At 57.4% G+C, this 139,787-nt stretch overlaps 1 protein-coding gene across 5 annotated transcripts; it reads left to right on the top strand.

The window, feature by feature from the left end:
* Window positions 1–27,684: 27,684 nt before the first annotated feature.
* Window positions 27,685–99,966, top strand: ZNF516 (zinc finger protein 516). 5 transcript variants are annotated; one of them, XM_037145842.2, is made up of 6 exons: window positions 27,685–27,805; window positions 65,611–67,506; window positions 86,414–87,835; window positions 92,227–92,331; window positions 93,029–93,096; window positions 96,120–99,966. In XM_037145842.2, exons 2-6 carry the CDS (start codon window positions 65,784–65,786, stop codon window positions 96,177–96,179), a joined length of 3,378 nt encoding a protein of 1,125 aa, XP_037001737.2. In that variant the 5' UTR covers window positions 27,685–27,805; window positions 65,611–65,783; the 3' UTR covers window positions 96,180–99,966. The 5 variants fall into 5 exon arrangements, with proteins under 5 accessions (XP_037001737.2, XP_037001747.2, XP_037001718.2 ...); XM_037145852.2 differs by lacking the exon at window positions 27,685–27,805 and adding an exon at window positions 28,140–28,217; XM_037145823.2 differs by lacking the exon at window positions 27,685–27,805 and adding an exon at window positions 31,384–31,481.
* Window positions 99,967–139,787: the final 39,821 nt, after the last annotated feature.

Here is a 139,787-nt window from a genome sequence, read left to right as displayed (position 1 = left end):
TCATTTATACAAATGCCAACATGCCGTGTAGAAAGTCTCCACCTCACTGTCATTTCCAGCTGGGCTCGCTGTGAGCTCTGCGGGTTCAAGCCCAGGAACACTGTGCACAGCCCTGCTGTGTGCCACACCAGCCCCTGGCTGGGCGGGCGTTTATCAGGGGTTTGCAGTGAATCCTACTATGGGCTCCATTTTAAATCATCAGCCTGCCTGCACCGAGCCAGCCAACATCTGGAACAGCGGAAGATGATCCGATCGCATTACGAAACACGGAACATGAGGCTCGTTAACTTTTTCCTGTGTTAAAAATATTTTTACACCATGGAACCAATCTGATAGCACATTGAGAAAAACTAAATACCCAGAAAAGCTGCAAAGAAGCTTTGCCATTGTCGGGTTTCTTTCTACTCGCCTGAGTTGCACTCTTTCTAATTTTACAGCATCATTACCTTTGCAAAAATGGATTTTGCTTGAGAAGCACTCTCCTACACGTCTGCCTTTCTGTGGGTACTAAGGTCACGCTGAGCCAAAGAAAAACAAGCAGCCATAAATCAGCGTATTAATGAGCAAAATAATCCCACTGTCCCGGACTCGTTGTCATTGCTCCTCTTGCTCAGGCACGATCCTGCGATCAGGAAGATATTTCCGTGTCCTGGAAGCTCTGCGTGACCCAGCGCCACACACGTGAAGCAGCTACAGCCACGTACCCTAGAGCAGCTCCGGAGTAAAGCCCATAGGCCACAGCAGAGAGAGCCCCAGGCCGCCAGCACCATCCAAGGCCCCAGGCGAGTGGGCGGGGAGATGCAAATGACTCGGCAGGCCCGCCTCCCGATTGGCCGGCCCTCCTCTCCTCCCAGTAGCTGAAACCTGAGTCCAGGCCATAAACATCCTCAAGTCAAACTCCAAGTGAAAAACATCTCAGAAATGTGGCCGGCACACAGCAGCCCCCATCCCCCACCCACCCGGCCCCAAATAAGGAACCATAGAGAAGGTACAGGAAGGCAGAGGGACAGACCCACAGGACTATGGACACTTTCTTTTTTTAACAGAAGTCCTCCAACACAAAAATGAGATGTCTGTGTTCTGCAAACACGATGAGTCAGCAAATTGCTTCTTCAAGCCTTCAAGGTCAGGGAAATGAACCTACCATTCTAGCTAAAACATATCCTGGGTTTCCTAACCCTGCCAACACTTGAGTTTTCAAAAACAACTTTGCAAGCTAGAAGGGATTGGCAAGAAATATTCAAAGTCATGAAAAGCAGGGACCTACAGCCAAGACTGCTCTATCCAGCACAGCTATCATTTAGAATCAAAGGGCAGATAAAGAGCTTCCCAGACAGGAAAAAAATTAAAGGAGTTCATCATCACCAAGCCATTATTATATGAAATGTCAAAGGGACTTATTTAAGAAAAAGATCAAAACTATGAACGATAAAATGGCAGTAAATACATATCTATCAACAATTGAATATAAAACTCAGCAAACAAGGACAGACAGAATCATGGAGAGTGTTTCGATGGTCACAGAGAGATGGAGGGGCGCGGGAGGGGATGGGTGAAGAGGTGAGGGGTTAAGAAGTACCAGTACTTCTTACAGGTAGTTACAGAATAGCCCTGGGGTTGTAAAGCACAGAATAGAAAGTGGAGCGCCCAAAGGACTTAAACGCAGGACCCAGGGACCTGAACGGTGGTGTGGGGACTGCCTGAGGGCGTCGGGTTGCTGGGTAGAGGGGGGCAAAAGGCGAAGAAATCAGGATAACTGTAACAGCAAAACCAATTATTCAAAACAAAAATACCTAAAGAAAAACTTAGAAGGCCGGATTCCAGCTGGGAAAGGCCGACGCCTCCCTGACATGTAAGTGTAGGGAGGCGCAGTGAGGGGCCCAGGTGAGCAAGGCGCTGGGAGAGGCGGAAGGGGCCAGGCGAGGGCCCGCATCCCCAGCCCCTCCCCCCCAGAACTTGCCAGATAGGTCCAGCAGTAAGTGGGGCCCAGAGAGGCTGTGTGCTCTGCCCAAGGTGACAGTTGGGAAGCAGGGCACAGCTGAATTCTCCCCCATATCTCCACATGGCTCAGGTCAACAACCAGAAGGACAGCCTCCTTCCAAACGTCACTACTTATGAAATAAACTGCCATCGTGATGTTCACTTTGGGGAAAGAACGAAGGACAGTGGACACAGACCCAGGCCCGCCTTACCGCTCCCCGCAGAGCGGAGGGCCAGCCCAGCAGGTGCGCCCGTCTCTCACCAGGGCTGACCCTCGCCGGCCTGTCCTCTCGACTGTGCGTCCAGGCGGGGGCTACATGCTCAGGCTGCACCAGAGGACGCGTGGGTTTACACAAGTCAAAGACCCGCCTCACTGGAGGCGGGAGGAATGGAACCTGGAGCCCACGGACATCGACCAGCTGACACAGGCAACGCGTCCCCATGGAGCACTCCCCGCACGCCAGGCGCTGCTCTGGGAGAGGTGAACCAAAGGGAGAAAACTGTGTATCGGGACAGACGAGGCGTCTGCCGTGGGACGCGAGTGTCTCCTGAGGCCCCCACCCCCGCCTGCTGTGCCCGCTGCCCCGAGAGTCGTCTGGGGAACGTGGCACCTCGCTGCCCGAATTCAGAGACAAGAGCATTGTCTCTTGTGTGGGTGGGAGGGGCCCCGACTTCCTCACTGCGCTGAAAAAATGCCCCCCATTCCCACAGGGGCGCCCCCACAGGAATGCTCATTGTGCAGGAGGACACCTACCTGGGTGCCGTGTCAGTAGCAGGAGGTGGCGTGCAATCCGGGCGACTGCCGGGAGCAGGGGCAGGCAGCTCTGGAAGGACCTGGTGCCGGGACCCTGGCAGCGAGCCGCTCCGGGCACTTGTGTCCTCAGTGTGGGGACAGTGAAGGCCCAGCCCCGAGTGAGCCAAAGTGGAACCAAGTGGGTGCCACTGACCTTTCTGAAAAACAACACAAAGTGACCCAGTCTTCAAGAAAACAGGAGAAGTCGCATTAAATGCATTCACGTGGTTGGCAATTGGGAGGGGCGGTCAGGGGTGGGACAAGAATAAGTGGGAATAATGACACGGGGTCGTCTGCTAACGACGTGCAGGTGGCGGCTGGTCTGGCCCAGCCCGGCGGTGGCCCTGTGCCACTAGCAGAGAAAGAAAGTACGAGCTCTGCCTCCGTGTCTGAAGTCAAACACTCCATCCCCCACCTCAGTGTCCCTTGTAAGCAAACGTGAGGGTACTTTTCCCTTACGTTTCGCTGCGAAACACACCGAGGACCAAACTAGGCACGTGCCCCTGGGGCAGGCCCGGGAGGGTCTGGGTGCTAAACAAGGGACAAGTTTATGGCTTTAGACCGTTCCTGGCTCCAAGGGGCTTTAGCACCTTGTGAACGGGACCAGTTTGCCCTCAGACATTGTCCGCGCAGCTGTCAGGACTAATTGCCCATTAGAGGGGAGCAGCTGAAGAAAAGGTGCTATTTGTTGTCCACGAAGCTCCTCCCCCCACCCTGTGGTTGTGACACCACTTGACAAAACCTGGGAGGGGGGGGCCTCGTGCTCACCATGTCCCCCACCACAGCCCCTGAGTGTCTGGGTGGCCCTGCTGAGCTCCAAGACTGCCACTAAGACACAGACTGACATTCGTGCCCTCTGTGCACACACGCTAGGCCACCTCTTCCCTGCAGGTAGCGCTCCACAAACTCGCAACGGGTCCGCCCTGTCTCCCTCCATCTGGTCACTGCGCATTAGTGATGCTCTGGCTCCCCAGCTACCAAAATCTCAGGTGCACAGGAGCAGTGAAGGGTTAAGGCCATTTCCGTCAGCACCTAGTAGAAGAGGAGGTGCTTGAGTCAATGCGGGGAGGGCTTCCCCGGCAAACGAGGGGGCCTCGCTCTTGGAGAAATGTCATTCCAAAGAGGTCAGAACAGAAGACTAAATAGCTTAAGAGATTTCTAGGAAGCTGCGAGGAGGCATTTCCTAGCACAGAGGCAGCAAGGCCTCGGAGTGGATTCCTGGAGGAGAGACTGTGGGAACCATTCTTGGAAGGGCCCGATGGACAGGATGGTGGAGGAAAACATGGAACCAACCCTGAGCAGACTCTGTTTTCTAGACTCTTCTCTCTCCAGGGCCAAGAGGGAAGTAGCCTCAGTACACACGTATGCACAAAAGCAGTAGAGACACACCGCAGCGTTTCTCAGTGACCTAACTTCCCGTCCGCTTTTTATGATAAGGTCCTGCAGGGCTCTCAGCTGCATCTTCCCAAGGTCAAGAATTCCAGCCCATCTTTACGTGTGGCAAGATTAACTGCAGTTATACAGGGCGTACTCGAGACTTGAGTGCGGAGACACAGAATGCAATAGACTCTGTAACGACTCGCTCTCCTGATTTCTGCAGCAGCCCCGGAAGTATTTCCAGCAAACCTCCTCCTTCCTGGCCTTCCTCCCGGGTCCCTTGTCCCAAGAGTGGGATGCGCTAACCATGACCGAGCAGAAGCCCTGGCAAAACCTCACTCACCAAAAAACCGGGGGACAGTCAGACTTACAGCTGAAGCCTTAAGGAAACAAGACCAGCCCTACACCGTTCCCACCTTCCCTGAACAAGGCTCACCTTTGAACCTTCCTGTTTCTGCCTGGTCACCCTCCGAAGAAAAGGGGACAAACTCGGAGGGACGCGCCTGGTTACCCGGCTTGTTCCCACGAGGAGGAGCCCGGGCAGCAGCAGGGACCACTGTGAGGACAGTTTCCGCCTGAGGCTGGGATAAGGAAGCAGAGGATATCCCTCGAGAAACGTATTCTCCTTGCCCGGTTCTTTGGGGGGGACCCCGCCCTCACCTCCCGTCCCTTTTGGGGTTTTTGACTAGGGAGACGGGACTACGGCGCCGGTCCCTTCTGCCTCGGAGTGGCAACTTGTTGTGCTCTGGGACAGCAGGATGGTCACCCATCAGGGCAGCCAGGTCAGACGCCAGGGCCCGGCCCCAAGCTGTCACCCGCCCTGTGGTAACTCGGACACCTGCTCACGTGCCCGGGGCAGTGCGGTGTCCACACTGAGTTACACCTGTCAACACTCACACACGTACCTCGAAGTAACGGGATCGTGCCAAACAAAGAAAAGAAGATGTCACTCTGTCTCCAAGGACCTGGAGGAGGCGGCGGACCGGAAGAGCCTTTCCCTCCCCGGGTGCCCCTGAGGTTGTCCCACCAGACGAGGCCCTGTCCTGCTGACAACGGAGACCCAGTCTCCTCCCACCAGAGGGGCGGGCCCACTGTCTCCAAGGCCTTCCCTGGTCACCCTCCAGCGGGACCCAGAGCCAGAGGAGGTGGGTCCTCGCCGTGACCAGTGCTTCTCTCCAGTCTGTCTGCGCAAAGACGGACGTACCTTTCAACTCTGACACACTGGGGAAAGCAATGAAACAGTGAAAAAGCAAAACGTACCCAAAATGCACACTTCCTGTGGCATTAGGTCACCCGTCGGCCGCTCTGGCCTGTGTCGGATGCGACCTTGTCGCCCTGAGCACCCACACACTGATGTGCAATCTTTGTAAGCGTTGAGGGCTCCTGTATGTCAGTCCATCTTCGGCACCTGTTCTGAATTTCTTGGTGAAAGGACATCACCACCGGAAATCTTTGGGGAGGTGAAATTCGATTTAGTTCATTTTCTCCCTGTTTGTTAGCGCCCCCAGTCATGGGTTTGATGGGGAAGAAGCTTGAAGATATTGGCTGAATAGAGGTTTTCGGATTACCTCTGTTAGTGATCCACGCTTCGCCTGGCCCCAATTAGCAGTAATGACTGGGTTCCCTGGATGGAAGTCACCTCCCACCATGTCACTCCCTACAGGATGTTTATGGTGTCTCCCACGGGGCCCCCAGACACAGAGCCCCTTTCTCAATTGGCGCTCTTGTCCCCACCCCACGATTCATCAAATTAATGCTGCTTACCAGGCACAGTGTTAACTGCAGGGTTAGCCCAGGAAACCCACGCTCTTCCAAACCGGCCAACGCCAGCAAGGAAGGCAGCCAGGGGTCCCCACACGCACAAGACCACCAGCGTGGGGCCAGGAGGCGCCCTGAAGCCCTTCCGAACCACAGTTAGAAATCGGGATCCATGTTTCTTCTCACTGATTTCCCCCCAGTTTCGATGGAAATTCGTTTACCCCTGTTGAGGTCAACAGGGCTTTTGCACGTGCCAGGCGGTCTTAGCCATCTGCCCCTTCCTCGGATGTGGTCGTACTCAACTAACCGAAACCTGTTTGCTTTTCAGGTTTTGGTTTCTCTTCTCAGGCGCGTTTGTGTCCGTGTGAAGCACAATAAATAGCTCCCATTCCGGCAGCCCCTGTGACCTCCGGTGGTCTCCGAGTTCCGACACCCCTTCCCCGGCACCAACATCGGCGCTATGGGCCTGCGCCCGGCCCTCTCCAGCGGCACGTTTTCCCATTGCCATGGAGACGCAGCCTGCCACGGAGCACAGTGACCCGGCCAGGATCGGGAGAAAGTCCCTCCCTGCCAGGTAGAATTACTAACTGAACAAACGAGCCCGGCCTCGGGGTGCCAGGGGGGAGTCCCGAAGTTGTCCTCTGCTGACGGTCAGGTCACAGGTGCAGGGCGAAGACCGCAAGGGCGCAGGCACCGTGGCTCTTTTAAAGGCCCAGCCCACGCGGGACTCCTCAGCGACCCAGCCTGCGGGTAGAACAGATTCAACAGTGGGTGCTGGACGTGGGCCCCTGCAAGGGCTGCTGCACCATCAGGAGGCCCGTCCATCCGGCCCCGCCCTCTGGGTCTCAGTGGAGAAAGAACAGCTGACCCACGGGCAGAGCCCCTGCCAGGTGAGGACTGGGTGGAGGGCCCCTGGCTTATCTGGGGAGCTATCCCCACTGTTCTGCAGGGGACACACAGTGACCAGATTTTGGGACACATGCTAAGACAGCCACTCACAGGCCAATCTCTCTTATTAATTAATGCAAGTTTGTTTATGGTTTCTAAAATCCCAGAACTGCCCATGCAGCCTCTGAGAAGCAGCTGAACAGGCTTCTCAATATTATTGTCTTTTATTTGTATTTCCTTAGTGTGGTGTATTTGATTTTGGCTAAAGGAAGCCAGGTCAGTCTCTGAGGGACATTAAAAATGGACACATGGACATTTGGTGAGGAAATAAACGGACCTTTTGATTTAAAGGTGTTAGTGATTTTTTTAGATGCAATCTTTCACAAAGATTTTCTAAATGCAAAACTTATATGGTAACACCGATGTTTTAATCATTTTTTTACTTCAGCAAATACAAGCTGACCGTCATCTGACATGAAGGACTCACATCAGTTGACTCACATCTATTCATCCTTGTCCAGTTTTCGTGACAGGTCCCGGTCGCTTCTCTTGCAGAAAGGAACTGGTTCCTGTATGAATTGTCACTTTCGCGTCACGGGTGTGCGTGCTGCTGTGTCCTCACCCACTTTCAACCCTGCTCGGTTAGAGGTTGGAAACCCGCCCCCCCCCCGGCATCTCAGATCAGCACGGCCCTGGCAGAGGGGGTTCGGGTGACTTTCAGTGACATTTTAAAATAATGTTAACTGGCCACTTAACCTTGACCACCAGAGAGTACTTTGTGGAATGTAGTCAACAGCATTCTAGGTATTGGAGGGTGTTTTTGACAGCAGTTCGCCTCGTGCCTGAAAACTGGTTTTGGCCCCATTTTCCACGGATGTTTAAAGAGCTAAAGTGACTTTAGCTGCCCTCAGAAGTTGTTTCCGGGAAACAGAACTGCCGGTCAACACAACCGACCGAAGGAGAAACCCTGCTGGCGTCGACCTCATTTTCCTTTTCTGAATCCAGCACGGTCAGCTCACCCTTCCCGGCGAGTCGGTCCCTCTCCGCACGGAAGCTGCGGGTACGTCCTCACCAAGGTGCTGAGCCCAGACGTCCAGCCTGGCGACTCTCTGGGGAATGGCCTTTTAAAATACTGACTCCCTCCAAACCACATCAGGGCGTTTGGTGGTGCAAAGCAGACACACCTGGGGACGTGTTTGTAGAAGAATGAAACCCTGAGCAGAAATGTCCCTGTGTGGTCTACGTGGCCTGTCCCACCTGTGCCGGGAGAGACACAGGAAGGGTCACTGAAATTGCTGATATCGGACAAATACTCATCACACCCGTTTCCCAGCAACCAGGAAAGCCCCGCCTCCCCGCTGCCTCCCTGTCTCAGGCAGGTAGACAGAAGAACAGAAGACAGAGTTAGGAGACAGGTGGGCAGGAAGCATCGCCTGTGCTCAGGGTCCTGAGAAGGGACTGCGGGCCTTACTGTCGCTGAGATCACGTTCAAGTGTTCTCGAGGACAGGGCGAGGGCCTCTGGGACGTGTCTCAGCAGGGCTGTGGCCTCCGTGACGTGGCCTCTCTGGTCCGTGTCCACAGACAGCAGGTCCTAGGAGTGGTGTGTTCTGCTACTTTCTGACAAGTGGCAGGTGGCACACGCGGACCTCCTCCGACAGGAGCCCCGGCTGTGCTGCGCCTGGGTGCGGGGCCCACCTGGGCAGGGAAACTGCCCCATTCCTCAGGGAAGGCCCGGGCGCCGAACACCGAGATGAAAGGGGCCTCCGTGGGCCACGGGGCTCACGCACCCCCATCCCCATCCACACACACCCCCCACTCCTAAGTCCACGCGCAGACAACACCTGCTGGACAGCCACGGACAGCCACGGAAGAGTGTCACAGGTGTGTCTCAGTGAAGGTCATCGCGTGTCACTCTTAGGGAATGCCGTGTTAATTTGGGAACGTGATCCCACAAAACCTCTGCCTCCCATGGCCTTGTGTCTAAACGCCGCGCAAAGAGGATCCCTGAGGTTAATTCATCTGCCACCTGGGTCTCTCAAGGCTACTAACAGCAGGGCTCAGGGTTCTTCGAAGTCAGTGGTGTCCGTTTGAATGGGGGTTGTCACTGGAATGACGAGAGCCCTGTAGCAGCGGTTCCTGAGCTCCGACGTGCCCAGCCGCGTCCCTGTACTCGCCCTGTCTGCCTGCTGACCGGGCTGGAAGCGTGGCCTGGCTTTGCTGGCTGCAGGTGGACCTTCCTGGGAGGCTGCCCCCGTGCAGCTATGACAGCGGGGTGCCTTTCACAGAGTGTCGGGGCCACTCCCCTTTCCGCGATGGTGGCGGCAACTGGGAAATGCGGGTACAAAGATGGGGGAAATCACTTTGACTACTACAGCAATCAAAAGCAAGCCTCGAGAAGCAGCTGTGTGGGTGGCAGTGGGTGAGCGGGCCAGAGGGGCCTGAACCCTGCCCACCTGGCGGGGAGGAGGCTGTTCAAAAACGGCCAAGAGTCTTGTTGCGAGAGAAAGAGGGACGTTCTCCCGCGGGAAAACGTTGGCCGTGAAATGTGCTGTTACAGCGCAGACACCGCTCTCAAAATAAATGTCCCCACGTGGGGCGGAGCCAGCACACAGCTCCTTCCAGCACTAGAGTTTAGACCCCTTTTTCCACTGCACACGCTAGTGCCCTGTGCCATCTGGCGGACCTCAGGAGCCCCTTGGCGGGTTGCCTTGCGTGGAACTATGACACAGTTGTCCTGCTCTGTGAAGAGCGTTATCTGGCGTCCAGAGCGTGGGCAGCGAGGCCGAGGTCTCTGGGGAAGGCGTCTCTCCCGGTTTTACTTGGACGAGGTGTGGCTGGCCTCCCCTTTTCCAGGACACAGAGGCCCTGGGCTTCCCTGAGCTCGAGTTTTGGTGGCAGGGCCCTGCTGGGCTGGGCATCCGCTTCCACACTTTTCAGGCTGAGGCTCAGGCCTGGCAGCTGTTGAGTCGACCACTTACTGCTCTGAGCCCTGAGCCCTGCAGTGGGACGGTGAACGTGCCACCTCTCCAAGGCGTCCCTCCGCGTCACTTCCCGTTTGCCCTCAAATCTAGAGAGAAGCGTCATTCTAATGGGACCAGAGTCCCAACCTGCACCTCTTACTTGGGTTAAATAAGGGAGAATTTGGGTTGAATAAGATGGGTCAAGGGGAGGTGAATACTTCTTTGCACACTAACGCTGACCGTTAGCCCTGCATTGCACCCCTACACACGTCAGGAGCTGCCCTGTCCCGGGTCTGAGAGAATGGACGTGCAGATAATTTCTGTATCCGAGGAGGGAGTATTACATCACCTGACGCCCCAAGAACCAATTTGTTCTCAGATTGAAACTAAGAGTGCAGACCCTAGAACGAACTGTAACCAGAGTGGACTCCTGGCCGAGAGATGTTGTGAAAACCCAGCTAGAGTGATAACGTCTGTCCATGTACACGCAGACACATGTGTGGTAAGCTTGCCATGTGTGTCCATAGCTTTGCGTCACTGAAGTGAAATCAACAGAAGTCTTCCAGTGGCCAAGGGGCCATCTTTTTTTTCCCATCTGTTTTGTGTTTGTTTGTTTTTCAGTGTCTGAGAAAACCGGGGACAGGGGTCAGGCTAAGGGACCTAAAACAGAGCCGCCAAATGATGTGAAATTTCAAGTGACTCTGCCACAAATCAGTATGACCAACGTCAGTTTGCCTAATTCAGAGAAATCGGCGGATCAAATAGATAAAAAGGCGTCTTTGGGACCGAGCTGCTGTTTCTACCCAGAGCACAGACCGGGCATTAAGTGCATAAAGCTGGGATTGGAAGGGGGGGGCAGCTTGCCACCCCCGGGCCCCCTTCCACTTCTTCAGTTTAAATGTCATACAAATAGCTCTTCACAACCCTTGGCTCAGACGAGCACCGCCTTTCACAACGGCCGTCCCCTAACAGTGTAGCAAAAAGAAGTGGAGGGAAAAGAAAGCCGAACCAGTGACCGGAACTTAGGTTGTCCAGGCTGTGTGGAAGCGGCATGTTTGTATCTCTTTCTCGACTCTTCACGTGGCTTTTAAAGTGCACTCGGTCCCCCAGAAAGGCCGTTAACAGGCCCACAGGGGGCTCAGTGCGCCGCCTTCCCGAAAACGCCACCCAAGATGTAGCAGCTGGTGCCTCAGGTCCCCGTGGGTGCAAAACAGGGGACGCGGTTGTTCACCACCACGGGGGTTGCGGGCTGCAGCTCCGTCTCCTGGCAGCAAAGGGAACCCGTGTCCCGGGCCCGTGGGGGAGGGCGAGGGCCAGGCCTGGCCCATCCTCCTTGTCCACTTCCCGCGCTGCAGCGGGAGGTCTCTTGTGGGACCCGGGGAAGAGGGTCCCTCTGGGAGGCACAGCACCAGCTTCAGTTGTGGGTGACGGGACATGCCTTTCCTCCGGCTTCCCTGGTGCGTGCACGAGCATGGAGCAGCGCAGTTCTGGGGGGTCGCTAACTGGCACTCGGAGCCAGGATTGCCCGCTCGGTTTAGGAGAGCCAGTCTCCGAAACCCACAGCCCCGAACCGTGTTAACGGTTAACGGTGCGTGTTAACGCGTGGAAGGAGGGCTCGGACGGGGCTCCCCGGGCTCGGACTTGAAAAGAGGAAGGAGGTTTTTCTCTGCAAGGCTGAGCGCCGGGCGCCCGCAGAAGAGGAAGCTGCAGCCCGGCCCTTGGGCAGGAGAGCCAGGGTGGCCTGGTAAGGGGACCTGCTTGTCCCTGGTCTGCCTGGACAGTCCCGTCAGCACGGAGCCCAGCAGGGCCGCCCCGCAATGACCCTCATGCCTCCTCCACCTCCTGTCTCACCGTCAAAGACACGATTTTAATGTTTTGAAAGAAACGCAAATAAAGCACTGGCTAAATAACCCCAGTCTGCTGCTGCAGGCCGGTGAGGCCAGGGTCAGCGAGGACTCTGTGTACAGCCCTGTCCAAGCTCCGGTGGACATCCGGAAAACGGGGCTCCCAGAGAAGAGGCACGACTGTCTCGGGATTTCAGAAAACTAAATTTATCTCCACCCCCCGAGCGCTGGGCACATCTGCTTATCGGGACCTCCATGCTGCCGAGTGAGCATTGCACAACTCACTTCCTGTGCTCCAGCTTACCCAACAGGGTATTTAACTAACAGGACACAGCCAAGGAGCCCCCTAAGGAAGGGGGCTGCTCCTGACTTTGGGGGTGTGATTCCTCATCTCTTACTCCTGTCCTTGTGGGCACTCGGGGGGCAGAAATAATTAGCACACCCAGGGTCTTTCTGGGCACCCGTAATAGGCAAGGGACCCAGGTTTCTCCTCAGGGGCCTCTGAGTGGGGCCCAGGCTGACTGTCTCCCAGAGGAAAAGCGGCTGCGGCCCCTCGGCTTGCCGGGCTCTGAGGTCCACTCTGAACCCCAGATCAGTTTCCCGGTCATAATAAGCAAACACATGCAGCCACATGTGGGCAGAGGTTTGATGCCCCCCCAATGAATCCACCATACTTGACATATTTAACAGTGTTTAGATCTTCAATTCTGTTTCCGTTCACTTCTCAAAGTACGTGACGTACGATTCAAGCTCACAGCCATATGACGTCACCTCAAATGTTCACACTAAAAGACCGGACTTCGGTTCCAGAAAACCCTCTCTGCTGTACGAACGTGCTCCCAGCCTGCACCTGCTGGTGTGGAAATCTGAGCCACGAGGGGCCCGGCCCTCTTCACTGCTTCCCTCAGGGGGCAGGACTGTGCGTGCCACAGACACTGTGTCCCCGCCCTCGGTGTGGTGACGAGTGCAAGTACCCGAGTGTTGCATCAGGAACGGGACCATGAGGGTTTTCTGACTCTTGCCCGTTCCTGGGAAACAGCCCCCAGGCCCCCCTGCCCATCCCTGTCTGTGAGAATGACCCCGGCCTGTGCACACCCCTGACGAGAATCCACGCTGGATGCCAAGGACCACATTCAGTTTGGAAACCGAGAGCACACTGACGTCTGGGGAGCTTATCCTGTACAGATGAATTCCGACAAAAAACACCGGGGTTTCAGGTATCGCCCCTCACCGCTGGAAGGCTACAAATGTCTTACATCTGTGTTTATGGATTTGACAGAAGGATTTCAGTCAAATTACCACCTCGTGACCTATGCAGTACAACACTTTTTAAAAAATGAGTTTTTGATGTATGAGATTAAATATGCTTGTGTTATGGAAGACTTGAGAAATATACAAGGATAAAAATACAACACTAATCACCCATCATACAAGACAGCCACGATTCACATTTTGTTCCATGCTTTAAAAAATAAACAAACACAATCTGTTTTGTTTTCATAACTATGTTTGTATTTACGTACATATGATATTTCAAATCGGAATCACGGAGTTCTAATGGGGAGGGCGTTTAGCGCCGGCCTCTGTTCTCAAGGAGCCGCCCGATGCTCGAGGAGCTGAGGAGCTGAGTTACTCGCCAAAGCCGCCCAGCCGGTCCGGGGTCACCCAGCCGGTCCTGGCGGCTGGGCGAGGAGCCATTCCTCCCACTCTGCCCTCCAGACGCCAAGCAGTCCCTCTTCACAACGGTGACACCAGCTCTTTTGAAGTGACCAGGAGACCTGGGGAGTTGGACAGACTTAGGAAAAAATAACTTGTAATATAATTTAATACCTAGGAATAAGCAAGGTCTTTCAGGCCATTAAACTCCCTTTTGTGCATAACAGACAGACCGTTGGTCATGACCCAGCCGTTTTTAAAAAAGATATTATTGATGTATTTATTTTTAGAGAGAGGGAAAGGGGGGAAACAGAGGGAGAGAAATATTGATACCTGAGATACATCGACTGGTTGCCTCTTGCTCACACCCAACGAGGGACCTGGCCTGTAACCCAGGCACGTGCCCTGACCAGGAATCGAACTGGCGACCCTTGGTTTGCAGAACGACGCCCAGCCACCGGGGAAAGCCGGTCTGTGCCCCTGCTGTTTTTTTAAACAACAGCTTTATCGAGGCACAATTTGCATACCGTACAACCTGCCGCGCTGAGTTGTGCAATCCATTGGTGCTCAGGGTTGTTGTGAGATAGTGTGAAACCACCCCCTCTGTCCAAGGCCGAAACGTTTTCGTCACCCGTGTCCATGAGCAGGTGCCCCCACCATCTCCCCAAGTTCCACAGTCCCCGGCAACCGCGAGTCTACCTTGCATCTCTGCCTGTTCTGGACACACCCCATCAAGGCGGTCACACGACCTGTGGCCTTTGGGTGGCACACTGGCCTCAGTAGTGTGTCCACGGGGTCTCACGCGCGAGCTCTTCACTCCCTCTCTTGGGCCGGACGGGGCTCCGTGGTGGACACAGCCGTTCGTCATCGGAGGTGGCCACCTGGGCGGTTCCACCTGGGGCTCTTGTGGCTGATGCCACGGTGACCGTCCGAGTACAGGTTTGCATGTGGGCACGTGTTTTCACTTCTCCTGGGTGTTCCCCCGGCAGTGGAATTGCTGGGTCAGGTGGAAAGTCCATGCTTAGCCTTTGGAGGAGCCGCCTGGCTGTTTTCCAAAGTGGCCGTGACGTCCGACACGCCCGCCAGCGGGGAACAAGGGTTTCCCTGCCCCCTCGCCCACACCTGTTACCTGTCCTTCGATTCAAGCTGTCCCGGTGGGCGTGGCACAGCAGCTCATGGAGTCGATATCTCGATTTGCATCTCGCTAATGACTACGGACGTTGAGCATCTTTTCACGTGCTTACTGGCCCCTGGCATTTCTTCTCGGGAGAGATCCTTCGCCCATTTTTAAAACGGGTTACTGGTTTCAAATTGCCTGTGAGCACGGGAGACTGATTTCTACAGACCCGATGCCGGTCCCTGAACAGATGTGGTGCTTTGCAACTATTTTCTCCCATCTGTGAGTTCTTTCTACTTCCTGGACAGCGTCCTCTGAAGCCCTGATGTTCTCCATTTAGATTGGGTCAAGTTTATCTGTTTCCCTCCATGCTTTGCCCAGCTCGAGTTTGTGATGAGTTACTACTTAGTTTCTCCCAGGAGTTTTGTGTCTGGGCACTTATACTTGGGCCTGTGACCTGTTCCCAGCGAATCTGGGGCATGTTTTGTGGAAGGGGTTCAAGGGCACGCTTTGAATGTGTGTGTCCGATGGTCCTACCACCATTTGTTGGAAGACCTTGCCATTCGTAGTGGGACTTTGAGACGATTTTAGTAAGATGTTAAAGGAGGAGAATGCGGGTCAGAAGCGGGAACGACACTATAGCTGCCAACGCTCTCTCCTGTCATAAACCTGGGGTGCTGTGAAAACAAGGTCAAAGACCTTGCAGCAACGTGTCGGTCTCTTCATTGGTCTTCATGTCAGCTCTCCAGTCGCCATCACCTGGCCCTTCCATACCTGCCCCCCGCAGGCCCGCAGAACCCTAGCGGGGTACGGAGGGCACTCTGGGGTTTGGGCCGACGCGCCACTTTTGCCGTCTTTCTCTTCCACATCACATTCTTCCAAAAACTGCTCCCTGTCTCCAGCCTCACAGAGTGAAGATGGCTAATCAGGCTCGGACTGACGCTCCGTAAGCATTTTCACTTCAGTGAACTACTCTGGGGAAACTGGAAACCCTAGGAGAACTCAATGAATGCCTGTAGATATCGGAACTCGGCGTACCTCGGTGGACACTTGGGGGAGCGACCGCCTGAGTCCCCTCAACGGGAAGTGTGAGACCCCCACCCTGAGGAGCAACAGGACCCGCTGTGCTCCATACAGAAAAAAAAAATAGGGTCCTTTTCTTCTTTGATATTCATATGGCTTTAAACAGCCAGACTAATCTGGGACTGGGGAGTTCACCCCAAATTCTCAAGGTTGTGTGGGCGCCACCTAGTAGAAGTCCCTTGTCTTCTCGTCTCCTTTGAGGACTTTTCCCCACGTGGTGCAGTGGGAGGTGTTTTCCCAGGTGGGTGGAATGTCCTCTGCCAACGTCTGTCTCTTTGGGGCAAGGGACGGGGGACCTCACTGTCCTGCCATGTCTCCTGGGGCAGCCGGACAGCAGGAGACTGGACGCCTGCCACTTTTTCACATGGAGTGGTGTCGTGATGTGTGCTTGGTTCAAAAAGTGAGTTGTAGAGCCACGCAAGTGTGTTTCTCGTGGATTGTGTACACACTTGTATTTGCCCATCTATAGTAAGGGTGGGTAGTTAGTGGGCTCGCCCCCAGGTACTGGGGTTTAGATAAAGAAGGGGGTGGGGAGATGCCCTTTTTACTGTGTATACTTACAAGTGTTTGAATATGTTATTTAAAATGAGTGCGTACTGCCTCTCTGATGGAAAACTGAAAAAATTTCTAAATGACCCAATTTCATAAAACCACTTAATACGATGCCTTTTAAAATCAAAGATGTAACTTTATTTTCACATTTTTCGGTTTTCGTCTGCTTATAGTCGCTGTCTATTCTTTAAGCTCATATTGGTGATTTATATTCCTTGACATTTTTGGAAAACTTAATTTCTTTCGAATTGTTAAATTTATTGATATAAACATATTATTCTTTTATAACTTAAGAAATGTTTTCACATCATCTGTTTGTGGTGGTTAGGTACCTGTATCCTCTTTGTGACTTGATTGGACTTGGCCAAATTTACCTGATTATTCATTTTCTTACTTGGATTGTTCGACCCAATGATTATTAATTTTTACCCATTTCATTAAATTGTGTTTCCCTGCCACAAGTGCCTTCCTTCTTTCTCGGGATTGACTTGATCTCCTTTCATTGTTTCCCTTGACGACTTCCTGGGCTGACACCTTCGTTTCTGCAGCTGGTAGCGAATGCGTCCCACTCAGCCTCGTCCCCAGGGGTCTCCCTGCTCTGAGAACATCCCGCCCCTTGGCCAGGCAGGGCCCTCGCTCCTTTTTTCCTCTGAATAGTCACTTCTGGCTGGTTTTCCTCTTAAAGCCTTCACATGTCTAGTTACACAAGAGACACCTTCCGTTCAGTGTCCTGTTCCTTTTTCCCAGCAGGTGGTTGGCGAGCGCTGGGGGCACCGCTCAGGCTGTTCGCGTGCGGCTCAGAGTGATGCCTCCTGATCCCTGTCCCTGGGAATTTTATTGGGGGTCCCGGGGCTTTTTTTTTTTACAATGACAGTTTCACACCTGTCTGCAGAGGTTATTTGCCATCTTCATTAGCTATAGTTTTTATTTAGCTCAGCCTTCAGGAGTGTGCGGTTCCCAACTATTTTTGTGGGCTTAACCTGAGATTTCTGTTCGGTGCGTGTTGTGTCCCCGAGTGTGACGGGGACTTGCCCGGTGCCTGGGTGTTCATTACAGCTTGTTTTGCATGGTTTGACGCTATCCATTGTGACCGTGTTGAGTCTGCCCATGTCTGTGACTCGAACCTTTTTTTTCAACATCTTCACCCCAGGATATATTCTTGTTTGTAACAGATGTTTCTCTTTGTGATTTCTCTTCTAGTTGTTAATCGTGCGTTTTGAACACACATATTCCATCAACACCCAGTGGTAGCAAGCTCCTCCCTCTCCCACCCAGTACAACAGAAATCGGACCAGGCTGGTTCAGTCTCCCTCCGTCTTGAGGTTTGGGGGCACTACTTTTCCAGAGAGTTAGCTTTTGTACATCCAGCACTTATTAAAGTGTAGCAGTGCATTTTCCTGGTTTCTATAGTCACCTCCATTTCTTCCACCCCTTTTCTTTTTCAATGCACCCTTTAGCTCTAAGTTCCTTTAGTCTGAGTTTCAGAAGAATTCCAGGCCCTGAGGTTGGTGAAACTTGGAAGAAAATGTAAGGTTCCCAGGCTACGTTTTGAGGGGATTTTCACGGCAGCAGCCGACCAAAAACAGCTCTAACACCGAGTATTCGCATGAGGACCGGGCCCGGCCCAGGGCGGGAGGGCACCGGCCAGATGGGTCCCAGTGACGCTGGACTTCCAGGGCGCTCAGAATAGGCCTCCATGGGAAACATGCTCCCATATCTCTACCTCGAACAGACCTTGAGGAGAGGAAGACTCCTGCCTTCAGCCGGAGACCCCTCCGAGTGGGGCCCCAAGTGCAGGCTGGTCCCCGTTTCCCAGGCTGCTGCCTCTGCCTTGGGAGCCTCTGTCCCGAGGCCCCACCACGACCTGTCACTGAAGCCGATAGATTGGGTGCTGCTGCATCTGACCCCCGGGCCACTCTGCCTCCTTCAGGCGAGCCGCCCAGCCCGCGGCAGGCAGGACTCCACCCTGCAGGCTCGGTCTTCTCACCTTCAACCGATTCCCGGCCTCTGCACCTTTCTCCCCCGGCCCAGGGGCCTCTTCGAAAACCTGTCTGGTCATGTCCTTCTCCCGTGGAGAACACTTGGGTGGCCACAGTCGCCTCGAATTTGATGGCAGAACAGTGTGGAAGTCACACACAACCAGAGGCAAACTCCTCGCAGGGTGAGGGGCAGAGGGGTCATCGAGAACCTAAGTCTTGGACGCCCAGCTGTTAAAAATGTGGCACGATTTCGGAGCGACTCTGCAACCCAGTGATCGCCACCCGGCAAACGGGGCAGCTTCGCTCTGGGTCTGAAATTGTCGAGCGGGTTACTGACTAGGAGCCTGTGCACCTTGTGTTGTGAGCAGAGCCTCTGGGAAGTGAATGGGAAGCCCTTGGAAATGGCGCCTGTGTGGTCATGGCAATTCCATAGGACGGTCCCTCTGCCCCCGTTTCAGAAGGAATGCAGTGGTCCCCTGCTCCCATCACAGCTGGGGTGGGGACACAGTGGACAAACAACTGTGCCAGGGCCACTGGAAGACTTGGCAGCTGGCCATTAGTGCATCCGTTCGACGGGGTCTTTTGCCGTGTAGCTCCCACCTACAATTCTTTGCACCTGCCTTCAGGTCTGCGGCCTCTCCATGTTCGCCTGGGCTCAGACGAAAGAGGGGAGCAGTCATGTGGCTTCTTTCTGATGCCACCACATGCGACATGACTAACCCGATGACACCCCATCACTGCGTGGAGCGGGCTATTTGGTGGAGTGGCCACAGAACAGATTTGTATTTCACCTGGTTTCTCTGTGGTTTTTTTTTTTTTCCCCACAGACCATTAGCTACCCGGGCCCCTCACACAGACGTCAGCGATCACTCCATTTGGTGCATCACGCCGAGTGGCCCTGGGTGAGGAGGATGTCCGCCCCATTAACTCCCCAGCGCGGCTGCTGCCCAGCGCGGGGGCCGCAGCAGCTCCGCGGTCGTGTGGACTGGGCGGGGGCACTCCCCCGGGAAGCGACTCCGTCACAGCCCTTCCTGAGCAGAGTTCAGCTGCCGAAATCCTGGGTGCACCGCCCTCACTGACGGAGTGAACAGTCCACCCACGATTCCACTACGGGGGCCCGTGAGCGGCCGCCCGTCGTCGTCTTTGCAGAGGATCTTTGCTGGCTTTGAAAAGGTCACTGTGGTTTCCCAGTCGTTGATGTCATTCACAAAGGGGGCTTTTTAAAAATTGGGCGTTCGTGGTGTTACAAAGAAAGGCTTTTTGCTATTACAAATATTAGTAAAATATTTCCTAGAGAAGACAAGGCCTAGAATTAAAGTTTATGATCAGTTTACCTAAAAGTTACTTCTCGGCTCCTTAGGGCAAGTTCCAAAATAAGCAACTGGATAAACTCAACTGAATTTGAAACATAAATAAATCAAAGGTGGGGGGAGGGGCTGGACAGTGGAGCAGGGCTTCTCCCTCCTGTAAGTTTGAGGTTTTTATCGTGGGAGAAAGAAGACACATACAGGAAATGACTTCGTTTTAAGGATTGTTTTATCTTTACCGATGCCTTCCATTCACTGAAGTACAGCGAGTTGCTCAGAAGCAAACTAGAGGGGAAAGACAAACCCGCACAGCTCCCCCCGCCGTTGGCCCAGGCCCCCCGCCCCATGGGCACCCCAGGGTGAGCGGCAGCCCCCGCTTTGAACTTGCCTGCTTCCGAACACACGTCAGTCAGGCCGTCCTCACACTCTGTGTAGGCAGAGTTTGGTGCTCAGCAGGACGACTGCCTGGCACTGTTACTCCCAGGGGGACGCGTCCCTTCTGTGTTTATCTCAGACACAGGCTTTCTCGGGCCACAGGGCTAAGCCGAGGGCACTGAAGGAGTAAAGGTGGGCATCCAGACCCTCCAAGGCTGCGTGTCTCCTGGAGGCCGGTCTGCCCACAGCCCGGAGCTCCTGCCGACCCAGGCGGTCGGCGATGCCCCTGCCTGCAGGAGGCTGGGGGGCTTTGGGGTCTCTGGGGGGAAGCAGGTGCTGACTGGTGCTGGTGCCCACGTGATGGAGCAGAACCGCAGTCCCTGTCACGTCAGCGCTGGGGACGGAGCTCAGGTCTTGCATGGCAACGGCTCTGATGCCGGTGATCTGGGGTGCGACCACACCGGTGACGGCCTGTCAAAAACAAAACGAAGCAATTTGTAACGGGTGAGAAGCGAGCACACAGTTCCGGAAATGACCCTCACTGCCACATACGGCGTGGGAAAACATTTCTGATGCCTTCGCATGTTTTAAAGTGTATTAAATAAACATATAATGTTACCACGTTGATCACATCAGCAATCGTATGGCGAGGGGGAACCTGCCTGCTAAGAAAAGAACTTACAAGGCCCGATGGGCACTTGAGCTGGTTAGAGCGTCGCCCTGATGTGTCCAGGTTGTGGGTTCGATCCCCAGTGAGGGCACATACAGGAGTCAACCAATGAACGCATCAATCAGCAGAACAACAAACTGATGTTTCTCCCCACCCCCCTCAGATCAGTAAGTTAAAAAGAAACCTTACATTTGTCCATACAAATATACAAGATAAGCGATTGCAGGTAATTTTTTCTCTTTCTTGTTCACAATAACTCTTACCCACTTTGCAGATAAGGTCAGTGATGTACATTCTTACCAAGTTGCAGGTTGATAGTTGGCCTCTCAACTGCAGTGGGGAACCTGTTGGAACCCGTTCGTTTGGTGAAAACAGTGCCCGGAGCGGGGTCGGCCGCGTTGCAGTCTGCGGCTCTGAGACAGGGCAGGAGAAGCCCCACGGGGGGAGCAGGGCCTGCACGCGGTGGTATTGGGTGGGAGAACGCACCTCCCGCCCTGCACACGGCGCCAGTCCAGGGCGGACAGTGTCGCCCCCGTGGCATCGGAGGACCTCTCGGTGGCCCTGACCACATTCTGTTTCTCCTGTTGCTTAGTCTTCCCGGTCGGTTCCTCCCACGGCTTGTGCGATCCTCTTGTGTTTGATCCCTTTTTAAAAACCAGTGTAAACCCTTTGAGCCAGTGCAAACAGGTGTTTTCATAGAGACTTCATCCGCCAGGCAGTAGGGGTCCCGCACACGTGTGTAACCCCTTCACGGGGACGGAAGACTACAGAGCTCGCTGGAGGTGCCCCGGCTGGGGGGTGAGGGGGCAGTGGGAGGCCGTGCTCAGTGCCCAGGGCAGGCATGTGGCCCCGGAACTGGCCGGGAGACTTCCCGACACACTCCTGGAACTGTTAGGAGAAAACTCGGATCGGGCTCTGTCCCGCTGCAGAATTATCTCTCAAGCACTTGAGGCGCGGTGCTCTGCGCTGGCGCTGTGGCCCAGGGGCTGCACCGGGGTGGCTGGTTTCCCACCTGGTCCTGGGCTCGGGCCGGCGGGCGGCTGGCACCTGCTTCCCGGCATCGGCGGCCCGGATGGTGGCGGAGTCCTCGTCGAGTCGTGAAGGCAAAAGGACCTGACGCGTAAGCCCTTAGGAGGGCTTCCCGCGTGGTAAGCGTGTGAGAAGCACTATTAGCCCTTAATCCAGGGCCTGGCCTGGAGCAGCAGGCGCGCGATGGATGCGTCCATGAGGCGCAGACGCGAAACATCAGAATTTTAAAATTCGGTTAACGTCCGTCAACGCGCGCTTTAAACGGTGGCCGCTAATGCGAGACATGGAACGCTGTTCCACCCTGTGGAATGTGGTAGCGGTCTGATACCCTTCCCCACGCTTCCCACTGGTCACGCCGCGACGCTCGGCCCCCCACTCGGGGTCTGGGGAGGAGACTGCCAGCCTGACTCCTATAAGGCCCCTCCACCCCCTTCTGAAGTGGAAGTTCTGGGGGCAGCCGGCAGGGAGCCCCCGGGTCGTGGGGGTCCTAGGCCCCTGCACAGAAAGCGAGTTCTCTCCACCAAGGCTTTTCCTGGGGTCAGAGGTCGGGGTCACCTGGGGCCTGACCCAGAGGAATTACACATCCTCACGTGTCCAGTTCCCATTTCCTTTCCATGGATTTAAAGGTTTAATTCTCTGATTTTTAAAGTATGCTTTTTCCCTTGTTGGGGGAAACGGTCTGGTTATATATAAGTAATGAATAAGCTGGGAAAATACCAGCCAGAGAGTATTTAATGCAAAGCTTCCGGTCAGGTCTCTGCACTCTGCTGCCCTGGTCTGTTTGGGGAGATAGATGGGCTTTCTTTGCATTTCTTTTTTAAATTGTGTTGATTTATTTTTAGAGCGAGAGGAAAGGGGAGAGAAAGAGAGGGAGAGAAACATCAGTGTATGCTTGTGTTTTGTGCTCACAACCCAGGCATGTGCCCTGACTGGGAATCAAACCAGCGACCCCTTGGTTTGCAGGCCGGCTCTCAGTCCACTGAGCTACACCAGCCAGGGCCTTTCTCCATTTCTTTTGAAATAGGCAAAGACAAGCAAAGACAGCTGGGTAACGAGCTCATTGTATGTATGCATTTATGCATTTATCTTTTTATTCATTGACTTTTAGAGAGAGAGGAGGGGAGGAAGGGGGGAGAGAGAGAGAAACGTCGTTTTTTGGCCCACTTACTTGCTCATTCATTGGCTGATTCCTGTACGTGCCCCTAGCTGACATGGAGCCCACAACGCTCAGACCAACTGAGCTACTCAGCCAGAGCCCGAGATCATTGTAGGGAACGGAAGAAAAACTCCTGAGGAGTGTTTCTGTTGAGGTTACAGTCACTTCCCTAATCAGTCTGTTTGGCAAAGCAGTGCCTCCATTATTTATGACCTCAAAGCAGGGATTAACTTGGACATCATCAAGCTGAGTGAGACAAGGAGACAGAAGGAACAGACACGGTCTGGTCCCCGAGACAAGGCCCCCGGAGTGGTCACGATCATGAAGACAGAAGGCAGGGGTGGTGGCCTGGCCGGGAGAGGGGAGGGGGTTTCACGGGTGCGAGTTTCAGTTCTGTAAGATGGACAGACTTCGGAGATGGGGAAGACGATGGTTTACAACTCAGACTGTACTGAATGCTACAGAACCGCACACTTAAACGGTTAAAACAGTAAGTTTTACGTTACCTATAGTTTACCACGATAAAAAAAAGTTGCCAAGAAAGAGTAACTAGTCTCTGTCATCAACAGGGCACCTTGACTCTTGACGATGGCAACCGCTAAGTGGTACCCTGACCGTGCCTTTGCCTATTGATCGCTCCGTTTGCAACACCATCACACGGTCTCAATGCCAGGTTCTCCTCTTCCAGTGGCACGGAGCCGTGTTCACAGGTCCCCTCCAGCAAAGGTCTGTGAGCGCTTCTCCCGCCCACCAGTTTCACTACGAGTGCGCCCGCCCACACCCGGGGGAAGGAGGTCACACTGGTTCCCCAATTCGGATTTCTGTTCCCTTCGACAAGTTGGCAGCGCCTGCCCTTGGCAGTCGGTCAGGTGTGGTGAGAGGGAAGGAGGCTGGGGGCAGGAAGAGTCCATGTTCTGCTGCTGTGAGAACGTGGGGTGTCGAGGGTCCCCACCGGCTGGTTGTGAGGACAGGTGGGAAGGGAAGCAGGCCCCCTCTTGCCTGCCAGGCGGAGACTTTCGAACAGGACTCCTTGTCGAGCGTGTTTCTCCAGAAGTGAATCCTGCTCTCGGGCCTCCGTCCTTTGCTCTGACTCCCAGAACATGCCCACCCGTGGGATTCGGGCCGGAGGACTCTGCACCAGCTGTCACTTGGGCCCGGGGGGGGGGGGGACTGAGAGCAAACCCGAGGGCTCTCTGCCTGCTGGAAAGGCCCGACGGAGTTGCAGCCTCAGCAGCGAAGGTCGAGACGCCACGCCTGTCCCTGTGGTCTCCCCAGGGACACATCTGTGTGTCCCCTTGTCTTTGCTAGTGACCAGAGTGCATGCACAGCCTCAGCAAAAAAAAAGAAAAACCCCACGCTGCTGGGCTAGCAGCTCCGTGGGCCGCTGGGGAGGTGACCTCTGAGAAGGAAGCCGGTGCTGAGCCTGCTGGTTTCCTGGGAAAGCGGCTCGGCTTTTGGCCACGAGAAAAAATGAGCAGCGCCTTCTCTGAGTCTCACTCCTGGGTTTTATTTTGCCCACAATCTCAGAGAGATACTTTGCTGCTTATTAAAATGTCTGAAAATTCAGGTACGACTACCTGTTGAAGCGTCTTTGGCCTCGGACACCGCGGAGAGAAGAAATGTTCACGACAGTAAGTATTTCGAACCATGCGCAGGTGTCCACTGCGACTGAGCAGGCCTGGCGCTGACCCTGACTCGCCCCACGCGGGGCTCACCTATTTCATGACTGGCGCGCTCATCGCCTTCAGCAGAATCAGAATTTAAGAAGCAGACAGGGAGTTTCCGATGCAGAGGCGGAGCCTCCCGTTGCTGAATCCCAGCAGTCTTGGAGCTGTTTTCCCAGGACCACTCAGAACAGAACCGCAGCCTCGTCCCCCGCCCTCCCAGGGGGTTTCCGATGCTGAGTCACCCACGGACACGCTCAGAGGCCCGTTGCTCCATCACCTCGATGCAGCGTAGCCTCTGAGTTTCCAGCTTCTGTGAAAAGGGATGATTTTAGAGGAGGGCCGCAAGTCAGGACCGGGGTAGTAATTCTGCAACCGTTGGGAATGAAATACCGGTGGCATGGTCACTACTCCAAACAACCGACAGCGGTCAGCAGCTGTCCTGCTCCTGCCAGACTCCTCACCTGGGGAACCGGGTTGAGCGTTTAAACCGAATTCGCCTCTGACCCACTGTGGAATCTGCAAATTTAAGTCACTCCAGAGAGCTACAGATTACTCCTCGACTTAGGTACAGAAAGAATGTCATTCTCCTTCCTCAGATATCATTTAGAAAGTCCTAATAAATTCATCTGGAGAAAGGATGAACATTAAATATTTACTAATAAGTAGTGCACTTAAATTTTTCAGCATGCATATTTAATCGATACGCTTTAGTTCCTCTTGGGTTTCATACTATAGTTCAGAGAGTTTCATTTCCAGCTTTCAGGCAGGACAGGCCTTTTTCAGGGGGCGGGGGAGGAGATTCTTGTTTGCTTTTTCCTGTTCTCTAGTCTCTAATGGAACTTGTTGAGACACCTTCTCCTCTAAACGGCCACCAGTCCTGCCACCGCCTGCATCACACAGACAAGCCACCGAACCCCGTGTCACTGCAAGACCATCTCCTGTGGCCTGAACAGCCGAGGCTCTGATCCTGAACAAAGAATTCCCTGGACAACAACAGGGAAAACAAGTGTTTTCCTCTCCAGCTGTTTAGTGGACCAGATTCATCGCAAAATCAAAACTTGATAAATAGCCAAGTATGTATTCAACCATTAATCCATCCATACTGCTTGCTGCCTTTTCTCCACCCAAATATCGTAATTCACCTAAACATTTCAAAAGAGGAAGACCACTGGGGGTTTTCAGGAACTTGTCATTTGTATAGAAATGATCCTTAATCTTGAATGGCTCCTGGAAATGTTCGAAGACATTAAATAAACAATGTCCAGTATGTCACAGAAATAGTATGGGGACTCTCATTACATACTTCGTTTTGTACTGAGTTTCTCTGGAACGAGCTGCTGGGGGTGTGCTGGGGGTGGCGGGCGGCTCTGTGCACAAGGAACCTTAGGCACATTTCGCCAGTGAGGAAGGGCGCTCTCCCCAGTAATAAAATCGGCGGGCCTCCGGCTGCCCTGTTCCAGAACGTAACTCTTGCCCATCTCTCAGATTACCTTCTCAGATTCTCTGTGAGCAGCAGAGAAGCCTGGAAGAAAGGAAATCTCTTAAAAGCACGATCTCACCAAAGAACTGCCTGAGCCCCAAATGAAATCAGGTGTGGGGGGGGGCGGAAGACTGGGCAAGGGACGCAGGTGGGGGGGTCACCATTTTGTGCGGACGCCACTGGAGGACATTCTCACCCCTTGTTGATCTAACTTGTCAGTTCTCAACATGTGGAAGTTGTTAGTGCAATACTGTTGTTTTCCATAGACCCGAGGACACAGATGGCTGTCGATCGTTGCCTTCACCTCAAATCCGCTCGAAAATCGACGAAAACTATTAAAATGTCAAGCATTCAAATTTGAATCTCTTCGTGGGAGATACCATATATGTGATAATGTGTCCATATCTATAGGTGCCATTTCGGTCCTCGTCCTGCGGCGAGTTGGGGGAGACTGTTATTTGTGTGTTTGTACGGTGTTCTGTAACGACTGCGGCCCTCGGTCACTTCCCTGTGAATCGGCTGTTCAAGGGCACATCCACCCGAGGCGTTCACGCTGGAACCCGCAGCAATCGTACCCGCCCTCGCCATGCCCGCTCTCCAGGCCTGTGCAGGTCGCTGAGCCCCGGCGCCTCCCACGTGAGGATTCGGGGTCCTTCTCTCCTGAGTTCTCCGCCCTCTTGCCCCCGCCCCGCCCCCCCGCCCTGGAAACTCACACATCGCACACGGGCGCGCGCGCGCGCGCAGCATGGCCCCTGTGTCTCAGTCCGGCTTTGCAGGCACGAGCTCCTCCCTCCCAGCGAGCTGTCTGTAGTAGTTTCTGTTGTAAACGTTCTAAGTTGGAGAGGCCCCGAGCCGCAGCCCGCGAGCGGTAGCGAACGTTAGGGACGGAGAAATGCCACCGCGGAAGGTAACGCCTGGACCGCAGCTCGGCCGCCAGGGCGCCGCGACGTCGGTGCTTTGGACGGAATTCATCTCCGCGGCGGAGTTATCTCGAGGAGGGAACAATATGGCCAGGAGCGACGGGGGAGGGCGCTTCTCCCCGCCCCCCCTCCCCGGGCCACAGCCCCGGGCCGCGCGCCGAGGCGGGGGCGCTCCGCTCGCCCTCCCCCGTCCTCGCCCCCCGCCCCCCGCTTCTTCGTACTGGTAATGGTTTGGGGAGTCAGATTGGGAATTTTGTTCCCAGACTCAACTAATTGCAACTAAGTACCGCCCACGGGGAGTAGTGGGGGTGAAGAAATGGAGTTTAAAACACAGAAAAATTAGAGTTGAACTTTTCAAAGATAAACATAAAAACAAGTCATTAAAAATTGACATGCAGTAGGATCCGTGTCCTGAAGTCTTTCCGGAGGGACCCTTTGATCTCGGCTGAGCACTTACTGCCTTGATACTCCGCGTCTGAATACCCTAAACACATTTCCGGGAAGTTGAGTAAACGCACCCCCACCCAGGCCATTCGTAACGCACAGGCGCTCGGGACCCCCAGGACCCCCACAAAACGCTCTGGACTCGAGGCTCAGTGCTCAGGTGCCCCAGTCGGCTGAGATACATCCCCGACACGTCTGCACGTATGGATGCGTGCGTGTGTGTGAATCCTTGTGTGCGCGCGTAAACAGCTTCCCCTAATTGGGGCTTCGGCGGCCGAGTCCTGGGGAGGAAGGGGCGACAACCAGCCGTTGGGTCGTGATTCAGGGCTATTAGGAGAAGAATGAGCTGCGTCTGAGTCATCGCGAGCCTCCAGACTTTCCCCGCAGTGTGGCAGAACTTTGTGCTGATGAGACAATAGTGGAGAGTGTGCGTTTCCTACAGGGCAGACCATTCTGGGGCTGGGGGAAGCCTCGGGCCTGCGCCGGGCCGCGGTGGTCCGGCCCCCTCCCCGCGCAGCGCAGACCCCCGAGCCCAGCCGGCGCCGGGGTCTCCGCGAGGCAGGCGCGTCCGGGGCGTGCACGGGAGGCGCGGGGAGGGGGCCGGGCGCGTGGCGGGGCCCGCGCGCCCTCGCGCGTCCCCCGCGCCCGGGCGCAGCTGGCGCGGTCGGTCTAGTGCAGCGCTCGGCTCCGCGCCTCCGGCGCTCGGCTTCACCTTCAGAGGCGCGGGGCGTGCGCATCCTCCAGCCCCCGCCGCCGCCTCCCCGCTAAGGTAGGGGCCGCGGTGGGGGGCGCCGCGGGCCCGTGGGGGGCGGGGGCGCGGGGCCAGGGCCGGGGCCAGGATGTGCCTGGGAGCGCGGTGTGAGCCGCGGGTTGGGGGCGCCGGGGAGGGGCTCCCGGGCGCGGGGAGGGCGGCCGGGCTTTCCCTGCTGGTAGTTGCTGGGCTCCGCAGTTCCAGGAGTGGGGAGATGCAACTTCAGGCGGCGAGGCGAGCGCCGGGAGGTGGCTTTTACCGCAGTGGAGGGGCGGGGTGGGGGCCGAGGTGGGAGCGAGGAAGAGCCTCTGGCTTTGTACACTTCGTCAAAGGCGACGCGGGAGGAGGGGAGCTCGGGTGCGCTCTCCATCCATTAGCAGACAAAGAGCAAATTGCCTTACTTTAAAGTAAAACGCTCTGGCTAATGAAGGTGAGTGATGGGGCTGCGGGCCCGGAGAGCCGCTGCGGGTGTTAAGGGCTTGGTTGACGGGATCGATGCGGTGGGCACCGAGCGCTGCTGCCTCGGGGACGCGTTTGCGTGGGGCCGGGGGCTGTTTGTCCGTCCCCCTCCTTTCCTTGCCTACATGGAGCCTAAAAGTGACCCTAACATTAAAGAAGTGAGATGCTGGAAAGGAAGTTAGGGCAGTGGTGGGAGTGGGGTGGGGGCGGGGGCCAGTGACTCAAAACACTGGTGGGGAGCGCGGGTCCGGGTGGCAGGGACTTCTCAGAGACGCACCCAGCCAGACTGGGGCAGGGGCTGAGCGGGGGGGGGGGGGGCGTGGGGATGGGGGAGGTATTGATGTCAGTATGTATCCGGGTGGGTACACGTACAAGAAAAGAATGCTTGGGCTTTGAGTTGGGGGGGGTGGGGGTTGGAAAAGCGCCTTGTCTGCCATTTCCAGGGATAACTAACACACTGCATAGTTACGCCCGGTGTTTAGATTAAGCCGCCTTGCCGCGTTGAAAGAAACGTGTGTGGATAAGTTCTCTAAGAGCCAGCGAGTGGAGTGTTACAAACCGCAGTGTAGGGGGCAAGGTGGGTGCGGTGATAATCAGCTCTGGTGGGCTGGGAAGCCAGTGGGCCCTGCCGTTAGGGAGAGACCCAGCCTTTCACCCGAAAATGTGGGTCTGTAAGTCAGCCCCACTAATTATCAGCCTTAATAAGCACCGCGCAGCAGGCCGGGAGCTTCTGTTCGAGAGTCCGTCTGCTCCTCATTCCGCTGGGTTTGTTGATAAAGAACTACGTGGTCTCCGGGTGTGCAAAGATCAGCTTGCTCGGCCCCCTTTTAAAATATATTCATCCTGTGCCTTATTTAACCCAGATGCACAAAAAGCTATTTGCTGCTTCATTGTTGGTTTACGTTGTTTTGAAAAGGCGACTGGTGTAACCTGTGGAATTTGAAATGCAAATAAAGGCCTGTGGGAGTTGAGGCAGAACAAATCGGCGTTTATAAAGTGAAAAAGATTCAATGTCTTTGAAATCATTGCAGAGGCAAAAACAAAACAAAACAAACAACAAAAAGCCCCACCAAAGCCCAACAACGCGCGCGCGCGCACACACACACACACACACACACACACACACAAAACCGGGAGAAAGGGGAGTCATTTTTCAGGGAGCGAATTGTGACGTCAGGTCTTTTTGGAAAAGATATTTTTAAGGTCTGAACCCTGGGTATGTAAAGTGCTTACAGGGAAAACAGATTACAAGATTAACATCTGTTAACATGATCGTTTATCTCCAGCCAAAAATAGGTCAGTTCTTAAGGAAACATGATTGCTACTGGCTCATGCTTAAATAAAATTAAAATAATGAGTTCATAAATTAGGACTGGAGGTTTTTTTTTTTTTAAATCTAACCTGTGAAAAAACATTTTTTACTTTCGGAATAAATGGAAGGTCAAAGCTCCTTTTGGGTGGTGAGAAGGACGCTTCACCCTGTGTCCACCCTTCGCAGAAGCCCCCGTCTCCTTATTCGGGGCCACCTCTCTTCCTCCCCTCCCGGGATTGCTAGTTTTCTTTTTCATCCATTGCGGGAGTACAAAATATATTTAAATGGATATTGTTTGACCCCTCCCCTGCCCCCGCCCCCCGGTTAAAGAAGGAAAACTCTCTGCGCAGATGGCTAACTTTCAGATGTTCTTTTACCATTAAATGAATCCGTGGGGGCGGGGGTGGGGGAAGGAAACAGCCTTGCAAAGTTTCCCTGCCCCCTGAGTGAGAGTGACGGCTCTGCTGGCCAATCCGTAGCGACTCTCCATCCCGGAGGTAATTTGGGATGTGAGTGTGTGTGCGCGCGTGCGCGCGCGTGTGCATGCGCCCATGTGTCTGCACACTGTTCAGTCCCACCAGCCCCGCGCATCCGCAGGCTCTTGATTTGCACAGCTGTCTGCTACGTGTAGATGTGGACACGCGTTGATCCGAGTCCGGGCAGCTAGGTGGGCATGCGGCAGTCCCAATGGAGACCCTGCCTCCTCCGAGTGCCCTACTGTACAGAATGGACGCAAGAGGCGCTTTCGGATTCCAGTGGAAACCTGCAGAAGGGAAGAAAAGAGGAGTAATGTGATTATGCTTTTCAACAGCTGGGGAATTGGTTCCTTCCGTCTCATTCCCACGCGGCAGGCGGTCCCCAGCGCGCTCAGGGTCCGGGTAGGGGAGCCCACTTGCCGGGCTCAGAACGCACCGAGAACGAGAATTGTTGGAACTGGTGTTAACTCTGTACAAAGTAAAGGCAGCGTGCACCTTCCGATTTCCAATTTTATTTTGTCTCTGGAAGTTGATACTCAGCCCCTTCTACAGCGTGACCCGCTCACGGTCAGTGGAAGTTATGTGGCCCACTGACTTGAGAGTGCGGAACGCGGGTCGCGTCGCCGGCACAATGGGCATATTCACGGGCGCAGAGCGGCCTGCCCCCCCCCCCCCCGCGCTGCGTGCTGGCTCGACCTGGCACCAGCCTCCCTGGAAAGGTTGGGAGCAGTGTGTGTGGGGACGTGTGGACCAGACCGGGCCATGTAGCATCTTTGGTCACTGCCGCGGTTGCCGGGCTCTCACGGCGGGACGGATGGCGAGGCTGCGAGGCTGCGGGGCGCGGGTTAAGGACCCCGTGCGCCCTCTGCCCTCTCCTTCCCCAGGAACCCCTGCTGGGAGACCCCTGGGAGGGACCCGCGCCCGGGCCGCGGGACTAAGGCCATCTCGAGGGCCCGTGGACCCTTCGTCCGTAGCAAAAACCTAACTCCGTTGTCAAGCGAGGTCGAGTCCCGTGCCTTCAGTTCGGGCCATTTCCGCCCCCCAAGGCGGAGTTGGATCTGATTCTGCCTTCCGCCCTCCCAGCGAGCTCGCCGGTTGTGGAACGGGCAGCTCCGGGAGGTGTCGCGGGATCAAATCATTCCTATTTCTGAATCTCCTGGCGTTTGGGCAGCCGAGGCGAACTGGGGGTGGGGCGGGGGCGGGGGGCACTTACCTGCCCGCCCTGGGGGCGGGGGCGGTGGCCGCTTGTTGCTGGGCTTCCTGGGGGCGGTCCGTGGGCGGGGCGGCGGGGAGCGAGGTGGGGGAGGGCCCGGCCTGCGCCCCCGCCCCCCGGCGCCCGCCCCCCGCCCCCGTCATGTGGAGCGGACGTCACTCGCCTGCACTGTAACCCTAGAAGTGAAAGAGACCGGGACCCACGGCCCAACTTCGCACCGTAACAAAGGCGGGGGTCCGTGCGGGCCGGAGGGGGACACGCTGGGGTGGGAGCGGGCTGGGGGGGAGGGGTGGGGGCGGGAGGAAAGGGGTGGGGCGGCCGGGGACTGGGGGCCTGGCCCGGGCTGGGGGGCACTGAGTGGCGCGGGGGAGTGGGGGCCGGGCCTGGCCCGCGGTCCGTCGGGGGGCGGGGGCCTGCGCCGGGCCCGAGGGTCTGCGCGGTGGCAGCGACCGCGCTGTGGAGGCCCAGGCACGGCGGAGGCCAGGTAATTGGTTTCTATTTTAAACTTCACTTTGTTCTGGCGGAGGTGGGGCGGTGGGAAAGGCGTGGCCCCCAGAGCGATTACGTAACTGTTCACACCTGATTCGGTCCTGCGCCTGGGGTTCCGCGCGGATTGGGGCGCACCCGCCCCGGGCGCCCGGGGAGGGGCTACTGCGAGTGGGTGTGTGTCCTGTCGGGCGACCTGCCCTGGCCGAGCGGGAGGAGCTGGGCGGACTGGGGGCCGCCTCGGAAGCCCAGAGGTGCCCGTGGGCGTGGGCCGGGCCTGCCAGCGGGGCCCACTGCGTAACAAAGGGCAGGGCTGCGGGACCCTCGACCGCGCGCCGCGCAGACCAGCAAGTCACAAAAGGAACTTTGGAAGGTGGTCTTGGTGAAACATTAGTTCCCTTGTGAACCTGCCATTAAGTCTCCAACCCCGATTGAAGGCGACTTGAAAATGGATGCACCTCCCCGCTGTGTTGGGTGGAAAATAAATACCCGTAGAGAACCGACCTAGAGAACCGACCGGGGCGGAAACAGGGATGGCGGTCCCCCCGCAGGACCTTCTTTGGGTGATTTTCCAGGCCGTCCTGGGGACATGATTGGGGTATTTTGGTGGAGGAATGTAAGTGCTACTTTAAGGAAGGAGGCGTGCGTGCTGTTTCATAGGCTACTTTCTCCTGCCGAGTAAGCAGCTCGAGTTATCATTTGTTTGCTCCTCCTTCATTTTCCGTTGCATTCTTTGGTTGTGGCGTCAAAATCGCTGCGTTGTTTGTATTGACGCAGACCGGCCAGGATTCAACATGCCACATGCCTGTGCTGTGGGTGAATGGATAGTTCTCCCTGCCCCCTTGGTAAAATTAGAGCAAGCTGGGAGGTGCTGGGGGGGGGTGCCGGAGGCTGAGGGTAGGGTTGCAGGCTGGATGTCTTGGGTTTCACCAGAGAGCCGGCCATGCCATCTTGAATGGGCCCCTGAGAAACCCAGCTCCCAGTGTCTCGGCTCAAGTATTTTGGTAATGGAATTACAGTTTGAACGGGCTCAGATGCAAACACAGCGCGTCTAATAGTTTTCTTCCCCTGTTCGTAGGACTTCGTTTTTGTAAACTTGCTGATGTGATCGTCCTGAAACATCCAGGGCACGTTAACATTCTAAACAAATAACGATCCCAGGGGTGTGTGTGTGTGATACAGCTAATAACCGAGAGGCCTGGGAAGGCCTCTCCAAAGTGAAACCAGACAACTCCTTGCAGAGTTGCTCTTAGGGACCGAACTCAACAAAGGGAAGACAGGAGTTTTTGCTGCTTTTCGTTTTTTTCAGAGTCTCTCTCTCCCCCAGGGGCTGGCTGTTCTGAAATGAGGGGCTCAAGCACTTTGGCTTTGGGGTGTGTCACAGCCGACCCGGGAATAATAGTGTCCCGGACCAGAGTTAATCCTGTGTATTTGTAAACAACCTTTCAAGTGGCCTGAGCCATTTAGAGTTTAATCAGCCTGAAGACCCAGGGTTCTAACTTCACAGGATGTTGTCCCAGAAACCGGCCTGCAGCCACTGCAGGGAGAGGTGGCTGTCGAAAGGGGGTCAGCGCCAAAGCCCATTGCACCCACCTCCGAAACTGAACCCCACCTTTATTTACCTTGTCTCTGCGTGGGGGTGTTTGAGGCTGGTATAGGGAAGCATTTGATTATTGTGATTGACCCACCAAGGAAAGGCAGCTTCTTGGAAGGATGCGGCCGAACCAGGTCTGCTCTCACCGACCGCTCTCAGTCCTCCCTGCCAGGGACCAGTGATAAAGTGGCCTGGAGATTTTGGTACAGTTTAGTTCGGGATCGCTCTTGAAAAGCCAGTGCTCAGTTTATGGGGTTGTTGTGGATTTTTGTTTACTTGCTCTCAGGGTCTGTAGTGCTCTTATTCATAATTTACCAGAAGGAATCTTTTTGAAATCTTGAGGGAGTGGCTGGCCGGCTGGCTGCGTGTCGCGTTTCAAGGGCATTACACCTTAATGCTGGAGAAACAGGAAACTGGGAGAGAACCTGCTGACGTGCAGCCTGGAGGAGCTTGCCCAGACTCGGGGGTTCTCCGGGTGTGACCTGCTCCTTTTAAATGTCCGAGGCCTGCTCTGGCTCAGCTCCCTTTTCGTTGGAGAAAAGGGTGTCCATTAATTATATAATTAAAAATGGCATTTTGCTTATCATGTAACCAGATTTCTCAGTCACATGTCGAGGGGACGGATTTGTACGTCCTCATTGGCACTGGATGGCCAGTTTAGTTGGAGACATGCACACTAGGCGATAGCGTGGGTTTGAGGGTCGGTCCCAGCTGATGGGTGAAGGCAGGAGAGTGTTAGATATATTCAGTGGGTTGCTGCATTATAAACACTGCAGTGAAGAAGTAACGTTCCTAGTTCAGAAGCAGACATGCCGTGGATGTTGACACATTGTATCCACATGCGTGTGGATACAGCTCTTCTGACACAATCAGTTCCTTCTTTCAAACATGCATCCCTTGGCTGCCCCAGCACTGCACGTCCAAAGTCCTGGAGGCCGAGGGGAGAGTCGGATGAGCCCTCGTCCTACTGAACATAGTCCAGGCATAGCTGTGGGCCCCCAGGCCTCCCGGGTGCACCGGCGGCTCGGGCTGGTCCTGAAGGTTACTCCTCCTCCAGTGTGGGCCCAGCTGCTGCCCGGCGAGCACCGGGGCACCTAGAGCGGCCTGGGCAGGCTCACCATGGGATGGCTCTGACCTTCGCTTCCAGGATTATTAATGTCCGAACCCGAGGAATTAATGGCCTTACTGTCTTTAGCTGCCAGACCCTCACCCTGGTGGCGGAGGCCCCACCTCTTGTGTGTTTGCATTTTCAGTGGACTGCAGAGTGGGGACGCGGGTGTGTGCTGCAGCCTGGCCCTGCGGCGGTGCAGGTGACCGAGTCCTGCACATAGACGACGGCAGGAGGCAGTTGGAAGTGTGGATGCCGGTTCTCGGCCGCAGGCCGCGTGCCCTCAGCCTTGGACTTGAGGGAGCAGTGGGGGCCCAGCCCTTTCGTGTTGGGCTCGGCGCTGCGCGGAGTGTGAGCTAACTCCTGTGACTGTGGCCCTCGGCTCCCTCCTGGCCTCCCTCCCACTCACTCCCAACCTTCCTCCCCGATGGCCAGTGGGTGCTGGCAGCAGCCGGTTAAGGGTTTGAGTGTGTCTTGGGGCCTTGAGATGGGCAGCATTTTCCAGAGTCAGGCCTTGGCCTTGGTCCTTTTTGGCCCCAGGAACCAGTGTATTTGGGGGGCTGGAGGTGGGCACTTCTCTTTGATGGAGAGGCGACCTCTGTGCTGAGTGAGGTGAGGTCACACCCCCTACTCTCACCAGAGGTAAGGGGAGCGGTTTCTGGGGTGGGCCCTCTCTACCCCCGCACTCTCTGGGAACGCTCTCGCAGTGTTCGGGAAGAGTGGCAAACTTTCACAAACCCATTTTAAGAAAGGAATCACATCAAATAGTTATGAAGAACTTGTTAAATCAACTTAGTTGGGAGGCAACTGAGAACATTATGAATTTAAAATGTCTCATCCCTTCTTTAAAAAGCATCTTTATTTAAAACTAAGTTTCCTCCACAGAGGGCCGCTTCAGGGGCGCGACTGAGCTGTAAGAGGGGCGTCCATGGTGCGGTGAACGCGCCGTTTGTGCCTGAGATCTGCGAGCTGCCGCGGTCTCCAAGCGCGTTTGAGCGGCCTGGGGAAATGCGCTGCCGTAACTGTCCGCGAGCGTGTTCTTTGTCCCCCGAATCTGGCTGCGTGCGATCTGAGCAGCTGAAGCTTGTCTTTCCCCGGCTGTCAGATTTATGTCCAGGAGGAGCTGTTTTCCAGCGTCGTGCGTTTGGAGGGGAAAGGAGGGTGGTAACTTTCCTTAAAAGTAGTTTCCCCGAGGAGATGGGGCTTCCAGTGGCACTGGGAAGGACAAAGCAGGAGCAGTTAGAAATGCAGCTGTTGTTGGCACACGGTCATGTCAATATCTGCAAAGTAAAACGGCGCAAAAGCAAGTCGTTTAAAAAGCAACTGCGCCGGCTGCAGATACATTTGTGCTGTTTACTTCAGATATTGCGTTCTTTCTGGTCCATCGTCTTTCTGTTTTGGGTCTATGTATGTGTGTTGGTCAAGAATTTAATCCAGTCAAATTCTCCAACTCCCTTTAAGAGAAAGGTAGCGTACAGGGTGGGGAAAAGTGTGTTTACTGTTGTGTGTGTGTGCAAAACACAGTTTCTTCTTGTGTTGTTATTTATTCATTATCGTATTGTCTTCCCATGAATAACTAACGGGAAGCCTGCCTTCCTGATTTCGGTGGGGTGTAGGCAGCTCCTCCCAGGGGCGGTGAGAACAGGGAGAATCGCTAACTTATTTCCTTCGGAGACAGAACTCGCCAGGTGTTTCACTCTTTCAGAAGCAGGTAGACGTGCCCCCCCCCCCCCCCGGGAGTGGCTGACGTCAGCGCAGCCCTGGGAGACAGCTGTCTTCCTGTCCCCTTGAGCACAGGTGACATGTGGTGTTGGCTTTCATGGACTGTGAAGGGAAGACTTAAAAATTTGAGGTTCTTTCTGGGTTAAAACTCTGTAGTTTTTTTCTTAATGGCTGAGAATTAAAAATACATATTTTTTCAGCATTATTTAGTAAACCTCGACAAACCGTTTCCCCTTCGGCTCTTCCCATGTGAGAGGAAAGGGTTTGTTTAGGAATTTTTTCCTTTGTTTCAGAAAAGGGCAGCGTGCGTCTGCCTTTGCCATATGGCTCCATTTAACCTGTATTGCTCGAGCTGCCTGGGCGCTGTGGTCGCCCCGGTTTATTTCAGTGTTCGAGAATGTTCTTCGAGCTTCCGCACAGTGCTGGGCGCGTGGAGAGTTGTGTGAGAGACTGGAGCCCGGCTCCAGCAGTTCACTGTGCAGCAGGGTGTCAGGCAGAGCGAGCCCAGGTCCTTGCGATTGCTCCTGAGGTGACTTCTGTGGGAAAGCGTTCGACCTCCCATGTTGATGGATGGAGTTAATTCAGGAAAACACTGGCCCCAGGTGGGCGGTCGACTCCTGCTGCCTGCGGACAGGCGGAGGCGGGGGCCGCTGTGGAGGGACCTTTGCTGCCCACTCCAGTGACTTTGGCCGGGAGCTAAAAATTGGTTCCCCTGAAAGGTGTGCCACTTATTTATTTATTTATTTATTGGATGGATGAGTGAACAGATCCTATTTCATAGTTTTTTACTTTTGTGTCTTTAAATAATTTTTTATTTTGCAGTTAAAGGTAACATACAAGATTCTATTAATTTCAGGTGTATAACCCAGTCCGAAAGATGGCTCTAGTGGTGCTTAGTTGTCTTTAATTTCATTTGAAACAATTTTCTTAGATTGTATTGTGACAGCTGTCATATCAGCATGTGCTAAAAAAAAATCTTGTTAAAGTTGGTGAACTTTTGTGCAGCCATTATAATATTGAAGATGGAAGAAGATACGCAACATTTTTGGCATAGTGTGCTTTATTATTTTAATAAAGGTAAAAATGCAACTGAAATGCGAAAGAACATCTGTGCAGTGTATGCAGAAGGTGCTGTGACCAGCAGAACGTGTCAGAAGCGGTTTGCAGAGTTTCGCGCTGGAGATTCCTCGCTGGACGATGCTCCGTGGGCAGGTGGACCGGTTGAGGTTGACGGCGATCAAATGGAGATGTGAACTGAGGATTTGAGAACAGTCAGCATTCTACTATGTGAGAGATACATGACATATTCAAAATACCCAAATCAATAAAGTTATTGGTGAACGTGAAAAACACATCTTTTATTTTATGGAAAAAAAAAACCAAATGAAGTTTTTGGCCGACCCAAAAGAACTCACTGAGGCCTTATCCTGCTGCATCTGGCACCCCCCAGCGCCACGCACAGGCGTCGAGTCATTCCCCGCGCTGTGGGCTGGGACCCCGTGACTGGCCTGTCACCACGATCCTACGCACCGTGGGAGCGTTGGTGACGTGGTGCTGGAGTCACCTGGAGGCGGCTCTGTGATGTTCCCCCGAGGGTCGGGTCTGTTTACACAGGCCGTACACAGGGGTTGACTCGCGTGGAGTTCACAGGGGGGGTGTCCTGCAGCCACATCTTGGGAGTGGATGGATGCGCTGTCTCACAGATGATTCACCTCCGTTTTTAACGTCCTGCGTGGCCGTGGCCGTGCTGACACCTCATCGCTTGGCCCCTGTCCCTGCGATGAATCCATCTCATCAGCTTCCGTGGAACCATTTTTCCTGTTTTAGGGGAGGAAGTCGACACCTGTGCCCGTGGCTGTGGGCGCCCACAGGGGGGGGTGGGCGCTGTGCATGGGCAGGTGGGCCTGCCAGCCGCGTGGGGAGTGGCACCCGTGGGCAGGGGCGCACTTGGGCTGATGCACGATTTGTGTTGACAGCGGCTTGGAGAGAACACTTTTATGCCATCTGAGAAAAGATCATCGTTCACGTTGATAATCCCATCCCCTCAGACTGAGCCTTGTCCCCCCAAAGCTGTTTGTGTCTTCAGCGTGACCATCAGCATAGTGACTACGATTCGCCCCTTTGCAACGCCAGGCATGGCGGAGGTTCCCGCGATGCTGGGGAGTCGCACAGTCCCCCCCCCCCCCTCGCTCAGGTGGCTTCCTCGTTTCAAAAACGGCCTTTTACTTTTCAAAATAAGACTCGAGGAAGCAGGTCTTGTGTCTGAAGCCAGCTCGGACAATAGGACTTAGTGAGTGGAGAATCTGAAGGTACTTGCCCCAGCTGTGTAAGCGTGGGGACGACTCTGGAGGTGTGGGATGAGGAGTGGCATTAAATTGCCCTCTGTAAGTTACCTGGTGGCAGAAAAGCAGGATCTGTTAATGGGTGTACAGGAAGATTGCTTATCAGTTATTTTCCAGAGGAAAATGACCACCCGCTTAGCGTTTGAACTTGAGAAGGAAAGGTTCATTTTCCTAATAGCTACACTCTCTTCAGTATCTGCAGGAATTGGTTGACATAGGATTTGCTGCAGGTGGAGTTCGAAGTCTCGTAAGTGTGTGGGAGAGGGTCCGTGTTTGTTGCGAAGGGACCAGGAGCCTCGGGCCTCTTAGGCGGTCTGCTGGGGGGGGGGTCCACCCGCTGCCCCTGGACACCACCTTGGAATGCGCACCGGACCCCCAGGGCAGCTGATGGCTGCGTCCGAGCTGTGGTTTCCTCACCGCCCCTGCCGGAGCCGAGTGCGTGGGGCTCTTCTCCGCAGCGTGGGTTTCCCTCAGTAGGAGGATTCGGCGGTGTGACCGTGAGGGAAGAAACACTGACTTTTCACCGTCCTTTCCCCGTCTTCGCGGCTTTCTGTCCGCGCTCGTTCCGAAGGTCAACGTTGAGAGTTGTGCGTATGTGGCAATGGCGGGGAACGGAGGGTCCTTTTGGGTGAAGACTGATGTTTTCGGGGCACAAAGCGCAGAAGGACACAGAGATGGGGCCGGGGGAGGGGCGGTGGCCGGGCTCCGGGCCGGATTTCTTGACTTGCAGTTCAGACCCAGCTGAACGCATGACGTCAGGCGGGGAGCAGGCCCCGCGCGAGGCCGCTGCCCAGAGCAGTCATGCTGCCCGGTGTAGACCTGGCCAGGGCCTGGGACTTGGTGTGGGCGCCAGCCGCCCCCACACCTGTTCCGCTTCTGGTGCCGACCTTGAGCTCCAGAGAGGAGATGTGGGCCAGATTTTCGTGTCTCTCCACGGGGATGGCGTGTCAGTATGAGAATGGGACAGGTCCCGTTCAGGGGGACAGCGGCGGGCAGAGCCAAGAATGGGGTGCCCCAGTCTCTGGAGGCCCTGCAGCTGTGCACACGGATTTCCCGCTCGGCGTGGGGCCAGGACACAGTTTCTTGGGAAACCCAATGGCAACACCCACATGAAATCACTTGTCTCGAGAATAAATATACGGAGCAAATATGACCAGCATGGGAGAGAGAGTCCCTGAAGGGCACGGGCACCAGAGACTTGTGGGGAGAGGGACCGGAGAAGACAGGTGGTGGTGGGGACGGTCCGGCCTGTCCTGGGGGCCCGTCCTGAGCTGTGCAGCACAGGGACCAGGGCAGGGGACTGAGCCTCTGCAGGGGTTGGCGTCCCTGTGACAGAGCCCAGCCTCGGGGCCCAGATGGTTGGGGCTCGAGGAGGAGCTGCAACGGCGTCCTTGGTGCAGGCGGGCAGGACGGCCGCCGAGCAGGCAGCCACCGGTCACCGTGAACGTGCACTGCCCTCTCTGCCCCGGTGGCGGTTCAGACACACGCCACACACAGCCACCAGGGACGGCCGGTTGCCTCTCAGACTCTGGCCGCCCTGTCAGTGTGTAGGGGTCCCCATCCCCTCAGCCGGCTCCGGAGACCCGAGCGGGGCCAGAAGCCACGTAGAAACCCTCCTCCTTTGCATCGCAGCTGTCCTCTGCGGAGGAGGAATCAGTGAGTCGAGACCCCAGTCTGAATGTGTTTTCTCAGAATCTTTGACCAGTGTAGACCAAGAGGCGCCCCAGTCACTCTGCTGGGTGCAGGTCTTCCTGGCCACCGTCCCGTGTGACAGTGACGTGTCTGAGAGCGTTCACAGGCCTCAGGCGCTGGTGGCTGACATCCCGCGATGTCCGTGTGAGTCGCAGCCGTTGGCTTCTGCGCACCCGTCTCATCCCATCAAGGGCACGCGGTGCCTTTGGGGTCACACGTGAAATACACAGAGAAAGAGACAATGCCACTCAAGCAGCAAGCGGAACAGTGGCCACAGCGAGGGGAAGAGGCTTCGTGACCAGATCACGACGTCCCCTCCACAGCTCTGTGTGCTTGAACACAGCTCGGTGTCGACTTTCTCCAACCGAAGCCAGAGCGAGACGTGGCCGTTCATACGTCGAATAGCGGAGGTGGGTGAAATTCGCCAACCTCCCGTGAAAGAAAAGCCTTTTTTAGCTGCAACCGGAAGGAGACTTTTTACCTGGATGTCACACTGGCTGTTTATGTGCGTAATTTTACGCAGGCGAGGGCCTTGAACTCCGTTCTTAAGCCCAACACCACCACGCCCTGTCAGAGGTGAAGCTCTGACACCAAGGACCACGGGCTCGTGAGCAAATGCGAGGCGTCAGGAGCTGTTTTGAATCTCCGCGACCGTGTGGCCCATGTTGTCGGGTGTGACAGTTTCCCCGTTAAGAGTACAAGTTCAGTTTTCTTACGACTCACTACAGACTCGGGATGACCTTGCCCAACACCCAAACAGCCAGCACTTGGACGGAGACCCCCGTTCTCCACGAAGCTCCTTTCTGCCCACACACAGCGGCCGGACGCCTGCCTTTCTGTGTATGGGCATCCTGCTGGTTGGAGGGAGTCCCGTTGGTGCCTCTCCCCCACGGGGACACTGGGGCCCACACGGTTCGGCACCCGGTCACAGTGCTGTAGCAGGATTGCTAGAGTGGACCATTCGGGGGGCAGTAGCCCTGAGTTTGTGGTCTTCCTCACACTCGTTCAAATGTGGAGAGTCTGTTTATATCTTGGTTGAGCCGTCTGGCGTTGTCTCACTTTCTGGAAGACCAGGGTCCCCCCTCCTGCCCCCTCCTTCTTCCTGGGTGGCTGGGGTCACCTGTGAAATCACCCAGGAGGAGCCGGGATCTGCTGTATGGTGTCCCTTGAGCTGGAACCCAACCCGTTCATGGCCCTGTGTGCTCTGAAGACAAGCAGAGGTCTTGAGTAATCCACCAAGAAAGGGAAATGTCAGGGGTCTGCGAGTTTGAGAGAGAAACTGCCCCCGTTCATCCGGCCGGAGGGACCGGGCTCCACACTGGCCGCCTGCCTCTCTCCCCTGTTCTCCAGGTCAGTGTAGGGATGGACAGTCCGCCTGCTAAGCTCCGGAAACCGGGGCCTGCGTTTCTCAGACTTCAGGGCAGGGTCATGGACTTTTCTGGGGGAGGGGGCAGATCCTAAGTGTTTTGGGCCCACCTCTCCGTTGGCACGACCCAACCTCGGCCGGGAGCGGGGGCCGGCAGAAGAGGCCAGCAGACGCAGGCCGCGGTGGACTCAGACTTGGGTTTCCTGTTATTTCTCGTGTCACAAAACAGTATTCTTCTGATTGCGATCCAGCCACTCTAAGAACATAAAAACCATTTGTAGCTTGCGGGCTCTGCAGAAACAGGTGTCGGGCTGGGTCCGCCCGCCGGCTGCCGTTGGCCGGGCACCGCGCTGCCTGGTGGCGGGACGGGCAGCTGTGGTCGTGGGATTTTCTAGTGACCACGCGAGAAAGGGTTAAAGAAGTGGGTGGAGTGGCGTCGGCACGTTCCATTTAACCTGTGAGGTCAGAAATGCCACTTGGTCCTGTCGAGCGATGCACAGGTCAGTACCGAGATACTTGGATATTTCTTTTTCCACACTAAGTCTCTGAAACCTGGTGTGTACTCCACACTCACAGCCCATCCCTGTTGGGACTTTGCCCCGCTGGCCTCCGCGGTGGGTGCGGCAGCTGTAGGGGTTGAGGTGACGAAGCCCCCACCATGACCCATGGCCGGGTGCTGAGGGTGAGCCAGGAATCTCCACTCTGCAAGTTCAGCTGTTTTTTAACAAGGATGTTGAGCGAACGTGTGTTACTTGGGAGCTCTCTCAGCCAGATCCTACCTGTTACAGGGAAAAGGTGCCTTTGACCCCCGGGAATGTGTGCCAGGAGCCCCCGGGGCCCTGCGGGGCACAGGGCCGGAGACTGGGGCTGGGACCGCAGCGCATCTGCCCCCGAGTCCTGGGTGAGTTGGCCGAGGGTGCTCCTGGGTCAGCCCCCCCACCCTGTCTAAGTGTCCCCTGGCAGACCCGCCTCTGAGACGGCGCCCGGTGCCAGAGACGTGGTACCTCCGTCCCGGTCCTAGGGAGTGGGGAGCCGAGTGGGGTCGGGCACAGCCTCTGGGTGCAGCCCACCTGCAGGCGTGCGGCCTGCTCTGGGCCGGGCTCGGAGCCTGTGCTCTCCACCCCTGCCCGTGCCAAGTGGGTGGGGCCTGGCCTTGCCCAAGGGCCCGAGACAGGTCCCGAGGGCCCGGGAGGGATTCAGCAGGCGTGGTGGGTAGCCTGAGGGTGTGGGACCATAGAGGGACCATCACCATGCTCTGACTTCATTCTCTGTCTCACCCCGTGACCACTTCACAACCAGCGTGAAGACCTTGTGAGTGGTTTGGTCACTTCTACTTGTGTGTTGTACACTTTGCCTGTTGATTTGAGGAGAGCGGAGGAGTGGGTGTCACTGAATGAGGGGGAGGCATGTAGAGGTCAGTTCACCTCGAGATGTTGGAAGCAGAGACACGGAACAGAGGTGCCGGTCCCTTGGCCTGGGTACCGGCCGCACCTGCCGAGAGAGCCTGGCGGGCCTGGCTTCCTGTCTGCACCCGGGGGTCGGGGCGGCAGAACGCCCACCCTGCGCTCGCTCTGTTGAGGAACAGAAGACGGGAGGGAGCAGCGGCCCCCCAGCCCCCTGCCCGCATCCCCACGGACCACGTGCGGCCCCAGGTGCTGGAGACTGGAGACCTGGGGCGGCTGCCTTGGGGGTCAGTTTGCTCCCAGTTCTGAGTGGAGCTTGGGAAGGGCTTGCTGTCGGGGTGTCCACTCAGCAGAGCGGCGTGGAGGGCAGAACTTCCGTCCCCACAGTGGCCCTGGGACAGGTGGGCTTCATTGAGCCTTTTAAGTGGGTCATTTTAGTATCATAATATTAATAATAACAAATACGAAGATTTCTCCTCCTCAGTGGGTAACAGTAACGGCTCAGAAAAGCTCTTAGAGGAAGAGGAGTGAGCAACTTGGTCAGAGGAAACCTGTCTCCTTCAAGAGGGAACTGCTGTGAAGGGCCGACGGCCGAGTGTGTCCCTGCCCACGGTGTTTTCTGAGCGTGAGCCTGCGTGACCCTGGGCTCCCAGGAGTCCCGTGGAGACGCGCAGAGGGGGGCAGTCCTGCCTCAAGGGTGGAACAAGGGGCCTTTTGGTGGGTGCCGGGGTGTGTTTGGGGTGTGTTTGGGGCGGCCTGGGCAGAGGGCACAGTTGCATCCGTGTAAAAGTGAGAGAGTCACAATGCGTTAGTGCATTTAGTCAGTGCCTCAAGGTAGGTGTGAAACGCTATGCACCTAGTCCTCCACCCCCATTCGACTGGACACTGCTGACCTGTTTGGCGGTTCCCTTCTGCCCCATTTTCAAGGTGAGACACAGTTAAATCGCTTCCTCGTTCCGGGCTGGCCCTGATCTTGGCGACAGCGCCGTGGCTCACCTGGTCTTCCTGCCTGTAAGTCAGGTGTTCTGCTCAGCCGGTTTATTGTTTTGACTGAGGGCCGAGCTCCATCCCTTCCCTGTCCATCACCGAGCGCTTCCCTTGTGGGAAGCCAGACAAGTTCTGTTTGCTCTCACCTGTGGAGGTGCCGGATCAATGTTCAGAAGGTTTACCAGCTCTTTATTGTTTAATAAGCGTGCCCAGGGTTCAGGGGGAATAACGAAGTCCAAACCGACATTGTTCAGCTGTGATAAAGAGCACGGCTTAGCCGTGAGTGTTCCCATGTTTCTGCGGGTCAGCAAGAGCGTGCCGTGGGCGGGTGCAGCCCGGGCCAGTGCAGGTGTCTGCCCGAAGCAGGTGAGCTTCCGGGAAGGGATCCCAGTGCGTGTCCGACCTGAACCTCTCCCGAGTTTTGCAAATCCACATGCACGTCAGCGAGTTAGATTTCGTAAACGGGCCTTTGTCGTGGAAATCATTGAAGCGTCCATCGCTGGTCACCCGCCTTGTGGCCGGTCATCCCTCTGGGGGCGTCTAGAGCTTCGGCCGTTTCTGCCCAGTCAGGTGAAATTTACGGGCGATCAGTTGCCCGCGGGTCTGCTGGTGGCGGCGGCACCGGGGTCGGCCTGTTTGAACGCTCCGCTGCAAAAGACTCTTTCTCAGACCCACTGTGACTGGGTGCGGAGGTCCGTGGACGTTGGACATGGGCCTGGAGGCTTTCGTTCAGTCCCTCAGGTCAGAGTTCCGTTCATGTTCATCCGAAAGTCACTTTGCTTCACTCACCTGATGACATCTGGAGTTGGCACCAAGAGTACGGGCTGTGTTGGGCTCTTAAAACACAGGGGTCTCAGTGCTGAGAACCTGCTGCTTCTTCCCCGGACCACGTGACGCCAACCATGTTTCTCCTGTGGAATCAATCCCTTTGCTGGCATTGAGTTGAGCCCAAGGTCATTATTGCAGGGAACTGTGTGAAGCTCCAAAATGTCGAGATTGAACCGGAATTGGACGTGGACAAGTAGGTACCTGGGATCATGCATTGTCTGTGTCTCTTGCATGAGGGAATAAAGACGGAATGAGAGTTTCACTTTCAAGACATCCAGAGGTTTTCAAAGGCAAGTGTCATAGAAACTTGCAAGTGGTCTGCAGGTACGGCACAGGGGGCTTAGGGAGGGTGCGGTGTCACAGCGGTGACACATTGTTTGCACCCACACTTGTCTGAGCCATTGAGTTACAGCCCCCGCCGGAGTCAGAGGCTTTCTTTTCAGAGAACGACACAAAAGGCACAGTCCCCAGACTCCAGTCGTCACCTTTGCCATCAGGATACCTATAACCTAGAGCGGAAATCGCATCTGGGAACAAAAGAGTGAGTTGGACATTTCCCGGCACGGGTATGATTTTATTTCACGGAAGCGACTGTACTGTCTGCCGTGTGCTAATCACTGTATCGGGATTTTAAATACACGAGCTTAATGACCACTAACATTTTCACAACGTCCCCCTTCAAGGGCTGTGCAGAGGGTACTTCCTTGCTCACACCTATGGGACAGATGGACAGATGGTGGCTGCGAGCACCTTTGGGTGCAGCCGGCCTCTGGGACCCGGACGCCCACCCCAGGAGGCTGCCCAGCATTTACTCCGCCCTGTCGGGGGTTTGTCCTGGAACGCAGAGAAACTCTCCGGCAGTGTTGTGTTCTTGTGGGCATAGCTCTTTGGGATGAATGCAGCGTTGGGATGAAGGGGCACTTGAACTGATGGGTTTTGCCACACCCTCCAACTCCGGGTATCGAGATGCCTTTGCGTAGCCAGCCCCAGTGACAGTGTGAGCGGTGGCCAGTACTCGTCCCCACGGGGTGTCGTCAGTCCCTCAGGTCTTGGCCAGCGTGATAGGGAAAATGTCTCACCGAATGCAAAAACTCCAAGTGGTGTTGATCATTTCGTAGGTTTCCTGACTCTTTCTCATGAATCGCCTGTTCATTCGCTTGGTCAGTTTCTCCAGAGTGTTTCTTGAATTGTTGCTCTTTGAGGACAGTTGGGTTATTAGGAGAATCACCTTGTGCTTTGCGTTTGTTGCCTTTTGTTTATCCTTTTGTCTCTTACGTCCCATGTAAGTTCTTTTTGCTCCGGAAACTTGCAGACGGCGTGTGTCTGAACCGTTTTCCAACACGTCTGAATTTAGGGGTGTTTTTGAATTTGAGGGGGTAGAGGCGTATACCACAGTTCTTTTCATTTCTTACACGGTTATTGCTCTGGTTACTTTTTCTGTTGATTCCTGAGTAAACTTTGGACATTTGTATTTTAGTAGAAAATCACCCATTCCTTCATCCACATTATCCAATTTATTAACCCAGAATTTTGAAAAACATATCCTTTTAAATTCCTTCTGTTGGTGGTCGGTAACCCCAATTCCTCCCAATGTGCGACTTTCTTTGTTTAAAACAGATTTCACCTGTTTCATTTGTTGGAGGGGAAGAGAGAGACAGAAAAGGCAGAGAAACATCCACTCAGTGGTTGCTGCATGTCCCCCACTGGGGACCTGGCCCGCAACCCAGGCCTGAGCCCCGACTGGGAATCGAACTGGCGACATGAGCCACACCGGCCAGGGCCTGCTTTAGTTCATTAGGTCAGCTAATCACTTTTCTCATTGGATGATCAAAGAAGCGGTTGCTTTATCAGTTTTACTTTTTTTCCCATTCGTTTTTAAAATTGAAATGGGAGGGATTTTACCCTTTTTGTCAGTTTTTGACCCACCTGTTGGTGTACATCCACGGCCTCCGATGGCTGGAGCGCTCCTGTTTCCACGGGGAGTTTTAGGAGAGGTTTCGGTCGTACTTGGCTGCGTTCCTCTCCCTCCCGAGTCCTGTGGAGAGTCCGACGTTTTCCAAACGGCTGAACTTTGGTTGGTGCTGTTTCCGCATGTCAGTTTGGTGTCCCGGTCCTTCCCCCGCAGCCCCTGAGACCCGTGCCCTTCCTGGGGTTGCCCCTGGGAGAGAACATCTTGGGGGTCAGGGTAGAGGGGCCCCCTCCCCTGTCACCGTTAGCAAGGTGGCAGGTGTGGGGTTCGGTAGTCGCAGGTTACGTAAACCTTCCTCGTTTGATTCGAGTGCTCTACCGTTGCGATAGTCTCTTTGATCTACTGGGCGTAGGGGGGGTCCGCCATTTCTCCCAGACCCCTTCTTGCCCGGGGGTCTTCCCATGTGTTCGCTGGGGCGTTTGCCCTGGATTTTAGTCTGTGTTGTTCGACTTAAAAGTTTAAGGACAGTTAACCCTCTTTGTGATTTCTCTTTTTTTACCCTTAATAATAACACTGTGGCTTTTGTGCAACCTTAGTGCCTTTTTAAAACCACGGATTAAACTTTTACTGGTATTTTCCCTCGTACTATTGCTTTTGTTCGCATTTTTCTGTGCATTTCTGGGTATATTTTGTGACCAGGTCTCACTTTTTTGGGGTGGTTTCAGGTGTCTCCATGGAAAACACTTACTGGATTGAGGTTTTTATCCAGTCACAGAATATTCTTAATAAACAGTTTTATCCATTTATAGGAATGCTAAGATATTTTTTCTCTCCTAATTAAAAAAACTTTTATGTTTCTCCCTTTTTTCCTTCATTTTCTGTTCATTGGTCTCTGAATTGTTTACTTTAATTTTTGAAATCAGAAGCTATGTAGAAAGTCTAATGTTTTCAGTTCCATCAGGGGTTATATTTATAACTTCTGCCTAAACTGTGTTTCTCAATCTATGAACTTCAGTAACTGAGCCGGTTTCCTCTGTGGGGAAGATGAAGCAATGCCCCCCCCCCCCGCCGTGCCTCCCCCTCTGTCTTCATCTCGTCTCCTCCTCCACGTCCCACAGCAATTCCTTTTTTGGGTGTTGTTTGGGTCCACCGTTGCTAATTTATTATTTCACGTTATGTACATTTAATTTCACGTTGAGCCCGCGTGCAGACCGTGGGTGTCTAGATTTGCTTCTGTTCCTTTGCTCCCTGGGTTCAGCGATTCTGGCCAGACTCTCGCACTGGTACTTTTTGCTGAGGCCTGAGTCCCCTTGGGGGGGACCTTTGCACGAGGCTTGGGGAGGACGGCTGGCTGGTGGGGACACCGGTCCCGGTCTCGTGTGCAGTCAGCTTCCTGAACGGGGGAGGCACCTATGAGAGCTGAGTGCGGGCGGTGGTCCTAGCGTGCGTGTAGGCGTGCATGAGTGAGCGCCTGTGTGTGTACGTGTTCACACCCGTGTGTTTGCGCCATGTGTGCACGTTTGTATGTGAGACTGAGTGTGTGCATGCATGCATGCACGCATGTGTGAGGTGTGGCAGGCAGGCAAGCGTGGGCCCCAGGCTGATGTCTCCGAGGCTGTTGGGGTCGGAGGTCAGGACTGGATGTGGTGAGACTCAGGGCCGGGCACCCTCTCCTGGGGCCTGGATGTGGGGTGCCCTGCAGGGGCCCGAGGAGGGGCTGTAGGGTTCTGGGGAGGGTCATGCTTCCCACCGCAGGAGCGATTGTGAGACAGGAGAGTGACATCCTGGACACAGTGGGATGGAGCCGAGGGCCAAGGGTACGCACTGTGGGACGTGGTGCGTGTTGGGCCACTGGGCAGAGGTGTCCCAGGGCTGGCCCGAGGTCGGGTGTGTGCAGGGTGTGGGCATCTTCTGTCAGGTGACGTCACAAACCAGTGGGACCATCCACTCGTCTGCAAAGAGGCCTGAGCACCCTGTGTGGCGTGTTCCGGTCGTGGCCGCAGCCCCTGGGCCCCAGAGATGCCTGGCGTGTGTGGCTCCCGGGGCCAGTGGCTGAGGATGGGACCAACCCCTCCTGTCTGCCTGATGCCTGTGCTCAGATCTCACCTGGGAACCGTCAGGGGCGAAGATTCAGCCACAGAGCGGAGGCCCTGGCCCGGCCCGGGGGAGAGGACCGGGCGGCTGGTGCCCTGATGGGCGGCAGGGCGAGGCGGGTGGCAGCACAGCCTGTCTGTCCCCTGTCCCCTGTCACGGGGCCGGAGTGGCAGAGCCCCTGGGCGCAGCAGGTCAAGGGTTTGCCAGGAACGGACATGCAGCCTCCACGCTGCCGAAACTGTGCTCCTGAGGTTCCTCGTGGGCTTGTGTTTTGACCGCCTCCTGCTCCGTCTGGCCTGCGGGTTGGAGAGGGACCTCGGGGATCTGTACCTGTGGTGTGTGTGGGTTAAACCGCCTGAGTGGTGTCTTTGCACTGGTCAGCTTACGGAGACGTTTTCAGGAAAAGGAGACTGGGGTACAGGAGGGGGTACAGTAGGGGTCTTAAAAATCCGTTTCCTTGCTCTGATGGACTTCTGCGTGCGGGCAGGGTTTATGGAGAACTTCACATGGATTCAGGAGGAGCGGCCCTGCCGTTGGCCCGCGTGGTTGTGCAGTGTTCGTGACAAAAGCCGAAGCGGATTCAAGTTCTCGAGTAAGCGAGGCAGCGCCGAGCAGGTCCACGCGGACCTGCCAGCCAGGAAGACTCAGGTATTCCTTCCAGAGCTTCTGGGAACGGGCTCCGTGGGCCTCGCCGCTGGGCCGTTCAACACGGCCACTTGGATGGGATCTGTGGCGGAGCCGGCCGTGAGAGCAGATTGGCGCTGGATGGAAACGCACTGTTCCCAGGGCTCGTCCTTAGAGCCGTGGGATGGCATCGGGTCCTGACCACTTCTCGCTCCTGCGGGAGGGGAAGGTGTGTGGGGGGTGCAGGGGATGCTTCTCTGTGTGTTTCTGCCCAGAGAGCTCACAGCAGAGGATGCACAGTGGAGCGCGGTCACCTGCCAGCCGGCCGCGTGGCTGGGAACCAGGACACTGGCTGCCTCGTCTAGAAAAACATCTTTCACCGAACAGTTTGTTGTTCTCGTGGCGGTCTGAGCGTGTGGAACTCTAAAACTCTAACGAATGCTACTACTTTCCAAACTTTCCAACGGTCTGTTCTGTTCCAGGTCTGTTCCACGGGCTTTTCACGATACATTGTTTCCCTAAGTACTCCATGAAGTATTCATTTAAACTTTGTGTTACCACTTTTAAGGGAGGGTTACATTAAAGTATCTGAAGTGATCGTAGGCATTAAAAACCTAGACAGTTTTACTTCGAATTTTTTATTGTGATAAAACATACATGAAATTTGCCATTTTAACAGTTTCTAAGTGGCCGGTCGCGCTGCCTTCTCCGCTGAGGGAGTGTGAGTTGAGAGAGACCCAGGCCGCTGTCTGATGTTCCCAGTGCAGGGCGGCTTCACCTTCAGAAGATAAAAACAGCAAGTGACGCCTCTGTCCAATCCCAGCATGAAATTTAATTTTTAAAAATATTGAAGTTTCTGGTCAGGAGACTTGAAGTTACCATAATCTCTTTTATCGAAAGTGGGGATCTCCGCCCTTGGCCTGGCCCAGCAATTTCACTTAATTCCTGGTCCGTCGAGAGAAGTCTCCCCGCAGTGCAGTTGTGGGTACGGTGACGAGGATTTGGGGGCTTTCACCCTACAAGGGAGGAGATGTCAGCTGACCCCCCAGCGGTTTCCTCAGACTGCCCACCCTGCATAACCCTCGTCCGTAGACTTCTCCAACAGCTTATTTTTAAAAAGCCCACTAAATATAGAGCTGTAATGAGTGTAGCTTTCTTAGTAATATTTTAAAAAGAAGAGCAGGAGGTCCTTAATAATAATACGTTTGGGTGCAATTTTGGGCTGGTGACTGCAGCCCCAGCCAGCCCTGCATGGCGGTTGCTAATTTTATGTTTTGCTGGGAGGAGGAGGAGACTGCCCTCCAGCCGGGAAATGTTAGCACTCTAATTTGACATCAGTTATTTATATTCAGGCACACAGAGCTAAACACGTGGAGACACTATAACTTTATTAAACTGAAAAGGGCCTTGGTGGGGTAGCCAGTTGGTTAGGGCCTTGTCCCCATGTGCCAAGGTTGTGGGTTTGATCCTCAGTCAGGGCACCTGCAAGAACAGCCAATGAATTAATTCATCAGTAAGTGGAACAGCAGATTGTTGTCTCTCTCTCTGCGTCTTCCCTCCTCCCCCGGCCTTCTTCTCTCTTTCTTCCTTCTTTTCTACCTCAAAAATCTATAAATAAAAAAAAATAAGCATGGACTTTAAGTGCCTTTGGAAGCAGCCGGGGACGCCGAGGGCGTGACCACACTGCAGACCGGAAGTCCCTCCCAGTGTGTTTTTTCCCCCATTGGTATCGCACGTCTGTGGTTTGGAGATGGTCGGACACGTGACGGGGTGCGGACACAGTCCGGGTACCCAGGACCCCCGTTTCTTCCAGGGCTGAGCCGCAGAGCTGACGGGAGCTCGTCGGCCTCCGTGCCTGCCCGGAGCGAGAGCCTTTGCCTTGGTTTTTCTCCCCCAGATCAGCAGTGGGGAAGGAGGCTGCTGCTTTCATCTTGGGGTCTCTCATTTCAGAGGAAGTTTGCCTGCAAGGCGAGGTGGGGTCCCTGCGTCCCAGCCTTTGTGTTTGTCGGTGTGAGCTCTGCCTCCTGCAGGGGTCTCCGTGCCACGCAGGCCTGTGGGCTGACGGAACGACAGCTGTGCAGAAGGCTGGGGCCTGCGCCTCCTCGATGACCTTGTGCTCGGACGGCACTGCCTCGGGAGGCCGTGCTGAGGGGCCACTGTGTGTGGGGTGGGTGCGCAGGGCACAGGAGCGTCCAGGGCTGTGCCTCCCGTGTGGTGGTGTCTGCAAGGGCAGGGGGCAGCTTCTGTGCAGTCGGGGCTTGGACGCTGAGTGACTGGAGATGTGTTGTCCCCAGCAAGGTCACAGTCAGAAGAAGCTGGACCTGGTCGGGGACCCTGGCTCTTCGGGGCGCCGTGCTGGAGGTCTCCTCTTCCTGCTGGTCGGCCTCTGGAGCTGCCCCCGGGCCCACCGGGACAGTGGGAAATCCGAGCGTGGATTAAGCAACAAACAGACACAGGGAACAGCCAGGTGCTGGCCACAGGGAAAGGGGGTGGGGGAGGTGAAAGGGGGCCAAGGGGGTGATGGCGGCAAACGGAGGTTTCTCCAAGGCCCCTCTTGCTCTGTGGGAGTTGAAGTGAGTGCAGAGTGGCTGCCCTCGGCCACGGATTTCTTCCCTGGCCTGTGGAGGGCCGGACGCAGGACGTTGCCCCTGAGCCCACACGCTCGTCCCGGCCCAGGAAGAAGTGAGTCAGAGAAGTGCGTGCCTTGTTTGAGAAGCCCAGATGTGGAAGCATCGAAGCAGATTGTCCAACAGCTGGTGTGTCATGGACGTGGGACTCGGGCGGCTGGAGGCGTCCGTGGGGCCTGTCCTCGAGGGCGCCCGGCCGCGCGGTGGAGCAGACGTCCCCAAGAACACGCTCCAGAAACCCTGCCCGACCTTGACCTCCTAAGGCAGGTTCTCCGCGTCAGGCCCAGTGCTCAGACCTCGCACCCGTCCACCCTGCCCAGCCTCCCAAGGGCCCGAGGAGACCTGTCTCGGGTCTGAAGGGTACCTGGCTGAAAAACTGCCGAAAGTGGGAAAATAAAGGGCAACTTCTCGACTGCTCTGTGAGCGAAGCGGCCAGACGTGGGGGCTGGGGCACTGGCCCACAGTCCTCCCAGACGCTTGGCCTCCGGACGGAGGCTCCAGGAGCTTGGGGGTGGGGGGGGCGGGCAGGGACACAGGTTTCCCATGAGCTGTGGGTCCAGCTCCTGGGCCTGCGGTGTGTGACTTAGGTTATTCCCACGAGGTCTTACCTCAGTGGCTCCTGCCTCTCCTTGTTTTGAAAAAAGGGTGTGTAATTTAGGGTTGAGCAGACACACCCTCACACCCTGCTTAGGGCTCAGGCGGTGCAGTATTTGGGGGCTTTAAAAGATGTTTGCAAGTGTCATTTCTGCAGCTCACTGTGGCGTCGGCGTGGAAGCCTTCCGTGGGGCTGAGCGGGGGCACGCAGGGACGGGGACTGGGCTGGCTCCCTGGGTCGGCGTGGTGGCGCGGTCTGGCCCCCAGCTGCCCTGTGAGTTCAGACATGGGGCGGGTGCTGCGGACAGGTCTGTGGTCCAGAGGCCTTTGCCGGCACTTCTGGGCACTGGTGTAGGGCAGGTGTGTTGGAAGGGCGGGTCGGCTTTGGTGATGTGTCCCAAGAGGACAGCTGGCCCAGAGGAGGAGCACTGAGACGGTCAGGGAGTCATGCGGGTGGCCTCAGGGCCGGCCCTGTCCCGAGTGTGGCCGGCACTCAGGTGGGGCGGGAAGCCACCCCAGGCGCTGACTTGGCTCCTAGCTGCCCTCAGGGAGACCGATTCTGAAACATCACCGCAGCCCCAGGAAGGCTTTGTCCATTCCCATCCTTGTACTTTCTCTTTAAGGAAAAGCAGTTAGCCAACTTTCTTAGAGTGTGATTACTAGGAGAAGTTGCTCATTTCAGGCTGGGGTGGGGGGGCTGGTGGAGTTCATAGTTTCTGGTCCCCACAGCACCAGCTTTAAGGGGGAGGACCCCCAGGGGTGCACTGGAGGGTCTTGTTACTCATTTACCTCTCCCTCCCCCCTCCCCACCCCCGGAAACTCGGGTCAGTTCCCAGCGAACGCTTCCTGTGGCGTGTGCAGACCTGGGGCTCGGGCTGAGGCCTGGGAGCAGAAACACTTTTCCCTTGGTCACGTGGCCTTGGATGGTAGCAGAAAGTAACTAAACAAGATCGGCTCGTTGTGAAGCCTCCCGCTCCGCCTCTTCCTGACCTCGGGACGGTAGAAGAACCTTCCCGGGAGAGGAGGGCTGCGTCAGCAGGTCTGAGCCTGAGGCTGGGGAGGGGCTGTGCTTGCCTTTCATTATCTGGGCGGGCTTGGTGGACGGGTGTCAGTCTGCCTCCCAGTGAAACTGCCACTGCCCATCCCGGGGAGGGCGGTCCCCGGTCCCATACCTCCTGGTGTCCCGGCCTCCTGAGTGTGGGTGTGTCCGTCTGTGTGGGCAGAGGGGAAGGTTTTGGTGTTTGGTGGGTGGGTCTCCCAGGAGCGGGGTCATTAGTCTGTGCCCGGTACAGCAGGGGACAGGCATGGACTCGAAGGCTGTGTTTGTGTGTGATGCAGGGGGCACTCTGGAAGCTTCCATGTTGGGCGTGCAGCTCCGTATGAGGAGGGTGGTGTGTCTTCCTCCTGCCCCAGGCGTGTGGGCATTCTCGTTTGACAAAAGCCGTGACGTGGTTTGATGTGAATCTGTAGGAAGGAGTCCCTGAGTTGTCCCCGGGCTGGGCTGGCCATCGGAGTCCCTGAGTTGTCCCTGGGCTGGGCTGGCCATCGTAGGCGTGGGCCGCGGGCTCCCCGGCAGCTGGGAAAGCCCTCGGGGTCAGAAACTCCTTCACACGAGCGCGGATGCCCGGAGGAAAACGGGACATTCGACATTAACACTGGCCTCGAGGGCTGGAGGAGCCAGGGGCAGAGAGAGCCACCTGCAGAGAGGAGGTCGGCACCTGCCCTTGGGCGCGGATGCCCGGTGAGGCCGCCAGTGACTGGCTGCGTTAGATGGGGTGGCCTGGGGCTTCACAAGCGGACTGTGGCTGTGACCGCTGTCCCCTTAGACACCGGGCCTCCGCCTGGTTCTGTGGTCATCCCTCGAGAGTCAAGTTCTGTTGGCTGTGAAACCAGTTCCTGCGGTTCTCTTCCTTCGAGAAACACATGGGAATAAATAGTCACGGTGAACAAGGGGACAGTAACGCCACATGGGCTTGGTGGTCTGGGACGTGTGTCCCTTCCTTTCACTGCAGGTTTTTTTTTAGTGATTGTTTTCCTTGGCAGGTGCTGGACGCAGTAGACTCTGGTTATGCAAATCTAGAAACTCACCCTGACTAACAAGAGGAGCAAATTACTCCACTGTGTCTCCTGAGCTTCTGGGCTTGCGTGAAAAGTCGGAAGAATGGGGTCCATAGGGTTGCGCCCCAGTCTTGCCCCTGGCTGGTGACAACAACCTGGCTGGTGTTTGCCCCTTGCCAGCTGCCCGATACTTGCCTTGTGGTTTTTGGACGGGGTTGGGCTCCTGGAGGCTGATGGTGCCCCCAGCCACCGCCCCATGTGGCTGATGGCCTCGCTCCGATGGCAGGTATGGCCAGGTGTGATTGTGGTTTGGGGTGCAGACCTCTCCCTGGGAGGCTGCAGCTTGTCCGGTAACATTTGAACTGAGGTTCAGTGTCCTTTGCCGCCTGCGCGAGGAGTGCTGTTTGCTGCTGGGGGTCGAGGTCAGGCTCACGGCCGGGGGGGGCCCGCCAGAAGCTCTCGGGGCAGAGGGTCTGGGCAGCACTGACCGCAGTGGCAGGCAGGCGCAGTCCTCGTCTGACGTTGGTGGCCGTGCACAGAAGAGACTCAGACGTGGCTGCATTTTCGGGGGCCAGTTCGTGTGGCTCAGCCCCGGGCGTCTCACACTTGGATTTTGCGGATGACCAGCTTGCTCTAAGTTGTTTGCAGGCACAAGGCGGTGTGGTGTTCTGAACAAGGCCCCAGGTCGACCTCCTGCCCTGGAGACAGGCTGCCCGTGGTGGCCCCGGGACTCCGAAGGGCGGGTAGGGCTCTGCCTGAGCAGTTGGAGGGGGTGCAGCCACAGGAGCTGGGCCCAGATTGGGGAGTGGGGTCCCGCTGGCATCCCCTGGGGTGATGCAGCCTATCTCTCAGGACAGAGGGGGCTTTTGTGGCCCCTCAGATGCGGGGACCAGAGGGGGGGGTGCAGGGCAGTCGCCCTGGCCCCTGTTGCCCCTCCTCGCTGTTATGACTGTAGTAGCAGCTCATCTGGGTGGTGGAGCGGGAAGCATACGTGGGAGCCGCTGTGTTTCATTTCCCAGCACCCGGTGGATTTGGAGGGCTTGCCGCCGCCGTGTCAGGCTGTTTCCTCCCCGCAGGCGTCTGCTCATGAGGGGCCCGTCTGGCGTATCGCCATGGGTCATAAAGCGGGGTCCCGTGGGACGGCCGGAGCCGTAGTGTGCCGTGTGGGCTGCACAGCACGTCCACGAGAAGGGGCCCTGTCACCAAAGAGGCGTTCCTGCTGTCTGGTGCCTGTCACGGCACCGGAGGACTCGGGAGCAGGTCTCCTGGCTGGCGGCCCGCTAGGCCTGTGCTGAGGGTGAGCGTGGGCCTCGGGGCCCCAGATGGGCGACCCAGGAGTAGCCGCTGGACCCCGTCGTGGTCTTCAGGTCCTCGGAAACCATTGGCAAGGACGGTGTGACAGCCGTCTCTGCTCTGTGGCCACAGGACAGGGCTGTGCTCACACAAGCACACACTGTCTCCCCAAATGTCCAGGCCAGGCCGACAGACTTCAAGGCCGATATTTGTCCTCTCTGGGGATGGGGTGGGGGCGTGGCTAGGAAGGAGCTTTGAAATATGAAGAAACATGCCTCGTTGCATTTGATGCTTACTTCTTACCAGAAGCTGTTGCTGGGCGAGAGGCCTCGTTTCTGCAAGGCCAGGTGTAGCGTTTTCTTACCTTCCGTGGTCCAGCAGCACTAGAACGTGATCGTGGGGAATTAAAGTGGACTTTTGCTCATTGGTGCTGTTCTGTTCCTTTGAAGGGACTGTGGACGGTTTTTTATCTCAGAGTCAGAACCCACAGCGTGTGCCACCCAGGGCGCCCGAAAGTGTGGTTTAGACACTTTCGCCCGCTGGACAAACCCTGGGGTGGGGGGACATCACGTTCATGTCGGGAGCCGCTCTCTGCAGCTCAGAAGAGCTCGCTCCTGCAGAAGCTGCACAGCCCCGCCTTTCCCAGAGCGCAGGTGCACTGGCGATGAGCTGGGTCCTTTAAGAAATTGCTCGGCGTTTGCACAGTGGCACCCGAAGTCCTGACTGATGTCGTGCACGGGGTGCCGTCATCGGCTGTTCCCTGAGAGCAGACTCAGTTCGGGGTGTCTTCACAGGCCATGTTTGTAGGCGGTTGGTTGGAGTCCAGCAGATTCGATTATTGGAGTGCTTGCTTTTTGCCCCCATGCGCCCCTCATGCAGGGGGTTTGGGGGCCGACTTCCATGCTGAACGGCAGACCTGAGAAGGCAGCGTCTGGTGGAACGGTCTACGGCGCCCTGCAGACAATTGTCACTCTCCGAGCTCTTGGCAGGGTCTTCCTTTCAGCTGACGGCGGGGCTTCCGGGCTCGTGCACCAGAAGCACAGAAGGGGGGACGAGGCCAGGCGGGAAGAGAGGCCAGCGCGCGTGTGCTGGGGGGACATCCTGCCTTTGCCATTGGTTTCTGTGGAATAAAAGACAGCTCACTCATGGAAATGCATTTTTGTTAAAATATGTTTTGCAATCAGATAATGGAAATTTCTTAAGGATTTGTCCAGTGTACGAGGTTTCACGTAGCAAGAAAATACAGTGAGTTTCTCTGTGTACTGATTGTCTTCACTGCTGATAATTTAAAACTTAAAAAAATTTTTTATTAGGTACTGAATTGGTGGTAGCTTCTGCACTCTGAGTTCAGGGTCAGTAAGGAAGCGGGTGAGCCACTTTCCAATGGGACTTCCCCCTCACTGTTGACCCGAGCCTCCGGCCTTCGCTGTTCGTTTTAAACATAGGCATTCACGAGTCTTCCTTTTCTCTGGTCTTCCCCCGGTTTCAGCGTCTCTGAGTTACTCAGGACGGCGTTCTCATTGTGGTGCGGGGCGTGGCCGTGGAACCCGACAGCACGCTCACGGCACGTGCGGCTCACGCCCCCGTGGCCAGAGAGCGGCCTGTGTTGTGTCAGTGTGCAAAGCCCTGCAGCCCTCGGTATTTTTGTTTGGTGGTATTTCTTCTTATGGTTTTGTAAAGTTTACTTTTTTAAGGACAAATAGGTAAAGTTATTACTTAAGACTTGGGAAATTGTGGGGGAAAAAAGGTATCATGAAGGCATTAATTTTGGAGAGCAAAAGAAAAACAAGTAAAAGAACACTTCTCTTGATATAAAAACTTTCCCCTTATTTCCCCATGGACGCCTCTTTATTAAAGTCTCTATAATTCCATAACTTCGGGTTTTCCGGGACGCTATTAACGACAGGGAGAGCAAGCTCCCACACCCGGCTCCTTTATTCGTGGGCTGCCCGAACATGTTTGGGAACGACTGCATGTTGTGCGTTTTGTGCCCCGTGAGGGCAGATTTGATTGACTCTGTGCTCTGTCCACAGCCATTTCTAGTTTTCACTTTCCTGCGGAGTTGTATTGGTTCACCTTCCTCGCTGCCCGGAATGTGCTTCCGTTCGTCCCTGCCGTCTAGAGGTGCAGAGGGGCCCTGTCTCCTCTCCTGAACCAGGAATTTCTTTGGGCTCTTGACAAACTGTGGGAAACAACTTCACCCAAGGTCACCTGCTTGCTGGACAACCTGCGGTTGTCCTGTGGCACTCGAGCCGCCGCTGTGCGCCGATGTCAGGCTGCAGTCTTGGAGGAGGTGGGAAATCGAAGCCCGCCTTGTTGGAACATCAGGGTTTGTCAGTCAAACCTGAGGACAGACGGCAGTCACACAGTTGTGTTCGGCAAACAACATGTTGGCGTTTGCTGTGATTTCATTGGTGCCGTTAAAAAATTTAAAGGAGGACTTTGTTTTAGGAGATGGAGCTCGCACCCTCCTGCAGGTGGTTCATGCGGGACTCACCTTTAAGATGTTTCCGCAGAAAGGTGTGGGCGCACTGTTCCCCGGCTGCGGGGAAGGGGGCCAGTTAGAGAGGGGTGCACATCTCTCTGCCCCTGGGAGAGTGGGTTTGCGGCCCTTTTTTCTTTTGTGGGGGAGGTGGGGTGGGCTTCATGTGAATGCAGCCGATTCTGGTTGCCTTTATTCATTTCTCCTTATTAGAGTGGAAATGTAGTTTGCTCATAATGGATTATTGATTGGCCTGGGCGAGGCAGCCTCAGGCCTGGTCATTAGGGCCCTTACTCTGCGAGCAGTGAAAGCATCACTTCATGGAGCCACTGGGACCCGGGTCTGGGGACTATAAGCCCGGAATTGTTAATCTCAGGCAGATTGGGGTGTGGGGAGAGGAACTCCTCATTGTTGCTCTGGAATTTCTCCCCATTTGTTCCAAGAATGGGCCTTTTGTCCTCTCAGTCGATAAGCTTGGGCAGGATGTTAATGATGTATTTTAATTCATGGCTCATAATACTACAGTGTGGCCAGCAAAGCGCGGTCATTGTCTGCAGAGGACAGACGCCCAGTATCCTGCCCTGCAGTGCTGGGCATGCCCCGGGCCGAGTCCCCTTCAGAAACCACCCACCCAGCCGGGACTTCTCTTTCTCTGCCCCTTCCTTGTGTTTGGAGCCTTCATACCCAGTCCATGTCCCGAGTGAGCGGTCTGTCAGCTGTGCCCTGCCTGCACCGTCCGCACCTCCCAATGCCGCGCACCTCCAGGGTTCTCCCGTGACCAGGGCTCTGCACTGGGGCACACCTCTGGGACCACAGGCCACTGGCTCGGCTCGGACCCTGCTCCTGCTGCCCACCGACCCCAGAAGGTGACCAGAGTCAGGGAAGGATGGGTGACCAGACATTGAGAAAATCAAAGCAAGCTCTTAGCGTGCTGTGGTTAATTGGTGAACAGGATCTAAAAAAAATACCAACCCAGAGAGTCTCTGAAAACAGCTCGTGCTTCAGGTTGTGCTTTTCCTAACCAGACAAGCAGTGTACCTGCTGTGGGACCTGCCCCGTCCACGTCCGCGGGCCCACTGCCCCTCCTGGCCTCCCCTGCACACCCCCCCCCCCAGCCTCCCCTGCGCCTGCCAGGGCCCCTGGGGCCACTTTCAAAGACACTTGCGGAGTTGTTTAGTTATGAGAATTACTCTAAATGTTAGAGTTTGAAAATCAGCCTTCTGATTCCTCTTTCAGGATAACGTTTGATAGAATTAGCTTTGATAGCTTTGGGGAAATGAGTACAAAACCGGCTGGCTTTTGCTTTGTGTGGGTTTAATCCATAGAGCAGAAGGTGGCAACATTTTCTGTGGATTCAGAAGTAGGCTTACTGTTTGTTCATTCATTTAATTTTTTGAAGATTTTATTTATTCATTTCTAGAGGGAGGGGAAGAGAGGGAGAAAAACAGCACTATGTGGTTGGTTGCCTCTTGTGCGCCCCCTACTGGTGACCTGGCCTGCAACCCAGGCACGTGCCCTGATTGGGAATTGAACTGATGGTCTTTTGGTTCACAGCCCGTGCTCAATCCACTGAGCCACACCAGCCAAGGCAGAAGCAGGCTCGCTGTTTAAAAAGAAAGAATATTTTACCTTTCCCTCCACGGCACCACACGTCAGTGACCGGAAGATGCTTGTTTTTAAAATACGGAAGAAACCCCCCAAGAGCAGGGCTGCTTTTCGCCTTGGGAATCTATGGGGAGGATCCTTGCTACTCTCCCCCCCCCCCCCAGTGATGGGGCTTGGCTGGAGACGGTCGCACTGCACCCCATAGGTGGGGTGGCTTCCTGGGTGTGTCTGGGGGAGCCCAGGAGACAGCAACAGCCTGGATTTTCTTACAATACTGCCTTTCCCTTAAACGGTTACATAGTATTCATTTGCTTTTACTTTCTTTGAATTTCACCAGTCAGCACTAAGGAAGTGAACTTTCCTAACTGCATGGCTTAGAGGCCCCTGCACTTCCTAGGGGCCCTGGGAGGGGAGGGCACCTGCCAGGTTCCCCCAGAGCGGCTCTGCTTTTAACTGCGTTCCCAGGGTTGCAAGTGGTAGTCATTTTTCCTTTTTTTAACTTTCTTTTCTGGTAATTTTTTCCGGTGAAAAACTTTGGAAAAGCCCACAAAAACAGAAAAGTAACTGATGAGCAAAGACACACCCGACCCGCAGGCCCAGCAGTTCGCCTTCTCTGTTTTGCACTCTACTGCAGTGCTCCGTCCTGGTCCCTGAGCCCCAGGTGGCTCCTGACAGCAGTGTCCTGAGGGAGTCACAGCGTTCTCAGTATTTTCTGCCCCCCCCCATGACTGGGGGCCCGTTTTCATGCAGGCCTGGAGCCGGGGAGGCTTGGTCGCGTGTGGGTGACCCGTGCTGGTGGTGCTTCGGCCCAGCGAGCACACAGGTGGTCTGATGGGGCGGATTCTGGCTTAGCGAGCGTCCCAGCCCGTTACTGGGTCCTTTCCCGTGGCTCCGACTGAGTACTGTCAGTGCCAGTGACGAGGAGTCGTTGGGCGCGGCACTGACATTGCGAGTTACTGATGGACTGTAGTACCCGACGCACCCAACCATTCACTGCGTGCTGGACACTCTGCCTTGCTTGCATTCATTTAAGCTTCACAAAACATTGTAACATTGGTGTCATTATTATTATTTATACTTTAAACATGAAGAAATGGTCTGGGGAACAGAGAGGGTGAGACACTGGTTCAGGGTTACCAGCTGGGCCAAGTGAGGGGCGGAGCTTGGTTCGACCTCACGCCATCCGATCTGGAAGCTCGATGTGGAGACTGCCTCTCCCGGCTCTGTGACACCCCCTGTGTGATTGGCCCTGGGCCAGGGTCGGGGGCTCAGCGGGAGAGAGCTGTGTATTTTGTGAGCCTGCCCACACAAAGAGTGTAGTCTACCACGTGAGTGTGCGATGATGGATTTAAGAGGCCGTAATAGGAGTGTGTCCAGGTGCGGGCCGGGGTGGGGCCGGTAGTGCGGAGTGCAGGGCAGGGGCGCTCTGGGCCGACTCGGTCTCGGGCTCATGGGCTTAGGCTCGGGGGGCCCGGAGGTAACTTCGAGTGTGTGTCCCACTGGGGTGTGCACAGGCCACATGGTCGTGGACGGAGGGTCTGGGGGCCTTGCATCCCGGGTGTGGGGCGCGGCCCTTAACAGGCAGGCAGGGAGTCTGGCCTCCTCTGAAGGGCGTGGGGACCTGTGCGGGGTCGAGGTGCCCGGACATGTGTTCTGGAGCTGCGATCATGGCTAGAGGTGAGGGTGTGGTGGGAGTGCGGACCGAGCCAGAGAGACAGCCAGCAGGACGGCGGTTACCGCTGTGTGCCGGCGGGGGGCAGAGGGCATCAGGTCCTGGCACACCCGTGGTGCTCGGGGCTGAGGAGACCCTCTCACCGGTCCAGTTTGGCCCAGAGCATCTGCCGTTTCCCCAGTGACCTGGACGCCCCTGGGAGGACCTAGCCAGGCCTCAGCGGTGCAGGTCCTCCCTTCCCTTCCTCCTTCCAGAAACTCCCACCGGCCCTGCGTGGGCGCGGCCATTATGCTTTTCTCCACGGTGTGTTTCCCTGGTGTCTCCTTCGCCGACTCCTGGGTTCCTCGGAGCGAAGCCCGTTTCTTTGTCACCCTCCATTGTTCGGTTCCCAGGTGCTGCCTGGCGCCCAGTGGCCCTTGGGATTGTGTCAAAGTGCAGTCACTGGGACTTCTGTCCCCGTGGGCATGGGGGTTGGTGGAGACGTAGTCTCCCGCAGATTCTTTGTTGTCCCTTTGGCGACGTTTGAGTGCCATCTCTTAGCTTTGTGGGACTCGCTGTCACACCTGCTGAGGGTGGCGTGAGCCCCGTCTCTGCACAGAGGGCCCCCTGGGTGCTGCAGGAGGTGACCTCTCTGCCTTCGACAGGTCCACGGTGCAGCCCCCAGGGTCCTCACTCATGGAGGTGACTCTCGAGTGGACAGTTCGCCCATGGAGTGAGTGTGCCCCTTGCTCAAGGACTGCCGGCCATCTGGGGGGGTCACTCTGCCCCCTGCTGGGCACCGGGGCCAGGAGGGAGACTCTGGGCATGGCTGGCCGCACCTGCCTGCCCGGACCCTGCCGTGATGGCTCCTGTGGTCTCGGGCTGGAGGGCTTCTCCGGCCGCACCTGCCTGTGCATAGCGCCCATGTCCCTGGGATGTGTCCCGGTGTCCTGAGTCTGCAGTTGTGTCCCCTCGGTCGGCATTTGAGTTTCCCTACTTCTCTGCGCATGAAATCACTGCTCCCAAATAAAACTTGTTTTGTAAACTACAGAAGACGCCTTTAAAAAGCAGCTTCAGACCATTCATCTCCCAAGAAACACGCGTGCGCACACGCAGAGAATGTCCACTGGAAATCCACTGAAAATCCCCGTCAACAAGCCCTTTTCACGCCTAGACAATCCAGGGACGGTCTCATCCTGCACGCTCCCACTGCCTGCCTTGGAGAAGGTTCCGGATGCGCTAACGGCGAAGCTGTGATTCACTGTGAGCGACGTCCGCGTTCCCGGGGCCGGGCTCTGCCTGCGTGTGCGGTGCCGTGTTGCCGCCTGTCAGTGGCCCCCGCCCCCCACGTCCGTGTTGCCGGAAGACGCCCTTCAGGGCCTCGGCGGGGGGAGCCCACGTGGTCCTGTGCACGTTGGACACTGGCTGCCTCGGGGCAGGTATCTGGACTCTCAGCACCTGACACGTGGAGATGCCCTTGAGGTGTGAAGGGTGCCCCCTGAGAGCCTCGTGGCTGGCTTGGGGACCAGGGTTCGCAGGGCCCACCGGCACACCATTCGGTGCTGGCCGTGACCTGTTACACCCGGACGGCGCAGAGGCGGGGTCGTCCGGAGCTGCCACCAGCTTTGACAAGCCCCCTGGGTGGCAGAACGGCCGACTCTCCATCTTGCTGCCTCGACGGACAGGCTGGGAGGTTGGGGGGAGCTCACATCACTTCAGAGCTGCTGCTTCCCAGGCCCAGCTGGTTTTTCCTCTGTGAACTCACTTCTGTATGTTCCTTAAACTTCCAGGGTTTTTACACCCAGATGAGGTCACTAAGTGAAATACAAACTGTGTTTCGTGCCAGTTTTGGGTGTTACCTCACGTTCAGTATTTTGAGGCTGAAATAGGCCCTGGGATAGAAAGCACATCATCTGCCTTTGAAATCATCACAAGTGATACACAGCCACCCAAAATGGGCAGAGACCGGAACTGCTCGGGAGAATAATCGGAATGAACTTGAGACGCCATGGCGGTCCAGTTGGCGTGTGTGTTCATCGATTTTAGGGAGAGTTTCCACGGGTCTGCGTGGGCGGAGTCTGGCTCGGACCCCCTGTCCATCAGGAGGACCGTGGGCGCCCACTGGCCGCAACGCTCCGCCGCCACGGAGCTTAGCGCGGCTTCCCACCTTCTTCCAGAGTCACTGCGCGGACCGCACCGGTCCCCGACGCGCCCGGCCGCTCTCGAGCACGGAGCTTTGCTGAAAGCTGTCTCAGAACACACAGTTCCAACCTAGGCTTGTCCCTCCGTGCGGGTCGGCGGGCCGGGCGTTTGGAGAGAGCAGGAGGCCTCTCTCCTGGACGGCGTGCACGGCCTCGGGGGAAAGTGGAGAAACAGCCGAGCCCCGAATCTCCGCTCCCTGGTGGCGTGTGGGCGACACGCCCTGCGCCCCTCCATTCTGTCCTCAGCTTTCCCTTCCGTGGCTGCTCCCGCGGCTGTGTGGCGGGACGGACCTGCCAGCGCGGGAAGGGAGCCACAGCCAGGTTCCCGGGAGAGAACCTTTCACCTTCAGACTCGAAAGCTGCATCCGTGCACTGGCCACTTCAGAACCAGACGCCCTTGGCCTCTTCACGTTTCCCACACCCCCAAACCCGAGGCCTCTGTGCACGTGAGGTTGTAAGTTTGTAAAAACACAGCATCCTTCCGGTCACAGCTTTCTAAAGAAGGTGTAACCTGGGTGCCTCTGTGAGAAACCGCAGGCACCTTTCGAAACAGCGACTCTGAGACTTCTGTTTAGAGAGGAGGGTTAACAGTCGTGTCCCAGGGGAGCGGCGGGGGTGCTCCCTCCCGTCTCAGCGAGTCCCGGCACTTTCCTGAAAGACGCCGTCCCTCTCATGTGTGCTCCAGTGGGCTCATTTGTTTATATTCCACATGTCCCAGTCAGGTGCAAGTCCCTGTTTTCACTGCACCTGGTTGCTTTTGGTGTGCACCGTCTGGACCTGTTTGGTGGTTAACAGGTGTTTGGCTGGGTTGCCCTCAGCGCAGAGGCTGCCTGCGGTGCCAGGTGCAGCCCTGGACGCCCTGGTTCCTGTCACCTTGGCCTGTGCGTGGGCTGCTGGACATGCCCAGTTGCTTGGGGGAGCTGCTCAGACCAGGGCTGTCCTGAAAGTAACACAGTGCGGCATGCACTGCCACCAGAGAGGGGACCTGGCCTCCTTGGGAGGGTGCTGCGGGATCTGGCCTGAGGACGGGTGGCGAGGCCTCCTGGGGCCTGCAGGGCTTTCTGTGCCTGGGACGCTGCCCTGCAGCCAGAGCTTCTGTGGCTCTCAGGGGCAGGACAGAGGTGGGGTGCAGGAGAAAAAGGACAGGACTGGGGTGGCCACACACACCTGGGGTGGTGTCGGTGAGGCTGCCGGTTCGGGGCGCCGCGCTGGAAGCATCTGAGGGTCCCCTTGCTGCACCTCTTTGCCTCCCTCTCACTGAGTTACCCTTGTTCTTAACCGAAGACTCATTTTTGTGCCCCCTGCGCACCTTGGAAGTGCCCTGCACACCTGCGGGTCACTGGCCATCAGCAGGAGCTCTGCCTCCTGGTGGCCACCATCACCCCCGTGCGGTGCCTCTCTGCTCCTCACGCCCATGGCTCTCTCCAGCCTTTCAAGGTTTTATATCCTTTTGATGAAGCTATTTTAGTGCACGAGCATTTACGTTGGCTTATTTTAATTATTTAACAATCATTATGGAAGATTACTAGTGTGTTGATCTTCGAAAGGGAGGTATTTTTGTACATCTCTGGGTTTTCATTGGTGCCTCTTTTCTTCAGCCAGGGCAGGATCACACGGACCACCAGTGGTGGATGGGATGGGTCCCCATCCCCAGCAAACCTCCCCTCTAAGCTCTCCTCTTGTCTCTTCTGTTCCAGGTGCCTGCTGCCCTCCGCCATGCTCTCCAGGTAGGACATGAACGTGGCTCTGGCAGGTGCGTGTCTGCAGCCCGGTGGCAGGGGGCCTCTCTGAACATGGAGAGATAAGACCTGGTCCTGCAGGCCTGACTGAGAGCCGCACCTGCCCGGCTGGGCGAGCCCGAGTTCTGGAGATGGATCGCGGCCGCGAGGCCGAGGTGGAGCTGCGGAGGGGCCCGGAGGTGGGGGGCGACAAGGCCGTGAGCCACAGCTGCTGCATCTGCGGCAAGAGCTTTCCCTTCCAGAGCTCCTTGTCGCAGCACATGCGCAAGCACACGGGCGAGAAGCCCTACAAGTGCCCCTACTGCGACCACAGGGCTTCCCAAAAGGGCAACCTGAAGATCCACATCCGCAGCCACCGCACGGGGACGCTGATCCAGGGCCATGAGCCCGAGGCCGGGGAGACGCGCGTGTCCGAGGGCCTGGACGGCTGCACCAGCCCCACCAAGAGCACTTCGGCCTGCAACAGGATCCTGAATGGCGCCACGTCACTGGACAGCAGCAAGGTCCTGCTGAGGAGCTGCCGCAAGGAGGCGGAGGGATCCCCGTGCGCCTCGGCGGACGGCCGGGCCGTTGCGCAGTGCTCCTTCTGCAAAAGCAGGTTCCAGCGCAAGAAGGAGCTGCAGCGCCACGTGCACCGGGCGCACAAGCCCTTTAAGTGCCGGCTGTGCAGCTACGTGACGCTCCGGGAGGAGTCGCTGCTGAGCCACATCGAGAAGGACCACATCACGGCGCAGGTGCCGGGCGGCGAGGCCTGCGCGGAGAACGGCAAGCCCGACCTGCCGCTCGGGGAGTTCCCGTGCGAGGTGTGCGGCCAGGCCTTCAGCCAGACCTGGTTCCTGAAGGCGCACATGAAGAAGCACCGGGGCTCCTTCGACCACGGCTGCCACATCTGTGGCCGGAGATTCAAAGAGCCGTGGTTCCTGAAAAACCACATGAAGGCCCACGGCCCAAAGGCGGCAAGCAAGAACAGGCTCAGGAGCGAGCTGGACCCCGTGGCCACCATCAACAACGTGGTGCAGGAGGAGGCCATGGTGGCCGGCCTGGCCCTCTACGAGATCTGCACCAAGTGCGGGAACTTGTTTACAAACCTGGACAGCTTGAACGCCCACAACGCCGTCCACTGCAGGGTGGAGGCGGGCCGGACGCGGGCTCCGGCCGGCGAGGGTGCGCTCGGCCCCGCGGACGCGCAGCAGCTCTTCCTCCAGTGCCTGAACCTGCGCCCCGTCGGGACCGATGCACCCGCCCACGCACAGGCCGGGCAGCGCGTGGCTGAGCTGGACCCGGTCAACAGCTACCAAGCCTGGCAGCTGGCCACCAGGGGCAAGGTGGTCGAGCTGGCTGAGTACCTCAAGTACGGGGCGTGGGACGAGGCACTGGGCGGGGATGTGGCCTTCGACAAGGAGCGGCGGGAGTACATCCTGGTGAGTCAGGAGAAGCGCAAACGCGAGCTGGAGCCTGGTGCGCAGGGCCACCCACGGAAGAGGACAGGCGCACTTGGAGACCCCATGGCCGGGCCCCCTGACCCCCGGCCCACCTCCGCACGCCCCAGCCGCCGTGCCGCCACCCCCGCAGGCCATGGCAAGTCCTCCGAGTGTTTTGAGTGCGGCAAGATCTTCCGCACCTATCACCAGATGGTGCTTCACTCCCGGGTGCACCGCCGCGCCCGCCGAGACCAGGATGTCCCCGGGGACCGCCTGCCCCGTGTCCGCTCAGGCTCCCTCAGTGAGGGTGACTCAGCCTCGCAGCCCAGCAGCCCCAGCTCAGCCTGCGCCGCCACCGACTCCCCAGGCTCAGGCCTGGCTGAGGAGGCTGCGGATGAGAGTGGAGAGGAGGGCGCAGCCGACAGTGCACCAGGTGAGTGCACGCGCCTCTGCTCTGTACCACCAGGTTGCTGGTGGTTGGCACCCAGGTGGCTCAGGCCTGGATAGTCCTGGTGCCCAAGTATCCCATGCCCAGGTAGTCTGGGCTCAGGTAACCCCATACCCAGGTGGCTCTGTACTCAGGTGGCCCCTTGCCCAGGTAGCCCTTTGCCAGGTATCCCATGCCCAAGTGGCCCTGTGCCCTGATATCACTGAGCCTAGGTGTGCCTGGCTCAGAGTCTTGCACCAGATGGGCCTGTGCCCCCGGAGCCCTTCCCAAGGTACTTCTGAACCTGAAAGTCCAGGCCTGGCGGTCCTGCAGCTGGGCGGCTCGGGCTCAGGTAGGTGAGGAGCCCGGGCACCCATGCCAAGGTGGTTGGGGCTCAGCTAGCCCCAAATCCTGCTGTCCCAGGCCCAGCAGCCCCACAGCCAGCTGGCTCAGTGTCCTGCCCCACGTGACCCTTGCCCAGGTGGTGTGGGCTCAGGTAGGCCTGCCCCCGGGTGGCCCAGAATGCGGGCCGGTGGGTGCAGACGCAGTGCCTGTTGCTCCTCTTGAGGCTCCTTTTCACTCATTGCCCAGACACGTTTGCGAAAATGGACACGTTTGACCTATTGGGTTGACGGACCCTGGGGCCTCAGTCATTTGATGGGCCCCGGGTGATGGCCCACCCGCGGGGTGTACCCCGCTCTCTGTCTGCAGTCTCAGTTCTCTTGCCACACTGTGCGCACGCGCCCTCTGCTCTGCCGGTCTCTCTGCACCAGGCAGCCCAGTCAGGGTAACTTCGAATCGCGCACAGTTATAATTAGTCTCCCCGGACCCGGAACCCTGTGGGTCTGGAGACAGCTAATTGGCAAGGGTGACTTTCCAAATAGCAGCCGTGTAAACACCTCAAGCCCTTGGCCAACTCCGTGTCCGTTGTTTTCCTACTTGTTACAGATTTTTAACTTTTTGGTACTTTCTTCGTCGTTTTGTGTTTTGAGGAACCCTTGCAGGTTACAGAGCCTGTAACTTTCTCCACGTGGCCCGGAAGGGTTTTTTCCCCTTCTCCCTGAACTTGGGGTCATGGATGTTGGTTTTACCAGAAAGGTCGGGGGATGGAAGCCGCCACTTCAGGGGGACCCCTGCTGCCTTGTGGGGAGGAAAGCCCACTTGTAGGTGTTCGCACACATCGGCGGTGAGTGAGAACCCGCCACACGCTGCGGCCCCACACTCACCATTGCTGCTCAGTCAGCAGCAGTGGGAAGGAGCAGGAGAAGTTACTGTTTTCTGAGTGCGCGATGCCTGTTCTCTGAGCTTTATTTTTATTATTATTACTATTTTTAAACATTTTATTTATTGTTAGAGGGGAAGGGAAGGAAGAGGGAGGGAAACATCAATGTGTGGTTGCCTTGCACGTGTTCCCTGCTGGGAACTGGCCTGCAATCCAGGCATGTGCCCTGACGGGGAATCGAACTGCGATCCTTTGGTTCGAAGGCCAGCACTCAATCCACCGAGCTACACCAGTCAGGGCAATAATAATAATAATAATTATAATTATAATAATTATTATTATCATCATCATTCTAACAGCCTGCTGTGAGAGCCTGGGCGAGCCCAGTTGCAGCCGCCTAAGTTCTGGTCTCCCCGTGTTCCCATTTTGACAGCCAGACATTTTATTTGTTCGCTTTCCAGTGACACTGTGACCACTTTGGGGACAGGGACAAAGTATTAGGTTGGTCCTCAATCTCATTCATTTTGTACTTTGGTGTGTCTAATATGTGGAAGAGCTCTTGGACCTGCCCCCACTGTTGCGATGGGTCAGAAATGAGCAGCCGTGAGCTGATTCTGTGGCACCCTTAACGGCAGGGGCTCGGAGAGCTCCGATTATTTTCACTATTGATTAGAAATTGTCCTTTGTGTCAAGGTCACTAAATGTTAAAGGTTATTACTTCCGAAGATTATGTGTAGGTTCTCTATAGCACCCTCCTGTTTGAGACATTAGATACCTCAGTCGACTGCAGAACAAGATTCTGGCTGGAAATTGAATTTAACCTGCTCACAGTAGAATGAACAGAACGTTGCCCCTTATGCAGAGGCTCAGAACGAGATTCGTGGCACAACAGTGGCAACGGAACGTTGAGGATCATCGTCAGTCTGCATGTGCCACTGCATGCAGTCAGTCACCCTGGGGACAGTCTCTTTTCCCCTAAAACCACACACTTCTCAGTCCCGGTGGCTCATAGCAGCTGCGTGCGGCCTTGAGTTGCTGAGTCACGCGTGCCCCTCGAGGAGGGAGATTCTCGAACGTGGATTGAATCCCCAGCGGACTGGCTCACTGGTGGCTGCGTTGGAAAAGGAGAGGGGGGTTTGGAGACTCTCCCTTGTGCTGTGGTGCGCCTTTCTGTTCTCACAAAATGCACGCAGCTTCGAAAGGTGCTCTCATTTGCTGTGACTAGGGGGTGGCTTGGATTTTTAAACATCTGAGTGACTCGAAGTTCTCTGAGAACTTGGAGGGGTGACTGGTTGAAAGTGTGGGAGCCAGTGTGTAGCCAGGGAGGGAAGGGTGGTCACAGTGGTCGCACGACAGTGGATCCGGCCGCAGACTCGACCCCAAAATGCAGAGCCTTGTGACCTTCCAGCGCACCCTGTGCTGTCACTTCACCCAGGTTGTGTGTGTGCCTGTGTGTTTGCCACACGTGAATGGGTTTGCACGCTGCTTCTGCATCTACAGAGGCCTTGCGCTGTTAGAGTCACTGGGAGACACGGCTCTGTTTGCACGATGTTCCCCCCCATTGAGGGCTGCTGCCCCCCCCCCCCATCGGGCTCCGACTGTCCCCTTGTGTCTGTGTCCACAGCCAATGGGCCCTGGCAACTCCCATCACTGAGCCCTGATAAGAAGAACAGAGCTGGGGACGAAGTTCCGTCACCCGAAATGTGCTACTTTGTTCGTTTTCAGTCCCCCATCGGGGAAGCGACCAGGCCCAAGCAGAAAGTTCCCAACAGTTAATTCTGTTCGTCAGGGCAGGGGTCCCAGAGGGCCTGTCCCTGAGGGCCACAAAAATCAACATCTCCAAACACAGAGCAGAGTCTGGGCCCTCAGGGCCCAGCACTGGGACAGGAGCTGTGGCTTCCAGCCAGCAGGCCCAAGCAGCCTCTGCTCAGAGAGCCTGGGGACGACTTGGGGACAGTGGGAGGCCACCGAGCACACCTGGGAGGCCCTGCCTCCCACGGTGCCCTTAGAGTTGGTGCCTTTGCGAGGAGCCCCTTCCCGCGGCCCTGCCTGGTGCGGGGGGCCGTCCCAGGGGTGGGAGCACCCGATGCAGAGCTCCCAGGAGCCCGTCTCTGTGAGTCACCAGTGTATCGTTTCTACAGAAGTGTGACTGCCCCAGGTGTGGGCCATTGCCTGTGGTTCTAACTCCTGTCCCATCGGGTCTGCAGACCATGGAGCTTACCCTCTGTACTTACTTGGGTGAGGACCCCTGTGCCTTAACTGGTGAGACCCCCGTTGTCATTGACGTTGCGTGATGTTGCAAGCACATGACTGTGTGTGACCAAGGAGGGTGGTGGACTGGGCGGCACAGCCTGACGGAACAAAGAGCTGGGAACCAAGATCGCAGCACCTGTGCCGCTGGAGGGGTGAAGGGGTACATGTCAGAGAGAGACAGCGTGGGCTGGGGGGGGGGATTGGAGGGGGAAACGGGGTCACTGTGGCCGGTCTCTGTCCCCTGCCTCCCGTCACTGCACCGATACCGTGGATGGAAGATCCACAGTCTCTGGTTCTAAGATGTTCTTCGCTGGGCACGTGCCTCGCGTCTGGCCTCGCGTCCCCGAGTGCACGCTGGCCGGCGGCGAGGGCCGGGCTCGGCCGTGTGGCCAGCGCAGAGGCTGGACTGCTGTGGCTGTGTCTCTGTGTCTCTGCAGTTGGAGCGCTCACGGGAACAGCTCAGGGGTGCGGTCCTGTGTCCGCCTGCTGTATCCGGGTTTAGGGGAAGCCCAGCTGACGAGGTCGGGTGAGGGGTGTGGGCTGGGCTGGTGGCGAGGACGGTCTGGGCAGCAGAGTCCAGGGGGTGGGCGGAGGGCAGGCGGGTTCCCGGTCACAGACGAGCTTGCACAAAGTGCTCCCGAGACGGGGACAGCAGCCCTCAAGGCTCCTACTTGCTCCAAGATGAAGGTGCCTGTCGGTTGGGGCCAGATGAAGCGAGAGTAGAAAACCCTGGTGTTTACTTACTGGTCGTAAAACACAAAATTCCTTAAGAAATGCACTTGTGCGCACTTGGCTGTGGAGCGCACAGCACCCGGTGGGCCCGTCAGCGTCCTAGCAGCCAGAAAGGGCCCTTGGTCAGCGCTGCAAGCACCCGGGCCCCCTGACGCCCGGGTATGACGCTGCCGCACCCGGTGTGCTGACCGGAGAAATGCCGAGTCAGGACGGAGAGTGTGTCTCCCTGACCCCGAGTCTCCCAGCAGTCACCTGTGTGTGTGGCTCGTACACTCGTGTCGGCTTGAACAGAGCACCCGTTCCCCGCCCTCCGGGGCGAGTTCATTGGTCTGGGGAGGACGGTGTCAGCGGCTGCCCTCTGGGACTTCCTGTCGCTGAGTCACACGTGTGGGATCTCCGTGCTCAGTGTGTGGAGCAGACGCCATGCACGTGTTTTGGTTTGCTAGCAAAATCCAAATGCTTCATTTATTTTCTTTCTCTCTCAATTTTTTGTTGACATACAATAGAATCCCAGGACTTCAGGCAGGAGGATGGGAGCTCAGAGGTGATGGTTATGCCCCCCTGGCCCCGATTCGTCAGTGAGGAAACCGAGGCACAGGGAAGTCTGATGATCTGCCCAAAGCCCCATGGAGGGTCTGTCGCCCAAGCACAGGGTGGTGGGTGGAAGGCCCGTGAGCCCAGGCCTAGATTGTGGTTTTTCTTCTGCACTGAGTGGTTGTGTGTCATCAGGAAGTTCTTCGGTTTCCATGGTGACAGTGAGGGGCCATGACGCCTGCGGAAGGGGGTGTCGTCAGCACGTTCCCGTGTGTGCCTGGCATCCTGGGTGTTCGTACACACGGCACTTCCTGGCGCTCCAGTCAGAACCGGGACTGGGGGCCGCAGGGTGCGGTTCCCATCCGAGGGCCGGGCTCCTGTCCTGGTGTGTCACTTGAGGGGCAGTGGCATGTGGCCGCAGGCTGGCTCCAGCTGCACTCGCGCTGTCACCATGGGTGGGACGAGAGGTGGCTGCACTCGCCCGCTCGGCGGAGGCCAGTGTTCTGCCGGCGGGTGGCTGGTGTCACCCTGTCACCGCAGGAGGCTGCCTGCAGGAAACACCGAGTGGCTCTTCTGGACCGCCAGCTCCTTCCCCGGGGTTTCAAGGTCACCACTCAGAGCTCTCGGCCTTCTCCAGGTCACTTGAACTTCGAGTCGTGACATTTCACAGACTCAGAGCGCTCAGAGAAGACTGTATGTGTGATCTCGCAGTACTGAGTAGCAACAGCTGGATTTGGGTCTTCAGCGCAGTCCCCAGAGACGTGACCTTGCACGGGAAGGGAGTAGATGGCACCAGATCAGGCAGCGTCTGCAGAGCCGGTTGCTCTGCTCTGGCGCTGAACCCTGGGCTGCAGACCAGCAGGGTGGGGGGGGGGCGGGGCTGAGGGTCAGCCCTGGAGGAGGAAGCCCCCCATGGTGGAAGCAGGTTCTTGCCTGGTGAACTGTGGCCAGGGCTCCCTGGGCGTCACCCCGAAGATGCTGCCTGGTCTCAGATCTGTCTGGGACACATGTCGCCGTCAACAGCACTTCCACCGCTGCCGATGCCAGCGACCTGGCTGTCCCTGTGTGCCAGGAGGTGGCCGCACCTGCTGTTTCAGGTCATTGCCAGTGTTGGGGAAGCCCAGACGCTGTCCGGTGGGACCAGGGGGTGTTGGGGCTCCTAACTCGGGCTTTCCGGGACCACGGCCGGGGCCACCCCCACCCCTGCAGTCCTCACTGTCCTGGGTGGGCTGCTCCACTTGCCCTGTGTGGCCTGCACGGCCTGTTGCAGTGGCGTGCGTGCTGGACGCCCATCCCCGCCCCTTGGCTGGTGTCCCCCTGGAGCCTGCACCTGTGGTGCCCGGGCAGCGACCCTCTCTGTTCTGGAATGTGGGCATCGGCGCCGTGTCTGGACCTCCTCCTGCTGTGCTGACTTCCCTCGTCTCTCGTGCACCCATGACCTTGTTGAGGGCCGGGGTCAGCCTGACGTGTCCATGGCACAAGCCGCGGCTGGCAGCCCCAGGCAGCTGGACTAGGTTCACCGCCAAGGCCTGCAGGGAGCTGTGCCGTCGGGGTCACCTCGGGGGGGTGACTTTGCACAGGAGTTTCTCTGTTGGTTCCCTGGAGGCCGCGTCGCCTGTGACAGTAGTGAAGCCTAGTTGGTGCCTGTAACGCTGCTCGTCGGTCACAGCAGCGATGGCTCCACTCAGAGCGTTGACCAGGACCCTGGTATGTTGCGTGAGCTCGAACCGGCACCCTGGCCTCTTGGGGTGGGCAGGGCCTGGCTGCATTTTTTAGTCACTTCTGCTGAGTTGTCAGACAGGGTCAGGGAAGGCGTCTTTCTTGTCCTCAGAGGCGCCTCACCTGTAGTCTCAGTCCTGTGGACAGACAGTGGAAATGGTGGGCTCTGGACTTGGCAGCGCCCACTTGCCCCCCCCAAGCGCAGGGCCCGCAGAGCAGGACCCATGTGGTGCCCGGCTGTGGCTGTCAGGGCAGCGGGTGGCAGCGGGTGGCAGGTGGTGGCATTGGTACACCAGCGCTGGTACCTGTGGTGGCCGAGGGGTGTCCCAGGGCCTGTGAGGGCCCCTGGGGCGTGGCGCCTGGAGGAATAACGGGCCTGTCCGCTGTCCTCTCCTGGGAGGGAGGTGCTTCCTGAGCAGGGGGAGAGGCTGCAGAGACCCTGCCAGAGCTGGCGGCCGCCCACCGCCCGGAGAAGCAGGCCCTCCTGTCCCTGCCTGGGCTGAGCCCACTGTGAGCGGAAGGGCTGGCTTGTGGCCCAGGAGCTCGGCAGCAGCCCCCCCCCCCCCCGTGCCTGCAGCCCCCTGCCCCTGTGCCTGTGCTGCTGCTGTAGGAACCTCTCAGGGGGCCGGGTCCCCTACGGAGTGCAGCGCAGGCCGGGTCCTCCCGCCAGGGCCTCTCTGCTCAGTGGGCCGCCGTTCCGTCTGCATCTGTCTGGTCTCTGTGCTCCTGGGGTGCGCACTGAATTATTCAGGGAGTTTAGACTCTTCCCGAGCACCACTTAGGTCACGTTAGCTAAGTGTCTCTGTGGTGCACGCCTCTCTAGCAGGCTTTTAATTTTTCATGTGTGAGTTTAGGTTTTTTTTTTTTGGTTCTTAACATCCCGTGTGCTGGACCTAATCAGAGGCCAGTTTTGCAGGCTGCTCCCTGGAGCTGGTTTTGCATGCACATTTACATAATCCTTGGCCCATCTATGTGGTTGGGGGTTTTCCATTCAGGTTTCACTGGCATTAAAGAGGCTGAGGCACTGTACAGATTAGAGGTGAGAAGGTCACCCTTCCATTGCTGCCTGGTTCCTCACGGTCAGCATAGAGGTGTCCCCTAAAGGACGCCTGCCTCCTGGTCCCGTCACACAGGCCCCCGCTGACCAGACGGAGGCATTTTCACAGTGGTGAGACCTCCGGGCTGCGAGCTGCCCAGCCTGTCCCTGTGCCAGGTCCGAGTGTCATTCAGGTCCGTTCTTCCGACCGTGGAGTAACTGCAAACTACTGTCCGACGGCGGGGACAGTGCCCCGGACTTCCTGGGGTGACGGTTCCATCTAGCAGCGCTAATTGGTCGTTGCAAGACATCATTAAAGATGGCAATTTAGTGGTGACCCTGACAGCCTGGCCACCCCCCAGGAAGTTTCCCCCGTGCCTGACTCTTAATACCTGAAATCCGCTGGTGAGGGTGGCTCCCCCCAAACCATCGCCAGGTCCAGTGGTCAGCACCGATGCCAGCATTTCGGGGACGGCTCCTTCGTGGGACTGGACTGTGGGAGAACATCACTTTTGGCACTGAAAGGACGGCCAGGTCCCAGCTGCCTCGTTACTGCAGTTCCCTTCATCGAGGACGTGCCGTGACCTCACTAGTGCGAGCACTCTTACTGCACGGTTCACGGGCTCTGCCTGACACGGGCTGCGTGGTGTGGAAGTGTTCTGTCTGTGAGAAGTGTCCCTGGGTCCTGTCCTTCCAGAACAGGCGAGATTTGGTCGGAGCTGCGGGGGTTGAAGAGCAGGCACAAGCCCTTACAGCGGCCTGGTGGAGAAGGTCAGCGTCTCCTCAAAACGCAGGCCACCGTGTCACCTGCCGGTGACTCAGCACGTTCCAGGTGTCGGGGGAGCCGGGCCTTCTCGAAGTCCTGACTTTGGAGCTGCACAGGAAGCTCCGGGACAGGCTGTGCTGCACTGGGGAGAGAGCATCCTCACGGTTGCCATGGCGACAGCCCACACACCCCTGAGCACCCGGTTCCTGGAATTGCGTGGAGCAGCCCCTGTGACCACAGGGCCTGTGCCGAAGGAAGGAGGTGGTCGCCGGGCAGAGCTGTCTGGTCCGTGCCCGGTCCTGCCCGGTCGGAGTGTCAGTGTCGAAGTTAAAGCTCTTTGTCTTCGGATTTCGAGCTGACAGTTGGGGGTGTCGCTGTAGGTGTTTGTGGAAGTTTTCTGAGCCATGCTTGTGAGCCATCTGGGTGCACCGTGGGGACCCGGCGGTGTCTTCCTGCCTTCTGTCCCCAGGCCACAGACAGCCCCAGATGAGGCTGCTGGACACAGGAGCCCTCAGAGGGGTTGCCTGGGCCCTACCGTTGTCACCCTCAGGGCCCCTCTGCCTGGTCCCCGTGTGACTCATCACTTCAGTGGGAATGCGGGATGCCTGTCAATCGGGGGGCGTCCAGGCAACGAGAACCCTGTCCCTGGGTCGTGTAGCTGTGTCCCCCAGGCTGTCTGAGGCCAGAACTGGTTTGTCGTGTGTCCGAAACTCAGATGACCCGGCCACCCTGTGCTTTCAGTGGTGCTCCTCTGTGGCCGGTCTCTGCGGAGGTCACGTCCCTTGTCACTTTGTGTCCTGGACAGTCCAGTGTCGTTGCTGGGCCTAGGTGTCGGCTGATGGAAGCCCAGGACAGGGCGGGATGTTCTGCTAAAAGTGCGTGTTTCGTTCTCCGCGAGCAGCTCCTGGAGACCGTGTTTGGAACCTGGCGCGTCGGGAGCTGCCGCCCCCGCAGTTGCAGTTCAAGGAGCAGGGAAGGCCCGGGACCCACGGCGTTTCCGCTGTGGGAACTGCGTTTGCCCCCGAGCCCTGTGAGATCCTGCAGGCATGCACTAGCTCCCATGAAACGGTGTTGCCCTCGGCACCCCGCACCCAGACAGGCCCCCACACCGTGGTCCTGCCCCCCAGGGTGAGAAGTGCTCTTGACCCGGCGTCCTCGCTGTGCGTCTTCTCCGGTGTCTGGCGTTCTGCTGTTTCAGGGGCTGGGCAGCTCGCCTCTGTGGCGCCGGGTGGGAGGTCGCGTCCCTGCCAGAGCCAGGACGGACGGGGCAGGTTGGGCGGCCGGTGAAGGTCAGAGATTCGGAGGACGGAGCTTTCAAGGTCGGGCGCGGCTGCTCCTGACTTGCGCTGGCGCCTGCGTCTCCCGTCCACCATGGATTTCATGGGAGTGAGCGCAGTGACACGGGGCCAGTGAGGGTGAAGGACGGGGCCGGTGTTTGCGCCGGTGACACCTTTCTCTGCGTGTCTTCGGTCCGCATTCCTCACCTGTGTTCAACACGCTTTTGTCTAGTGTGTGTGTGTTTGCACACCCTGCACGCACCTGGGAGACAGTGGGTCTTCGGGGGTTTTATCAGCTTCTACGTTGCGAGTGCTTCTGCGTGGCCTGGCGTGCGGTTCTGGGTTGGCAGGTGCTCGGGGGGCTCGGACACAGGGAAGGAGCACGCGTCCGGCCTGGGGGCTGCCGTGCAGCAGGGGCTGAGACCGCGTGTCTGCTCTGCACTGGGGACGTCCGCAGGGAGCCCGGCGCCAACCAGGGTTGCTCCCCACAGAGGCTCCGTGTCCCTTGTCCCTCACCCAGGCACCGAGATAATCGGACGGGGGAGCGCGGGCCCCTCGGAGCCCCCGTCTGCGGCCCCTGCTTTCCTGTGGAGTCTCCCGTCCGCAGTTGTTGAGGGAGAGTCTCCTCTCCTCTCTCGCTCGCGGGGCGGGTCTGCGATTACTCAGCTGTGGCTTCCACCGAGTTCTTCGTAGGCAGGCTGGGGCGACGGTGGGTGACGGTGTGAGTACGCGGGACTGCGTCTGTTCTCGTACTGTTACTTATTAGTTATTGGCACTTTCCACGTGCACAGCCGGAAAGCTGTGTTTGCCCCGCCCTGTGTTTTACGGTGACTGTTCGTTTTCCTGTGCTGTGGCCGGCGTTGGAGTTCTCTGAGGGAGAAGGGTGGTTCGCTGCACCATTCTTTTGTCCCATGGAGGGCTCCTCTAAGAAACATGCTTCCTTGTTTATCCTTTAAGGGGAAAAACACTATCAGGCTGGTGTATTGCAGGCAGCGGGCCCGGTTAGGGTTAGGCACTGGCGGTCAGTGAGAGGTGCGGCCGTGGCAGTGACGGGCACGCGAAAGCATTGGGAGAGAGAAAGGAAAAAAGACTCTATTCAGTGGACGCTTACTTTACCAACAAACTGCTCGTCATTTGATTTAAAAAATTCACGCTTGTATTTGACTGCCGGGCAGATACCTCGGCAACTTGACGACCAGCAGAATCATGGGATGTCACACTTCGTAGGTGAGCGCCCTCCTTTCCTTTGGCCGTTACTCTCTTCCACGGTCAAGGTGATGTAAACATCTCCCGATTCAGGAATTTCAGGAAGGTGCCCAGAATCTCAGATGACAGTGGTAATCCCATAAAGAAGACTGTGTATTTTTGTTTCTAGGAATCATGAATCTTCAATGCAGTATTTCCCGTGATTAAAAATTATTAATATAACTAATTACATTAAAAAGGGGAGAAGAAACCCTTTCTGGTGTTACTACTTCTTGGCTTTAAGTAGTGAAGATTTGCCACTAATTCTGAGATAGGCTTTTACGGAGGGTGCCGACGTGATAGGCTAACGGAACAAAACCTGGGAGCCTGTGCCCATCTGCCGGAATTCTTGACGGAAGCGGCCGTGCAAGGGATGGATGAGTCACCTGTGGACACCTCCGATCAAGACAGGAAGTCGCGCACGCCTTCTGGGCGGGTGAAGGCGGACTCGTTTTCAGACTCTGCAAGTTCCTCAGGGCTCCTGGAGTTGCACTTTGGTTTCCGCGTTTTCACGGGGCAAATAAAATGTCGGCCAGGCCAAGGCTGACGGGGGCTCCCAGTTCTCCGCCTGCCCCGGAGGCAGAGCCTGCCCTTCGAAGTCCCACCGGATGAACCGTCAGTGGTTATTGGAGGGGAAGCCTGTGAGTTCAAAGCCTCTCCTGGTGCGCGCCTGCCAAGTTTCCCCTGGGAACATCACGGAGGCCATCAGAGGGCGGCAAGCTGAAGGCCCGGTGGAAATAAATCTGCGTTTCGCAGCCTTCCCGGCTGGCCAGGCCCTGTGTTCTCCACCTGATGCGTGGGGCTGTCCTGGCCGCGTTCCCCGAGGGAGAGAAGGGCTCCAGGCCCCTGCCTTTCTCTCTCCTGGTTTGGTCACTAAGGGCAGCAGTAGTTTGGGCTGAAGCTGCCCACCCCTTCACTTTGGAGGAGGAGGGTGGAAAGATGAGGGGGGTGTACGTGCTTTTCTCCAGAATCAGCCCAGGGCAGAGGCCGGGTGTAAGAAGTGGGGAAGGGCGCATTTCCAGATTTATTTCCAAATTGTACTGTGTTTTGCTGTGTGTAATATGCACCTGTGTTTTTGCCCCAAATTTGCAGGCAAAGTATCTTTTGTTTTAGTTTTTTGATTCCAGTATTTAGCATTTATTTGTGAACACATGGATATTGTTACTGCTTTCTGAAGTTATACTTTTAATGCATAAGTGTGAATATCTTGTGGAAACTTCACTGTATAGGTACAGAACCAGTACCACCCATGTGTAACGCACATCCTTATTTTTCTCTCATAAATGCAGACAAAAGCATGCATCACGCAGGACAAACTACGGCACATACATTTTGCCAGCGCTCAGGACTCCGAGTTCCACTCCCTGGTCTTGGTGACTGCAGAGGCTCAGGGCGGGCGGAGTCGGAGCTCGGGGCTGTGGGAACTGTCTGACCTTGGAGGGGTGCAGAGTGTGGTGTCCTGAGCTGGTCGTCCGGCTCAGATCGAGTTTTTTAGGATTTGAGACTGGATTAAACATCCGACTAAAAACCTGAAAGCCCAAAGCAGTACATTCTGATCCCCTGCAGACCCCGTCCCAGGTCCTCATGGGAAAGTTCACCGGGACTGACCGTGTGAGGTGCATCCCCCACTTCCCCACCAGCTGTGCCCACATACACACTGCCACCGGGATGGATTCGGAGAACGTCACCAGCTTCCCTGAAAAGAGAGAGGCCCCTGGTTCCCTGTGGAGTGCGGCATGAAGGGACCCTGCCTCTTGGGGGGGTGGTCCCTGCTGCCGGGGGGCCTTTCAGCCCCAGGGCACGTGTTCCCTGTGCGGCGTCTTCCTCCCCACGTCCATGCCGGTCTTTCCCGAGTCTGCCCCTTCTCTCCAGCTGGCCGTGTGCAGGGCCAGGATTGGCTCTCCGTTCCGCATGGCCCTGTGTCCCGTGTGGAAGGCTGGTGGTCAGGACCACCAGCCGCCCGTCCAGGCGAGAGGACTTCGGGTCCAGTGAGTGGGGACGGTGGCGGCTAGGACGGTGATTCCTTTGCTCACCGAGCTGCTTGGTCTTGCAGCTGAAGTGACGGTTCTTCAGGTTGTGGGTCCTGGGCGGGGTGGCCGGGGACCTTGGGCAGGGCGCATGGTGGGAGGGTTCAGCCCTGTCAAGGCCTGTGGCGGAGGCTCCGACACGTGAACCTGGTCTCGGGACGTGGAACATGCATGTCTGGAGCCCCCCCCTCGGTGGTGGTGAAGTGACAGAAACGTGACTGTGATGGGCGCACTCTCCCAGGCAGTGGGGACCGGCCCAGGTGCAGTGGCATTTCCTGGAGTCTGAGCCCCAGCTCCACCTCAGAAGCCACAGGCCTCTGAAGGCACCAAGGCTGTGCTGCCGGGACAGACGGACGCACCTCTGCATCCACCAGACCTTGGCCGCCTGGCTCCGTCTTCCGCTGGGGATGAGACCTCCTGCCTGCGGTGCCGGTGCAGAGTGGGGGGGGGGGGCGCGTGGTGGTGGGACACGGACCTGCGTCAGAGTTCTGGGGGCAGCGCGTGGAGATGTGGGCTTCGACCTCGGCCACTCAGCCCCGGAGGAGCTCTGAAACCCTGTCGGCCTCACGGAGTGCGGGTCCCCGTGCTCGAGACCCGATGCTCTGCTGTGGGTCCTGCCTGATGGCAGGAGCTCGCTGGGGCGGGGAGTGGGGGCGGGGAGTGGGGGCCTGCACGGGCTGAGTGGGAGCCGCCACTGCTGGGGGGGGCCGCGGTGTTGAAGACATTGTGAGTATTGCGTGGGACTAACACAGTTTTTCCCAGGTTCTAAAAATAATTGCCGTGTGTGGCAGTGCCGTGTTGTGGACTCGGTGTGCATGTCGCCTAACCGTCCGGTGCTGGGAGCCCAGGAACATGGGGAAGGGGGGCCCTGGCACTTCCACAGCGTGGTTCTTGCTGTCTCAGGACACATGCATTCTGTGCTTCCGAAGATCCGTGCAGGAGTGAGCACGTCCTCAGGGACTCAGGGTCACGCGTGCAGTTACCTGGCCGGACAGCACTGTCCCCCAGCCCCCACGCCACAGTTGTCCCGTTGCAAACTGCTTGTGTGCGTGCAGGGCTGCGTGTGCACTGCATGTGTGTACACACATGGCTTCCCGTGTGGGGCCGTGTGCACACGTGAGGAGAGCAGACCCAGACAGAAGTGAGTAGGATGAGTGAGGTGCAGCTGCCGGCCCAGCAGGGGCTGCGTTTCCCGGCGGTGACCGAGGAGGCGGGGGGAGATGGGTTCCGAGGGCCGGCGGGCAGCAGGCCTGTGTCGGGTGTGGGAGGCTCTCGCCCCGGACTGCCACTCGGTCCCCACTGCCCGCAGCCCTCCCCAGCCCTGTGTGTGGTGGGGCCGCCGGCCCAAGTGTGGCCCCTGAGCGAGTAGGAGGCACGGGGCCACTCAGTCCTCAGAGCATCGGGTCGGCCCCAGAGTCCCTTTAGGTCTTTCTGTGAAGTTCACTTTTCATTTTCAACAATAACGTCGTTGATCTGGATGTTTGGAGTGTGTTGGGTGTCTCCCACGTGGTAGCCCATTGCCGGTTCTCAGTTCATGTCTCCATCCGATGGCTGTCGGCTTCAGCTGGTCCACCCGACTGGGCGGCATCGTCCAGCGAGGACTGTCCAGCGCGAAACCTTAGAAACCACTTCTGACACTTCCAGTCGGTCACGGCCGCTCCCTGCATCGTGTGAGTCTTTCTTCACATTTCAGTTCCGTTTCTGCCTCTCAAAACAATAAAACATAGCGGGCTGAAAGTGCTGCGTGTTTTCTTCCGTTTTCAATATTAAAAAATGGCTGCACAAAAATTCACCAAAATTCTGATTAAAAAAAAAATGCACGCCGATGTGACATCTGTCACCACACAGTCTAACAAAACTGTTTGGAATGAAGTTCAAGACAACTGAGCACCACTAGAGCCGTCTTACAGAAAAAAAAAAAAAGACTGGAAATCTTGGCCACCGCGTGTGCCCTTGGAGGGCTGTCCGCGCCTCCCAGGACGGCTGCCCGTGGGCTCCGGGTGTGTGGTCCTCGCCGTGTAGAAATCGCCGCCCAGCCTGCACTCAGAGACGCCACCTTTCCGCGTCAGCCGGCCGTGTTCCTACCTGGGGAGAAAGGCTGAGCCAGCAGCCGGGTGACCCGCTGTGTCCTGGCCCTTGTGCTCCTCACCTTTGCCCCAGGTAGCTCCTGTCCCTGGTTGTTTATTTCTAGCTGCGGGGCCTTCCTAGATGGCCTGGGGAGGGCCACCAGGCCTGGGGAAGGTGGGGACAGGCAAGCACACTTCCTGGTGGGGCAGCGAGTAGGATTTGATGAGAAGCAACCTTTCACTGAGCTCTGAAAACCTCTGATTCATGGAGTCAGGGCTCCGGCCTAGCCAAGGGCTCCTGGAAAACCGTCCCAGAAAGGAGATTTCGCAACTCCTTCCCAAAATAGAACTGTGACTCAGTGATTGAGAAAACAGGCCTTCCGGAGCGGGCCTGTGCCGCGGGGCCTCCCCGTGGCCTCTCCCCGGGCTCAGCCCCACCTCTTTGGCATTCCAAATCTGCAGGAGCTGGGGCTGAGCGAGGCGTCGGGAGCAAAACCAAAGACGCGCAACAACAGGGTGTCTGGTCATCTCTCCAGACAGAAAGGAGAGAACGCCGAACGCGGTGAGGACGCTCACAGAGGAGAATGTCCACGTGCTGGGTTTTATTGATTTTTTGCGTTCCATGAAGACTGTAGTTACAGCGCGTGGGGTGGCCCAGCCAGCCTGCCTGGGGTCGCAGATGCCTGGCGGTGGGTCTGGGGAGAGCGGCGTGGGTGACAGCCGTGTGCTGCTCTCCCCCAGGGTCTTTGCCGGCGTAGAACTCCCCGAGTAGAGCATTTATGGTGTTTGTGTGATGGCTTGAGCTTGTCATGTCGGAGAGGCAGAAAGTCTCGTATTTCATACTCATTTACAAGTTCACACCCAGAAAAGGCTCTGCCTCCCCGGAGCCCTAAGAGCTGGGTGAGGTGTTTGTGCCCAGCGGTGGCTCTGCCCAGCCTGTTCGGTCCTCCTGATGGAAGACACTCATGACAGCACTCGGGGAAAGAAAATAATCTCTGTCTCGATGCGGTTCTGTTCCTACAGGGACACGGAGTGTCACTTGCCCCTGTGCAGAGCGCCATCTCTGCCCTCGTTCCTGTGTCGACTAGTGTGACGAGCGAACCACCACAGGGGTGGTTCCCACTCTCTCCCTGCTCCTTGCACAGCCCCACCTCTCCTGGGTGCCCGGTGCGAAGCCCTGGGGGGCGGGGGGTTGTGACGGGCGCAGGGCGCAGACCCTGCTTGCTGAACAAAGGGCTGTGCCCCACCTGGGGCAAACTCACTGGGGCGGGGGGGGGTGTTCCCCACGCGGTATCAGCAGTGGCCCTGGGACGAGGGACTCAGACCTGCACCCAGAGACATGGGCCACCTTCTTAGACTGGACACAGTGCCCGCACCCCCGGAACATTCCTGTGTTTCAACTGTGAGAGCAACTACTTTGGAGCCAGTGTGAAAATGTCGACTGGAAAACACATAAAGTCAGTTACTGAACCACTACAGGACTCCCAGGGCGTTGCCGGATCCCTCAGTTGAACTCGTTAGCAAAGGCTCGGACATGGGAAGGCCCCCGGGGTCTAGTGCGTGGAGACGTGTTGTTTCATCTACATTGAGTTTGCCAGCTGCTTCCAGGGTGTCATTACATCAAAGCCCTGAAAATAGCGAGGAAGGAGCAGGACCCAGAACCAGCTCTGTAAGAGCCTTGGGTGAGCTGTCATCCAGATAATGCGTGGCCTAAAGCTGTGTTTAAAAAAAAAAACGCCCACGATTGTATGGCTGGGCTGTAAAGCGAGTTCTTGGTGCCTGTCTCTCGCTAATAACTACCTGCTGTTTACAAGTAGAGGCCTCTCGCATCCCCTTTCTGGAATCCAGGGACCACCCACGTAGCGCTGGGCGGGGTGGTTCTGCCTTGGGCGCCTGCGCCACCTAGTGGTGGAGCATGAGCATGGCACTGGTGCTGCACAGTCTGCTGGCACCCGGGGCACAGACTGGTCTTTTTGAAATGGCCTTTGTTCTGCAGGTGACACGTGCCTGACTTTACCTCAGGAGACTCTGCTAGTAAAGCACCTTTCTTTTTAAAAGGATCGTTATAATTTCCATGCGAACAGACAGGATTTGCGTCTTGTGTGTTTGGATAATGAAGCAGCAGCAGAAATGGAGGTCGTGGTTATGTTGGAGAGTTACAGTGTTTCCTCTTGTCCAGAGCCTTTCTCTGCTCCCTGGAGCGCATGACGCTCCCTGTGTGGGGAAGGAGCGCAGGTGCGTGTCTCTGAGTTGTGTTCACGTCAGGAGCTGTGACGCCCAAGCTTGAGCGGCACGGTGCCTGTCCTCATTTCTCCCCCAACATCGACCCTTCTTCCATTCTGTGTCTTCCTGGTTCCCAGGTGTCCCCTTTTAAGACAGGTAAGTGACAGGAAGGCTCTTCTGGAACACAGTATTTACAACTGCATGTTCTTGCTTTGGGGACCAGAAGTATTTGATACAGTATTGGCTAGAAGGTCACAAATGCCAAAACCAGCTGCTGGCGCCCGAGGATTCTTTTTCGTCTCGCAGTCCCCGAGGACGAGGGGTTTCCAGGTGGGCCGGCCGGGCTCCCGTCTGTGGGTCAGGTGCTGGGTTGGGTGCGGCGTGGACCACGAGTGGCCCGGCCCCTGGGTGCTCAGGGGTTGAGGCTGTTTCTGTCTCGCTCCCCGCCCACCTGTGCGGGATTCATTCTGCGGCTCTTTCCTGAGTAGCAGGCGGGGGGGCAGGATGACGATGTCCCCCAGCCTCTGCTGCTTGGGCTGGAGGGCCAGGCGCCCGCACGGGAGGCTTGCTGCGGGCCCTGAGCCCGCCACCTCGAGGGGTCACCCTGGCAGGCATGATGTGGGAGCCCTGACCCTGACCGGGGTGCTGCCACGGTAAAAACTTCTGAAGGAAAATGAGAGAGGAGTGATGTTTCTTTTGCCAAGTGCTCGTACTGGCCGCCTCCGTGCTGTGGGGGTGGTGGCAGCTGGCGCATGTGAGCTGCTGCCCTGGGGGTGGCCCCCAGCCCTCGTCTGAACTCCTAGGGCCGGTGGGGGCCTATGAGAGGTGTGCTCGTGCAGGGTGAGCCCGGTATGTAATGTAATGCGTGTGTGGATCACATAAGCCATCGTGGGCCAAGTGGAGAGCAAGCCTGGGAAGAAGACTGGGCATGTGCACGTGTGTGTGGGTCACACACGCGTCGCGTGCCTCCCGTGGCCGGTTGTGTGCCTCAGCCCCTGGGCAGCAGCCAGACACCCTCGAAGGTGCCCCGCGGCCGCCGTGACGGGCAGGCCTGTATGAGTCCTGCTGTCCCACAGCCTCGGGGTCGAGGCCCAGCGCAGCCTCCACCTGAAGCGCACAGCTGTGCTCCGAACTCTGGGCCACCTTTCCCGCCACGTCTGATGCCATGTTTGCCGCGTGCGTCCAGCTCCGCGTGGGGGCCGGACCGCGAGGGGACTCGCTGTGCCGACTGTTGGCCGAGGCAAGGGTGGCGGCCCGGCCTGTTTCCTGGTGGTGGACATGGTGGCATGTGGTTCTGGGAGAAGTGCACCTGGCAGGTGGAGTAGCTGATGAGGAGCATTGGAAGTGGCCCCGACGGACTGGGAGCAGAGGCTCCAAGTCCTGCTCCGCTCGGGGCCAGTGGGGAGGTGGCTTGTCACAGCCATGGCCTGTGGACACCACGTAGCGTCCACCTGGGCCGAGGGGAGGCCAAGCCCCTTGTGTGCTCTGGCCGGACCCTGTGGGTGCACAGAGCAGGGGGTGTGTCCAGGGCATCTCCCCAGAAGGGTGGGGTGAGTGGCATGTCCCCCCCTCCCTTTCTTCCTCCATAGGACATTTTTGGTGTTGGGGTTTTGGACTTGGACTTTGCACGGCGCCAGCTGGACTCCCTGGGGCAGAGCGGGCAGTTTCCCAGCCCTGCCTGCTGTGGCCACGGGCCTGTCTTAGGCTCTCCGTGCGCCCCGCCTTGGGCGGCGGGGTGGCGGTACAGCTCTGCGGGAGCCTTGTTCTGTTCTGATGAGAAATGGTAACCTCATGTCTCACAATTGATCCTCAGGGGCAAAGTCACGCGGCTGCTGCTTTTCCGAAGACATGGCTTCTGTGCTCTCCAACGGGGGCCACGGCCTCCGCCACACCCTCTCGGCGGAGCACGACCCGGGCAGGCTCTGCACGGAAGTCACCGCCTCCGTGTGCGCCCGGGACGACCACGGCAGGGAGACGGCCAGGAGGCCGGAGCCCCCACGGTGTTCCGTGGACTCGAAGACGCCAGTGTGTCGCCCCAAACAGGAAGTCCTTGGCGCCGGGGACACTGCAGATGTCCCTTCAGGTGCCGATCCGACTCGTGCAGACCGGCTGGCCTGGCGGTGCTGGCCTGGGAGCCCGGCCGGCCGCCCGAAGGAGCAGCCAGGCGGTGTGCACGACAGGGAGCATTCCGGGCGGGGCACGAGGCCGCCGGCCCCCGACCCAGCCCCACTGGACCTCAGCGAGCGCTCGACCCGGGATGACCGCAGCCGCACGGGGCCGGCTGCCCCGCCGCAGGCCGCGCTGGCCGCCCAGCCCTGCCCCTACTGCAGCCACCAGTCGTACTACCCCGAGGTCCTGTGGATGCACAAACGCATCCGGCACCGCATCAGCTGCAGCGCTGCGGCCCCCCAGTGGACGCGGCCCAATGGGCACAGGAGTGTCAGGGACAGCCTGGTGTTCCTCGTCCGCAGCGGACGCACGGGCCCCCCGCCCGCCCTCGGGGGCAAAGACTGCCAGCCCCTGCCCATCGCTCGGTTCACACGCACCCAGGTGCCGGGCGGTGCCCTGGGGCCCAAAGGCAGCTCCTTGTCCCTGGGTGGGACTGCAAAGGTCACCGGCACATCAAAGAGCAGGGAGGGCCAGTCGGGGGGCCCCTGCGCGCTCTGGGCGGCTGGCTCTGAGGGCCCTCGGCAGACCAAACCCGGCCCCGGCCCGGAGCAGCACGGTGTCCTGGCCCCGACACCCCCACCAAGGCCCAAGCAGGAGGCCGGCCCCAGACCTGCGCCTGCGGCGGGTGGTGGCTTCAGCAGAAGTACCACCCCCACACCCACCATCACCGCCCGGGTGGGTTCCCAGTCCCCAGCCAGCAGCAGGCTGGGGGACAAGTGTGTCACCCCCGTGGTGGGGGCAGGCCTGGGCACCCCCAACAAGCACAGTGCCCCGGACCCACAGAAAGCCAAACCAAGCCCTCAGCCGCAGGGTCCGCCGAACAGGAAAGGCGATGGGGGCCCCCCTCTACCTCCCCTCGAAACCCCCTCCAAGGCCAGCCAGGGCCCCAGGGGGAACGCAGCCCTGCCGGCCCCGCCCCTCCTGCAGGCGGCCAAGCAGGAGCCAGCCTCCGAGGGCCCCGAGAAACACCTGGACATCCTCAGCATCTTCAAGACCTACATTCCAAAGGACCTCGCGACCCTCTACCAGAGCTGGGGCGCCGAGGGCCCCATGCTGGAGCACAGAGGTAAGCCGCACGGGCCCTCCCCCACCCCTCCCTGGCTGGCCCCGCCCCCAGTTGGGAGCACCGCCCACCGGTGGGCGTGTCCCACTCACCACAGGGCCGCCCTCCTGTGATGCCACGCCTACGCTGGTGGGAGCTGTACCGCATGGCGCTTCACTTCCTTGTCGTTTCAGACAGAGTTTCGATAGATGTTCGCTGTCCTTTGTTAAGTTTTATTTTGCACTTTTATGTGATTAAAGTGTATATACATATATACATATGTATCAGCCCTCTAGCATTAGCAAGGGAAGCCTCGTAGGCCGTGAATGGGCCACTCAAAGCTTGGGAAACCCACACCCGCTGCTTCTTGAAAACACACGCCCCGCCTGCTGGAGCCTGCTCGCGCCAGAGCTGCGGTCATGGCACTGACGGTGCTAACGAGCAGGATTTCCACGTGGGTCCCCGCCTGCTCCACGGGGCACGTCCCCAAGAGCCCGGCAAAGCCCCAGTGTTTCCGGCCAGCAGCCGCCCAGCCCCCAGGGAGCCGTGGCTGGGAGTCCACGCCTGGGCAGCCCGCATGCTCTGCACTTTCTCAGAGTCCCCGTTGACCGGCCTCGGAGGTCGGTCTCTCTCTGTGCAGGAAGCTGGGGGCACTTTCAGGGGGACGTGCTTCGTCGTTGGGGGAAGTCGTGCCAGCAGAGGGGCACCCCGAGTCCACTGTGGGATGGGACTGGGCGGACAAGTGCGGGTCTTGGGTCTGGCTTTTCTCCTGAGACTTTGGAACCAGCCCTGACCCAGGGGCACCCGGGCCAGCCGGGCTGAGGAGTGATGCCTTTGGCAGGTGAGTCACCCAGGGAGAGTCCCTCAGGTTCGGTGGTCGGGGTGTCTCAGGGGCTGTCGGGGCTCCTCTGACGGGGGGCCGAGCCCCGTGGGTCCTGCTCACAGCTGGCACTTCCTGAGGACTTTCTGGAGGGAAGCTGAGGGCCTGCACGCCCAGGCCCGGCCCAGGTTCCTTCTTCTTAACATCTGAACAAGTAAAGAGTTCGTAAGGCTTTTTGTCCAGAGGGAGGTTTAGCCTTTGTTTTTCGAGCGTGAGAAACGCTCGGCTGTCCGCACAGTGCAGCGCTCTGCCCGGATGGTGGTTCCCTGCCGCGCACGCCCAAGCAGTTGGGGCTGGGCAGACTGGGGGGGCGGGGGGGGGTGTTTCCGCTCTGACAGGGCTGCTGGGGGGCCTTGGTAGAGGCACAGCTTCCCGGGCTCAGGGAGGGGCCGGACTTGCTGGTCTAGATCCCTCATCCATGTCCCTGTGCCATTCGGAGCCTTGCCGGCGCTCCTCCCCGAGACAGGCAGCCTTCCTGCTCCAGGGCCGTCCTACCTCCCAGGGCCCCTGCTCCTGCCCAAGCCTCCACAGGGCACCTGTGCAGGTTCCCACCGGTCACTTTCTCATCTGCAAGCTTGTCTGGGAGGCTCTGGGGTGTTGGGGCCTGCAGCCGGGGTGGGCTGGGTGTTGGAGAGGTGACCGGGATGTGGAAGTCCTTGTTACACAGACGCTGCTGCTGTCGCCGCAGCCCAGGCAGCGGTGCCCATCACCGCAGGTCGCCTTACGCTCCGTCTCCGCCCTCCCCGAGGCTGCTGTCCCTCCACAGCTGCCTCGCCCGTAGTTCTGGGCCCTGGGAGCGGGTGGTCCTGGAGTCATGAATCTAGACTCTTCCCTGATTCGTCTCGAGTCCCTCCCACCATTCGGAGTTCGTGCTCCGAGTTCGTCCGCACTGCGGCTCTCTCACGTTGTTCTCTGAGGCGTTCGCTGCCTCTCCCCGAGGCGCAGCGTCGGAGGAGGGAAGGCCACCCACCCCTTCACTGCTGGCCACCGGGGAAGCGTGTAGCCTCACCTTGCAGCCGGGGAGGACGAGGTGTGCGGGAGAGAACCTTCCAGAAGGGGAGGAGGGACACACCTGTTGTGTCTACAGTGCAGTTGTGGGCTTGGCTCACAGGCGGGTCTGTCTGGGAGTCCGAGGTTTTGTCCGAAGTGGAGGAGGTCCTCGGACCTTCCCCCCACGCATCGCTGCTGAGTGGTGTTGGTCCAGCCACGCGCAGCCTGGACAGCCTGGACAGCCTGCACAGGAAGAAGGAGGCACGAGGTTTTCAACCCACTTGGTTGACTTTTTTTTTTTTTTTTAAGATTTTATTTTTTATTTCTTTAGAGGGGAAGGGAAGGAGAGAGGGAGAGAAACATCAATGTTTGGTTGCCTTTTGTGTGTCCCCTGCTGGGAACTGGCCTACAGGGGACTGGCCTGCAACCCAGACATGTGCTCTGACTGGGAATCGAACCGCGATCGTGTGGTTCGCAGGCCCGCACTCAATCCACTGAGCTATACCAGCCAGGGCCCAGGAGAGAGATTTCTGTAATCATTCTGCCAACTCTGGAAGCGTGTGAACTGATGTAAATGGTTCGTTGGTAAAACAGTAACAAAGTAGCGAGTTGCCTGTGCTTCCGGAGCCAGGCCGCAGCATCTGATACCCCAGACGCTAGAGTGGGGGCTGGACGGTGACAGACTGGAGTGACGCTGGATGGAATGCCACGTAAGGTCCTTCTTACCAGGACGTGAAGACAGTGGTCACACCAGGGCTGCCCCGTGCGATGCTCAGAAAGTGTCCTTCCCTGGTCTGAGCCCCTCGGACTTTGCATGTGGGCTTCTCTGGGAGGAGAGACGTGTGCCCTGGAGGTGGGCCAGGCCCCCCTCCTGGCCTCCGAGCGCCCTCCGCTCACCTCAGGTCACCGGGCCAGACCACGGTGCTGTGGCTCACCAGGCTGTCTTCCATTCAGACGGAAGTCGACAGGGTTTGAGATTAACTCAGAAGTTTGCCGTAGCTCAGGCAGTCAGTGAGCACGCAGGTCAGGGGTCTCTCCTTTGAAAAGTGAAGAGAGAGTGATAGGGTGGGATGCCCCAGGAAGTGTGTGCGTGCTGGTGTGTGCTTAGTTCAGAAACGGGAGCGGTGATTGCGGCCCAGCGGGGTGGAGAGAGCCAGCTGGAAGGTGGCCTCGGAGCACCAGCACCCATCTGGCTTGGAGTTTGCAGGCCAGTTTCAGACATGGGGGCCGTGCTGCGTGTCATGCCTTGGGCAGGTGCCCCTGCAGGCACAGGCTGTGCATTCGAGAGCCAGGCAGCTGCCCGGACGGTTGGGCGGCAAGAGGAGTGGGGACGAGGTGCTCTCGCAGCCGAGCTTTTCTGGGACCTACCTGCGGAAGGAAGGGTGTTCCTGGGAGACATGCTTCATTCGCAGTGGACAGAGAGCTATGGGATGTGGGCACTCGGACTGGGGGGGCACTGGGGACGCTCAAGGGAGCCTGCGGGTCCCCTCTGGGGCCTGGGATGCACCCCCAGAAGGGTCAGCCCTCTGAGCTCTCCCTGCACCAACGTGCTTGGTGAAGACTCCGGCAGAGGGGCCCATGGCTGTCACTGGAATCGCGGAGTCGGCAGAGGGGCCCATCGGCAACATGGTGCGTGGTGGTGACCAGGCAGCGAGGACGCTGCAGGCAGGCTCTCCCGTCCCCTGGGCCGTGTGGTTGTGAGGTCGCCTGAGAGACCAGGCCATGAGGTCTGCGCGTCACTCTGCCAACTGCGCACCAGAGTCTGGCGTGTGCAGGCCCTTTTCCACCGCGTCTGTTGAGGCCACCTGACCCGAGAGGGGCAGCTCCACCACAGCAGGTCTCACCGGGACACTGTGTTCACAGTGGGGCTTTCGGCCCACAGACGCTCGGCTCTCGGGGTGCCGTTTCAAACCGGCTGCGTCAGGGGCAACTTTGTGGTCACTGTTTTCACGTCTGGTTTTCCCGCGGGGCCTGCGTCACTGGTGAGGTTCCCTGTGGAGCTGCTGTCCCCTGAAAACCAGCCTTTTCTTCGGAGAGACGCCTTCACAGGAGGGTTGCCTCCCCTTTCCCACCAAAGTGGAGCGTCCATTAGGACCAAAGGGGACAGGAGGCCTGGGTTCCCAGGTGTCCCCAGGGGCTCTGTGGGGACAGCACAGGGCTCCCGGTAAGGGCCCGTGGGCAGGGTGTGCATGGCTGGGCCCCTGGCACATGGCCCCACATAGTGACGGCCCAGGGACCGGCCCTGCTGCTCCGAGTCCCCACGCCCAGTCTGGCCAGGCAGCATCAGTCTGACTGGCCCGGTGTGCCACCTGCACACTCGGAGCCCCACCCTCCCGACAGCGGCCTGTGTGGGCGCGTCCTGGGAATGGGACTTAATTCGTCGGAACGTACGCTGGCTTGCGGCCCTGCGTGTGCCGGGCTGTTGGCAGAGCCTGGAGGAGGCTGGCAGCCGTCCCGGGGGCCTGGGTCCCTCCCATCTGGACGCGTCGGATGGACTAACGATGGTTTCCTCTCCCCCCCCACCTCCTTGGCCACCGCCGCCCAGGGGCGCCCCGGACACAGGCCGGCCAAGGAGACTTCGTCTGCGTGGAGTGTGGGAAGTGCTTCCACCAGCCCAGCCACCTGCGGGCGCACACGCGGGCTCACTCAGGTACGCTCGCCCTGCCCCTGTGCCCTCACCGTCCCCGTCCCTTCCCTAGGGACCGCCAGACCCTCCCCCCCAGTGCAGCACCTGAAGTGCTTTTCCCTTTGCACCCAAGTGCCCCGCCGTTTAATGGGAGATGCGCCTGTGTGCAAATGACCCGTTTTAATTAGAGTGTGGACACCTGTGAAGACGCTAATGAGCCCTGCGGCCTGCCCCACCAGCCCCGTGTGGTAGCCGGCAGTGAGGGAGGAGGGCCTGGCCTCTCCAGGACATGCCTCCCTGAGACCCCGTGGGACCCAGGGCCCTGTGTCACCCCAGGGAGCCGGGTGAGGGCGGGGCTGGAGGGACCCACACTCCAAGTGTGAAGTGTCACACCCAAGCCAGTCTGATGCGAAAGGACAAACGACAGGGCCCGACGGTAGTGAGGCAGGGGAGGGGCCTTTCCAGGGGCCTGTAATCAGCGTGGTCGGGGCCACGCCCTCGGGCAGCTGGGCTGGGTGAGAGGGCGGAGGCCCCAGGAGGCGTTTTGGGCTGGGCAGCGGGGCAGTGAGGGTGCAGTGTCAGGTGCTGCTGTCTCCTCCCTCCCCCCTCCCCCTCCCTCCCCCTCCCTCCCCCTCCCCCCCTCCCCCCCCCCCCAGTGTGAGAGTGCTCCATCTGTGACAGCCCCAGTTCCGGGCCACTGATGCGCCCCTTGTCCCCGCAGTGGTGTTCGACTCTGACGGCCTCCGAGGTGCTGAACTGCTGGCTGCCTCCACGGACGCCCCCAAACAGGTAGGTTTCCCAAGGGCTGTGGTCATGGGTTTGGGTGTGTGGTGAGGTCTTGGGGATGTGAGCCACGGTGGTCGTCCCGGGGCAGCTGCTCTCTGGCTGGACAGATATGCAGGCCACCCCGCAGGCTTGGACGCGGGGCCCAGACCGCAGGGCAGCCTGGCCTTGGGCCTGTGAGACCCAGAGGGTCACTCCGGCCGCCTCTGCGCCGGTGGGGGGCCCGCAGGGACGGGGAGCCCAGACTCTCAGGTGCTCCCCACGCAGGTGGTTTTGCGTGTAAGTCTCTGGTCCCTAAGAAACCACCCTCAGTCTCCTCTTCAGTCCCGGGTTCTCGTGTTCCTGCATCAGAAGTGCCCGCCAAGCAGGGTGTTGCCTGTCTGTGTCCATGTCACGTACTCCACCGCACAGCTGCGCGTGTCTGGACACCCGTGTGTGGCCTTCGGACACAGACCACTCCCTGCCTGCACCGCGTGGTGGGTCCGGGGGCGCTGATCTGCAGCGGTGCGCACACACTGTTCTCGCTGGTCCCTCGTGGGGTCCCGGCCGATGGCCTTGGTGCGGAGCGCCTTCCTTTTTTGTCCCACACGTTTTCTACGTGATGGTCTCACCTCGGCACTCTGTGACTGCAGACACCCTTGTTGTGAATGCAGAGGGGTGTCACCGTGCCCCGTGGGGGCTGAGACGCAGCGAGGGTGCTGTGTCCCCCCGCACGTAGCCACCGGGAGGGGTTGTGGTGACTGACGATGAGGGTGTCCAGGAGGTCAGAGCCGCGGCCACGCAGAGGGCCTCCGGAGAACTCGTGGCCGACCTGCAGCTGCGGGGGCAGTACCTGGTCAGGGATCTCCTTTGTGTGTGCGTTGCAGTTTTAGAGTTTCCTTTATTGTTCAGAGCCTCTGCTCACATGTCATTGGTCACATACCTTGTCGGGTTTTTTATCGGCAGTGTCCTTTCTCAGCAGTAAAACCCGCAGTTTTAGACGGTGGGCTCATGCTTGCACGGCACTGCTTGCACAGCTCCCCGGATGAGTCAGGCTGCAACGACGGCTCCCGGCACCAGCGGCCGCCCTCGAATTAGGTGGCCCTGTCCTCTGTAGTGGGGGTCACCCCGTGACAGGGCCCCCCCACCTGTCTGTGGGACATTGTCCCTGCGAGGCTGTGCCGTCACTGGAGAATTATAAACTGAGACGCTGCCTCGAGTCAGTGCCGGGTCCCCTGCACCCAGGTGACCCTGTACATGCCCCCGAGACTCGGCTCTCCTGCGAGCATTTGCCGGGGTAGCACCGGCAGGCGGCTCCGTGACACCGGAGCCTCCGGGAACAGGCCCCATTCGTCCGCCGCGGGTCCGTTCTGCCGGAGCCTGGTTCAGATGCCATGGCCGGAGGCGGTGTGCTCGGTCATGGACGCTCGTGGGTCCTCGTGCTGTGCCATGGGCTGCGGCCGGCTGCTTGCTCGTCCAGGGAGGACACGGGGAAATGCCTGTTTGGGAACAGCGCTGTCGGCCTCTCTCTCGGCCGCAGCCTCACGCACCACCCGCACCAGAAGACCTCCCCTGGGTGGGCGGACCCCCCCTTGCCTCGCCGTATTCACGTTGGAGACGTCCTGTTGGGTGATTGTCACTGGGGGTCACACTGTGCACCCAGGGGAGTGGCTCTCGGGTGTGGGGTTCAGGCAGAAGGGGGGGGCACCTGCATAGGAGGCCAGGTTGGCCCGGGCCCGAGCCCCGAGGAGCTGTGAAGTGACTTTCTCCGATGCGCTCATGCTGGTGGTCTCTTCTCTGGGCCTGTGCGCTCGGGTCCAGCCCGTCCACCACGGGGCTCCCAGGCGCCCCCATGTCTTTGCCACACTCCCGTGACAGACCACTCGAAGAGGTCTCCGGGACGCAGGTGCGGGGTTTCTGGGGCGGGGGGCTTGGTGGACACACACTCTCTCCCTGGGCGTCTCTTCCCTTTGCTTTTCTCCTGGAAGGGCTTGGGCCGTCCTGGGCCGTGGAAGTAAGTGCCTCGGAGGGAGGCACGGTTTCTCTCTGCGAGGCTGCAAAGCCCCCCGCACAGCTGTGAAAAGGGGAAGCCGGACTGTGTGAAAGCGCTCTCCCTGCGTTGTCTTGGGCCTGCCTCGTCCCTTCCTCGTCCCGGGGTTCTCCGGTGGACACCATCCATTTCTTAAACCCCTAGGGACCGTGTTCAGCAGTAAAATTGTCGGTTGCCGTTGACCGACACGTGAAAGTGACTCTGAACACACACGATGCTATTTGAACACAACCTTCCATTCTAAAGAGAGATGGCACCTGCGCACCCAGGTCTGGGGGCTGAACGACAGTCCACCTGCTCGGTCGCTGGAACGTTCCGTGAGGGTGCTGTTTGGTGTGCAAGCGCGTTTTGAGTGGTCGGCATAACTTGCCGGCCTTAGCTGAGCGTGAGCACGGTGTCGGTGGGTGGGTCGCACCTGCTGTCCTGTCCTCGGGTCGTAAACGCTGGAGTTCCAGCAGCGCCGAGTCCCCTGGGGTCTGCGGGCCTCCTGCAGGTGCCGCGGGCTTGCCTCTCTTCTCTTCTCTTGTGGTTCACGCGACTTGAGAAGGGGCCCCTTCCATTTCTGAGATTTGGCAACTGGTGGCAGAAATTGGGGCTTGTCTCTTCGGTTTTGTTGGGCCGGGCGGGAGCTGTGCGCTTCTCTGTTTGGCCCCTGGACCCAGGCTGGCTCTGGGCCCTCCCCGCCCTCCTCGCGCAGCCCTTCCCGAGGAGCTGCTCAGAGACCTTGTTCGCCATTCTCATCCTGGCCCTGAGAGAGTCCTGGCCATGGGTCCCGGGACCGACCGTCTCAGCCGCTGCTGGAGGCGGCAGGTGCGCTCACCACGTGCCCTGCTCCTGGCCGGGGAGCCGCAGCTGACGTCGGGGTCTTGGCTGAGGGGTGGCTCCGTGCTGGCCATGGTCTGTGTTCCGGGCGTGAGTGAGAAACACGGCGGCAGGGACCCGGGGGCTCAGAGACCCGGAGGCGGAAGTCAGCCTTTCTGTGTCTCCTTTTCTCGTGCAGGGGAGAGAGCCTTCCAGCCCAGATGCCGCCCCGACAGTGCCTCCCCGAAAGGGAACCTAGAGACACGCTGCCAGTGGACCCCCGGGCCCTGGGACGGCCGTTAGCAGTGCCCCGATGTCCCAGCAGCCTCCCAGCAGTGACCCCAGCTCAGCCTGGAGAAGAAGAGAGCGGAGCCCTTGCCACCGACACCTCCGCCCTGGACTGCTGTGCTGATGTGGAAGCCGAGGCCGCTCTGGTGGGACGCGGGGCCTCGGCGCAGACACGCCCTGGGGGTCCCGTGCAGCCCCTCCGCCCGCGCGCACCTGCACTTCGCCCAGGCTTCCTTGCCGGTCGGGGCGTCAGCGGGCCCAGGGAGGGCGCGGGCTCCAGTGGGGCTGGAGACACTGGAAATGGGCTTTTGGCGCGTGTCGGACCAACCAGAGGCCTGCGGGTGGGACTGTTGCGGGGGTGGGGGGCTTGAGCTTGATGCCATGGGACCACTGCGGCCCTCCCACCTCCGTGGGTATTTAAGTTGTGCTTGAGCGGGACGGAGGTGGCCCACAGCTGGGCTTGGGGGGCGTGCAGACGAGGGGCCCGGGCTGATCCTCGGCTCCGCCACGCACCCCGGAGGCTCTCCCAGGCCTGCGCTCAGTACCCAGGCGGAGCAGAGCTAGTTGAACACTAAGTGAAGCGGGACCCTTCGTTTCTTCTCAGGGCCTTTTGTAACAGGGCTGCGTTCTGCAGACTGCTCCCACGGGGAGGCTGCTGGTCCTCACGCGCGGTCTGGCCACCGTGCCCTGTCGGCCGGGCCCTCTGCATCCCAAGGGACGACTCCCGGGTGGGCGCGGGGGGGCCTGACCGCCCGGGCCCTGGTGCTCCGGGACCTCCCGCCCTCTCCTCCTCCCTGCCCTCCCCACCCCGGTGAGTCTGTGGGTGTTCCTCGTGGGCCTGGCCCCCTCCACAGGAGGGGCACCTTCTTGCTGGAGGGGGAGGGCCCCAGGCCCCGGCGTGAGGGCTCCATATACCTCTTCCCGGGTCACCCAGACTCAAGTTTCTGTGGTGGGGTCACGGCCCGGAGCGAAGGATCTTAAACCTTGCGGCACTGCAGTGAGAACTGTATCCCACTGATAGAAGCATTTGCTTTTCCTGGGACCGCGACCCTCTGTGTGATGGCAATGTTTCCGAGCGTCTCAGAGTTTTGCACATGGAATTTTATGCATTATCAGAAGTTACTGCTGCCTTGAATGGGAATGTTCTGTGAAATTTTTTGCAAAAGCTTTACTAGGTTTTTTTTTAATTGTGAAATTTTGTAAAGGCAGGAAATGGGTTAAAGCGGGCATGCTAAATATATTTTTCAAAAAAGCAATAATTTTACACGTACAGAAATTACCCTTAACCTTCGATGCTGGGGAGAGCGACAGTTTACTTCCTACCGCAGTGTGTCAGCGCAGTTTTTGTAGAAAATGGGCTTCTGATACGAAGACTTTATTTAAACACACCCACCCACCCCTCTGAAGTGTGGTTTTCTTGTTCTAATGGTTTGTTGAATTATTATATTATTACTGTTGTTGTTAGCTAGTGTTTGGTTCTGGACGCTACTCGTCACTGAGCTGAAGTTACTTGACGGTTCAACTTTGCAACACTCAGAAACAGTGCGACCGGACTGGCTCGAGCATCCACACACACGTGTGTGCATGTGCACACTGACATGCACACGCGTGTGTGGGTGTGCACACCCAGGTCTTCACGTGTTTTCCTGACACCCTCACGCCCGATGTGTACCAGGTGGCCTGTCTCGCTGGCCTGATCGGGAATGTCCCCGCAGACGGGGCGGGGTGACGCGCAGCTGCCCTGCAGAGACACCTCGCGCGAAGTTGCAGACACTGCTCTGCTTGCCTCCGCGGTCACAGCGCCTCTCTGCTGACTTGCATTCCATCGTTTCGATGCTTCCTCAATGCCACATACCTGCTTTCTCTGGCTGTCCGTCTCTTGGTGGCAGCTGAGGGAGGCCCAGGGGCTGGCGACACCATTCTGTGTGTCTCTGTGTTTTGGTCATTGAACTCTGCACTCAAAGTGACACGGGGTGTCGTGTCCGCCCTCACTGTCCCAGAGCAGCACGTAGGCACCCACAGGCTTTCGGAGACTCCTGCCCGGGAGCCTGGTGGATGGAGGGGAGGCGCCTGGGCCCCTGGGCGGAGCAGCGTGCACCCTGAGCCGGTGTGAGTGGCGGGGAGCGGTGTGGAGTGCAGACACCGGGCTCTCGTGTCACTAAAGGGACAGGCGGGGCCTCCGGGTCACCGCCCTGCAAGACGTGCCATCTCCGAGCCTGCCCGTGGTCCCCTTCTCCCCCGGACATCAGTGTTGTGCTGGGCCACGAATGCCTTTCTGTCCGTTCTGCCCTCGTATTTAATATGGTTTGTGTCTTCTTATTTATTTAGCCGATGTGTTCGATTGCTCTTTTCCGATGACTGCCGTGTGGTCTCCCGTCAGCCACCTTTTCCCTGTTCCAGACTCGCTACTACTACCTCTACCGATCTGCTGTTTCCTTCCGCTTCCCAGGGGCTTCGCGGTGTTGGCGTCTCTCGTGCGACTCAGACAATAAAGGGTTTGTTGTCCTCACGCAGCTTCTCCGTGTATGTCTCGGCCCCGCTGGCCACGCCCCTGCTCCGCTCACGCCTCCTCTTACTGTTCGAGTCAGATGACCCAGAACGCCACGCTCGCGGCAGGCTTTCGGGTCCCCCGCACCGCCTCCCGATGTGAAGGATGGAGTGACACTCTCCGCAGAGCCGGCTGTTGGCATCTTCCCTGGGGAGCGGACCCTGCTCTGTGACCTCCCTGCTTCCCGGGAGGGCGTGGGGCAGGCTTCGGTGGACAGATCGCAGCTTGCTGCAAACACAGGACGGATTTTAAAGCCAAGCGGGCTTTGCCTTTTTGGTTTTGAAAAGTATTAGATGCTTTAAGGGGTGCCCCCATAGTTACACTTGAGACCGGGAGGCACACTGGTCTCCTGAGAGACGGCACCTGGACCCTGAGCCGGGGCCTCACCCGTGGCCACCTGGTGCCAGAAAGGAGGCCGATGCCGATGTTGCGCAGCGTGGCCTCCCTGCCGCGGCGTCCCCAACACTCGAGCAGCTGCACGCAGGCAGACGCACGCCTGGACCCCTGACTCCGCCCTCCTTGGGGCTGCTGGGTGTGGCAGGAGGCGGGGCTTGTCTCTCGGGCCGCTGGCTCTGGAGTGCAGCTCAGGGGACAAGTGTCTTCTGCGTCACAGGAAGTGACAGCAGCCCTCCGTCTCTGCACATCCCGCACCGTCAGAGCCGGTTCTCTTGACCGACATTCCTTCTTGAAAACAGATCTCCGCCCCCCGACCCCCAGAAGTGTCAGGGACCGGACGTACGCAGAGAGGGGCGCCCCGTCTCTGTACCACTTCAGCGTCCACTCCCAAGTGCCCACCGGTCGGGAATGCACGGGTCTCGTGGCTGCGTTCGGCTCCGCTGACTTCTCCCCGCAGAGCCCGCGACCCACTGAGCGGAGGGTGGGGGAGGGGCGGCTCTGGGCAGGCCGCGCCCGTCTGCCGCGTGCGGGGACGTGGGGACACGGGGGGATGTCCCGTCTTTGTCGGTTTTGCTAATTCCACTTTGAGGCAGGAAATGCAAAAACCATAGAATTTGTATTTCTTTTTTAAAATACAATTTATAACATTATATTTTGTACTCTTTATATTAGAATTTGTAACTAGATTGATGTATTTAACTCTATTTCTGAAAAAAATAATTCCATGTTTCAGTTGTGTGATAAAATATTTAGATAAAACATAATCACTCTATTGGAATTTGAAATCAATAAAAACACCTTGGAGTTCTTGAGATTTTCGTAAGACCTTTTCCCTGTTTTGGGAGGCGCTTGGAATGCCCGGACAGCCTGTCTTGGTCTGCGTCCCTTATTTCTGCGACTGAACACAAACCAGAGGAACAGGGTCTGTATTTGTTTAGGCAGGAGCGTTTTGGGGTGATTCACAGGACGGTCCATCTAGAAAGATGCCAAGGGCCCAGAGCGTTTTTTTCCAAGTATTTTCCAGACTCCAGGGTAGACACAGACTCGGAGAAAGTTATTTTGGAGGGTGACTCTGCCATTCACCCCCCAACCCGTCTTGCATTCCCCACACCAAATCCACACATGAAATCCGGCGACAAACCGCACCCAAACCGGGGGTGGGCACTGAGGGGGTGGCTCACCGACCAGCCAGCCGACAGAAACAGGCCTGCGGGTCTCAGAGGAGCTCACGGTTTTATCTTGAACAGATAAAATGTAGTGCAAAGTTACCGCCGCGTCTCAGCTGGCAGGGAAAAGGGGCCGAGGTGAGTCTGGAACCGGGCCTCCCAGCTGCTCCAGGGAGAGGCTGGCGGGCTGAGCACGCAGCTGGTCTGCTCACGGCTAACGGGTCCCCCACGGGTCCCCCACGGGTCCCCAGGCCTCTACAGAGGCATCGTGGGAAGGCTGGTCACTGTGGGCCCCGTAACCCGATGTCATCGGGGGAGGGGTGTGGAGCTGCGGCCAGTGCAGTGGAACCTAGTCGTGGGTGGGGCTGACCCTGGCCAGTGAGTGCAGGCACCCACCCCTTTGGTGGTAGCACTTGTCGGGGGACAAGTCCCTGGCCCAGATCTCCGAGTGTCACCTGATGGGGGGGTGGGGTTCCTGTCAGGTAGTGTGGGCCTGTGACGGTCATGAGTTCGGGTCCTGGACAGACCCCTTCCCTGCCCTGGGGTCCCACAAGTACCTGTGTCCCAGCCCCCAGTGAAGCAGCTCTCCTCTGCCCGCCCCCCGGTCCCCTTGGGTGGCCCCCGAGCTCCTGCCGGGCGCTCCCGGCCCACAGACACCCAGGCCGGAGAGCCCCTCAGGCTGGGGGACTCCTGCAGGGACGGGAGTTCTGCACAGTGTCCCTTGGGGAAGAGGAGACAGTGAAGTGCAGGCTGCAGTGAGGCCAGGCTCCGGGCTTGTCCTTTGTCACGGAGGATGACACAGTGGAGACCCCGACCCAAGTGTGGGCAGGGCTCTGCTGGGAGTCGGTCGTTCGGATGAGCCCCCGGCCCAGTGGGCGCCGACCGCTCCAGCTTTTCCGGGGAAAGGAGGGCCTTGTGCTTTGGCACCGGGTTCATTACTGTTCAAGCCACAACCAGGTGTCTCACTGTCTGGTCAAGTCCTGGGACTGCATTGGAAGAGGGACAAGAAGAGACGAGAATGTTCCTGGAACAAGGACCCAGGAGTGGAAAGAGGGTCCTTTCTGGGAAGAGAGGCTCCGCCCAGGGCAGCGGGTGGTGGCTGGGCATTTGCAGGCCAGCGGTCCGAAGGGGCAAGTCAGAACTCGTGGAGACTTGGCCGGACGGTGGCTCGTGGGTGGGCAGCATGGCAGACCCAGGTTCCAGGCCCAGCAACGGTGGGCCGAGCTGCCCCGTGAACCGACCCCTGACCCCAGGGAGGTCAAGTTGATTTTTGAGGAAACGAGTGTCTGTGCCCTGTGGACGGATGGAGGTCTGCGTGCCCAGAGGGACAGGCAGGTCTCGTCTGATCGGAGGTCTCAGGCTTCTCCGGAATCATGGAAAATGTATGGAAAATTTTTGACATGAATTCATTCAACAAACATGGGGTGCCCACCACCGCTCAGTACAGCCCTGGGCACTGGGACAGGAAAGGGTCAGACACCCTGGGACCTGTGTTTGGCGCGCCCTGGGGATAAAGGCAGACATCAGACCCAGTTCTGATTCAGACGGACGTGGGTGGGCAGAAGGACATGGCTGGGAGCGGTGGGGGATCTAACCACGTCCCTCAGGTGCCCCGTGTACCCAAGGCCAGGCGCCACCTGCCTGAGACTTCTGAGACAGTTCTGTAGCATGATCTGGGCACTAACTTGGACTTGGAATGAAGCTGGCACCTGGCGTCCAACCCTGGCTGACCCGGAGAGTCTGTGAGGAGACCCTGAGTGGGGAGGGAGAGCGAGCTGCGGGTCTCGGTGAGGAGAAGCCCGAGGCCATGTGCTTTGGGAACCCCCCATAGGACACTTAGCCCGCATTTCAAGTCATCAGATCTGACTGAGGAAAGGGACTGAGGTCATTGTCAATTAATTCTTCGATGACATTAACTCCAAGTGAGGCTTCGGGCAGTGAGGCCACCAGCCTGTGATGAGCCCCGTGGTGGCCAGGGGCTGCCTTGGGCAGAGGCGCACTCACCTCCCTGAGCCGCAGGGAGCCTCTGTCCCCAGTTAGAGAGCCAGAGACAAGTCAGAGGGGACAGCCCAATGCTCAAGGGGACGCTTGGATGGGAGACACCAAGAGGCAGACTTCTGGGTTCAGAGGCCAAGGCTGGAAGGACGGCCCTGACAGCAGCTTGTACAGTGAGCTGGCTTCGTCCACATGCAGGGGACGCTGCTTCCGGGCCTGAAAAGTGGGTTCTGAACAAGCACAGGAAGCTAAGGACAGCCCAACCGCCCCCCGCCGGGCAGACCACTGACTCCTGCATAGGCAGAGGCAGGGGTGTAGGGGCGGCAGGGGAGGGGGGCTAGACAGCCCCCGCAGGACCTGTGCACACAGGCGGGGGGGGAGGTCGGCTGGCTCCCACATCCCTGCTCTGCTTGGGGACAGGGGCCCACTGGGCAGCCATGACAGCCGTCTCTGTGCCACGTGTCACTGCTTCCAAAACACTTAGACATTATGACCCCGAGGACCCTGGCAGCGACCTGCGGGGGAGGGCCGTGCAGACTGGTGCCGCCGCTCCCCTCGCTGAAGCAAAGCAACAGATGTAGCCATCTGTGCAAAAGAACGAGACGGTTTGGAGCCTGAAGCTTTTGTTTCCTGGGACTCACGTGGCTCCCAGTTGCCTTCTGCACTCGGAGAACCAGCATCCATGGGGAGAAAATGGGTGGGGGCCCCAAGCACCTGGCATCAGTTCCCAGGGTGCGGTAAACCGAGCTCTCAGGCCCTCGGCCTGCCTCTCCAGGTTCAGTCTTTGCTTCCCATCTGGCTCTTCCTTTCACCCTGCAGAATTCCCCTGCCCCGAACACCGCCACACCCAAGCCTGCCCCCTGCCCCCTGCCCGTGTCCCGTCCTATGTCTCTAGGTGAATCTTCCTAAAAAGTGTGGCCACCGCCACGTGTCACTCCCCCCCAGCCTAGCTTTGACGGCCACTCCCTACTTCACTGAAGTGCCTCGAGTTGAGGTCAGTGAGGACCGTCCCCTGGCAGCTGGCAGGCCGCCAGGAGTGCTCACGTCTCAGGCAGCCCCACCAAAAGTGCGGCCTCACACATCACACTGCGTTTCTTCTCCCTGTGCCCCCACCTTTTACACCGCAGTGATGGGCAAGGTCTGGCCACAGGGTGGCGGCATCCTCAGGAAGCGGCCATCCTCGGAGGGGACTGGGGCCAGCCGTCCCTCCTTCCAGCTCCGGGTGGGCTGGTCCCTGGTCCCGGGCTCCTTTTCCAGAACCTGCTCACCCTGAACGTGCCCTCTTCCACCACTAGATGGCGGATGGTGGTCAGACATGAATGCACAGTGATGCCGATTTTGAGTTCATTTGCTTCCCCCGTTACTTTCTTTGGTCAGCAAACGTGCTGTCTCGTCCTGCACAGTCGAGCAACCACTGTGTGCTGGGTCGTGCGGGCTGGCTGCCCACTCAGGGCTACCAAGGCAAAGACACGTGGGGGTGCAGGGCGCACAGCCCTGGGCACGGGGTGGGCTACGGCATCCCCCACCCTCAAAACGATTCGCCTGCCGGCCGAGTCCCCTCGAGCCCAGGTACGGAGACGCCAGGCGATGGGAGCTCCTGTCTCTGCAGGTGCTACATCCTCCTGGGGGTGCACTGGGGACCCCGGTGAACAAACACACGCGGAAACCTCAGGGTGCGGTGCCTGCAGTGAGCAGAGAAAGACCGAGAGGCCTGAAGGGGGAACTTCCTGTCGTGGTCATGGCCTTGGTGTGCTGTCTCCCCCGACCAGGAGCTGAGGGCAGAGAGCCGGGAGCACAGGGAGAGAAGGGCCCAGGGCTGGAGGGGATGCGCCCGTGCAGAGCACAGCAGCTGGGAGCTGGCTTGATGGGTGCAGCGGGGGGCCCACCCCCAAACACAGTCACACTGGGAGGGGTTATGGCCTCAAGCTACTGATTTAGGGGGACACAGTCCAGTCTGAAATGGTGTCCCCCGAAGAGGAGGCGGGGGAACAGGGAGGGGCAGATGCTGGAGGAGGAGGGCTCTGACTTCCAACATTTTTTCCCCTTTGTTTGGTAGGTTGATGGGTTTTCTTTAAGAAGAACAGCAATGGGCCCGGGTGGGTGTGCCTCAGTGGATTGAGCACTGGCCTGTGCACCAAAGGGTTGCCGGTTTGATTCCCAGTCAGGGCACATGCCTGGGTTGCAGTTCAGTTCCCAGTGGGGGGCAGCAGAGAGGCAACTACACTTTGATGTTTCTCTCCCACTCTTTCTCCCTCCCTTTCCCTCTCTTTAAAAATAAAATAAATAAAATCTTAAAAAAATAATCTATTAAAAAAAAAACAGCTGTGAATAAACTCTTGTTTAAGCCCAAATGCATCTCGGTGCCCTGCTCACACACTGGGGTTAGCACAGCGACCCCGAGGCTGGACCTGGGTCCTCACCTTTACCCCACACAGGTGAGGGAGGGGACTCCGTGTGGACGGTGCAGGATGACACACACGGGCCCACCCTTCCCAGTGTCCTCCCAGTCAGACTGCCCTGCACACGGTTTGCTGCAGTCGTCCCGGATACAGCGGCCCCCGTGGTTCTGACCCAGAGCAGGGCCCGGGCCGCCCCGCAGCGGACGCAGCTCAGGAACACCTTCTTCACTTGGCTGGGGGCGGAGTTTCCTCTTATTTCTATTGTAAGGTGGGGTGTTTTTTGTATTTAATAAACAGGAATTTGACAAAGTACGACAGTATAATCACCTAATAATATCCATTTCACCCCATAAAATTATTACACCCAGTCTTAAAGTGTTAAATGTGCCGCTATGAGAGGAGAGTCGTGTAAACCTCAGTTCACAATATTAAACCTCGTAACGTGACACAATCAATCACATACCCTGGCAACATTAAACGTTCCTCGTTTTTCTTTAATTTTGCGTTTTTAGTGTAACGGAACAAGCTGGAAGCAGCAGGCTTTTGCTCACAATCCCCGGGCAGCAAGTGGCAGAGCGATGACAAGTGTGTCATGCAAACCCCTCATATGTCACCACGTGTCAAGCCGGTGACCGAGACTTAGGGCCCCGTGCGGCATCAGCCGGGTTGGTGTGGACGGCCCGGCCATCACAGGGCCCGTGCCCACAAGCACTTTGGACTCAACGCAGAGGATCGGGAAAAGGCTCGAACCACATCGGAGGCGGCAGAGGAATTCCCCTTGGGGGCTTCCATTTCTCCCGTGGTTTTCGTGAAGTCTCTGAACGCGGCGTTTTGAAGGCAGAGAGTATCCGGTCGGCTGGGAGCTGTTTTTGGAGCCTGTTCACACGGCGGAGCGCAGCAGAGGACCGTCTGCCCCCTCGCCCTCCCCCTCGCCCTCTCCCTCGCGCCCACGTGGCCGAAACTGTTCCCTGGGGGTGCCTGACGGTGTTGGGGTGCGCTTACTCACGTTTCTCGGGCCATGGATGTTGCCTTTTTACTAATCAAAGGGGGAGGTCTTTTCCCAGTGGCCGAGTTGGGCTCTGAGCTGAGGACCAGATAATGAAGTCTGTAAGAGCGCCCAGTTTAAGTAAGTCAGCCGGCGTCCTCTTGGCCTCCTGGACACCATGGGAGCACAGCCGTCACCTGGTTGGTCACAGCAAGCGTGCGTCCCACTCTGTCACACCCGGCCCCCGGCCACCCTGAACGAGCCTCGGTTGGACAGAGTCTCTGCCTGCCTTTCCGGGTGGCCAGTCCTGGGTCTGGTTTCTGGTCCCAGCTCGTGACGGTGCACACAGTGGGTGGCCCCCAGCTCCGACGTGTGGCAGGCTCGCTGGTCTCCAGGGAGCCACGAGGTCCTGGAGGACCGTGGGCTGTCCTCCTCCCTCAGTCTGCTCACAGCCCCTGTGAGCTTTCCGGAGCCTCTGGCAGGAGGCTCCGTGGCCCAGACTGTGTGTGGTGTGGCCTGCAGGGGGCGCTGAGAGCAGCAACCTGTTTGCAGGTGTTGGTCAGCTTTCTCCGTTGGATGCTTATTGTTCTTCTTGCAGAAAAACGCTCGACGGAGGCAGACCCTGTGACCCCCCCACTGTGATAAAAGCACACAGTCGGTGGGTGATTCCCAGAGGCGGGCGATGCCCCGGCCACTGGCGTCTGCTTTGGGAGCACCTGTTTGCGCCTGCAGGTTAATGGGCCGAGGAGACCGCAGGGCAAGCTGCAGAGAGGGGTGCGGCCAGGCTGCGCCCCAGATGCAGGAGCCGGCTTCCTCACTCTGGCCCCGAGGAGGGTTCCTTCCTGCCGGGAGCAGCGCCGGACTTCGCGGGGCTGGGTCTTTTCAGAAGAAGTGACCGATGAAGATGCGATTGCCCAGCAGGCCCTGTCGGTCACACCCGAGGGGCAGGGCGTGGAACCTCATAGACAGACGGGAACGTCACATCCTTAATGACCTCGTGGTCAAGAGCATGGACTTGGGGGGCAGACCCGAGGTCACACCCCTTTCCTGCAATCACTGACCGCCATGTTAGGCATGTTAACTTCCCTCTCTGACCCCCAGGGTCCCCAGGTGAGGGTGGAGTGCCAGCCCACGGATGGAAAAACATGGAGGATTTACATGTGGGCAGAGCTTAGGGGGCGCCATATTGGCATACATACAGTAAGCGCTCAATACCTGAGAGCCGCTGGTTTGCCTGTGCACACCAGCTTCCGACCGCAGCAAACCTGGGGAAGTCGGAAAACGTCCAAGGGCCCCGTTTGTGCTGGGAAGCCTCGTCTCCGAGGATTCGTGCCGTCTCCGCCGCGGTTGTTCTTCCCATCGAGCTGGAAACCTGCGGTCCACTCCCAGGTACCAGGGAGAAGGAGCGACTTTTCAAATATTCTTCGAACGAGTGGAATGCAGAGTCGGCCTCTCTGTTCTGGTGGATGGCAGCGTAATAAATACATCATCATTCGCCGTCACAGGCCTGTGCTTTGAAGACACCTGTGGGTGTACTGGATGCCTGTGATTTCTTCGTAATGTTACTTACAAGGTGGACTGTCCATGAGGACATGGGAAGGTGAGGAAGGAGGGGAGCGGGGCCAAGAGCCAGGAATAAGAAGGGCCACAGGGGAAAGCGCCCGCAGGCCAGGCCCAGTGGAGGACAGGCCTGAAGGAGGTGGGGGAGTTTTGGGGAACAAGGCGGGAGGTGTGGCCGAGCTGGTTGTTCCCACACAGGCCACACCCACTGGGGGGTCCCCTCTTCTCAGTGCTGTGACCCTCAGCCTGGTGGCCGCTTTGTCCTGGGGGCGGACTCCAAGCCCACGATTCGGGCAGAGGTATCACCGAACGACATCAAGTTAACAGTGGTTTCTCGGGGGAGCCCCCCCTCCAGCAACCATTTCAAACCGCGCTCTGAAGTTTCCCACGGGAAGGAGAAGGTGTGAGGGGAATCCCTTTTGAAACTGGAAGTCGTGCCCCCAGGTGCGGCTCCCCAGGAGAGGCCGGCTATGTAAGAAGACCACGGTAACACCTGTGTGTTCAGGGCCAAGGGGCCCCCCAAGCCCTGGCCTTGGGGACATTGCAGAGCGTGGCTCCGAGAACCAGCAGTGGGCCCTCGGCTCTGTTCTGGCGCAGTCGTGGGGAGGGCCCCTGCCCCTTCTCCAGCAGATCCCAGCCATCACTCACTGCAGGTGCCTTTTCCAGCTTCAGTGTCACTTTGCAAACACTCCACAAATGGGCATTGGGCTGGTCAACCTGCTGGGCCCTGTGGAATGATGCCAAAGTGCGGCAATCTGGAACAATCCGCCCAGCGGCTGAAGCAGCAGCCCGGGGAGGTCGCTGCAGACTCCTCAGGAAGCAGAACAATGGGATGGGACAAGTCGTGAAGAGAGAGCAGGTACTCACCCCGGAATGCAAAACAGCGACTCTCTCCTACGAGAGGGGGGTGTCAAAGCCTGTGGCTGGTGGTCCCTTCCAGGGAGGTGACGGGACAGTGATTCCACCGTGTCTTTAACACTTTCCGGACATTTCCACCACTTCAAATCCTTCTGCGGCCATTAAATCGAGGCTGATTTGCAAAATGGGATTGGACGGTCAAGGGGTCCAGGGAAGTGGCAGCTATTAATGTTATTGGAAGGACCTCCCTCGATTGGTGGCCCTGATGGGAGAGCCTGACAGTAAAGGGTTAAGCGGCGGCCCGGAGACAAAGTAACAGTTTAATGCAAGGCCCTGCTTTGAGAGACAAAATAACAGTTTAATGCAGGGCCCTGCTTTGAATTCCGCTTTCATGCGCCCTCTAGACTAAAGGCCAGACAAATTAACACCACTCCATGCATTGTACCGGGGCGCCTCTTCTCTGAAGGATATGTAAATATTGCACTAATCAGAGGTTCTGGAATTCCAAACGCCCCGAAAGGTGATGACCCGCGGCCCTGTTAATATACACGCCAGGGTGTAGGCAGACTCCTCTTGAATGACAGTGAACATGGGGTGTTTTGCATGGAAAATAACCTCTCATAAATGACCTCTGCCTTTTCCCTTTTCGAATGGGTGACAGTAATGAGTGGGGGGCCGCCCCACCCCCCAGTGCTACTTACACCTTCCCCTACGGAGGTCTCCCCAATGTCCGATGGCTCCCAGGGGAGGATTCACCACAGGAAACATGCCTTCCCGACAGGGGCAAGCGAGAGAGAAGCACACACGTGCGGCGCAGCGGGGGCACCGGGAGTGTTTCATTTCCTAAGGAATCCGCCGGTTCTGCCTCGGGGGCGGGGTGGCACCTCTCGGAATGCTGATCAACCCCCCCCCCCTCCCGCCCCACGACCTCTCGCCGGTCAGGTCTGTGTCTCTTCACGGGACGGATGTTTCGGCAGCTTAGAATCCCTGCCAAGACCCTGTTTTCCATGCACAGAAAGTTCTGGTGTTTTCCCAGATTTCAGCTGGATCAAAGAGCGGCATAAATAATGGAGGCCTCCCTTCCCTCCCCACAGGGGGCAAGTGTCTTTTCATGTTTTTTTTTTTTTTAATCTTCACCGGAGGACATTTTTTTCATCGCCTCTAGAGAGAGAGGAAGGGGAGTTGGGGCGGGGGTGCGGGTTGGGGGGTGAGGAGAGAGAGGGAGGAGAGCACAGCTGGGAGAGAGGAGTATCCACTGGTTGTCTCCTGCACACGCCCGGGCTGGGAACCGAACCCATGACCTTTTGGTCTATAGGACAACGCTCCAACCAACTGAGCCACACCAGTCAGGGCTTTTCATATTCTTTTATTTTTTAAAAAATCTCACAGTAATCTCAACTCGTGTTAGTAAAGGTCCCCTTGCCTGCTGCTGCTCAGAGCATCCGGCCGGAACTCACTTTGGTCTCACGCGCCAGACTGAAGGCCGAGACGCTCTCCCGGGTCCTGGTCCTGTGTGGAGATTTCTGACAAAGGATCTCGTGGTATTTGGCCAGGAGGTGTTTTTTTAAATAAACTTTAAATCAGACTTCTACCGGTTACATCCCCTGGAATGCTGCTCCGCGAGGCTACTCCGTGGGTCCCCCCCAAATCCCACCGCTGCCCGGCTTCAGAGTTTGTGGCTCTGCGGTCTCCCTCCCTCTGCCCGGGACCCCCCTGTTCTGCCTGCCTCGGCGTCCCTGGGTGCGCCCTCTTGCAGGTGACATCTCTGCATGCTTTTCCGGGCCGGCCTCCTGTTCCCTGTAAGCTGCCTGTGCTTGTTAGAATGTCCTGGGATTAAACGGCCCCCTTTATCGTGTTTGGAGACGCGTCCCTGGTCTCCTGGCCTGAAGCCTGCCCTCCCCCCCACAGGTCTGCTCCCGACAGAGGTGGGGGCGGTGATGGGCCATGACGCCTCCGGGCCTCTAGGGGTCAGTGGTGGGCTGAGGCCTGCAGGAGGGCAGGAAGGGCTGGGAGGGGCGAGTCGCAGGTGCAGCCCCTCCCGTCTGTAGGTGGCCCGAGCTGGGCCGTCCAGCTGTGTCCTGAAGCAGCAGTGTCCCCCGTCCCTGGAGAAGCACAGATTTCCACGGGAGCGAGAGAGAGGCGTGGACGCCAAGCCCGAAGGTCTCTGCTCCCTCCCCGGGACCGGCCACCTGACGGCACTGCTGCCCAGCTCTGGGGTCGTGGGGACATCCTCGCGCCTGGGAGGGCTCGCAGCACCTCCGCCTTTCGGAGCACATTCAGGGGGCTTTCTCGCTGCCTGTGTTTCTCATCAACCAGATCCCCCTGCAAATGTGAACAAAACAAACCCTCTGCCCCTCCACTTATTAGACGTTTAGCGTTTGGTTCTGAGACCTCTGAAAGCTGTCCCAGCACACGCCGGCCGAGCGCACAGCAGGTATCAGAGCAAACACGGGGCTCCCCGGCTCTGTCACCGTGTCAGCGCGCACAGAACGAGACCGCGCTGTGCGCTCCTGAAGTCAGCAGGACCCCTCCTAGAGCCTGCGTCCAACCTTGCTTTTCCCTCTTGGTCCGATGGGCTGCAGTGCAGGCAAGGAAGGGGGCGAGGTGCCGCCTGCGGTCACACTCAGAGGGACAGAAGCAGCTTTGTGTCATTGCTTCTGGGTGTCAGAGACAGGCCTCGGCTAGATGTCCGGATAAAAACGCAGTGGCCACGCCAGCGTGTGTCCCCGGCGACCTGTGTCCTCCGGGAGAGAGAGCCAACCCATGGTCTGTAGTGTGGTCTCAGCCACCCTGTCTGGACACATCTCGATTCCCGAGCAGGTCACGGGGAGGCAGGAGCCCAGCTGCCACCACATCAGGGGTCACAAGGTGGGAGAGGAATCGGTGTCTTGGGCTCGGGGAAGCCAGGTCACGGGTTCCTGATACTTTGGGTGGAGGACCAAAGCCAAAATCATGCTAAGAAAATGTTTACACTCTGATGTAACCTCAGTCTTTCAGGGTGAATGAATCTTTGGTTTCTATTTGTTCAAATTAAAAAAAAAATTACCAGCATTTATTGGTAGAACATCGTAATACGTAACATTCTGAACTCACATACCGAGACTGAAGAAATTTTCAACCGGAGACTGTGGTCTGAGGAAGCAGGTTGCACCCGAATCCCCCGTGTGTACCTGGGGCGCTTCCGTGGACGCTCCACGAGCACCGACTCCGGCTAAGGTTTTGTCTCCCGGCAAACCCGGGGTCTTTGTTTCGGGGAAATATAAGCCGGTTTTACCATTAGCTTCGACAAAACTCCGTTTCGCTGGTAACTGTGCCGCGCGATCGGTGCCCTGTCATCTTGGGACGGAGAATTCGTGAGCTCACACGGCTGCCGCGGGCGAGAACGTTGTTTCCCGCTTCCAGGTCCCTCGGCTCTCCGAGACTTTCTAGACCGGCCTTCATGACGTGGCACACGCCACGCAATTAATTTCTGTGCCGTGTGGCTAGAGGTTGAGGGTCCTAATTTTTTCCATCTGTATATTCTATTCCTGCAGAACCATTAAAAAATAAGCTTTTATTCCTCCATTGAATTGCTCTGATGTCTTTTTCAAAATTACTTGATCACATGAGTTGTGGGTCTATTTCTGGAATGGATATATTTTTAAAGTAATGGGGGAGGCGGCAGAACTGGGTTACTACTGCACGGCACACGCCGCTGCTGTCACGGAACTGCTCACTGAGGGTGCCCCCCCCCCCAGGTGTCGGAGGCCCGGTGATGGGGAGAGGAGGATGAGGAGGACCCCAGAGGGGCACGGGATTGTCCTGTTTGGTGATGAGTTGCATCTCTCCCCTACCCCCCAGTCTCCCAGGCACCCGGTCCCACCCATGCCAGTCTGTGTGTGCGGCGTGTGCGGTGTGTGCTGGTCCAGGGCCTCGTTCTGTCCATCGCGGGTGTCTGATTCCCTGGCATAAAGGTTTTCTTCTCTTTGAGATCTTTTTTAATAGACTATTTTTACAGCCGCTGCAGGCTCACAGCAGGATGGAATCCTTCTCAGGTCTGATTTGCTCCCCCTTTTATAGCTTCTTAAGGTGGAAACTCAGGTCGTTTATTTTTAAACCTCTGTTCTTTTCTAAGAACAATGTTTAAATCTATAAATTTTTCTCTAAGCACTGCTTTGCATTCATTTAACAGTTTTCGATATGCTATGAGTTTTTTATCATCATCCACTTAAAAATATTTCATAATTTCCTTTTGTGTTTATACTTAGTCCTGTAGGTGATCCCGAGAAGCCAGGACCAGCAGGCAGTAGAGACTCTTGGGTGATTGAGTCGGTATTTTTCACTAAATTGGGAAATTTTCACCCATTATTTCTCATTTATTTATTTATTTGCTTTTTATTTCTGGGAGTCCAATTGTTTGTGTGTTAGACCAGGTGAAGTTCCCCTTCGGGTCCTTGAGATGATCTCTCTCTCCCCCACCTTCTGTCACTCAGGTCTGGACATGGCATCAAACCGTTTTGGGCACACCTGGCTCTGCTCTGTAACCATATTTGGTCAATGTTTACTTCAGTTACTGTGGTTTTTGGTTCCCTGATTTCCATTTGGTTGTTTGAACAGTTTCTCTTTCTCTGCTGTGTTTCCTCCTTTTGACCCACTCATGGCGGCCGTTTTTCCCTCCAGACTGTGAACATATTTGTAATATCTGATTTCAATTTTTTTCTGCTAGTGCAGACATCCAGGTCACCTTGGTGCTGACGTTCAGTGACCGCTTGTGCCCTTGACCACGGTCACATTTTAACGCCCCCCCACCTTGTCTGGGAACTCTGGGTGGTGAACTTGAGCTGGTGGACATCACATAACATTTTCTTATATTCCTCTGAAGAGCGTTACGGCGGTCAACTCACCTGGCTGGACTCGAAGTCCAGACTCAGAATCTCCCCTCCTAACTCTGGTCTTCCTGAAGCTTCCCCGTGCATACGCCGATCGGCCACGTGAGGATCAGAGCAGAATTGGTGTTTGGCTCCTTCAGGTCCAAGAGCTGCCTCGTGACTTTCCTCTGGTAGCTGTAATCTGGAATCAGCTAATTCATTTTAAACTCTCTTGGGGTATCCATTGGGATTTTATGGAATACATTCATCCAGGTAGGAAAAAGAGCATCTTTCCACATCGAGCCATCTCATAACATAATGTTCCATTTATTCTGTGTCTATCAGTAAAATATATATTTCTTTACTATAGTTCTTGTACGTTTACTATTAGTACCATCCCTCGGAACGTGCAGTGCCGGGTGTGTCTGAGGAAGCTGTGTGTGTGTAAGAAGTGGGTCCCCCTTATTTCTGCGGCTCCTGTCTTCACTTTGCTGGAATGTGCTGACCTGTGTGGTCCACACAGCCGGTGGCTCAGTTTCGTTTGTCGCTGCGGGTGTGTGAGCAAGGCAGCCGCATGTCAGTCTTCCTTTACCTGCATCTCCTTTTTCCTGCTTCACTACATCGACTGGAGACCTACTGCACAGTGGGGGCCATGGTGGCACGTATTTTGTTTTCGTTGTCACGGGACGTGTGAGTGGGGCTGTTAAGGAGGACTCTGGCCTTGCATTTCACGTACATCTGCATTGTTTTCTTACTGCAGCAACGCGTCTGGGGGTGCTGCTGGGACGGGTATTTTGGGGAGCGTCTTTAAGTGATTCTAATATACACCCGGTTTGGGAATCCAAACTAAGAGACATAGGATTAAATCGGATAGCAGCTTAGCCCCAGCTTCCTTGGTTTTCTGGTCTCAAACAAATATTCACTTAGAACAATTTTAGAAAATAAGACACACACACACACACACGGAGATTCTCTAGAAAAGATCAAGGTCACAAAGTGGAAGGAGACACCTCATATCTGAGATAATGTTAAAAATTTAGGATTTTGACACAGCAATCCACACTGTTGTCCGTGTGTAGTCCTCACTGGGGCTTATTGGTGCATTGGCCTGTCAATCAAAGGATACGGTGCCGCCCAGGTGCAGGGTCAGGGAAGAAAGAAGTATGAGTTGTAGGACCTCGAGCAGGTCCCCAGCCTCAGTTTCTCTGTAAAATGGGATCAAAACTGACTAACTTGTGAGGTTATTGTGTGAACTGCAGGTGGCAAGTTGAGAGCCTTCAGCCACAACAGGTTTTGCTTTGTATAAACGCTGGGAAGTGAAAGGACCTTCCTCTGTGCCCCGACCCCAGACAGAGCGGAGGTGCTTCTGTGAATGACCTCTCACAGGTGCGCGTCTGGGTCTGGAGAGTGTGCACCCAGGTAGCCGTGTGTGCAGAGGAACCCAACGCCGATTTTCTAAGGTTCCTTCCTCAGAGTAAGAGAATTGTGCCACTTTGCCTGCGTGAAGGGACCAGGGACTCTGTGTGACAACCGGGGAGGTGGTGCTATGTGTCACCTGAGAAACCCCTCCAATGGCTCGGACCGGCTCTCGAAGCTCTCCTGTAATAACACGAGATTTTGGAAAACAAACCCAGTGAACACTGAACTGAGGAACGAGAAGCAGGACGAGAATGGTGGCCCACGAGTGTTGGTGGGTGCGATGGGGCTGGGCCCCAAGGACGTCCTCTCGGAGGATGGCTCGGAAACCCGGGAACTTCTCGAGTCCCTGGGACAGCCCGCCTGGTGGCCGAAGGGTGGCTCTGTGTGGATGGAGGGGGAGGAGGCACCAAGCCCACGGCCGGCCAGCTCCGTGAGTGTGTGTCATCCTGTTTGGTGTGACTTCGTCCGGGGGCCTCCAGAGGAGCAGGAGACCCACGAGGTAAAGCCGTCTCACCCCCTGGGCCAACCCCCCAAACTGCGCCAACGCCTGCCCTTCCTTGAGGAGCCTGACACGCCTCGTCTCGTCCCAGGGACCCCAGGCTTCAGGGAGGGGCGCAGAGGGGGACTCGCTGGCTAGTCCCTGCACAGCACGACCGGCTGGAACCTGCGCTTCCCAGGCCACACCAGCCCGAGTGTAACACCGGTCGAGGTCCGAGCAGCAAATGACGGTGTCTGTGCTGGCGCCTCTGACCCTCCGGTGAGTTCCCCGAGACCCCGGGAGCTGGAGGCAGTGGGGCGGGCGTGCTGGCCTCCGCTCTGAGGTCTGCTCCTTGCCCTGCAGCGGCCTCCGTGTTTGCCCCCCCACCTGGGGGCCCGAGCTGAGGTCTGTTCAGAGCCGTGGGGCTCAGGCTGAGTTCTGTGCTCACGGCCGGCCCTTCCTGCGGAGAGGAGGCGGAGGTTTCTTCCGAGGGCAGGGACCCCGAGAGACGTCCCATGCAGGTCCCTGTCCCCTGGGCTTGCTGTGCCTTCTCCTCCATCACGTCCTGAGGCGGCTTCCTGACCCAAATCTTTGGCTGCTTAGCGGGGGCACCAGGTTGTAGTGAGCAGAGTGTCAACCAGGCAAGAAAATAGGGGGCATCAATTTTCTTTTTAAAAATGTGTCCATTCCTGCCCTGACCTATGTGGCTTGGGTGTTGGGTGTTGTCCCACAAAGTGAAAGGTTGCTAGTTCGATTCCCGGTCAGGGCACGTGCCTGGGTTGCAGCCTCGGTCCCCGGCAGCGGCCTGTGCGAAAGGCAACCGAATGCTGTTTCTCTCTCACACTGATGTTTCTCTCCCTCTCTTTCTCCCTCCTTTCCCCTCTTTCTAAAAATATATATAAGTAAAATCTTAAACAATATATATCCATTCCCAGAAAGCATGTAAACATCACCATACACTCACCTCATCTAACAGAGAGGAGCGGCTTCAGTCTTTAAAAACCACCCCCGTACGCAGTGGTCTCCTGCCCCAGCCCGAGCTGACCGCCAGTTTGACCTGGACCAGGTCGCAGGCCGGGGTCTGGCCTTCGCTGGCGTTTCAGATTGATGGGAGGGGCACGCGGGGGAACTCCCTTCTCTGAGCACACCTCCCCCGGGGGTGTAGAGGTCAAGCTCACACAACGTACAACGGTTCTAAAGGGTGAAGTTCAGCGGCATTTTGTGCACTCACAAGATCGTGCAATCGCCCCCTCGTCTCAAACAATCTCACCCCCTCAAGGGGACGACACCCTGCATTTAACAGTCTCTGCCTGCCTACCGCACGGCCTGAACCACCAGCTGGCTGGTTAGCTCCTGGCCCACAAAGGCCCGAAGGGGACCGCTCTCTGTAGTCGAAGGAGCAGGGAAGAGGCAGCGGGTTCCACAGACTTCTGGGCGATAAGTGCTCCCCTCCCGCCAACGTCAGGAGAGGCAGGGAGGAAGACCTGGGTGTCTTCCGCCCCTGCCAGGGAGGAAGGCGGATTGGAGACCTGGGTGTCTACACCGGCCTGCTGGGGTGCAGGTCCCCAGACTCTGCCAGTGTGGGGCCAGCCAGAGTCTTAGTCCGCGGGGGGCTCTCTAGGACCCCGGACCTCCGGCCCCACCATAGACGGAACCACATCCCCACACTCACCTGCGGAAACCCTACTAGGGATGAAGGTGGCCCAGCTACCCGGGAAAGGGTCCGACAGCTGCTTGGCAAACTAAACACACATGTGCCCTATGACCCAGAAGTCACCCTCCTGGGCATTTGCCTCCGAGAAGTGACAGGTGTCCCGTCTCGATGACACCGTGGGATGTTCCAGTCAACTGACGATAATTCTGTGACTCATGAACTCAGCACAGTTTAGCTGGTGACAGACTCGGAAACGCAGTGTTCACCGTCAAGCCCATCTCAGCTCGCGCAAACATTCTCGCGCTTTACGGAGCCGTGTGGGTGTGTCCCTGCCCGCTGACCACCCAGTCCCTCGTTTCGTGGGCAGGGACAAATGCACCTGTGCTTCTGAGACACCATTACAGGGTCGGCCAAAAAGTATGCGTGCTTTTTATGTAGAACAAAAGACACGCTTTTCATTTTCACCAATAACTTTATTGATTTGGATGTTTTGACTGTGTCGGCTGTCTCCTGCATGGTCTGACATGGACTGATCTGTATAATGTCTCGATTTGATCGCTACCAACTTCAACTGGTCTGCCCGACTGTGGAGCATCGTCCAGTGAGAAATCTCCAGCACGAAACCTCGCAAACCACTTTTGACGCGTTTGATCAGTCACAGCACCTTCTCCACACACGGCACAAGTCTTTGTATGTGTGTGTTTTGGTCGCATTTTTACCCGTCATGAAATAATAAAGCACACTATGCTGACAATGTTGTGTATTTTCTTCCATCTTCAATATTAAAAGGGCTACACAAAACTTCATCAAATTTGATGACTTTTAAAAAAATGCACTCTGAGAGGACAGCTGTCACGATAGCATTTAACAAAATTGTTTCGAACAAAGTCAAAGACAGAGAAGCACTACTAGAACCATCGTTCGGAAAAACCAAACGAGCGTTTTGGCCGCCCCGATATCACACAGAGCCTCGCACTTACACGTCCACACTTTTATGGGAGACTTTAATTTTGGGGAAACTGTCATCCCAACATATTGAAACAAAATTTAAAAAAGAAATAATTCTCCAAAACATATTTTCTTTACCTTCTGTTCATGCTCTTGTGGTGTGTGGCCCAATAGAAGTGACCCTTTTCTGGGTGTGCACGATAAACAAAAAAGATTTCGGAACTCGGAGCTGGGCCCCCTTCGTGAGGGATATTTCTGCATTTTTGCTCAATTGCTCCTTATGGCGGCTCCATATCTGTTTTGCCAACAGTTGGATTTTCAAATAATGTATCTCATATGTGGTGAATCCCCAAAAAGTCCTGTTTCCACGATTACTTTCATTGCCTTGTTGTGGCTTCCTGCCGACGTCCTTTAGCTGAGACCCAGGTGTTCGCACCAAGCAGTCCCCGCACGGAAGGAGTGACGCTCGCCAGGGGCTGTTTTGTCCTCAGTTATGTCCTTTCCCTTGTACGTCAACGCTGCTATTCTGTGCAATAATTTTCTGATTTTCAGATTTCAATGTTTAATTACTTCAATTTACTACCCCAAATTTTTGTCTGCGAAGTTCACTCCTTCCTGGACCAAACTTCTGGAAGTGGACGAGCCGTCCGCCCCGCCCCCGGGGAGCGCGTCCCGTGACGAGAGGCTAATGAGACGTGACTGGGGAGGGTGCACAGGTGTGCCCGCAGGCTGCGACTGGCAGCTCTCCGACACGCACCGCACAGGCCCTCGCTCGCACACTCACGCAGGCACGCGGAGAGCCAGGCCCGATCAAAGACTTCCATTTGGCTGGACTTGGCAATGGTTCTGAAATGTTGACAACTGTCAAATTAAGATCACCCAAGCCATTTCACAGGCTCAAATTTGGATGCCGCTCTCAGAACAGAAGGAGAGTGCTGCTGGCGCCCGGCCGAGCGACTCCTCCATCTATCATTCGGTTAGTGGCGCTCTGTGAAGTGAAGCTGCGCGGAGACAGGGGTGGGGGTGGGGGTGGCCCCGACTTCCGAAGCATCACACTCCACAGTTACCTTGATTCGAAGGCAGTGATGAGATTAGTCCTTCACTGCAAATGTGCCTGTACGGAGCTCGGTTAGACTTGCTTCTCTTTTCTCCCCGGGCCCTTTCCTGTCTTGCCATTCTAACCCTGGGAGAGGCCTGCACGTGCTCAGTGGGGCGGAGGTGGGGTGTCGTGGGCGGCTCCCCACTTTCCACATTTGGCCTTGGTGACGCGTGCTGCGGCTGGGCCTGTCAGCCCCAGTGAAAACGTCCACACGTCTCTGGTCCTCCTCTGATTTTGAGCTCATTTAGGACGGATGGCTGTGTCGTCCCCATTGGGTCGGTAGCTGGGCACCCCAGACAGCACTCTGCGCAGAATGGGGGCTTCCTGACCCGAGACTTTGGAGCAGTGGGAGGGACCGAGGGCCCGGGTGCATGCGGATTACACACCTTTGTTCTGGAGTTGCCGTCTTTATGGGGACCGGTCACCACACACATCTAAGTGATTTACTGAAAACTTTTTCTTCATAGTATTTGATTAGTCATCAATCAGCGAATTACTGAGCTAGCGTTTGAGTGGGACCCTGTCGGTTAGAAAAGGAAACATTCCTGATGGTTGTCAGGAGGGCTTCCCATCTGTGTGGGTATCCCAGACTTCAAGGTCAAGGCCTAAGATGGCCCTGCACACACAGGAGATGCCTTTGAGAGTGTCACCGGGGATCAGGCACTTCTCAGCGTGGCCCTTCTCAGAGCCCCTTCCCCGGGGACTGGCTCCAGTTTCTTAGCAAATGTACGTCTATGGAGAAGAAGAAATTAAACCACCGACTAAGTTCAGGGTCAGAGGTGGATGCACGAGGAAAAGGCCGGAGCTCACGGCCAGTGTGAGAACAGCCCCGACCTGTGGAGTGAGCCCCCACCCCAGCCTCTGTGTACCTGAGAAATAAACCTGCGACCCCCCGAGGGGCTGGCTGCTCGGAACCATGGGCCATGGAAGCGGAGTGTGTGGAAAAGTCATCGCTTTGTTGAGATCGTTTTGGCACCGTTTTGTGGCGATGGGTCAGAATTCGCTCGGGGGCCGTGACCGTGACTGACCACGGAACTGCCCAAAAGCACACCCCCCCAGTGCAGCGCCCGCGTTTCCTGGCCTGTTGGGTGTGGATGGTACCTGTGCACGGGCTGTGGGGCTGCTTGGGGTGACTCGGGCACACAGCTCTCCTGTGGGTGGCGCCCAGGGGACCGGGGAGCTGCTGCGCACGGGAGACACTCAGGCCCCAGGCCCCAGGCTCCAGGCTACTCCGTCCAAACCTCTGCCCTGGGTTTCTCTCTGTCTTTGGACACTTGGGTGGCAGAGGGCTCCCAGGGGACACCAGCCATCAGAGGTTCGTCCCTCCCCCCTCCTGAGGGAGCCCATCCCTCAGGCCAGCAGGAGGGGACGGTGCAGGCAGAGGTGGGTCCCAGCCTGACCCGGCCCTACCAGGCCTGTCCCCACATTACATGCGGGGCGGCTGTTGGACTCCCAGAAGCTGCTGTCGCAGCTGAGCAGGTGGGCATGGAGTCTCATCCGGACGGACCTCTGCACAGACCACGGGGGACCCTCTCCCTATTGTGCGGGGTGCAGCCTGAACCCCGTGTGTGTGAGGCAAAGTGAATAGACCCCCCTTGGAGCTCCTCCTCTTGAACTTGAAGCTGTAGTTAAGGCTTTTCTGCCAGTGGAGGGGTTGGCACCCAGGACATGGTGTGTACGGGAGCGGGGGAAGGTGAGTTTGGGGAGGGAGCTGCAGCCCCGCAAGACAGGCGGGGACTGTCTATTGTTCTTCTAAATCTTTGCAGGTGCAGCTGGCACACGATCTCACACTAGTTTCAGGTGCACAGCACAATGGTTAGACAGTTGCGTAGCTTACTAGGGTGTCACCCCCATAGATCTAGTCCCCGCCTGGCACCCCGTGCAGTTATCAGCGCATTCCTGACTCTATTCCCCGTGCTGTGCTTACGTCCCCGTGACTATCCTGTGACCACCAATCCGCACTTCCCCTTTTCCACGGGGCCCCCACGCCCCACGCACCTGGTAGCCGACAAGATGTTCTCCGTATCTGTGTGTGTGTTTCTGTTCTTCTGGTTCATTTGTTCTTTAGATTCAATTGTTAATAGATATGTGTGTATCGCCATCTTATTGTTCATATTTGTTATCTTTTATTCTTCTCTTTAAGAAGAAAGACCCTTTAACATCTCGTGGAATACTGGTTTGGTGGTGATGCGCTCCTTTAACTTTTTCTTGTCTGGGAAGCTCTTTATCTGCCCTTATATTGTAAACAAGAGCCCGGCTGAGTAGACTAATCTTGGTCGTCGGTCCCTGCTTTTCATCACTTTGGATACTTCTTGCCAGTCTGCTCTCACCTGCAAAGTTTCTGTTGAGAAGCCAGCTGACAGCCTTATGGGAGCTCCCGGTAGGTAACTAACTGCCTTTCTCTTGCTGCTAAAATTCTCTCAAGGCCACTCATCGCAGAACTTTGGGGATAAATCCTTTCTTTCCAGGTTCTCTGTTGGAAAACGTGGGAAGTGTAATGTCTTCATTTCCTGCCTTAAGAGATGGTCCCAAACGTAAATCCAACAGCAGTTATCAAAATGCCTAAGTGGAGAAACCGGAACAAAAGGGCGCGCGATGTTGGTTATCCTGGGACACCTGTGGGCGCGGTTAGCGGGTCAGATGTGAGGCACTGTATCTGCTCAAAGGAAAGCAAACTCGTTCCTATTCAGGGTCTTGGTGGACGCAAATGTGAACACAGTTTCTTTAAAAGCAACACATCATGGCACTTGCTTTCATGAAATAATTTTATGTCTTTCTGAACATCAGTGACTGAAAAATTACCCAGGCCCAGAACTCACGACTTCAGTAAACATCCCTTGAAATCACCTGAACACAGTGGGTGTGCGAGGCAGGCACGTGGCGCTCTCACGCCCGTGTGCCCGGGAACCCCCGCCCCACGCAGCCCTGAGGACGGCCCTGCTAGACGCCCCACGGCGAAGTGCCCTTCCCAGGGTCTGTGCAGCCTCAGAGTCGCTGCCTCGGGTCACAAGGATCCTTTCCTGTGAATCTCGCCAAAGCTGTGACCCAACAGCAGACCTCCCTCCCCCTTCTGGGCTTTCGGGGGGAGGGGAGCCGGCAGGTCTGCAAAGGTGGGCTCGGCCGGGGGCAGACTGAAGCTGCACCCGGTGCACAGGGGGTCCCGGCGACTTTGGGCACAGCCAGTCTGCCTGCTGATGCCTCAGGAGTGGCAGGGCTCCCGGCTCTGACAGCCAGTGCTCCGTGGGGGCAGCGTGGGGCAGGTTGTCTCCTCCTCTGGCCACAAGATGTCACCAGCACTGCTTGGTGGTCCTAGGTGTCAGCAGCACAGGGCTGCCCTCAGTTTTTGCGCAGGGTCCCCAAGCACCTCTTGGAAGGTGACGGCGTGCGGCGCAGAGGGGGCCTCTCTCGTGTGCAAGTCCGTGTAAATCCCAGTGTCCTTCAGGAGCTCCTGGTACTCAGAGGGGCAGACGGGGAGAGAGGCTGAGCACCAGGAAAGGCTGGCCCCCACCTGGTGGGCCAGGAGACACACACGTGTGCACAGGCTGTGGGCCCGGGGGTGCGCTCCGGCGGCCGTGCACGCTCGCTCACAGATCCCGGCACCGCTGTCTCCCCGGCGGGCTTCCGAAGTTCCGAGAGCCGAAGAGGCCGGAGTGTTGACGAGGGCTGGGCCTCTGTCCCGTCCCATGGAGGGTGGCGAGCTAGTGTCCTCCCTCTTCCTATACTAACCCCCCATTAAACGAGACGACTCCCCAGTCAGGGCTCCGAGCTCCTGCATTCGAGGCCCCTCCCTGCACCTTCCCTTCTTCTCCTGTCCCTTGCCGTCCCCCCCTCCCCCGCACTCCCAGGCCTCTCCCTGCCACCCCCACGCCCCACCCTGCAGGGGATGCAGCTCCAGTAACCACGGGCATCTTTATTTATCTTGCACAAGGGGCACAGTTGTGCAAGGAGGTGTGAAAGAGTGATTTTGTGCTCCGACTGCTGTGTGCTTCTGCGGGCCCTGGCCAGCGCCTGCACCCACGGGTGGCGCAGGTGAACCGTGAACAGTCTGGGGGAACTGCGTCTCCCAAGGAGGTTTGCTGCGGTCCCGACCCCCAGCACCCACGCCTGCGACCCCGTTTGCAGACATGAGCAAGTGAAGACAGACATCGTGTAAAACACTGTATTGGCGACAGGTGCCTGACAAAATGATTCAGTATTTGTATACGCTGTGAAGTGATCTCTTCGTCAATTATACTTCAATTTAAAAATAAAAGTTTATGAATACATTACACCCCTCATTGTTGTAGGTTTTTTTTTTAAAAGCCAAGCTGAGGTCCTACTTGACTAAAGCAGGTCCTACTCCAGGGACAGAGTCCCCGTTGGAAAGGGGGTTGGAGTTCAGAAAGGAACCCACAGGCCTCGTGAAGACCCGGGAGGGACGGGGTGGCGCTGCCAGGGACCCCCACACTGTGAAGGTGGTAGAAACCACCAGAGGCTGGAAAAAGCAAGGCAAGGCCCTCCACCAGGGCCTTGGAGGGAGCGCAGTGCCATGCACCCCTTGGCCTTGGACCTCCGGCCCCCAGACCCGTGGGAGAATCAGCGTCTTTGTCCTTGGTCACCTGGTTGGTGGTGCTGTGTCCTGGCAAACGAGTCCGCTCCGCAGACGCCTTTGGCGTCATCAGATATTTCAGTCGGGTGTGGGACCCGTGGTGAGAAATGACTTCAAAATCCTATTCTTGTTGGCAGCTGTGTAAAACCTACACAGATTTCACTCTTCAGACCAAGAGGAAGAACCAAAGTGACCTCTCTTGGCCACCAGCAAACGGAGGAGGATGATGATGATGAGGACAGTGAGAAGGGTGCCCCTGCCCCTCCTAGCCGGACAGCTACAGTTCGCTCCAAGTGCCGGGCGCCGTTCTGAGTGATTATATGATATATATAACTTCTTCTAAGTCATGCCGCTTTAGGTAGGTAGTAGTTTCCATTTAGCTTCGTTTGATTCAGTTCAATAATGAACATGAATTCAGTGCTAACACTGTCATTCACTCCCAGCTTTAGGTAGGTGGTATCTGGGTGCCCATGTCACCACTGGAGGGAGACGCCCGTCTCGGCCAAGGCCACTCGGCCAGTGTCCTGAGCGGCCTGATTCCTGCTCTGCACGGGTCAAGTTCGGACCCCAGGCCATGGGGGCTCCAGAACAGGGGAATGAGCTCTGGGCTGCCAGGCTGGTGGATGGGATTGTGAATTCGGGCTCGCCTCTGGGTGGCAATTTTGGGTGGTTTGCCAATAATCCTGTGCCTTGACCTTGCCCTTCATGGGAGGCGGACGGCTCCGCCGCCTCTGTGGCAGGCTGCAGGGAGGACGTGGAGGGAGGTCCCGGGGGGCACTTGGAATGTGCTTACTCCAAAGCACCAGCCTAGAATTCGGGGTTCTTCCGGCTCTCGTGAGTCTGACTTACAATCCTTTACAAGGAGTGTGGTGAGAAGAACGTCGAGGTTAGACACAGAGACCAAAGTCGAGTCCTTGGGTCACTGTAGCCGGGCGACCTTGGGCAGCTGGCTCCGTGGGCAGCCCCGCGGACCACCCTTCTCACAGCGGGTGTTTGGGATTGTTCAGGCTGGGGAGGGCCCTGGCTCCTCCCAGGCGGGACTGAACAGCAGCTGCCTGTGGCTTTGGGTCCCCACCTTCGAGGTAGCGGGGGTTCGAGAGTTTCCACTGTGTTCCGGGACAGCGGCTCAGGGCAAAGTGTCCCTCTCCCCCGTCTCCTAACCGCACGGTGTCCGCTCTCAATCCAGGCTCCGTCGCTTTGCTGAATTTACCTCCTCGGTGGGCCCTTAGTGTCCTGGGTGTATGGCCCTCTGCTACGTGGGTGTGGAGACCTCGTTCACGGAGAACTCAGGGGTGCAGGTGGAGCGGGACCCCCTTCCCCTCACAGTCCCGTATCGCTCCACCTCATGGGTCTTTGCTTCCACCCAGCACCCACGGCCGCCAGTGGGGTGCATGGGCCCCATTCAGAAAGCCTCTCCACTTCTTCCGCTAGCAGTTTGTGAGGTTGTTTGGCTTCCCTTTACGGACGGACTGTGCCCTCTGTTCCCATAGCTCTCTGGGCTGCACCCAGCCGGCCGCCTCCATCCTCGGTGCTCTGTAAACGGATTTCAGTGCCGACGTGAGCTCCCGCTGAAATTTGCCCGCCCAGTGCGTGGGGCCTGGAGCTGGGAGGCCGGGGGTTTGCGGAGATACTTGGGTGCCCAGCGCAGGGTGTGGCGAGCAAGGGCCGGGGGAAGACTTGTTACTGTAGAGCCATCTCCCCAAAGGTCCGAACCAAGCTCGTCTGACCAGGCACCAACATCCGCAGCTTTCGAAGAACTCAGGTGCCAGTGAATTCTGGATACCCCATGGGGACTTTTGGGGGTGACACCACGCACGCTGTCAGGGGTCCCTGCACCGTTTTATGAAGAAGGAGCCCCTGGGGATGCTCTGAAGTTCTCGCCATGAGCTGAGGCCACCTGCCCGTGGGTGACCAGCCCCTTTGCTATTCTCGCTAGGCCTCCACAGCTCAAACGTGCGCGGCACACATTACGGCTTGGCGGGTCCGGTTTGCTTCTTTCCAGGTAAAAAGTAAGGAATAAAACTGGAAGGAGAAATCCTAATAATGGGGGCCTGTCTCCTCCCTCCCTTCTTTCTCTTTAAAAAAAAAAAATCCTCACCTGAGGGTATGTTTACTGATTTTGGAGTGAGGAAGGAGCGGGAGAAAGAGAGAAACATCGAGGTGAGAGGAACATAGATTGGTGGCCTCCCGTATGAACCCTCCTCACTGGGCATCGAACCCACAACCTGGGCATGTGCTCCCACCGGGGATCGAACCCCCGATCCTTTGGTGTGCAGGACGAGGCTCCAACCACCCGAACACATCTCGCCCCCCCCCCCCCCGCACCGCAGGGCCCTCTTCTTCCTTCTCGTGCCTGTGTGTCTGACCTCGACGAGGTAGAAATCACAGGCTCTAGTTCCCACTTTGAGGCCTTGAAGTCACGATGGGCCCTCCGAGCCGGTGGCGGCGGGCTGGAGGGCGCCCGGCCCCTGCCCCCAGGCCGGTGTCCCTCGGTGGGCCCGGCTCACGGCCCCCGGGACGCCCTCCGGGCCGCTCGGGGTCCACCCGGTGTGTGTTCCCAACGCCGCCGCGAGGTGGCGCAGTGACCCGAGCGGTTTCCGCGGGAACCAGCGGCGCGCCCCGCCCCCGCTGCAGGGCTGCGGCCCCGCGGCCTCCTAACGGGCTTCGGGAGGGACCGGATTCTCCCAGGCGAGCGTTCTTCCACACCACGTTCTGACACTCCTTTCGTAAACGGGCTTTCTCCCTTTGCGTGGAGAGCATCTAAACACGCCGCGCGAGACGCGCTTCCCTCCCCGTCTCCGCCTGGTCGACCTCGGCCTGCGCGAAGTCCCACCCGTGCTTCCTGACCCCCGCGCCATGCCCCTGCTCCGCACACGCAGGAAAACCTCGCAGAGGCGTGCGGGGAAGATCGCACCCCGGACTCCCGCTCCTCTGGCTGTGGGGGCCGACTCGGTTTCTTCTCTTTGGGTGAATTTGGAAGGTGGGGGCTGCCTGCTCACCCCCCTCCCCATGAACAAGGACCCCCACACCCAACGCTGAGCTGGCGCCCAGAACCCGAGGCGGAGGGGAACTCAGGGCTTGCCGGTCCCTGGACCCGTCTCTCCACCAGGTGGGACCCCCCCCCCAGAGCCAGGCAGAGAACCTGAGAACCGGGGGCTCCGTGAGGACAGGCCTTTCCCATCCCCCCACCCCGTTTCAGTCATCACAAACAGGTGCTGACGGCGGCTCGTGACTCGGTCTTACTTCCTGGGCACTGTGGCTGCCAAGGTCATGGGCGTGAGGACACCTCATGCCAACTGTGGTTCTCATGGCCTCCCCGAGAGGGCGCCTTCCCAGGAGGGATTTTTTTCCATTTTTGTCTGTAAATGGCAGGCGGCTTTCGGGGCTTTGGTGAGATGGGTGTTTGGACACTTGGGGGAGTGTGGCCATGTTGGGGTCCACCTTCCTGCAGGGATCTGGGCTCCGTCAGAGGGGTTTCCGAGCCCCAGGGCCTCTGGGAGTCCCGGCTGAGGTCCTCGCCCCAGGGGCAGTCTGAGGCCTCGGTCTCTACGCCAGGGGCCAGGATTTCTGCTCCCTTCCAGGACAAGAACGACAAAAAGGGGCGTCCTTTGGGAGTGGGGAGCAACTCACGCAGGGTGCTGTGCCCCTCCTCCAGGGCCCCCTGCCTTCCATTCCCACCCTGCACCTCTCATGTCTCCCCCCGATGCTGCCAGGACAGGGCCCGGAGAGCAGGATGGGCCTCTCCTCTCTGGGCTTTGCTACCGATCTGAGTGTCCCTCACCAGGTCCTCGTGGTGCAGAGTGTGGCGCTCAGCCGGTAGGCGACTTCCCTGCCCCTTGGCCGAGGCAGCCGCGCATGTGCCAGACAGAGAGAAGACCTGGCCCGTTTGGTCGTCCTGGGGTGCTCTGAGGTGCTCTGCACGGTACAACGTGAATCCCCAAATTCCAGGCTGACGCATGGCCCTTCTCGTCCCCGTGCCTCTCGGGCCCTGGCTGCTGCCCCTGCCTCGAGGTTGGGGGGGGGCCGCTGGCCTGCGGGGCACAGATTCCGGGGGTTCCCCAGTCCTCACAGCTCCCCCTGCTCCCCTGCTCTCGGTCAGGCCGGAGCCAATCCACTCCTGTCTGCTTCCAAGGGCCTGGGAAGCTGTTTTGCATAAACATTTTTTATTAAAAAACCCCAAAGAGCCAAGTTGCTGAGTGAGCAGCGGAGGCTGGGCCCTCCCGCCCTGGGCTCCCTGTCGCTGGTGTGTGGCTCTCAGACAGAGAGTGGCTGGAGTCTCCTGCCTGTAGCTGGAAGGACAGTGGCCACCACACCCCGAGGACGATACACACCTGATTTGGGGACCTCCTGCCAACCCTTGAGGCTTTCATGCCCAAACTAATGTGAACCTTGGGAGTTTCTTTGACCTTCACTTGTGAGGATAGGCACGGTGTGGGGGGGGGGCAGCCAGGACACTGGGCTGCTGGGCTCTGGGGGCCCAGGAGTGGGCTCCCCTGGGCCCTTCACCCGCACTGGACGCAAGGACGCGGGGATGGTCACTGGGGGCGTTTCCCTCCACCAGAATCCCCCAAAGCAGCGCTGAGGTGGGGCCCCTCCCCCAGGCACTGGCCGCGGGAGGCAGCCATGGGGCAAGTGGGGGTGAATCGGGGTGTCCTGGGGAAATCGGGGCGGATGGCAAGTAAGTTATTAGCCCCCTGTGAAACTCATTGTGATGGTGAGCAGCTGTTAGATGGGGGGCGGGGGGGGGGGAGAAGGAAAGGCAAGAAAGAGAAGAGGAGCTGGGGATTCACAGTCATCATCATGTCTATCTTCCTGCTTCACTCCACAAAGGCCCTCCGCTCCCCTATTGTCCTCCAGACAATGGCTCCCCGCGGGGGGTCGCGGGAGCGCACCCAGCCTGGAGAGTTCATCTCCCGAGGGGGAGGCAGGGAGCACAAAGGTTCCATCCCCTAAAGTGGGGGAGAAGGCACGTGACTGAAATGGGCTAGTGGTTCCGGTGAAAGCAGGGGGTGGGGGGAGCACAGCAGGAGCCAAGCTGCTAGGAACCCTGCCTTGGACCGTGGGCTTCCTTATACGGGCACCGGCACGGGCCGGGGAAGGGGTTCCAGGTCTTATTTAAGGAAGCCGTGGACTGGGTGGTCAAAGGCTTTGCAACCTTTGCGACAAAACGGCAGAGGCATAGCTGTTGCCTGCCCCCCCCGGGGTGGGTGGCTGAGTCTGCCCTCCCTCGGTCTGACCGCCCCCTCCTGCACCCCACATCCTTCTCTGGTGTGTCTTCAGCCCCGCTGGTCCTCAGCGTCGGAACGTGGTCAACACCTCGTGAAGACCAGGGGCCGGACCCTAGAGCGGGTCCGCCTCCCAGCACTTCCTGGACTCCAGTGTGTCTTCCACAAACGTTGACTAACCAACGGCAGCTCACCAGTCGAAGTGTGTTAGGCCTGTGCCATTACACAATGGATGGTAGCTGACAGCTGACGTGGGGATGGCTCCCACATGCACGTGCAACAGGTGAGGGTGGGCCAGGCCGCGGGGCACCCAGGACCCAGGCTCCCAGAGGGGGGGACCCCAGGAGGCCGCCCCCAGGAGCCCTGCCTGTCCTTTGGGGTCTGCAGCTCTGCTAGACGGCATCACACCTGGGCCAACCCTCGCCCGCTTGTCGGGGCCAGGGTGTGCCGGTTTCCTGGTATGAGGCCAGACCAGGATTCAGATAAAAACTAGGACAAGGACGAGCATCTGAAACAATGTTACTTGTCCTGGAATTTCACTGTGTTTCAGATCTTTGGTTTCCAGCGTCCACCCCTTCTTTCGGAGTGAGAGGGTGGGGCGTGCTGTCTTCTGCTGGTGAACGGGGGTAAGTGTCTTCCCTGATGTATGCGAAGTGGTCCCACCCGTGGGTGCTGCTCAGAGGGCCTGGGTGGACGGGGGGGATGCCGCAGGTGGCCGCAGGAGAAGGCCGTCACGCCGGCCCCTCAGTCCGACCGTGGCCCACCAGAGGTTCAGGACCAGCAGGTGTTTTCACTTGCAGGGCTGCGCTGCCCAGGGATCCCCTCGGCGGCAGCAGCAGGTGAGGTCTCTGCGTTTGCCGTGGGTGCCCCAGTGTTTTCTCCGAAGGCAGCCACTTGGCAGCTCACAGAAGTAGTTTTGCTAGGAAACACACGTTTGGAGGTTACAATCCCTATTCGCATCCGGCGAGAGGTGAAGGCGGCACGAAGCCCAAGGAGCTGTGTGTGCACGTACACCTGTGTGCACGTGTCTGTTTATGTGTGCACACACCTGCATGCATGTCCCTGTGTGCACGGGTGTCTGCACACTGGGGAGAGGTGAGCAAGGGAACCACGGGCTCCGGGAGGCTGGCTGCCCTCTGCCGGGGTCTCTGGGTCCCTCTGGAGGGCAGCACAGCAGAAGCAGGGCTCCCAGAGGATGGGTTTCAGTTGGTCCCTGCCAGGCAGCTGCGGCCAGTTAACCCTCTCCTGCCCAAGCTGCCAGCTGTGCTCGGGCCTGGTGGGGGGCCAGAACGGGGTTGGGATTCCCTTAGGAGCTCACGGTGACAGGCGGTCGGCTCCCTGCAGTGGCTGCCCACCCGTGTCACCGCAGTGTGATGCGGTCGCCACAGGAGGCCTCCAGGGTGCAAAGCTGGGGCCTTGGGCTGACTTCACAAGATTTCTCCCCAGCGGGGGGCTGGGGCCGGCTGAGATTTCTTCCACGGTGGCTCTGGCAGGGGTCTGTTGGGCAGAGTTGGGGGCACCTGCTCTGCAGCATCTACAGCTCACGAGGCACCAGGCAGTGGTCAGCGAGACCCACAACCCGGAAACCCGGGGCACTTCCCTTGCCCAGTGGCAGCTCGTCCTGGGCCTCTGCCCAGCTGACCTGGCTCGGAACGCAAACGGGAGGCCTTGAGGCTGCTCCCCTCTGTTCCATTTGTCCTGTTGCCATTGGACGTCAGGGTGCGAAGCCATCGGTTAGGACCTTAGAGCTCGAAATGACACCGTGGTCAAATGGGTGCGTTTGCTCATCTTTAGGGCACAGGAGTAAAGTCTCACAGAGCCGAATTTCACCTCTCCACTTCTCGTTCTCCTCTGTAGCTTGAGGGGCATGGGTCTGCCTAGCGGATCAGTTTTGCTGACGATGTTTTGACGCAACCATGCCCTAAACATTTTCTCCCTGCCCCCACAAACGTGCCCACCGCTGGCTCTCGGGCAGAACTAAGGATGGACACCAGTGGCACCAAGCCTCGGTCGGCCCTGGGGGGGTCAGCCTGCACGTTCTGTCCCCAGCTTGGCGGCCAGAACACAGCCTGTCTCTGAGGAGGGACCCAAGCTTATCCGAATAGTCTGAGCAACATCGGAACATAGAGTCAGGAATGGCTGGATCGTTGCCTCACACACGTGGGTACCTGCCATGCGCGTGCCCAGGTGTGTGCACGCGTGCCTGCATGTGAGGGCGACCGGACACAGCCCGTCCCCAGCCCAGCGGGATGTTGGAAGTACTGACCCTCAATGTGCCTCATTCTATTTTTAATGATGGTACAGAGAACCGAGGACTTTTCCTGGCAGGAGATTCCAGGGGCTGTTTTTTTTTTAATGTAAGAAGAGCACAGGTAGGTGGGGAAACACAAAATCACCCTGTGATCTAAATAAAGATCTCGCTCGGGTCCCTGAAGGTCCGAAGCAGAGAAAGTCTGCCGACCTCCCAAGGCTGGTAAAGTCCTGCAGACATGGCGGCGTCTTCGGGCAAAGCGAAAACTGTCTTCATTTTGCCCATGCTTTTTCTTTTCTCTTTGAATTCTGAAATGAAACGACCACTTCCTTATCCACACTTAAAAATTTCAACTTCTTTATAAATGCAGGGCAATAAAATTACGGAAACCACAGGAGGCAGTTGTGCGCTGGGGCTTCTTGGAGAGTGCGAGGGGGGCTTGGCCACAGCATCCACGTGCGAGGCGTTTTAGTGTGTGCATCTGGTTGGCCTGCATCTGGTGTGAGCGCAGGGTGGCTTGAGTGACAGGCAGACACGCAGGAGTCACGGCACAGGTGGTCATGGCCTCTCCGGTCAACGATGACCCGCTTCTTAAAGAGTGCCGAGATGTGGATTCGCGCAGTGGATTGTAATGGCTCCCGATCTCCCAGGTAAACTGGGCACATTTTTGGAATTTATACGTGTGCCGGGGTGCGTGGGTGCCTACGAGAACAGACCACGCACGGAGGCCGCTTCCTTCCCCATCGCTGATGAACCGTGGACGGCATCGTGGGCAGGGACGCTGTCTGTTAACATTCGGAAATTTAACGCCAGGATGTCCATTTTGCCTTCAACTGACTGCATTTACAAATACTCCAGATTACGTCCAACATCATGAGGTGTTTTCTATAAAATGAAGTTATTTTTATGCCAAGCTATGTTCACGCAAAACCTTGCCCACACAGTTTGGCAGCAGGTTGGTGCACAGCATCTTGTCTGCACAGGTAAACGACTCTCTGTATTGATTAGGTCCATGGGTAGAGAGGCACACAGTGCAGCCTTCATGCCTCACAAAACTGCCGATTCTGCCCAGCAGGGGGAGCCATATAGCAAGAAGCTCTGGAAGAAACAGAAAAAAATTTTTTTTCCCCAGCAAGCGGTGACAACATTTAGGGGAGAACAAAATAGCTACAAAAGGGGAAACAAAACGGACAGCTTCCAGCAGGAACAGCGGTGCGAACAGCTTTACCTGGTCAAGGGCTGCGAGAGGGGTTTTCGGGTCCCTCCCTGCTCACGAGCCTCCGCTCTTGGCTTCCCTTCTGTTGGAGATTCTTCCAGGAGAAAAGCCTTGCGAATTATTTAATAAACGAAATTTATTAAGACAACCGTGTTCCGGAGGGTCCTCCCCGATGCCTGCAAAGAAGCGGCACAGGGAACGTGCTGCCTGCGGCTGGCACAGCCACCCGGGCTTCGGGCCATGGCACAGGCGCACTCACACTGACACACTCACACTCATGCTGACACTTACGCTTACACTCACACTCACGCTCACACTCACACTCACGCTGCTCGCAGTGCCAACCCCCTTGGGCCCACCCCTGGTTTCTATGGCCCCACTGTGAGTGCTGGTGTGTCTGTTCCCACCTGAACATTAAAATAAAAACAGAAACGAAAACAAGAATGTTAGGCACAGAGTAACTAGAACATTCTCTGCCTGAAAATGTGGCTTTTCTTGAGGTCGAGGCGTTTCTGGCAAAGACCACCCTGCACTCACCTTTGCAGGACGTATTCACAAGGGTCCCGGTCACGGACAGATGACGGGGCGAGGGGTGTGTGTGCACAAGGTGCCGGTGGCCGGGGTGCGGAAGGGTCTGTCGTGCAATCCTGTAAGACAGCACGTCGCCTGTGCCACCTCCCCTGACAAGAAGCAGACAGCGTCGCCTCGGTCCCCACCTGCCCTTCCCCCGGGGTCTGCATCCTGCGGGTACCTGCCGTGGGCGGTATTGACCGGTCTATCAGGAAGCAGGCGTCTCTATCAGTCTATCTGGAACTGTCATCCGGCGGGAGATTGGACGCTGCCTGCCTGCTCCTAGTGATTTTCGGTCCTCACCTGACCAAGTTTTCAATCACGTCCCGGCAGCGAGCATTTAGATTGCAGAGCCCGGAGCACTTACCTTCTGAAAACGGGGGTTTTGAGCGTGTTCGCCACACACAGCTCCTAGATGGCGCCCTGCACGCCTGTCCACCTGCCCGGCCTTCCCCTCCCCCAGGCTCGCTCTCTCCCAGTTCCTCCACGAGCAGGACCCTGGTTGAAGGACAGCGATAAGCAAAGACAAGCACCACTTTTCAAAGAAGTCATTCCAGGGTGGCCACCTAGTGTGCGTTTCCATGTGGAAGACCCACGACCGTGCACAGCGGTGCTGAGAACAGCTTTCTAGTTTCACCTTCAGGAGCCCAGATTGATACCTGCTTCCACTCATGGAACAGCCAGAATTGGGGGGGTGGTAGTGTCAGCTGTGCTCTCCGCTGGTCTCCCCCCCAGACACTGCCAGGGAGCTGGGGCCTGGGCGGAGGGGTCCTAAGAAAAAAATGCTGCGTCCGCTGATGATGAATTCAGCACAGACACCATGACCCCAAACCAGTAGTTGTCTTCAGTTGAGCCTGTGATGCTTGGGTTTCCCACCCGACAGCCCGGTTTCGGGTGGACAGCAGGGAGGGAGGGACCCTGGAGGGAGGTCGGTGGGCGGTCGAGGCGGACGCAGCTGAGGCGCCGCCATGCTTCCTGTTCACAACAGGCAGAATGATGGTGATTAAGACCATCGACAAGTCAGCCCATGTTTATTGTTTTTTTAATTAAACGTTTCCTAATGAAACCCAGCCCTGTGGGTGGGGGTGGGCTTGCCCGGGGTCGGGTCATTAAGCAGGAGAACTGAGGCCCTTCAGCCCGACAGACAACCCATTGCAGATGCACTGGGAACCTCAGGGGTGACATTGAGCTTTCAGCCCCTAACCTGGCCTTTCTCTCCACGCGTATTTCTCATGTCACGTTTCGTGGGCGCGCAGAGGAGCTCACGTTGCTGAAGAGCCAGAGGGCCTTGCCTGCCAACCCTTTGGAATTTAAAACCCAAGTGATCGCTCAGACCTGTGTAAACCGGAACCCGAGGGGAGGAGGTGACAGGAACTGCCAGCCATGGCTCTGCTGGTGACCATGAAGTCAGGTGGGGGAGGGGTCTCTTATCTGTGGCCTGTGTTAGCCTCCAGATGCTCTTACCCCTTGGGGTCCCACCCAGGCTCCCCAAGCACCTGCGGGGTGGACATGAGGCTGGATATTTCTCTCCGTTTCTAACTTGAGGGAAGTGAGTTTGAAATGGACTTCTCTGTGACTGGAGCCACCGAGAGCCCGGGGTGCAGGACCACGCCGCTTCGCTGCCTCTGCCCTGGAGACCCTGCTCTCCTGCCCGGGACGTTGGGACATAGTCCGTCCCGGGGGGTGGCCCAAGATCTGGAGAGTCCCACCCACACCAGGGCCCCAGGGGGACTGGGCCAGGATGGGGCTTTTGCTGACGACTGGACACGGAGGTCACCAGGGCTAGTGTGACCTCAGCTAAAGATCAACCTTCTTGTTCACGTGTCCATGAAAATGCCAGTGATGCAGAAGGTCCCCAGGCGCTTTCTGGAACCCACACCCATGGCCCTCATGGATACTCAGACTGGCATTAGGTGCAGTGGTCCGTGGTACTGGGTGTCTTAAATACTGCGTTTTTCATAGCCACAGTTCAAACTTGTAGTACCCGGAGGACTGAAAATCACCCCTCCTTCAGCCTTGTGCTATTTACGGCCAGCTCTGAGAAGGCCAAACCACAGACCGTCACCCCAAAGATGATCAGGTCTCTCCAGCCCACGCCCACCAAAATGACCAGCATGTGATGGCCTGGTAGCTCAGTAGGGCAAACGGACCCAAACGGGGTCACCCAGAATGAAGTGACGGTCCCCACATGCCTTCCCCTCCACGTCTTCAACACCAGACAACGCCACGCACTGGGCTTGGGGCAGAAGTTGGAAAATTCTCCAAAGAGTGACTTCCCCTCTCGCTTCTGGGTCTCTACAGAGTGTTTTACATTTACACCGCGGGTGCACATATCTTAAAATATTGTCTGAACTGCACAGCCGGGATCACATTACCAGGAGAAGGGGGGCGATAAATGGCAGGCCTGTGCGTCCCATTGTACCCCCCAGCGACACGGGGGAGCCAGTGCTGGGTGGGAGAATTTCATAATTGTCTACTGAGTTTGGGGGCAATATGTGTGTAAAGGTCAGTAATTACTAGTTTTATCTGAAAGATGTAATAGAAAAACGGCACTGGCTCAGGTCTTGCAGGGCGGGTAGAAGTGGTGGAGGCCAAGGAGAACGTTGGAGGTAATTAGGGGAACGCTCCTTTGAAATTTGTCAGTTCGCCGTGTGTGGGTAGAACGAAGAACCTCCTCTGCCATTTTCTACGAAGGGGAACGCTTTCCATTCTGCTCCTTTATGTTTTTCCCTCTCCGCCAGCTGTAGAAGGTTCCTGCCCACCTGGCCCAGGGACGCGGCCATGTGCACCTTTGCTCGGAGCCATCCACACCGTCTGATTCTGCAGCGACGTTTGAGACAACAGACTCCCAGCCTCTCTGAACACTCAGCCTGCAGCTCTCAGCCCACACAAGCATGCTGTAGGTGAGCGATTTCTTGGATCACAAAGTGACACTGATTACAAAGTAAAGCAAAAACTCAAAGACTTAGAAATTTGTGTGAGCAGCAGTCAGGAACAGTGTGCAAAGCCGCTGAGGCCAGTCCTGTCCCAGGGACGCGCTGGCTGGGAGCCCCGCCCAGTAATTAAACACCACACTCGACATCTCCGGGCATGAGTTTTCTGCCTGTAAATTTTAGCCAATAATAAAATTATCCTTTTGGAGTTTATTGTGTCATAAATGGTAGCAGGTATATGGAAACATTTCAAAAACAAATAATATTATCATAACCGTTAATCATAATGACAATAATTGCCATTATTTGAAATTTCAGGAAAGTCAGTCCAGGAATATTTCTTACTATTAACATGCCAAAACATGGGAACATTCGTTTTCTGTGGGAGCCCTAGATTTGATGTACTTAAACGTACCCATTTGCCCAAGTGCGACTCTAGCCCCACGTGCTAGGTGCTGTGAGTAGAGAGATTGCAAAATCAAATACGCACTTTTTAGACTTTCAGATTTACAGGGTGTTAGAGCTGGAGTTTATCTCTCCAAAGAGGCAGATGGGGATGAGATATTTAGATATGAAAAATAAGCCACACTTTCAGAATGCTCGTGGTAACAATGCTAATTCCTTACTCAGTTGATTGGGACACAATGATTTCATGAGAATGTCAGAACAGGTGTATGCAAAAGACATTATGGTGTCAAAATGAGATAAAACAATGTGCACTCGTCTGAGGAAAGTCCGTGCCTCTGCCAAGATGCTCGAACCCGATACAGAGGGGTGTGGAGTCTTGGCACTAGGGGACCCAGAGGCCTCGGGTGGGAGGCCCAGCACGCCCGCCCAGAGACCTGACAACCCCCAGGCAATGAGATTTATCTCCCTGCCTGGGGCTGAACATAAGGCAGGTCGCACTGAGGAAGTGAGAATTGTGGGAGACCTGGGCCCCCCAGCAGACCCTAGTCCCCGGATGAGACGATGTACCAGAAATACAGAGGCAGGAGCAGGAGAGGCAGAAGGAGGGGAGGGCGAAGGGAATTCCTTCTCTGGCAGCCAATGTGGATTAGGGTTTCAAAGTTTGAGGTTCTTGCCTTTTGGTGAATCGATGGGTTTTTCTGGTGTGAAATGTTCTTGAGTGTGAAAATGTGTTCGACACCTGAGGGATGTGTGGGGGTCTGATTTTCGGAACAAAGGTGAGCATTAATTCCAGTTTGGATGTTAATTTGGCCTCCATAAAACACTCCAGCAAAACTAACATTGGAACAGGACTCAGAACCCAAGAAGGAGCCAAGGATATGAAAGGAAAATAATAATTCTAAGTGCTTTGAAATCTACAGCAATTTGCTTACATTTTTTTTCCTGCTCTTAGTTTTCCACAGTCCCTGTTGCCACTTCATCATTTAATGCAGCTTGTCTGGAGCTGACCAGCGTCTTAAAGAATGTCAAGTCTTTACTCTCCATTCATGAAATTAGGCCCTCCCAGGACCTCCTGAATAGTCCTGTGTTCCATCTAGCGAGAGCCACCGAGCTCTGGAAGGGCACACAGACCTGCAGCTCAGGGGGCCTGGCTTTCAGTGCTGTCCTGGACAGGGCCTGATGGCGTGACCTTGGCTTTAACCTCTGCAGACCTGGGTCCGGCTGAGCGTTGGCCCGGAGGACCCCCAAGAACCCCGGCCACCATGTTCCTCAGTTTTATGGGGCTTCTCCAAGGGCAGATGTGCATGGAGAACACGGAAGGGAGTGGGTGTATAATTAGGGAGTGTGTGGGGGGCGGCACGGCCAGAGCACTGCTGCCAACAGAGATTATTGGTGCCAAAAAAAAAAAAAAAAAAAGGTTTCTTTGTGGGGTTGGCTCCCTCAGTGTGGCTTCAGGCTCGGGAGGAGCGGTGACGATTTGGCAGGAACCCTAGCATTTCTTTCGGTCCAGCACAGTGGGTGTCCAAGTTCCTTCTTTACCTTGCAGGGTCTGATGTTTCTTGGTGGGGGGAAGGGTTTCCCATCCCGATTCCGAGAGGTACTCACTCCAGCTATATCCGGTTGTAGCTCATCTTCTCCCTCCAAACCCAGCTTTAAATGTGCTCCCAGGATTTGGGGACCTTTTTTACTGGCCTCGCTCGGCCCCACTTCCTCTGCAGCTGGGGAGAGGGGATGTGGTGGAGAAATGCCTCTCCGTGGTTTTAAGTGCAATATTAGCTCACGTCGGAAATAACAAGTAACGGTGCCATGAGACAAACTCGGGAACAGCAAGGCCATTAAGAAAATGTGCCATTAGGGAAAGGGCTGGCGTTTCCTACGGAAGAGATTCACCAGGTACACACCTGTCCGTGTTCGAGGAAATGATTAAAAGCTTTATGGCCCTTCTAATTACGTTCATTTGAAGAGGGAGAGACTTTCGGCGCCAGAAACGTTTTCCTAATTCACTTTATTGGTAACGAGATCCAGCTTTTTTTTTTTTTTTTCATTTTGATGAGAGGGAGTCGCAGTCCAAGCACCGTTAAGTGTGTGTGTCTATGCGGAGGGACCTCGGGAGGCGGCCATCAATCTGATTCGGCGTCAGCTCTGTTCCAGTCATCCTTCCCCCTCTTCTTTGTTTTTGGAAAATATGAAAGCTAAAGCGTTGGGTTTTGTTCCAACCTGTAAAAGCACATATCAAATATTTCCTGATTTCTTTTATACGTGCATGGGAGAGGGTGGTGTGTCTTTTCTCCTGCCATTTAACAGGAGTAGACACTGTCAGTCTGCGATTGACAGGTATTTGTTCCAGCCGACAATGAGCCGCTCGCGTTTCGGAGGATCCCCCAACACAGGCAGTGCCTGTCAGGTGTCACAACAGTGGGGAAACTCATCAAAAGAAAGCGAGAAACGTGATCATTTGGAGCTCGGTGGGGACAACGTGAACGACGCCTAGCCTTTGCCGCTGGCCTGTGCTCCCCTCCCCCATCCGTCCTCCGACGGAAGTGCCCGCGGTCCAGGGGCGGGACTTCCGGGCAGGGCCACTCTCCTGCTGTCACCTGCGCGTGCGCTGGGCCACTGGCGGCCCAATCAGGCCTGGTGAGCACGACGGGCTCCCAGGCGGGGCCGTGGGCCTAGGGGGACGGTGTGAGGCGAGACTTATCCTGTTCCTTCAACCCGGAAGGGCTGTGTCTCAGGCCGCAGTGGGCCCGGGTCCGGAGGTGAGCCGCCTGCCCACCAGCACCCCTCGCGTGGCCACCTCGCGGAGCTCCTTATACCGCCCTGGGCACGTGCGGATTTGCGGCCAAGTCCTGGCAGCTGCTGCCGCCCCGACGCTGCGGAACGAACTTCACGGAAAGTCTCTGCTCGTCTGAAAGAGAGAGGCGCCGCCGGGCGTGAGTAGAAGTGCCGGCCTAGGGTCGCGGTGGGCGCCGTGGGGAGACAGTGTGGGGCCCGGGCAAAGAGCGTGCGCCCGGGCGCCGTGAAGGGGCGGGTAGACGGAACGGGTTGTGTGTGAATTTAAAAGTGCCCGTGGCAAAGGCCACAGTCAACACGCAGACGACAGCCTTCCCGAAATCCGTGCAGCCTGTCGGAGAGGCAGGTATCAGATATCCGTTCCCCAGTGTGTAAAAGTGCTCGAAATCGAGTTCAACGGAAAACCGGTCTGTGAAAAAGAGAAATGGAGAGGATGCCCAGTGAATGCACGAGAAGAAGCGCAGCCTCCTCATAACTAGAAACATGCAAATGAAGAGGAAGGTCGCGTTTCCATTCCTTTAAACTGGCTTTTGAACAACAAGGTTGTCACGCCTGGTGCTGGTCGGCAGGTGCCCACGTGTCAATATAAGGGACATCATGTTTCTGGGTCCAGACCCGAGGTTCTGGATGCTGGAATTAATTTAGGGCTGTGTGAATATAACTTCTCCTTAACAGTTAAGGAGTTGAATTACATTCTGCCCTTTGAAGGCAACCACGAGGCTGATGTGCCCCCAGTGGAAATGAGTTGGACCCCCCTGTTCTAGAGGATCAGACAGAGCATGGGGCGGGGCGCTCGCCACGTGGGGCCACCTCAGTTTAAAATCTCATGAATTCAGGAAATGTAGCGCTCGGGGCCTCAGTGGCACGAGACCCATTTCCAAGACCCGAGGGCCCGGTGTGGCCATGGGCTCCCGCGCCAGTGGCCAGCACAGCCGTGGGGCATTTCAAGAGAACAGACGATCTCTGGTTAACACCGCTGCAGACAGAGGGAAACTCAGGTGAGCAGGAGGAAACCTGCAGGTGTAGCGAGTTCCAGGGCACAAGGGAAGACAGGGAAGAACCGAGCAGAGGGGGCTTCCCCGGGCGGGCAAGGACGTGGTGTTTGGGCTGAGACCCCACAGACAGGGAGGAGCGCCCCCCTTGGAAACGAGGTGGACAGGCCCTTCCAGGGCAAGGGTGTCCTGCGGCCAAGGTGGGGCAGGCTGGGCTCGGAAGGAGCGGTTCCGGCGGGGAGCCTGTCCGGCCT

This window comes from Artibeus jamaicensis, unplaced genomic scaffold (genome assembly GCF_021234435.1).
Source record: "Artibeus jamaicensis isolate MK-2021 breed Jamaican fruit bat unplaced genomic scaffold, CSHL_Jam_final contig_354, whole genome shotgun sequence".
In the NCBI taxonomy this organism is placed as follows: domain Eukaryota; kingdom Metazoa; phylum Chordata; class Mammalia; order Chiroptera; family Phyllostomidae; genus Artibeus; species Artibeus jamaicensis.
Note: the sequence above shows the minus strand (reverse complement) of the source record. Positions and strands in the feature narration are given on the sequence as shown.

Bases quoted from the DNA above. Each gene is read 5' to 3' on its own strand.
- ZNF516 (XM_037145842.2), top strand. From the start codon at position 65,784: ATGGATCGCGGCCGCGAGGCCGAGGTGGAGCTGCGGAGGGGCCCGGAG. The intron at 87,836-92,226 runs GTAAGCCGCACG...ACCGCCGCCCAG, and splicing joins CCCCATGCTGGAGCACAGAG to GGGCGCCCCGGACACAGGCC. The intron at 93,097-96,119 runs GTAGGTTTCCCA...TTTCTCGTGCAG, and splicing joins CCACGGACGCCCCCAAACAG to GGGAGAGAGCCTTCCAGCCC.